Source organism: Ambystoma mexicanum, chromosome 2q (assembly GCF_040938575.1).
Source record: "Ambystoma mexicanum isolate Mex_15411 chromosome 2q, UKY_AmexF1_1, whole genome shotgun sequence".
In the NCBI taxonomy this organism is placed as follows: domain Eukaryota; kingdom Metazoa; phylum Chordata; class Amphibia; order Caudata; family Ambystomatidae; genus Ambystoma; species Ambystoma mexicanum.
This window is the reverse complement of record NC_090924.1, coordinates 1,075,427,016-1,075,571,194: the sequence shown is the minus strand read 5'-3', so window position 1 is coordinate 1,075,571,194 and position 144,179 is coordinate 1,075,427,016.

The following is a 144,179-nucleotide window of genomic DNA, read 5'->3' as shown; positions in this document are numbered from 1 at the left end:
ACAAACTGCGCCAATAATTCAGGAATTTGGGATAATGAATGCACCCAATATGGATGATTAACAAATAATTTCATTTTTCACGGACATCTACAAACTTCTTTGTACATCCAGGGGTTTTCCATCAGACTCCCATAACATGGAATTCTAAATTACGATATCTCCATGTGCAGGTCTTCAAAGACAAAATGGAGGCCATGGAGGTCCCATTCGCATTAGAGGAAATTGAGATGGCCATCAAATCGTTAGTTAAAGGCAAGTCTTAGGCCTCAGGCAAAAATGTATTCCAAGCTCTCCCTCCTTTTGACCTCAGTCCTGCTACAGCTGGTCACCTGTATTTTGAATTGTGTTAGGACAGCTGGAAAAGTATTTGAGCTGTTACTTGCTGTACCTCTCAAGGGAGAAAGGGATGCCAAACTCAAGATTAAGCTTCCTAAAATTTTGAACCTAATGAATAGGACTAAATACATTCCAATTCGTTTTCTGTTTTGCCTCTCTCTCTCTCTCTGAAATTGCCAGTAGGTTGTATGAGTAATCACAATTACAATGACTGATGAATGTGGCGAAAGCTGGATCTACCCCCAAACAAAAATAAATGAATAACTCGGGTTGGTCCAATTCCTAATAATGGGCCTCTTTACGAGGCTTGCGCTCACGGAAAGTAGGGGGCCGGTACGGGACCGGCCCCCTTCATTCCGTCAGGGCTGATTATGAGGGTCCCTTCGCGGGTCCCGGATCAGACGCCTGGTAAAACCAGGCGTCCTTTCCGGGTCCCGCGAGGGGAAGAGGGAGCTAACAACGGGACACTCATAATGTGCCCGTTTTTACCTCCATCCCCATTCCCATTGAGCCCTATGGGGGCTCAAATGGGAATGGGGAATGGTTCTTGCAAGAAGGACTTACCGGGTCCTCCTATGTCGGAATGACCCAGTAAGTCCCCATTGCTACCGCCAAACTCGTAATGAGGTCCAATGTCTTTTTAATATCTATTTAAAATAAGGTTCCAATTTAAAATACGGCAATGTGAGAAAATGAAAATCAGACCCACTCCTGAGTGCCCTCTCCGTGCATCTGTAGTTGTTTGGAAATCCTATGCTTTACCTATGTCATGCATGAACATGGTTGGCTCCATGGCACCTTTATTACTGCAATGGGCTGAGCATCTTCATCATTTCAGAGCAGCACCCTGGACTCTTGGCGACTATCCCCTTTGATTTGATCAGTTTTCAAATACAATTGCACCCCCTCCCTGTAGATGGAATATTACATTGCAGAATCCATCCTGTGAGATTTCAAAAACTCACAAAGCCGTGTTTCCCTTTGACAGTTAAAGCCAACCCAGGAGCGCGCTGGCTGGGCTGTCTTTGGCCCGTACATAATAGGCGACAGTGATTACCCACTATGGATAAGCTGCCCTGGTAGGTCCCAAACCTCCAACTGCTTTCTTTTTAAATAAAATCAATATGTTGATTTTGAAATAATATAACAATATATAAAATATGCAAAATGTTATGCTTAGAGTATTAGTTAAAAGTAGGGGTGTAACCAATAGCTTATTTAGCATTCACCCGAAGTCAAAATAGGTCTTCAAGTATTCAGGCGAAGCGGAGTATAATGAATAGTTCCTATATTTACAAAATCATGTTCCAAACTTGAAAACACAACTTTTAAAGCAATGATAGCACCATTTTAAATGTTTCCCATGTTTCATTTACTTTTCTACATTTTAATCAACCTATAATCGCTATTGAAAACATAAAAGCCAGAAAAGAACAGATTAACCCAAAGCATGGCACAAAGTTACTAAAAGAGGTTGCCTATGCAAACCCACTGCAACTCAAAGTAGGTTGCAATGAGCAAAATGGATATTGCTATTTACAATTGGCTTTGCCAAATCCATACATTACAATCCCTGGCAACCTGGAAGAGACCTTAGTTGGAAAGTGAGTTTTGAACCTACCTTGTAGCTCACATAGAATTGTTTAAATGATTTCTGTCTTGTTGTGAAGTCAACAGCATATGTGCGCTGAGAGGATTCCATCTCCTTACCCATTCCCTACATAGGCCAAGCAAAGGTGATTTTTCTGCTAGAGAGGCCAATAGGGTTGGATCAGAAGTAAATATACATAGTAAAGCCTGACAACATGCCCAAACCCTACAAGCTCAAAATAGGTACTTTGCTGTCGGGCAGTCACTCAATTTGACCAAATCTCAACCCAAGTCCACTTGACCCACTTCCTCCCCACCAGAATAAAGCAAGTAAGGCTCTATGGTTGTATCTGTGTGTCTAACTCTCGAACTGTAGGGTATTTTGTATAGATTTGGGCCTAGCGGTATTTTCGTACCGCCAAAATGAAAATAATTCAGTAGTAATCACTCTGCATTCAGATTAGATTTGGTATATAGTACTACAGTATACATACATTATTTCAGCACACTGATACATTTAGTGGTATACATTATGTTGGTATGCATTATTGCTGGTATTTCTGGTGAGCATAATTCCTTTGTTTTATATATGGCCCCAATATCCAGAACCCCTTATTTTTGGTTAGTTAGTTCGTGTGATCACTAGAGAGGCCTCAGGCTTACATTTCAGGACCACCACATTTTCAATTGGAGTGCCACCATGGGCTGTCCTCGCTGTCTTATCTACGGCAGCGAGCTAACATGCGGTATTTATCACCAATTTATCTACATCGGTGAACTATGTCCAGGGCCTCTCTTTCTGCTGACTCATGTACCTCCAGCAGTAGTCTATTTCATTATATTATTATTATATTCCATTCAGAAACATACACTTATATACTAAATGGAATCATGCACACAGCTACCGCTAAGTCTTATTTTTAGCAAGCTTAAAAATGACTATTGCACTGTCTAAACCTCTCACCATATTATCAGTACTGTAATGGTCGATGCACAAATAAAAGAGAAAAATAAAACACACTACCCGTCTGCTTTCAGATATTTTTTGTGTATTATAAAAATTGCATTTCAACACGATCTTAATCTTTTTACAGAAATAAATGGAAATTGCACAGTAACAACCTTATCTGTAACAAAATGAAAAGAGAGCGGCAAGAACATTTTCAATTCGCAACATTAAACCTGTTGATAAAACACTGGAGTTCCCTCTTCCACGCACACTGAATAGTTTCGCACACATACACACTGCCCCCACACTCTGTAATATAATTACCAGGCCTGTCCAGCATGTGAAGTTCGTCGGCTGGTCGCCTTCAGGAAGTGGTTTTATGAATTCTTCTTAAATCACCCCAGCAAGGACGAGCATCTTCCGTCACTCAAACCGGGGCTTATTGACTGGAATTCCCAGTCTCTGGAGCAGTGCACTGGGATCTGCTTTTTCAATCAGGAAAATACCCAGCCACCAGCCAGGTTTTTCTCCCAGCTGTGTAAAAAGTCTTCTCCCCAACTTTTTCCCGAGATTCATTAGCAAAGCTCTGTTACAGCCTGCCAAACGAGATCAACCAATTAAATTCTATCATGTCCTACCCTCCTTCTCATTAACAATGGCTTGGCTTATACAGTTGCAACTGCAACCAAACTGATTTCCTGCTTATTCGAGTCTTTGTTTCCTGCAAATACTGTGGACAGAGCGCAGATAGAAGCAAAGAAAAAAAAAATCTGGATGCACGTTTAAAATGACTTTCAGAGCCTGTCATTTTCCATTTCATTTTGCACTATTAATGAGTTAGAATCATTAGTATTGTTAATAAGGTTAGTTCATTAATCCTCAAATGTGTCTCCTGCAACAGAGGAATTTCAGGTGGCGAAAAAAAAATATGCTTTTAACTGTGAAAAAAAATTATTTGCATTTTAAATGTGGAAATCGTTTTTGACTGAATAGCCTGTTTTTCATTTACATGTCCATGTCACACTGGCAACACATGCCTTGCTGTACTGCATTATAGCAATGCACCAAACCCATGCAGTGGTGCTGCATAAAAATAATGCTAAATACTCTTACATATTCCCTCCTTTTTTCTGAGAATTTGGCAGTCCAAGCCATTATTAGAGGAAAATCAACTTGCTCCCTTCCTTCTTTTAAAATGTAGCAATCCAACAAAATGAATATTCACATTCAAAAACGAAAAAGTTGAAAAACCACTGTCCAATCAACATAATATCAAAATTCATCTTTGGGTCCATATGTTCCTTCCCAATGGAAGTGTCCATAGTTCAGTGCTTCAATTTTATACTTGAAGTCAATCAAAAACAATAAGATAAAACAAATAACTAAAACAAAGAATTAACATAACTGATTAAAATAATTAATTAAAATAATAAATATGTGGAACTCCATACGCCAGGACACAAGTCTGCCTCTGATATGTCCCGACCAGCGATGTCACATCATTTGGCTCATTCGGGTGTTCTTCCATCTTGGTACTCTTGGATCCTTTTCTATATAAGTCATCTTTTCTTTGGCATTCCGGTTATTTTGTCTTCACCTCCACCCGGAGGCAGGCATCATTCGATCTTCATCCAGGGGACTCCAGGACTCCATCGTCTCCCGTGACCTCCGGTACAAATATGTTAATATTCTAAATCAAATAGAAAAGAAACAGATTAAGTATATAGCACAATACTAACTTCACCCTTTTGCAAAAAATAAAACATGCTTTGTAAAACATTTCGCCCTTTTTCTTTCGCCTTCTGAAATTAAGCACAGGTTATAGAGAACGAGCATACATAAAACAACATTCAATATTTAATGCATTTTCATTCTGCACACCGACTCCATAAACTGCAGCTTCTTTTTTATATAATATATATTTACATATATTACAGTGTTTATGTGCCATTATAATCAACCATCTTTATTTAACTTCTCTGTCACTGCCTCCTGACTGTACTCATTTATTTTACCTTCTTGTGTTCAAGGGTCTTTATCTGTTTCTTCACATCTCATGTCTTGGATGACATGGCTTGATTTGGTTTACATGCACAAACTATTCTATCGCTGTTTCACCTTCAGTCTTTAAAATTTTGTAAACTACAGGAGAGACTTTATCTATAATTCGGAATGGCCCCTGCCAGGCTGCTAGGAATTTGGAATTTTTCTGTTTACTTTTTCCAAAATTGAATTTATACACCTGATCCCCTACACAATATTCCTTTACTGTTGACTTTTTATCATAATATGTTTTAGCACCATCAGCAGCCCTTTCCAGATTTCTCTGTACAAAAGCAAATGCATGTTGTAAATGCCTCCTCAGCTCATCAATTTATTCATGAACTGTAGATGTGCTTACAAGTGTTTGCTCATGTGTTCTGTATAGTAGGTGTGCGGCAACACCATTTTCCTACCTGTCAAGACCTCATGTGGGCTAATACTTGTTGCTTTGGCAGGAGTTGATCTGATTGCCATCAAAACCAATGGTAAACATAAATCCCAGCTGGAACCTGCTTCAGCTACAAATTTCTTTAAAATGTCCACAACAGACCTATTACCCCGTTCAACTCCACCTGAAGAAGCCCTCCGATATGCGATATGTAGTTTCCTTTTCACACCCAGTATTTGCCATCCCTTGCTCATTAGAGCACTTGTGAAATGACTTCCTCTGTCTTACTCAATTCTTTGTGGCAACCCAAACCTTGAGAACACATGATTCACTAGCAATGTGGCTGCTGTTTGCGCACTACAATCTGGTGCAGGAATACATTCAATCCACTTCAACATCAAACATACCACACTCAAAATATAACGGTTTCCTCTGCCCGACCTTTTTAAAGGCCCTACATTGGGCCTCATTATGACCCAGGCGGTAAGTTACCGCCTGGGCCGTGACTTTACCACCATGGCGTAAACTACGTTTACGCCATGGTGGTTGGCGGACTTACCGCCCCATTCCGAGGTTGGCGGGGCGGTAAGTCCCCAATCCCCATTTACCCTTCCCCTTTCCCATTTTTGCCCCATAGGGCATAATGGGAGTGGGGAAGGCGTTAATTACGCCACCGTAAATTACGGTGGCGTAATTAACTCCATGGTCCCTTAGCGCCATGGATTTTAACACCTGCTAAAAGCAGGTGTTAAATCCGCCATGGCGCTAAGGGACCTCGTACTCAGGCGGTAAGGGTCGGCGCTGTTTACGCCATCGTAAAACCCTTACCGCCTGAGTCGTAATGAGGCCCATAGTCTATTTTCAAATCTGACCATGGAAGGGTTAGGCCTCTTTTCATTAGTGGAGCTCTGTGTATTGGTGAAGCAGGTTTAAATTGGGCACATACTAGACCTCCTCTAGTATACAATTCCACATCTTGGGACATATGTGGCCAATAAGCATAATCTTTTAGTATTTCCAATGTTTTTTGTGAACCTCTGTGGGCTGCAGTTATGGCATCATATGCATGGTGTAGCATTAGCCCTCTAAATGAAAGGGGTTACACCCATTGTATCTGTCCTATTATGGACTCTCTAACCATGAGTCCATCCTGTAGTCTAATTCGTTTTTTATTTTTTAATAGCACCCTCAATTCCTCTTTTCCCACACAATCATCTTCTGTTAAAGGGTTTTGTCCAGGATCTATCAAATGGTTATACTAGATTCCCAAAATTCGATCATTCTTTTGTGCCTCAATCAAATCTTGGTCTGGAGTGTTGTAACTCCATTGTACCACTGATTGTTCTGTCTCCTTTGGTGCTTTAGAACGTGTTACTGCACCAATCTGTATTTCACCCAGTAAATGTTCAATAGGTAGCAATTCTCCCATCACAGCCCCAATTTTAGCCAGGTGGTCTGCCTTATCATTCCCCTCTTTATCCTCTCCTGGAGTTTTTAAATGCCCACAAACTTTTCTCCCGTATATTGTCAAATTATTTTCTGACACTAATTTGTCTATGGCTTGTATCATTTTTCCATGTTTAAGTGGCTTTTTGTTGTATGTAATCATGCCTCTCGCTTTCCAGCCATGTAGATATTCCACAAAGCTGTTTCATACATAGACAGAATCAGTCACCAGGACAATTTCACTGAATTTATTATCAATTGCAATAGCAATGGCTTTAAAAATGGCTGCCAATTCCGCTACTTGACTTCTCCTAGCTCCAATTCTCATCCCTATGCTGGGGATACCTTCACATTTCAACCAGACATTTCCTATTCCTGACACTAATTGTTTATTACTGTCATTTTCAATGTGAAAAGCACAACCATCGACATATACAGTTGGCAAGTCCTTGCATGTTTTTTCATCAAAAGCTTTGTGTGGTGATTGTTCAAACTCCTGTAAATTAGGTTCTATTTCCATTTCGTTTGATGCCTATTCAGCTGCACAGACGTGTAAATCTGCTAAACTTTGAGCAATTGGGCTCTTTTTATTTTGGCCATATCTCACTTCTACAGGAAAACCTTGTAATGCTAGCCTCCATGAAGTGATTCTGGACTGCGCTAGGTTACCTGACCTAATTCTTTTACTCTCTAAGAATTGCAAAGGTTGATGATTTGTTTCAATAATCACCTTTTCTCCCTGAACCATAGGGCGGAAATGTTGTAGCGCCCACACAGTGGTTAATAGGGCCTTTTCACATTCATTGAATTTCATTTCAACTTGGGAAAATGCTTTACTTGCATAGGTCATGTTTTTGTGATAACACTGCTGACATACAATGTTCAGAGAAACCTATTTCTATAAAGAAATCCCTATCCTTTATGGGGTATGCTAAACATGGTGCCTTTACAAGACATTCCTTCAATTTGGCTACTGCATCAGACTGCTATTTCTCCCATTTCCAGGGCGTATTTAGTTTTAGCAGTTTAGTCAATGGTTGAGTGATCTCAGCATAATTTTCAATTAACTTTCTGTTATAGCCTGTCATTCCTAATAAACTTTTCACCCCTTTCACATTTTTAGGGTCTTTTAGTTTTTGTATGGCCTCTATTTTCTTCTTTTGTGGATTTAATCCATGTTCAGTTACTTCATGGCCTAGAAAATTCACTTTTTTCTTGCACCATTGTGCTTTTTGTAAAGACACTTTGGCGCCTGCTTTCTGCAATTGGTCAAGCACATGCCTTATTTCATCAAAATGGTTTTTTAAGCTTTCATTTTTTATCAGGACATCATCCACATAAACTATAGTTCCTCTTTCCGCTGCATCAGGCATGGCCTTCCTCAAAAATGTTCCAAATTCACTCCCACTATTAACGTACCCGAACAGAGTTCTAACCCATGCGTATCGAGTCCTGTCAAATGTAAAGGAAAATAAATTCTGTATCTCCTCTGCCAATGGCACACACCAATATCCAGAGGTGAGATCTAATGTGGTAAACACTTTTGAACCATGTACCTGAGCTAGGCCCTGATCAATGAATGGCAGTGGCCATCTGGACACTGGTACTCTTTTATTTTACTCCCTCAAATCTGCACAAAGCCGCCATTGACCATTTGGCTTTAACACACATAAAATGGGCATGTTGGATGTGCTATGGATAGGCCTGATGATTCCTCGCGATTCTAAATTTTTAATAATCTCTGCCAATGATTCTAAACATGCCAGCGGTAGTCTATACTTGCGTACAAATACTGGACTTCTGCTACACCCTTCCGGAAGTGTGGCCACATGTAACTTAGTTAACCCGCAATCACAGGCATCTTTTGCAAATACATCTTTAAATTCCATAAATATCTTCCTCAATTCGTTTCTGTCCTCATCGTTGTCACACGCATCCGCTAAGGAGATCTGCTCTTCTACCATTTTGGAAAATTCCAGAAAATGTTCTGTTAGTGGAATCTCTGTGCTTTCCTCTAGCTGTGTGGCTGTGTCTCTTTGTAAAGCTGCCACTTTTAAATGTTTTGTCATGTCAGCTTCCATTTCAATGGGCTGATTTTCCATTTCATTTTCACTTAAATCAAATGTTATACAACCCTCTTGATAACAGCACACTGTCTCACTTGAATCATAAGGGTAAACAGAATGAATTCTAAATATTCCTTTGGGCTGAGAGTCCAGGTATTCTGGCAACTCACCCTTGGCATCTACATACTTTTCAGGAATATTTCCAATCACCATGTTATTTAGATCTGCAGTATAATGTGATTTTGTATGGCCATTGCTAATGGGGAGTTTTCCTCTAAGTGAATATCTTGACAACCCTTATTATTTACCATAATTCTTACAGGCCCTTCACCAATATCTACCAATGGAATGCATTCATAATCCAGGCCTTGCTGTTTTATGGATTCATTCAGGCACACAAATGCATCAGAGTCTTTCATCTGCTGTCCATTTTTGCATTTCAGTGTTACTGCAAACTGTTTTGTAAATGCAGGAATAATAGTATCTTTCCTCATTTGTAATTCGATTGCATAAGGAACCAGTTGTGTACAATGATAAGCCCTTCTTTTGTCTTCAAATTCAGAAGCCGGCCCACTTAGGCGTGACCATATTTTTTGATTAAGGAAATCTAACACCATACACATTCTGTGCATGATGTCATTGCCCATGTAAAAATCATTTTGTGCTCCACTCACTGTCCATACATTATGATAAATTGTTTTCTGCCCAATGCTAATTTTAAGCATGCATCTGCCTGCAATTCGGTTTTCAAAATCTGGACTGTCCAACCCAGAAACATATTGGTTTTTAATCCTAAATTTCGGGATTTCCTCCCTCTCCATTTTTTTTGCAACAATTTCTCATTAATGAAGCTCTTCTCCTGTTCAAGCGCTAAAGTGGCTTTTATTGTTTTAAAACAGTCATTTATACCAACATGAACCCATGGTTGCTCATCTTCCATGTGTATTTCAGCAAGAGTGGTAATGTGTTTTTCTGAATCTGCTTTAGGAGTAATATTTTGTTTGCATATCTTTTCTTTTAAATAAAAACGTAATGTGTGCTCATCTATGGCGGTCTGCCAATTTTTCCTTGGGTCCAAGTATATTTGTACAGGTAGTTTTTCATTGTCGCTCTGCATTTTGTCTTGACATATTAATATAACAGTGACACTAGGTATGCAACTATTCTGGAGATATATCTTCACAGCATCATTTGTTTTGGCAACGGTGTGACATTCATTTATGTTGCTGTTTTGTGATTTTAGTTTCTTAGGTCTCAATGTTTTTTTGGTTAAGGACCACAGCACTCCATTCACCCCATCTATGAGAGGAGACAATCTTTTCAGGCAATCTGTCCCCATCAGAAATGGAATTTCACAAATAGATGTGATCAATACCTCTTGTTTCATTCTGTGCTTTCCTATTTTTATGTCAACCTCAGTTACACCTATGATGGGCACCTCCTCCCCATTAAAGTGATGCACTGGACTTTGATTTTCCTTCACTTTGATCTGATTCTGTGGGGATCTCCCTTCATTGATACTCTTTACCAGCTCCTTGGACATAATTGTGGCCTGTGCGCCAGTGTCAATCATTGCAAATGTTTGGCATTTTTCTTCTACAGTGATGGGAACATAATACCTGTCCTCAACTTCCTCTAATACACATAAGAAGTGTGAATTCTTACTGATTTCAGGACTCACCTTTCTCAGGCCTTTTTCACTTTTGGCTAAGCACATTGGTAAATGGAAAGACATGTTTCCCTCCTTTTTACCCATTTCTGCGCAAGAGACTTTATTCATTTCTCCATGTTCAGAGGTTTTTTGGAGTGTGGCCACTGTTCGCCTATCCATCCAGGTATCATCAGAGGTCACATTACAACCCTCAAACTGAACATGTGTAACAACATCATTCAGCAATCTGTCATTGTTTAATTCTGTGCATTTGTGATCATTTAGTGTGGTACCAGCCCTTTCAGCCTCTTCAAAAATATGTGGCTCAAAGAATTCTTCAGGTGATTGGCATGTACCCTCCTTTGGAGTATTTCCTTTTTCTCCCTGTGTTTGGTCATTGTTTTGACTGCCCAGGGAAGAAATCATAGCATCCCCACTTACTGCCTGTTTACTGGTATTCCCCATGCATGAGTCATTTTTCTTAAATCTGTCTCTTTGTTCTCTTGGAGTTTCTGGTTTTCTTATTTCATTTGTACAAATCTCCAATGTTTGATTTAGCTCTAGGTTAAACCATACCTCTCTTTTAGAAGTGTTTGCACTTTCTGTTACATGTTCATTTACTGGCATTTTCACTTTTAAATCATTAGACATTTCAGAGTCATTATGCAAAATTACATCAGAGCAATCTGTCTTTTCGGCGCTGTAGGTATCATGAGTACTTAGTCACATTTCAGAAGAAGCCCCCCGGTCATTGCTATGACCATCAGACCCCTCCTTTGATGACTGTTTTTGTGCTGTACAAAGCTTCCCTATTTGGTCAGCTAACATTTTAACTTGGGCCTCAAGGCACTGGAACCTTTCCATCTCTCTAGAATCCTCCTTATGTGGCCTAGATCGATATTGGTTGCTTTCTCCCCGATTGGATCTATTCTGATACCTCTCAGGTGAGTGATTTATATTGGGATAGTTTCTGAACTCTTGATTCATTTGTGGAGGGGAGCGGGGTGCACCCATCCTTTGGTTGTAGTCCCCTGGTGGGGAATCATTGTACTGACGTGGAGTATAATTCATGTTCTGTCTCATGTCCAGTCTTTCATGTTGTGGGAACTGGCCCCTATGTTGATTCCCATTATCAGCAAATCGATCCACATATCGGGGTCTATCTTGATTACCATATATCATGGTGTTGGGATCAAATTTGCTCTGTGTCCCCAATGTCTGGTAGGGACCATCATTTCTTTGATCTTGATTTTGTCTCTGATTATAGTTCATACCTGACATATCAGGCCGATAGCCTGCCCGGGGTCTATCTCCTAAATACCTAGGACTGATGTAGCTCTCCCTATTGCTAGGATCATGTGATTGAAACATTGGTGCAGAGTGTGATGACCTTTGTTGATTAACCCTTTGTTCAGGTGCAAATTATTTTTACCTGGACTTTAAGCAGACTCAAGGGACATTTTGGTTGACCTTTTTCCATCACTGTTGTTGAGGGTTCTTTAGATTTAGGTCTAGTATCTTTCATTTTATCACTTTCTCTACCCTGACAATAGAGTATCTCATATAGATTTGTGCTTTGATGCACAATCCACTCAAGGGACTTGTCACGATCAAATTCACGAACCAATTGGGATATGATGTCTTTCTGTAGCCCATATAAGTAGGCGGTTGTAATTCATTAGAATTGGGGTCAAAAGATACATCAAAGCGAGAAAATGCTCTTTTTAAGTCTTGTAAAAACTGGTGAGGGGATGTATTAGGCGCAGCAGTAAGTGTGTAAGCAACTTTCTTTGCCTCCTGTTATGACTGGAAAGGAGAAAAATGACGCCTAATTTATTTTTCAAACTCCACCCATGTCATATTCTGCTGTTCATTTAATCCCCTTATGACACTGGCCGTCGGAGCATCTAAAGTTAAATGAAAATATTGTCTGTACTGTTCCTTAGGTATCTGGAGTGCTTTAAAAATGTCATGAACCACTTCTAAGTGATCCTCAATGCAGCATTCCCCTCCTTTTTTAAATGGTTTGATCAGAGCTTTAATAGATTTCATTATTTTTATGGGGCTATTTGTTGCAATGCATGGAATTGCACTACTTGGTGACTCAATCCTGGTTCCAGGTGTATGGGATTGATGGCTGCCCCCAATGGGAGTATCAAATCCCCCAAGGGCGCTGCAACCAAGTTCAGCCACCGGCCCAGTCACTGGAGCACTAGCTCTTTGGGCAGAACTAGAATTCACCTCCACTCCATTGAATGTAGTACCCTGCTGCCTCTCCTGGGACCTGGGAATGCACATTTGCTGTTCTAAGTCTTTGCACTTTTTAAGGAGCCTGCGTGCTTCATTTTGCAGATAGTTGTTTTCATCACTCATTTTATTTATTACCTCCTGCATGTCGCACATTTGCATTTGGCATTCATTGAATTCTTTGTTTCTCTTGTCTCTTTCTTGAATCATTTTAACCATTTCTTGCTCTGCACCTTGGAGATCAGTTTCTTTTTCAAATTTTTCTTTTTGTAAAATCTGCATTTCTGAAACAATCTCATCTTTATCCTGTCTAATGTGATCCACTAAAGCTTTTAAGTGTACCAATTCTTGCTCACTGTCTTCAAAATGTTTCTTACTTTTGGACAACTGAATATCAAATTCTCTGCATTTTAATTGCATGTCTTTCTGACATCCTTCTAATTCTGTTAACATCTCCTCTTTTTTACTTGGCCCATCTAAGTCAGTCTTTAACCTGTTAATTAGCTGGGTATCATTTTCTTGCATTCGCAGGGACCTATTCAAAATAAACCATATTTTGGCGCATAGCCGTATTAAACAGTCTTTCTCTGCACTTTTATCGGCTGCATTCAATAACCTTGTAAGGCAGACCTGAATTATGCTGCCTTCTGCAAAAATATTGTCTAGTTTTCTTTCTGCACCTCACCCTGAATGCGGTCATGCCATTCTGAGGTACTGTTCGATGACCACGTCCCATGTGCAAACAACTTTGCCTCTAAATATTGCACTAAGTCTGAGAATGTGGTTTCCCTTTGTGACATTCTGAAATTCGTTTTTGGTGACACACTGTTATTATGAAATGGGTTCCCTTTATTGTACAGATGGCAGTGTGAGACACACTTGCCACGCCCAGTAGGTGCTCTATGATCACTTTCCCGGCCTGCAACAAACCATAAATATGTAGGGTATTTTGTATAGATTTGGGCTTAGCGGTATTTTATTACCACCAAAATGAAAATAATTCAGTAATAATCACTCTTTGCATTTTGATTAGATTTGGTATATAGTACTACAGTATACATACATCATTTCAGCACACTGATACATTTAGTGGTATACATTATGTTGGTATGCGTTATTGCTGGTATTTCTGGTGAACATAATTCCTTTGTTTTATATGTGGCCCCAATATCCAGAACCCCTTATTTTTGCTTAGTTTGTTCATGTGATCACTAGAGAGGCCTCAGGCTTACATTTCAGGAACACCACATTTTCAATTGGAGTGCCAACATGAACTGTCCTCGCTGCCTTATCTACGGCAGCGAGCTAACATGCGGTATTTATCACCAACTTATCTACATCGGTGAACTATGTCCAGGGCCTCTCTTTCTGCTGACTCATGTACCTCCAGCAGTAGTCTATTTCATTATATTATTATTATATTCCATTCAGAAACATACACTTATATGATAAATGGAATCATGCACACAGCTACCGCTAAGTCTTATTTTTAGCAAGCTTCAAAATGACTATTGCACTGTCTAAACCTCTCCCCATATTATCAGTACTGTAATGGTAGATGCACAAATAAAAGAGAAAAATAAAACACACTATCCGTCTGCTTTCAGATATTTTTTGTATATTTTAAAAATTGAATTTCAACGCGATCTTACTCTTTCTACAGAAATAAATGGAAATTGCACAGTAACAACCTTATCTGTAACAAAATGAAAAGAGAGCGGCAAGAACATTTTCAATTCGCAACATTAAACCTGTTGATAAAACACTGGAGTTCCCTCTTCCACGTTGACTGAATAGTTTCGCACACATACACACTGCCCCCACACTCTGTAATATAATTACCAGGCCTGTCCAGCATGTGAAGTTCGTCGGCTGGTCGCCTTCTGGAAGTGGTTCAATGAATTCTTCTTAAATCACCCCAGCAAGGACGAGCATCTGCCGTGACTCAAACCGGGGCTTATTGACTGGAATTCCCAGTCTCTGGAGAAGTGCTCTGGGATCTGCTTTTTCAATCCGGAAAATACCCAGCCACCAGCCAGGTCTTTCTCCCAGCTGTGTAAAAAGTCTTCTCCCCAACTTTTTCCCGAGATTCATTAGCAAAGCTCTGTTACAGCCTGCCAAACGAGTTCAACCAATGAAATTCTATCATGTCCTACACCCCTTCTCATTAACAATGGCTTGGCTTATACAGTTGCAACTGTAACCAAACTGATTTCCTGCTTATTTGAGTCTTTGCTTCCTGCAAATACTGTGGACAGAGCGCAGATAGAAGCAAAGAAAAAAAAATCTGGATGCGCGTTTAAAATGACTTTCAGAGACTGTCATTTTCCATTTCATTTTGCACTGGAGAACACATTATACTATTAATGAGTTAGAATCATTAGTATTGTTAATAAGGTTAGTTCATTTATCCTCAAATGTGTCTCCTGCAACAGAGGAATTTCAGGCGGAGAAAAAAAAATATGCTTTTAACTGTGAAAAAAAGAATATTTGCATTTTAAATGTAGAAATTGTTTTTGACTCAATAGCCTGTTTTTCATTTACATGTCCATGTCACACTGGCAACACATACCTTGCTGTACCGCATTATAACAATGCACCAAACCCATGCAGTGGTGCTGCATAAAAAATAATGCTAAATACTCTTACATATTCCTCCACCTTACAACACCACCAGATACACTACTCTCTATCTATCTCTGTCCACATTGAAAAATGTTCTAATCGCTCACACCTTTCCTGCTGGGTCAGACTGGCCTGCAATGATATTCAAGTTATTTCCCAATCGGTAAATTCTTCCAAGAGGCCAATATGGGTAGGGAAATGTCAGTCACATATTGCATGGCCTTCAGAATTCTACACATCCTCCATCGTACCAATTTCACCAAAATAACATAGCTTTCTACTTATGTCCCATACAAACCGATTCCTCATAACTATCTATCTATATTCCCTTTGGAAAACTGGCCCAGGGAGTGAATTTGATGCATGAAGTTCCAATGAGGGGCCTCTTAGGCAGGGGCACATTGCTCTGCCTAACATATAACAGACTACCTTAGCTCTACTGGTCACCACTACCTGCTCTGGATTCTTAAAGATGCTCTAAAGGAACACAAATTTGCTCCATAGTCTGATATGTAATCACGAAAGCTCTCAGATAATGTTTAATCTCATTCCCTTTTGCAATCTGCACTCCATATTTGACTTTCTGAATTGTTATATTGCATTCAAATCAGAAGACAAATTATCTGACTGGAGCCAAATAACAAGAAACCAGTAATCCTGAGCTGAGTAACTTTTATTTCTGCTGGAATGTGTGTTCATACTTACTTGATGCCCAAGTTCGGTAACCCCTAGTTAAAAGCAGTTACATCTATGTATGTATGTATGGCTCTAACCTATAAGCATTAGCTGTATGTTAGCCCTGGCCAAATCTATCATGTTATGAGTACATTTGCAATAACAACAGCTGTCTCAATGCATTAAGTAATCTGGGAGTCCGAGATAGAGGCTGTTTGCATAGTCTAGTTTGGATAGTATTACAGATGTTATGGCCATGGCCCAATGAATAATTATGTAACGCCCAGTGCCAGCCGAGACCCTTAAGTGTTCCCAGGGAATTCCCAGTCACCTGGCCTCTACCGGTGTTTCCTTCCTCCCTTTTCAGGAAAACAGGCCTGCCTCGGGTTATTGTGTTTCAGGCTGCTTCATGAACAAGGTCTTTTCATCTCCAAATGTTATCCAACATCAGCACTCATGCATTGGGACAGGTGGCATCCTTCTATGAGGCTTTTGAATCCAGAGATTTTCAATGTGCGTCTCCTCCTATTCCCTGTGTGTTTCTCTTTTTATCCTGGGTGCACACTTTGTCATGATGTTATTACACTTTATGATAGGTCAAATTGGTAGATCCACTTGCTCATTAATCAGACTCGGCCAAAGAATACACCCCACAATCTTTATAGGTTGATCATATTTTCCATTATGTGAAAATAGTGGGGGCTGCCTGCTCTTAAATTATTGAATGCAAAAAACATCTTTATACCATATCTACTCGTAGCAATATGGCACATTGGTGAAATATGCATTTCTGGTATCCCCGGCCCAGATGGACATAGGCACATATGACACACGTTTTTACAATCATGTTTTATTAAGTTATTAATATTAATATTTGCCTTAATTATTTAAAAAAAATGAGGTAATTCTATTCAGACCTCAGGTGCAACATGCTCGCCTCGGAAGCAAGACAATGTTACTAGAGGACAAAGACTGCATAGCTGTGTTGTGTGGAGGAGTCATACACGCTTGTAAAAGATAAGGGACAAAGACGATGCGGAGCAAGACTGGTTCGATCCCGGGTCCACACTTAGAAACCTCTTGGTATTAAGCGTGTTATAAATAACCAATTAGATATGGTTGTGGTTTTATGGGTAAATGCATGACTAATGTTCATTCCAATGGCCCATCATATTTCTGGAGCAGGGTTACAACTTTAAGCTTAATTCCAAGTGAGATTTTACTTCTTGTGCAGCCGGTCAGATAGCACAGTGAGCTAAGTGCTTACCCCTGATATCTATGCGCAGCCTGCTGTTGCAGGTTCGAATCCCGGCAGAGTCAACTCAGCCTTTCATCCTTCCGAGGTTGATAAATTGAGTACCGCTCTGTGGGATAATAACATCTGTTATTTCAGCGCTCTGAGACCTATGGGTGTGTAGCGCTACAGAAGCAATGCATTATTATTTATTAGAATAGTGAAACCCTTATGCTAGCATTATGAGTCAAGTTAATAGCTCTCAGTGCCCCATTGTCTATTTCACTTACTTGGCATTGAGTCAGTTGTATTGCCTTAACTGATGTCAGGGGGTGCCACTCTATCAGCTGTTTGATTCCAGGTCTGGCTTTCACAGGCCAGATTGCCCTGCAAGCAGTTAAGATTGTTACCAGCTCGTGACACTGTGGATTCAATGTAAGTGGAATTCTAAAGATGTATTTATTATTATTTTATTTTGTTTTTTATGTTTACTGGCTAAAAACAATATTTAACCATAACAAATTCAAATATGCAAATTAAACAATTCAAAAAAATGTTATTTTTAAAATATCCTAAACATCACTGAGAAAGCTTCACATTAAAATAAAATCTTAAACAATTCATCATAAAGATTTAAAGAATTAATGAAACCCAAGATAGCAATAGCGAGCGATATTGTACAGCCACTCAAACAGGACTTCCAAAAAACGGCCTTATATATAAAAAAACAGACTTTTTTCCTAAATTTGATAAAATAGAATTCTCTCCTCCAATAGGTAGTCACTTTATGTCTTTGGAGGCTTTCTCCCATTTTCAACAAGTTCCAACAGAAGATGGTAAATCATCATAAAGCTTTTTGACAGGGAAAAGGACTCCAATGCTGGCCCATTGTTCCCATGCGCTTATGTTTATTTATTAAATGTCTCATTCTCTTCTGTTGATGCCATTTTTCAGTCAAGAGACACCAGTCAATTAAGTTCATGACTTTCTTCATCCTTGATGGATTGCTCGAAAGAGCCTCGCTTGTCAAGCCCATACCATTAAGAACAACATCACAGAACTTAGAAAAGTTATTTGAAAAATTGTTCTCCATATTTTGCATCACCTGCACCAAAAATATTGATAAAAGGGCAATATTTTCCATCTAACAGCAGAATATATCCCACTCATGCCCAATTCGAACAAAATAGCAGTAGTTGGTAGCGAATTAGGGATACCCACCACCCTTATCCAAATCTTACTTTCCAGTCTAGTTAAAAGGTCCATCACCCACTCAAGGTAAACATCAATACCCTATGTCAATTGCAGCAGGACGATGCCAACATAGAATTTAACAAGCAGAATGACTGAATATCTGCAAAATTAATTTTTGGCAAACATCATCTGAGGAATAATAAACTCAATCTTCTGTCTAAAATATCTTCTAATTTCACCCTTGTTAAGAGAACCTTGAAAATGAAACTCCAAAAACGTACATTTTCAAGCCCCCACCCCATGACCCATTTCCCTTTGTCTGCAGTGTTGTGTTTCTATAGGAAATGTTTAACACCTTTGGTTTATTTAGGATAATTGTTTGTGAATTTTCCCCTACAAACTTTTAAAGGTGTTCAAATGTCTCTGTAGTCCAAGAACTGACGAGTCAAGCAGAAGGAAATAGTCTGCATACACTCTATGTTGGCCAATTTTGGGTGGAATAAGAGGCTTTGGCTCGAAAAATTCCCACACTTCAGAGACGTAAAGGTTAAAAAGACAGGGGCCAAAATGCAGCCCTCTCTTAAACCATTCCTTACCGAGATTTCTGTAGTCAAGGTTCCTGGCTTGTTCTGTTTGAGCTGAAGCATAGTATTTTATGTACTCTAATAATTAATTTTAGTAGGCCTTGCCGAATGCCCCATTTATTCAATTTGGCCCAAAGCAAATTCCTTCCAACTAGGTTGAAAGCCACGCTGAGATCAATAGTAGCTATACTTATGGTCTTATATCAGCTTTCCTTGACCAAATCTTGGCAAATTTGGAGAATAAGCCCATTGAGTGAACTCCCATGGAACTTCCTGAAGTAAGTCTGCCATTGGCTAAGATGCCCAGTACTATTCACCTAGTCCTCCAGATGTTTAAGGAGGACAGCTGCAAAAATCTTGCTATCAACATCAATTATTGAAATTGAGCGGTAGTTCCAGGGGTCTGAGAGTGGACCATGTTTATAGACCGGAATAATATAGGATATCCTCTAGGAAGCCGGATGTACTTCTTTGACACATATGTCAAGAAATAAGGAGGACAAAATACTAGCCCGACACTGTGGGCTTTCTTTAAATAACTTGTTTAGCAATGTGTTAGGGCCAGGAGCTCTAGAATCACGTTACCCTTTAATGATATCTGTTAGGTAAGATTTTCACAGAGCTGGTAAACCTTCCTTTCCTGGTTCAACTCCAGAACTTTTTGCTTTTCTAGTGTGATATTTTTCATTAATACCTCAGTGAGTGGGAACCTTTTTCCACACTCACCTAATCTTTAACTCTTTTTATGGGTGTTATTTTTAAGACTCTCCAAAGTGTCTTTTTAAAGTTATCATGTTTAACAACTTATTGGCAATACATGCTGTTGTTGCTAGGTTGCCCTAGGGGCTCCCCATTTAACTTTCTTGTGCTAACCTTGGGTGAACTACAGTTCCCAAGGGTAGAAAGGGTCTTTGGATCCCTTTTATATTTTGTTAGGTGAAACCAGCACACCCCACCCTATGTGGAGTGCTGGGGAGATACAATGTATCCCCTTTCACATTAAAACTGTAACAATTCTGTCACAGAGACAAGCTTACATTTAATGGCTGGTGGCAGTGATACTTTTACTAATTTGGTGCACCATTACCGTGGGCTGTAATCACAGCTGCAGTAAAGGCACCTAAGTGTGCTCATTTTACCAAAATGCTCCTATCTTCTTTTTCTGCCATTTTAGTGTTTCTTGTCATTTTGTGTTCCTTCCTCTGACATCCAGGGTGTGAAATTCCTTTGTGTGAGTTTTGTTTCAGGCTCCAGTCAGTCTGTAAGCACAGGAAGTGGGGGAGGAGTCCAAAACTTCCCCCTCCTTTGTCTTACTTCTTGCTTCAACTGGGACAAATCCCAGTGGGGGGCTGGCTGTCCTGATTGGACAACCAGACACCCCTTTCTTGTAAGATGCAGGGAGAGAATGCAGAGGTTGTGCTGTAGTTCCTGATAAATACTGGAAACCTGGAAGCTGAAGTCATGTCGACCACTGGAACTTAAACCAAAGAGGATGATGAATGAAAAGCGGCGGAGACGATTTCCAGTGACCTGAGAGCCTGCTGTATAACCCAAGCCTGCTGCAGCCCTTCCTTCCAATCGACCTTTGGACTCCGAAAATGATTACCCGAATCCAGAGCCTGATGAGACCCACTAGACTCGAGAAGACCTTTATTTTGAGCCATCCCACGGGTTTCTGCAACCTTGTGTTCTTGTAATACCCTAATACCCTGGGACCTCCAGCTACTGTGAGGTGCATGGTCTTCCGAATTCTGAATCTCGCTGAAACTTTGTGGGCATCTTGGTGTATCTCCAGAGACACGAATCAAGTCTGAAATGTCCCCTCACAAGAGTGTTGGACCTTTAAAATGATGAGAATTCAACTGCAATATTCTGTCTTCTTCTGTGCTCCTTGAAAAGGCGCCAAATTCGCAGAACCACATTGAGCTGTGAGAGAAATCTTGCCTAGAGCCTTCTTCATCGATCCCTGCTGCAAAGTCTCTTCTGAGGTCTTGTGTTCAGTCTCCAGAACAAGGAATCCACTGACCGGGTATTTGGCTGCAGTCCCTAAAGTTCTCCTGCTGCAATCTCTCTTTATTGCTGAGGTACTATGTTGGCTTGGGTATATACTTACCTCAAGCTTGGTGGGATTTCTGTGTAGTCCTGGGGTGCTTTCTGTGATTGGGAGGTCCCTTGTCTAGTGCACCCTGTCCCACTGCTAGAATCCTACTGGGGTGTCTTCTGTGAAGCCCCTGGACCCTCTTCTAAATCTAAAGTAAAGTACTCACCTGTTTGCCAGTTTTGCTAAGGAAACTCTGACTAAACTCTGACTTTTGCTACTAAATAACTTATTCTAACATTGCCTCTCGGTCACTAGTCCTAGTGACCCCCCTTCTGCCACTGAGAACACTCATGCTCCAAGAAGAAGGGAAAGACTTTGAAGGGATTGGGACTTCTGCCTAGAAAATAAATCAAGTGTTTTACTTGTAAAGAGTTGGTTGGTAACTGTAATTCTAAGAGTAAAGAATTACAAAAGTTCTTACTGATCTTGAATGTGTGATGCACTATTCTTAAACGTATGGTTAACATCTTTTCCTCCTTAGCCACTGTTTTGCCAGTCTAACAGAAAGTAGATGTGAAGGTATTTTCCTCTCCTGTGATTAGGTTGTGCCTCTTTACAAAAGATTATTCCTGTAGGGTAATTGTATGAGTGTCCTCCAACTGTTGTTATCACCAGGTTAGTCCTGTTAGGATAACTGTATGAGTCTCCCCCAACTGGGTCTTGCTTCTCCTCACTTGCTGCTAGCCTGTCCTTAATAAGTCTACATTAGGTTGTTGTCTACCAAGAATAACTATTCAGTAAAGTGTGACATTGGGTTTTACTTTCCCCTTCATTGTGAAGTTAAAGTATGTGGGGTTTACTTACCTTGTGTTAGCTGTGTTCCATCCAAAATAAGTTACCAGAGTTAGTGCTTACCTCAATCTGGGGTTCCCTGATTTCCAATGCATCTGTAATTGTATATTACACCCTTAGGTTTTGCTCACCTGGTATAACTGTGTGTTATGACAAAGGTAGTTATAGGTTTTTACTGCACCTAGGATAAGAGTTTCACTATTCACCAAAACTATATAGTCCAGTTGACTGTTTATGTGATTTGTTCAAAGAGTCACTGTACAACTGGAAGGGCCTACTGCCCTTGTATTACTGAATGTAATCTGCAAGTAACCATTGGTCTTTTACTCCCAAAGAATAGGCTCTACCTATACTAAATGTGTATAACAAGGTTTTTACTTCCCTAGAACTACTTTTAAGTGTTCCAAATAAGGTCTACACTTGGGTCTGTGGATTTCAAGTATAGTGTTGTGTTTTTATATTGTGATTTGATATAATGTGTTAGTACTTACTTAACCCCTCGATTTATCTGGGCCTACCTGTATTTAAATAAATCCTTTATTCTTACAATACATAGTGTTTCAGTGTTTCTTTGGATCCTTTGTATTACAATTTCACTTGTACTGTATCTACTCCCCTCTCCCCCTCCTAAAATAAGCCTGGCTGCTCTGTCTACACTACCATATACTCAGGTGGTACAGCCTTATATTAAGAGTGGAGTCTTGTACTGCCTCAGTTGAATGGTTTTACTAAGCCCTTAGTTGGACTTCGGAAAAACTGTCCTAACACTATCCAGGATACAAGCTGGAGAAAAGTATAATCCATCATATGAGGCGTCTGTGAAACATTTCTAGGTCCAGCATGTATCCCACCTTGTCTCTAGCACTGAGTGTTTTAAAGTGGGAAATCCAGTCATTTTCAGACACTGCATTTAATTGAACCCTCTTAAGAGAATTTCTTAAGGAATTTACCTAGAACCAAAAATGTCTCCTCTGATTATTTCTCAAACAATCCAACATCCGAGAAGAGTCCTGTTGTTGCGGTCTCACTGTACGATGTTAAGACCACTTACAATACTTTAGAGGGATTTTTTTGATGTCATTATATTTTTCCAACTGGGAAAGATGGGATTGCTTTACTATTTTAATTGTCGCCCTTGTGTTCAATTTTGTTTTAGCTACTATCTCATCATATTTATTATTGTTGGCAATACTACTCTAAAAAATTTACGTTTTTTCCTCCCGAAAAACCACTCAAATTAGCCAAAATCCTTTCATCTATGCAATCCAAAGTGAACAGTCCCAATTTATACTGGTGATCCGTAGTTTCCATCAATCACTGAATCTTTTCATTACATTTTCTAATCAAATTCTGTGTCCAAACTATTCTGTTATCACTCATATTCATAGCTATCTCGGGAGAATAATGGTCCATGAAAATGGTGGTCTGCACATTAAGGAAACAACTTAAAATGCAGTGATCACTCCACATCAAGTACCAAAGATATTTAACTCCAGACAGTTGTGAAATAAATAACTATCCATAAGAATATAATCCAGGGTGGATCTAGAGCTGTCCCTAAACCAGGTATATTTTCCCAGCTCATCCCCCTTAGTTGCTCCATTTAGCTTCATAAGGTCTAGCGAGTACATAAAGTTAGACCACTTATTTCAATTCCCTGTAGTCTTTGTGGAGTGGTCAAATGGTCCTTGTATGCCATCTTCATCTACAATTAACCTGCAGGAGCTATTCAAATCTCCAAGGATGATACCATATCCCTTCAGCATACGCACTTTCCATTTTGAGACTTCCAAACCCAACTTGGCCCGAAGGTTATTCACTGCCCTAATGTTTGTGTGCTACTAAATATGCACCAACAGTCGAGGCCACTTGTTTGGTGTTAATCAGCCCATGGCCCATTTTTATAAGGGAAATCAACCCCCCTTCATATGACCCTGAGACCCTTTTGTAGATGCCTGAAAGAAAACTTGGTAACCTTCAACACTTGGGGGCTTAAGGAGACAGTTTTCGTGAAGACAGGCAATGTGAAGATTTTGCATTACAGATATCAGTTCTATGTTATTAAAGAGCTTACCCTTCCCCCGAGAATTCCATGAAAGGAGGCCAATAGTCGAAGTAGTCACTAAAGTCCAGGATTTCTGCTGGAGCCATTCTTATCAACATTTATGGGCGTAGAAATCCACGATCAATCTTTATCATCCCTCTCCTTATTTAAAGTGAATTTAGGGAGGTTAACTCGTCTTTGAGCCCTCCCCACTCACTATTTCCAAGCGATATCAGCAAATCTTTACAATTACTTGCCTTGGTTTGTAGTAAGGAACATCCTATTAGGAAAAGATTCTCGGCCTAACTCCCTTATATTAAAGCCCAGCATTTTAAATTGGGCAGATTTGTGGAGATTAGCCTCTGTCACTAAATCAGACGAAACATGAATAGAGTCAATGCTCGTAGAACGTGGATGAGAATATTCTACGCTGCCTATGTCTCTAGGACTCAGACCATAAAGGTTAGCAATCTCCAAAAATATCATCACAATGGTTGATCTGTTAAGTGCAAACCGGGAGTCATTTTTAAAAATACAATCTAGTTCCAATATGCGATTATGCAATTAAGATTATTTTTTTGCTGTCCTCCAGTTTAGCAACCAATTCCGCCAAATTGTGCTGCTCCCCAATGGAATCCGCAGCCTCACCAAACTTGAAACCCCTGCATGCACCGTTCAGAATACTAAATACTCCTCAGACATACAACACCCCTGCACCAATGTCTTAGCCAAAGCGCACAGTTTCGAGAACAGAGTATCTGCAGCCCCTACTGGGCCCATTTCAGAAGTAGTATGCATTTACATGGCATAAGACAAATCTGGCATATTGTGATAGAGTCCCACAGATTGCAGTCCTTGGTGTCCCTCAAAAGCAGGTTGATTATTCATCAACTGGTGATGCTGTTTTTCATTTTTAAAATGGTGGGGACCCATTATTTTAGAGGCAAATATACATTCATCTTCTATTCATTGCCTAAAATGTCTACCTCAGATGAAACCCCATAATGATGCCACGTATCCAAAAACTGTTGACTCACTTGGGCTCCTATTGTGGTTCCCGACCTCGATGGCCTTTGTGCCCTGTCCATCCAGGAGTCCTGCTGGACTAACTGCAGCCCCATATTGTGCGGGTCTGAACGTTGCCCGGCAATCAAATCACTCGTGTCCGGTTCAACCGACACCCGGGTGATTTCTTCCACAGGTGCTACAGGCAACAGGTGGGAGACCGAGAACTGCACGTAATTGCTGTCCTATCATTAACACTGACTCTTTTCCTGTGTTATGATTGAAGGCCCCTCTACTGAGGCCCGAGAGTCACCCTCACCAGTTAACCCAGGCGTTATTACCTTTGCTTCCCGCAGTTCGGGATCAATTAAGTTTGGGGTGTCAATTTGGACTGAGACCACTTTTTTCTCTTTGACTTGGACTTCAGAAAGAGAGGGTTGATTTAAAACAGGCCTCGTAATCTCCAGAACCAACCTTTGTCCCATTATTGGAGCCTTGTTCAAACTCGGCTCTTGATAGGACAAATTCATTTAAGTCTAATCTATTAAGTCCTCGTGTTCTGAAAAGCTGTCAACAATAGTTCTTGAGACTGACTTTTCTGTCTCTAATGCCACTTTTTGCTCTGGTGATAAAGCTTTAGCAATTGCTTCTCTTACGGTGAGATTCCTAAGGAATTTTCTTGAGGACTTTTTATTGGGCTTCGATTTAGGGACATTTCGGGGCTTTTTCTTCCTCTGTGGCTCAACATTGTTAGGTGTACATGCAGCTTTCTTGAAGGGCCACTTCCCTGATTTTCCAACATCTGCCTGTGCCTCTATAACTCGTAAGCCAGCGGTTTCAGCATTCAGATCTTTGCCGGCCTGTTCCTTCATGCCTCTGTCGTCTTCCTGAATTCACATCACCCATGTCTGAAGCATTTCTATGCCACAGAAAGGTTTGACTGCCCGCTTGGTTGAAGAGGTCACCTGCTATTTTGGGCACAGCGTCTAGCCAGAAAATGTGCTTTAAGGTCTGCCTGATTCATTTCTGTATCCAGTCTTTTTTGTATAGAATCCAGAGGAATAGTATGGATTTGCAGTTCTTTCCTATGCTTTCCTATGGCTCCAATAAGTTATGAACCGCTTCATCAGATAGTGGGATTCCAGTAAGTAGTTCTTCGCAACTATGCAGCAACTTCGGAAAAATAATCCTAGACCTTTCCTCCTGATTTGCCGCATTCCTGAGCCCCTGCAGGTTTAGGAGGCGAGATAGGCCAGGGTAGATTCCTTGCCATCTTGAACATTTGTACCACAATAGTGGCATCGGAACGTTTGCCAAGACTTCTCAAAGAGTACATGTTATGGGGAAATCTATTGTTACTGTCACTCACTGCTTCACTGATTTTCCAAGAGTTTTCAAGCCGAAGCGAGCGCTGCCACTTTTCTCCTTTTAGGGTTCATGGCTGGTCTATGCGTCCAAAAAAACACCAAACACTCAAAACACACTGGGCACACACTGCACACACACCGTGCGTGCTCAGCGCCTGTGTTGTGTGTTCGTAGGTTCTGCACCTCCTTGTGCAATAAAAAGGGAAAAAGGACTGCCAAAGTTTTTCCAATGCTAAGCTGCTGCTGCACAGTATGCTGCCACAACTGCCACAAAAGACCCTGTGCACCACTGCAATGTATTTATTAAGAATATCCTGTTGAAATGAGCTTAGATTGGTGGTGGCCCTTTCTTTTGTGAACCTAATAAGTTTATGGGAGGAAAGATTAACCAAGCCTGTTTATTCCAAATGGCCAAGGCAAATCTCCTGGGACCATCAACCCCTCTATCCCTACACTTTGTTCGACTTATCCAGAGCTAAAGACGAAGGAATTGTCGCGATTTCACTGGAGAGCCAACTAGCCTTGCTATTATAACAGCATTGTCTTCTTATACATTTAAACAGTAATGCATTCTCTTATGCATTCTCTATTTTAAAATGCTGTGTGCACAAATAAATGTGTAATCACAAATTATTTCTAAATGCATTTATAAAGGTATTATTACTTTATGGAATATGAGGACTTTGCACTGTGATGCGTCATTTGAAAACTCATAATAACATTCTGGTGAATAAATTTACAAGAGGGTTTGCTTTTACATGTGCAGTTATCTTTGCCGTTCCATTTGTAATCTATTTCAATAATGCAAACTAAGTTCTCTTCTATGCTTATCAACATTTGTCACATATTTATTTTTGCGATGACATATTCATTTTCTGATCTGCTTTTTCTTTTCTTGATGTATAGCAGGAACCATAAACTCAAAGTTAATCAAAACCCAGTCGATGGGTCTTGGAGAAATGTTCATCTTACAATTCCAGAATGTTATAGATGTGTGGCAAAATCCATGTCAATTGAAGGGTGGGGAATACCTGCCTCCCATAGATGCACCCTTTTCATGGTAGTTGATGAAAAGCATTAATGAATGAAGTGATGCATTATTCCGGTGCCTTTTCAATTTAAATAGAGGCAATATACGTTTCATTTTTACCTCAGCATGCACATCTTTATATTTATTTATTTATTTATTTGTAACATGCCTCACACCCACAGGTCTCAGGGCACACTAGAAAGCACAGACATACAGCACAAGTCAGGAATAGAACAGGGGGCGAAGTTCAGTTATGCAAGGTTAAAGAGGTGAGTCTTGATCTTTTTCTTGAAATCCGACAAGTGTATTGTCTTTCCCAGATTGGTAGGATGGGCATTAAAAGCCAGGGGGGCCTAAACATTAAAAGTGGTGCCACTGAAACCTTTCAGTTTGAATTTTGGGTGTTGGAGGCTCACCTGATCGGAAGATCGGAGTGAGCGGCAGGGTTGGTAGACCTTAGTGCGCTCATTGATATAGGAGGGGGCCTGGAGATTCAAACATTTGTGACTCTGCGTTAGGGCCTTGTGAGTAACACAATGTTTGGCAGGCAGCCAGTGAAGATCCCTGCTCGCATTGGTTATGTGAGCTTGTCTGGCAAGATACTTAGTTGCCCGGACTGCCCCATTTTGAATCACCTGGAGTGCTGCAAAGTTTGCCCGTGAAGTGCCATTAAACAAGCTATTACAGTAATCCAGGCATGAGTTAACCAAGGCTGAAGCAAGGAAGGACATGTTCCCAAATGACAAGAATGGACAAATGTGGCCAAGAGGTTTATTGATGTAGCCACAGGACACCCAGAGGAGGGCAACCTGCGGTTTCATGGTAAGCTTGGCATCGAACACGACCCCAAGGGTTTTTGTCACTGGAATGGAGGAACCCGTGATACTGAAGCTTTGAAAATCTACAGATAGCTTTTTCAGCCAAGGCCCAGAGGCAACAGTCGGAATCTCGGTTTTATGTTTGTCCAGTAGCAGTGCATTGGCTGCCATCCAAATCTGGAAGGCGCCATAGACCACGTTAATGGTTGCTGTGTCTTGCGTGTAGATGTCCGAGAGCTTCAAGACAACCTGGGTGTCATCAGTGTAATTAGCATATTGGACACCAAGGTCATCGAGAAGCATCAGATATAAATGTTAAAAAGAGTTGGTGAAATACAGGAACCATCAGGAGTTGTCAAACCGGATATTAAATTACGCTTCTTATTACAAACGATTCATATGTACATTGGCCTACGCCAAGTTGCTTAAAATTGTACGCGAATAACTCTCTGCGGCAAGGTCTTGACCTTAGAAATTGATGTAAGCCGCCATCTTGAATCAAACCTCCATTTTAGGTTAGAAACCGCCATTTTGGGGTTTTATACAAAGTCACCCTGTAATCTAAAATGGCCGTCTCGTGTGTCCTTGTTCTTGTCTTAACCTCTCCAACCTCTGTAGGGGAGTTAATGTCCAACCTGCCCTCAGGCTACATGTTAGGGTCATGTAGACCTTGTCCTTTGTTGACCTCGGGAGCAGGGGATTACTTGAATTAGCAATGTTAAACTACAAATATACAAGAACAGTAATGCTATCCAAATATAACACAACATTGTGTGGTCTGTATTAAAACAATATGTAATGAGTGTAAATGTTAAATTAAAGAATAATGGAGTGTGTTAGTAAATGTATTGAAAAAGTAAAACACAAGCACGGGATATGTAAATTAGGAAAGTGAACCTGGCGCGACCCTTGCCCAGTGCATGATTAACCTGTAAAGGGGCTGGACATCATTTTACAAATTGTATAAATGCGTCGATGTCCAGCTAGGAAATTCTCTCACAGCTCACATTTAACCTTGCTGGTGGTCTCTGTGATCTATTGGCAGCCAAATAGCTATTTGTGTACTTTGTTGAATACTGTTCAGTTTTGTAATAAAGATTCTGGGAATCTTTATAAGCCCGTGTCGGTGTATTTTCCTTTGCTCGGTGTAACAGCCATAATATTGTATTTTTCTGATTCCACAGATGGCGCCCGAATAAGGACCCTCAAGATTGACTTCGTCTGGTTGAAGGTTGGTTCCGCTATCAGAACGGGATCGGACGGTGCCAACAGAAACAGCCACTCCAAGACGAGAAGTGAATTCCTCGACGAAAACTGCACGATCTGATCCCTGGACGGTGAGCTGTAGCCCGAGACGACATCTTGATGAGGGTCCATATATTTGAGGTGGGTAGATTTGCCGAAAATCTCCAGACATGTGGGTCCTTTGCATTGTCCTTAGTAACCCGATCGGGCCTCCCAGTCCTTTGGTCAGGTGAATCGTGTCCCGATTCTTAATTTAACCCTGACAAATTTGAATTTGGAGTATTGTACTCGCAAGCACAATTATTTAACCAGGTAGCACCAAAACTTTGATATGCCTGGGAAATTGTCTGCCTGCTTTAGGGCATTTTTCCGCAGTGACAGACAATCTTTGGAAGATAGCCGTCCCGCACCACAGGAGGGGTCGCCGGCATGTACTATGTACTGTAAGAAAGTCTTTGGTAGTATAGCATTTAATGACATTTGGCACAGACAAACCAGACATAATTCTAATCTTCGGTGGCCAACCAATGGTAGTTTTGAAATCCTTCGTATAGAATATTTAGAGTCTGTATTAGTAAAGAAAAAGGCTAGGCCTGCAGCATTTGACGCGTTGCACAGTTGGAAAACAGAAGCTTTGCAGCAACAAAAGAGTAGAGAGAAACACATGCGTCGACATATGACGAGTGTCGAAAAGGCACGGTTATATGATCAAAATAAACAATTGGAGTCAGTTAGGAACACGGACAGGGAATTTCAATTAGGCATTCAGAAAATCTACCCTTCAAAAGATTTTCATACGTCAGACGAATTGATTAATAAACTCTTGCATGAACGAAGGCCTGATGCCTCCGCGCCACCTCCACATGTCCCTCCTCCTGGCGCTTTGCCCCTTCCTGTTGTAGTTCCCGCTCCTATGGTTCCTCCGGTCCTCACTGTTGTTCTTCCTGTTGTTCTTCCAGCCGTCGCCCCTTTGCCTGCCCCCTTACCTTCACCTGTTGTTATTCAGAATGTGCCTACTCTTCCTCTTCCAAGTGATCTTGCATCGCTTGTAGTAGACCAGGGAGCAAGAACAAGGGTTGTGACTCGTAATACTGTGTCGCCAGGCAAAAGAAGTGAATTGACTGCTTGGGCTAAACATTGTATGGAGAAGGGTGAGCAAGCTGATGTTTTTTTCACACTCGAAAATTTAAAAGATATTCCTGAGAAAAATGTTTTTATCGAAGGATTAGGGACTCATTTAAGTATAATGTGGAATAGACTAAATGATGTAGATTTCCCACAAGGGTTACAGGATTTGAACGCCTTAGCGTTGTCCAGAGATACTGCGGAGAAGGTATATGAGCATGCTGAGAGGATTTTTGAGTATAGGAAGGAGTTGGAAGAGTTACAGAACGAGGAAGTAGATGGTGATAGTTTAGGTATTATGTACTTACAGAAACGGTTTTCTCCTCGTCGAGAATTAAAAGGTGAGGAAGCACAAATTTGTACAAAAGACGCGATAAGATGGATTTCAGATATGTCGATAACTCCAGATGAAGTATATGACACATACAGTCAATATACGTTAGAAATGCAAAAAAAAGTGATACAGGTGATGGTAGAGCACCTGCAGAATGAGTGTGTAAGAAGAAAGATTTGTTGTCCCGCAGAATTGTTGAGTGTTTATAAGAGAGCTTTTTCGATTGATACTTCTTCGACTGCCTTAGTGCTTGATTTGGCTTTGTTGCTTAATAAGCGTTCAGAGCTGCCTACGTCTCAGTTGCCTATGAGAGAGGTCCCTCCGACATTTGTCCCAAAAGTTGAGATTGCGGCTGATGCTGCATGAGGTATAGTAGCCGGAGAAATTCCTAGACATTACGTTTCACAGTTTGTTCACGTCCCGTTTTCAAGACAGGAAGTGAACACCATAAAGCAATCTATTCCTTATATACGAAAAAATCCGACCGGATTCTATAAAGAAATAGAGTCGATCTTACAGTCGTCGGTATTCACTCTAAGTGATATTGACCTATTATTTCCCGTACTCCTGCCAGTTGATTTGTGGAAGCAGATTAGGACTATAGATGACATACCTGGGTTGGGAGATACATGGGATAACATGAGTAGGCTAGACAGAGAAAGACCAGCTGGCGAACGACCACCTCAAGTGATATTAACCTTGCCTGATAGAATTATTGTAAAATTGAAAACTATGGTTCCAGAAAAAAGAATCATATGGGACAAGCTTACGGCCTGTGTCCAAGGAAAGTCTGAGGGTGCTACCGATTTTTTCAATCAGTTCGAGCAGGTATTCTCGGATTTCAGTAGACAAGACTTGGGCACAGAGTCAGGGAAAAGGTTGTTTGTCGACAAATTTGTACGTGGATTGCTGCCTGACATCCCGTTACAGATTACGTCCTCTGAAAGCGCTTGATAGGCGAAGTCCCAATCAGAAGTATTGCATATGGCTCAGTATTATGAAAAACGTGTAAATACTGAAAAAGAGAAACTTGAGAAAAAAAAGGGTGACTTGAAAAGTAAAGTTTTATTGCAGCAGATTGTTAGACACCCTAGAGGGGGTAATCAATTTAGAGGTCAGTACATTCCACAGGGAAGTGCGCCCTTGGCTCTGGTAACCATTAACCAGTGTGCCTATTGCCGGCAGGAAGTGAATTCCTCGACAAAAACTGCACGATCTGATCCCTGGACGGTGAGCTGTAGCCCGAGACGACATCTTGATGAGGGTCCATATATTTGAGGTGGGTAGATTTGCCCAAAATCACCAGACATGTGGGTCCTTTGCATTGTCCTTAGTAACCCGATCGGGCCTCCCAGTCCTTTGGTCAGGTGAATCGTGTCCCGATTCTTAATTTAACCCTGACAAATTTGAATTTGGAGTATTGTACTCGCAAGCACAATTATTTAACCAGGTAGCACCAAAACTTTGATATGCCTGGGAAATTGTCTGCCTGCTTTAGGGCATTTTTCCGCAGTGACAGACAATCTTTGGAAGATAGCCGTCCCGCACCACAGGAGGGGTCGCCGGCATGTACTATGTACTGTAAGAAAGTCTTTGGTAGTATAGCATTTAATGACATTTGGCACAGACAAACCAGACATAATTCTAATCTTCGGTGCCCAACCAATGGTAGTTTTGAAATCCTTCGTATAGAATATTTAGAGTCTGTATTAGTAAAGAAAAAGGCTAGGCCTGCAGCATTTGACGCGTTGCACAGTTGGAAAACAGAAGCTTTGCAGCAACAAAAGAGTAGAGAGAAACACATGCGTCGACATATGACGAGTGTCGAAAAGGCACGGTTATATGATCAAAATAAACAATTGGAGTCAGTTAGGAACACGGACAGGGAATTTCAATTAGGCATTCAGAAAATCTACCCTTCAAAAGATTTTCATACGTCAGACGAATTGATTAATAAACTCTTGCATGAACGAAGGCCTGATGCCTCCGCGCCACCTCCACATGTCCCTCCTCCTGGCGCTTTGCCCCTTCCTGTTGTAGTTCCCGCTCCTATGGTTCCTCCGGTCCTCACTGTTGTTCTTCCTGTTGTTCTTCCAGCCGTCGCCCCTTTGCCTGCCCCCTTACCTTCACCTGTTGTTATTCAGAATGTGCCTACTCTTCCTCTTCCAAGTGATCTTGCATCGCTTGTAGTAGACTAGGGAGCAAGAACAAGGGTTGTGACTCGTAATACTGTGTCGCCAGGCAAAAGGAGTGAATTGACTGCTTGGGCTAAACATTGTATGGAGAAGGGTGAGCAAGCTGATGTTTTTTTCACACTCGAAAATTTAAAAGATATTCCTGAGAAAAATGTTTTTATCGAAGGATTAGGGACTCATTTAAGTATAATGTGGAATAGACTAAATGATGTAGATTTCCCACAAGGGTTACAGGATTTGAACGCCTTAGCGTTGTCCAGAGATACTGCGGAGAAGGTATATGAGCATGCTGAGAGGATTTTTGAGTATAGGAAGGAGTTGGAAGAGTTACAGAACGAGGAAGTAGATGGTGATAGTTTAGGTATTATGTACTTACAGAAACGGTTTTCTCCTCGTCGAGAATTAAAAGGTGAGGAAGCACAAATTTGTACAAAAGACGCGATAAGATGGATTTCAGATATGTCGATAACTCCAGATGAAGTATATGACACATACAGTCAATATACGTTAGAAATGCAAAAAAAAGTGATACAGGTGATGGTAGAGCACCTGCAGAATGAGTGTGTAAGAAGAAAGATTTGTTGTCCCGCAGAATTGTTGAGTGTTTATAAGAGAACTTTTTCGATTGATACTTCTTCGACTGCCTTAGTGCTTGATTTGGCTTTGTTGCTTAATAAGCGTTCAGAGCTGCCTACGTCTCAGTTGCCTATGAGAGAGGTCCCTCCGACATTTGTCCCAAAAGTTGAGATTGCGGCTGATGCTGCATGAGGTATAGTAGCCGGAGAAATTCCTGCACATTACGTTTCACAGTTTGTTCACGTCCCGTTTTCAAGACAGGAAGTGAACACCATAAAGCAATCTATTCCTGATATACGAAAAAATCCGACCGGATTCTATAAAGAAATAGAGTCGATCTTACAGTCGTCGGTATTCACTCTAAGTGATATTGACCTATTATTTCCCGTACTCCTGCCAGTTGATTTGTGGAAGCAGATTAGGACTATAGATGACATACCTGGGTTGGGAGATACATGGGATAACATGAGTAGGCTAGACAGAGAAAGACCAGCTGGCGAACGACCACCTCAAGTGATATTAACCTTGCCTGATAGAATTATTGTAAAATTGAAAACTATGGTTCCAGAAAAAAGAATCATATGGGACAAGCTTACGGCCTGTGTCCAAGGAAAGTCTGAGGGTGCTACCGATTTTTTCAATCAGTTCGAGCAGGTATTCTCGGATTTCAGTAGACAAGACTTGGGCACAGAGTCAGGGAAAAGGTTGTTTGTCGACAAATTTGTACGTGGATTGCTGCCTGACATCCCGTTACAGATTACGTCCTCTGAAAGTGCTTGGCAGGCGAAGTCCCAATCAGAAGTATTGCATATGGCTCAGTATTATGAAAAACGTGTAAATACTGAAAAAGAGAAACTTGAGAAAAAAAAGGGTGACTTGAAAAGTAAAGTTTTATTGCAGCAGATTGTTAGACACCCTAGAGGGGGTAATCAATTTAGAGGTCAGTACATTCCACAGGGAAGTGCGCCCTTGGCTCTGGTAACCATTAACCAGTGTGCCTATTGCCGGCAGGAAGGCCATTGGCGCGCACAAAGTCCGACCTTGCAGCAAAGGTCATTTGGGAACATGGGTAGACGATCCAGAGGTCGCCCAGGTGCAGGGGGCCCTGGCAGAGGTCAGTTTGCATCAGACTCACAGCAACCTTCTTCACAAGATAAGCAAGTTTTGAATGTGGATAATAGGAACATTTTTGATCACCATTCTGCCGCATACCTCTCCGAAGAGCTTCCTTTTGATAATATTTTGTTCCGCTAGGATTGCCCGAAACAGGATTTGGAACCTACGCCTATTCCCGTTCATCAGAAAGGCCCCTACGTTGAGATGGCGGTGGGAAATAGGAAGCATCTATTTTTAGTAGATACGGGAGCACAGAAATGTTCCATTGACCATTCATGGGTTCCAAATATGCCCCTGTCAGGGCAATCCAACGTTTCCGTAGGGTTTTCAGGCACACCTGTAGTTTGTCCGGTTTCTTTGCCGGTACCGATAACACTGGGTCCCTTCAGGGAAAAGTGTCCATTCCTACTTACCACAAACTGTGGGGAGAACTTGCTGGGGCTAAATTTACATGTGCACCACAAGGGTACACTGAGAGTCCAAGTATTTATAGTAGGACATTGAAAGAGCAGCTTGATACCCTCGAGTTGCCTACTACTTGCAGGTTACTACAATACGTAGATGACCTCCTCTTGGCTGCTGATTCTGAGAGTGCCTGTAAAGAAGGCACTGTGTTGTTGCTTTGTCATCTAGCAAAACATGGCCACAAAGCTTCACTTAAGAAATTTCAACATTGTTGCCAGGAGGTTGCCTATTTAGGCTATCTCCTGTCAAAGGAGGGAAGACGGTTGACACCTGAACGAATAAAGGCCATTTCTGGTATGCCTGTCCCAAATACGCAAAAGGAAGTTAGAGCCTTGATAGGTATAGCTTCTTATTGTAGATTGTGGATCCCGATTTTTTCGTTAACGATTAAACCAATGTTGGCTTTGACAAAGAAGGGTATTTCTTTGCCATTGCCATGGACCTTGGAAAAACCAGAGAGCATTCGATTTGCTCAAATCCGCGCTGTGTTTGGCGCCGGTTTTAGGAACTCCGAATTATGATAAGGCCTTTGTATTGTTTGTGCATGAACGTGAGGGATGTGCTTTGGCTGGGTTAACGCAGGAACATGGAGGGAAGAATAGGCCGTGCGGCTACTATTGTAACGCTCACCTGATTCCCGTAGAGGCGCCGGTCTTGACTGGGCGTATACCGTATCTTCAAAGGTGATGTGTAACACACGGCTGGCTCTTTGGGCTGGACCTCTGTGCACTGTATGTCTGACTCGAAGGGTAAGATGTCTCCAGATAGAAAATATGGGATTAAGGAACTGGGTTATTGAATGTCTCTCTCTTCTTCCCTTTCTCTTCTCCTGTAGAACCCCAAAGGTTAACGCTCTCACCTTAGGTAAGTGAACGCCGTGCTCTCCATCTGCCTCGGGGCAGGGTGCTGTAACCAGTTTCTTCACTGGATAAGGGGAGCAGGCCTCTTGACTTCAGAGGACTGCTGTCCGTCGTTTACTGCACGAACGGTAAGTTTCGAGTAATTCTAATGTCTTTAAAGTCTTTAGTAATGATGTTTCTTGTTTTGCAGGGTTCCGGCGATGGCGGATGACGGGCTGAAGTGAGTTGAAGATGGAGCCCGTGTGATGAATAGAAGCGCCTGGAAGCACGTAAGTAAGCGCTTGTTGCCTGCTTCACGATGCGCTCTAACTGTCTTTTTATTTTGCAGGTACAAGTTCGGAGCGGCTGCAGGGTGCCGGAATACCCACTGGGTTAGATGTGGAAAGGAGTAATGGCACGTGAGTATTAAAGTTCCCCAATGTCTTTAAACGCACCTTGTTTTGTCTTTCAGATGCGGGATGCAGCGCCGAAGGCCTCCGGAGCGTGCGAAGAGTTGGTAAGCTTTTGTCTTTCAGATGCCGGAATGCAGTGTGAAGACCCCCAGAGCGCACGAAGAGTAGGTAAGCCTTTGTCTTTCAGATGCCGGAATGCAGCGCGAGGCGTTGGTGACAGCCGATGGACCAGGTAAATGAAGAGCTGTCACTGAAGACCGTAATGCTAACCTGTTCTTTCTTGTCTTTATAGGTGTTGCTGAAGACTGGATTCAGGATGGTAAGCCTTTTTCCTTAGGCCCAGGATCAGATGCAGAAGACACGATGAGCGTTCTGCTGCAGAGGATGCAGAATAATGCAAAGCAAGATTCATCCATCGGGTGTGGTTTAAATAGCCTCCTGTAGTGCTTAGGTGTCTCCTTCCACAGCCACGCCTAGGTAAGAAAAGAGTTCCTGCTTTCCAGAAGAGTTCCAGTGTTCTGAATCTAGGGAGTGGCTCCTGCCCCACCCAACAGGAAAAGTAGTTCCAAACAGAAGAGGATCAGAGGCTCAACTGGCAGGCAAGTAAGCAGCATGGTCTGCTGCAGGTAAGTCCACCCAAGCATTATGAGCCCGGCGCTTCCAGCGCTGGGACTGGGCATATTTATGAGCCTGGTGCCACTGGCGCCAGGACTGGGTCCAAAAGGTCCCAATTGGGACTGGTTGGCACTCGGAACCTGGGTTATGGATCTGCTTCCAAGGGAGTTGGGAAAACCTTGACCTTTTGGAAGCAGAGATCATGACAGTACCCCCCCTCAAGGCCCCTCCCAAACCGGGCTTCTCCGGGGGTTTTGGCTTGTCAGGAAATGTTCGGTGAAATCTTTTGATTAGGCGAGGAGCGTGGACATATTCAGCAGGTTCCCAGGATCTCTCTTGGGGGCCGTAGCCTTTCCAGTCAATTAGGTAAAATAGTTTAGATTTGGAGATCTTGGAGTCCAGAATGCTTTTGACTTCAAACTCGAGTTCTCCATCAACTAGGATAGGTTTTGGAGATTTAGTTAGTCGGGTTTGAGGTTGCACGGGTTTTAATAGAGAGACGTGGAAGACCGGATGTATCTTCATGTGCGGGGGCAAGTCCAACTTGACCGCTACTGGGTTTACTATGGTAGTGATGGAATAGGGACCAAGGTATCTTGGGTTGAATGTGCGTGGCCCTTTTAGAGGTAGATATTTGGTGGATAACCAGACTTGATCCCCTACGTGATATTGAGGGGCTTCCTTCCGATGTTGATCTAATCCTTTCTTGTATTGTTATTTAGCCCTTTGAAGGTGAGAAACAGCTTCCTTAAAGGCTTGGGCGACTGTAGAATGCAGGTAGTCTACTGCTGGTGTTTCAAGATCTTGGAGGGGATCCAACTCCGAGGTTCGAGGGTGACTGCCGTACAAAAGAAAAAACGGGGTTTTCCCAGTTCCCGAATGGACAGAGTTATTGTAGGCATATTCGGCTATCCAAAGGATGTCTTTCCAAGTTTTTTCAGTTTGTTGCAGCATGCAGCGTAAATACTGTTCCAGAGTTTGATTGGTCCTCTCGGTTTGTCCATCGGTCTGAGGGTGGTGACTGGTCGATAGTCTCACATCAATTTGAGCCGACCGACAGCAACTTCGCCAAAAATGAGAAATAAATTGACTACCTCGATCCGAAATTAGAACCGAAGGAAAACCGTGCAGTCGGACGATGTTTTCGAGAAATTCTCGGGCCAGAGTTGCTGCTGTTGGCAAGCCTTTGAGCGGAATGAAATGCGCCATCTTGGAGAATAAGTCCACGATTACTAGAATCATATTGTATCCGGAGCATGGAGGTAGATCGGTGATGAAGTCCATAGAAAGCGTATGCCAAGGGCGAGGTGGGATGTCAATAGGGCGTAAGAGGCCTGCTGGTCTTTCCTTTTGACTCTTGTTTTGGGCGCATACTCCACAGGACATTATAAAGTCTCTGATATCTTTTTTCCAAGACGGCCACCAGAAGTAGCGCTTGATCTTTTCTGAGGTCTTGGCCATACCGGGATGTCCTTCCATTAAAGAATCGTGATAACAAGAGATGACTTTTTTCTGTAAATCTGTGCTGGGTAGGTATAATCGTTCTTGGAAATACAATAAGTTGTCCGTTACTGCAAAGTCCTTTCCCTGCAGATGCCAATTCTGTATGTCTGCTGGAGTTACAAGTTGCCTGGCTTTATCCTTAACTTCCTCGATGGATTCTGTGGCGATTACACCCAGAATTCTTTGTTCCGGGAATGATTGGTACAGGTTTAGGGTTGATCAAGTGTTCTTCCACTCCTATCCGAGAAAGGGCATCAGCTTTACCGTTCTTTGTACCAGGTCGATAGGTAATTATGAAGTCAAACTCGGCAAAGAATAATGCCCAACAGAGTTGTCTAGAGGATTGGGCTTTTGCGGTTTTCAAATATTGCAGGTTTCGGTGGTCCGTAATCACAGTAACGGTGTGTCGGGCCCCCAGCAGATAATGCCGCCAAGCCTTAAAGGCAGACTTGATAGCCAGAAGTTCCTTGTCAGTAATCGTGTAATTGATTTCAGGAGGCGAGAATTTGCGGGACCAAAATGCCACGGGATGCAACTGATTAGTTACCGGGTCCTTTTGTGATAGAACTGCCCCCATGGCAAGGCTTGAAGCATCAGTTTCCACGATGTAGGGGAGTTCGGGGCGAGGGTGTTTTAAGATTGGTGCAGAGATAAATTTAGTCTTCAAATCCTGGAAAGCTTGTTCCGCCTCGGTAGACCATTCAAAACGTTTGTTTTTCTTTAACAAGGCAGTGATGGGCTGGACTATTTGAGAGAATTCGGGGATAAACCTGCGGTAAAAGTTAGCGAAGCCTGACATGCTTTGCACACCTTTTACGGAGGATGGTGATGGCCATTTGAGAACTGCATCGACCTTCTTTGAATCCATACGCACTCCGCCAGGTGATAATATGAATCCCAAGAATTCAACTTCAGTCACGTTGAAAACACATTTTTCCAACTTAGCGAAAAGTTTGTGTTGACGCAATCTTTCGAGGACCATTTTCATGTGTTTCCGATGTTCAGATTCCGATGAAGAATAAACGAGGATGTCGTCAATGTAAACAACAACACACACATCTATGAGCTCTCTGAGGACATCATTCATAAAATATTGAAAGGCGGCCGGGGCATTGCAAATTCCGAAGGGCATGACCTGATATTCAAATAGCCCATACTTGGTGCGGAAGACCGTCTTCCATTCATCGCCCTCTTTTACTCGTACCAAGTGGTAAGCTCCTCTAAGATCCAGCTTCGTATATATGCATGCTTTTCTGACTTGGTCCAGGAGTTCAGGGATCAAAGGTAACGGATATCTATTCTTAACGGTGATCTGGTTCAGGGAGCGATAATCTATACAAGTTCTAAGGTCTCGTTCCTTTTTTGGAACGAAGAACAAAGCTGAAGAAGCAGGGGACTTGGAAGGACGAATAAACCCATTTGCCAGGTATTGATCCAGGTATTGTCGAAGGTGAAGGTTCTCAGGCTCGGTGAGGGCATAAATTCTACTACAAGGAGGAGTAGATCCAGGTATCAGGTCTATCTGGCAGTCATAAGACCTATGAGGAGGTAGAGAGTTAGCCTGATCCTTCCGGAAAACATCTTGGTATTCTAGGTATTCGGGAGGTAACTGGGGAGTCTCTGAAGAAATTGCTGCCAGTGCAACACCAGGTGGAGGGTGACAAGTAGAGACACATTCTGGAAACTGGACCGTTCTTGCTCGCCAATCGATCAGAGGATTGTGTTTCTCTAACCAAGGTATTCCTAGAATAATCTGAAACTGAGGGGCCTTGATCACATCGAACACGATCTTCTCATGGTGTCCATCTTGACTTACTAGCGTCACCTCTTGAGTGGTATGCGTTACTGGCCCGGAGGCTATCTCCGTACCATCCACCGTAGTAATGACGTCCTTTACAGCCTTGGGACAAAGAGTTAGATTCATCCTCAAAACCATTTCATGATCCACATAATTGCCGATGGCACCGCTGTCGACGTAAGCTTCAATTGCATGTAATCGATCCGGATTATCAGGGCTAATGAGGACCATAGGTATCACGAAATGCGAGGTCGTGGAACTGGTTTTCACGCTCGGCAAGAGGACCTCTATTCTTGTCGGGCGAGGTCGTTTCCCTGCTCAGAGTTTGTAACTTTGGTAACTGCAGCTCCTACTGCCTTCTTGGCAGGTTTCACCGGACAGTCTCGAAGAAAGTGCCCTGAGTTTCCGCAATAGAGGCATAATTGCAACTGTTTTCTCCTTTCCCGCTCCTTTTGTGTTAGAGGACCTTTCAGACCCCCTATTTGCATGGGTTCCCCGGAGTCTACTCCTTTGGAAGGAGTTGGCGGTTTGGAAAATACTCGAGCATCAAACGTGGAACGATCGGCCTTCCTGTTCTGCAGTCTGTGATCTATTTGAACGACTAAGTCTATATAGTCCGAACAATCTTGTGGGGGATTCACTACTTGGGCTAACACATCTTTGAGCTCTCCACGTAGACCTCTATAAAACAGCGTAATCCTTTTGTCCTCAGGCCATTGAGTTTCCACTATCAGTCTGTTGAAAGTCGCAATTTAAGCCAAAAGGTCTTGATTACCTTGTCGCAACGAAAGAAGCTCATTGTCCAAGGCCTGCCCCTGTGAATGTCTTGCGAACAGTTTTTCCATACTGAGCTGAAAAGCTTGAAAATCATGGAGGACCGGATCATCTTGATTTACTAGAGGGATCGACCAGTCTGCCGCATTGCCACTAAGGTACGAAAGCACGAACGCTACTTTAGCTTGATCAGTTGGAAAGGCTGCTGGCCGGCATAAGAAATGCAACCGGCACTGATTGATAAATACTGCAAACCTCTTTGGGTCACCAGAAAATTGTTCGGGCGGAGCTAGAGGTACATTCCCAGGTAGGTTGATCTGCACTGGATTCATAGAGGATGTAGAAGAAAGATTTCCCCCAGATGCGGGTAACGGGGTCTGTCCGGCTTGTGACTGTAGCAATTGTCTAGCGAGATCATCTGTTCGCTCCTTGGAAATAATCAGTTCCCTTCTTAGAGCGTTCGTTTCCTGACGGGCTGCATGCACTTCTGCCCTTAGTTCCCCAAGTAACTGGGCTAGCTGGTCGGTACCCGAGGTTTCCATAGCGCCTGGACGGGAGTTTTGTGGTAGGCTTTGCGTTCTGTAACGCTCACCTGATTCCCGTAGAGGCGCCGGTCTTGACTGGGCGTATACCGTATCTTCAAAGGTGATGTGTAACACACGGCTGGCTCTTTGGGCTGGACCTCTGTGCACTGTATGTCTGACTCGAAGGGTAAGATGTCTCCAGATAGAAAATATGGGATTAAGGAACTAGGTTATTGAATGTCTCTCTCTTCTTCCCTTTCTCTTCTCCTGTAGAACCCCAAAGGTTAATGCTCTCACCTTAGGTAAGTGAACGCCGTGCTCTCCATCTGCCTCGGGGCAGGGTGCTGTAACCAGTTTCTTCACTGGATAAGGGGAGCAGGCCTCTTGACTTCAGAGGACTGCTGTCCGTCGTTTACTGCACAAACGGTAAGTTTCGAGTAATTCTAATGTCTTTAAAGTCTTTAGTAATGATGTTTCTTGTTTTGCAGGGTTCCGGTGATGGCGGATGACGGGCTGAAGTGAGTTGAAGATGGAGCCCGTGTGATGAATAGCAGCGCCTGGAAGCACGTAAGTAAGCGCTTGTTGCCTGCTTCACGATGCGCTCTAACTGTCTTTTTATTTTGCAGGTACAAGTTCGGAGCGGCTGCAGGGTGCCGGAATACCCACTGGGTTAGATGTGGAAAGGAGTAATGGCACGTGAGTATTAAAGTTCCCCAATGTCTTTAAACGCACCTTGTTTTGTCTTTCAGATGCGGGATGCAGCGCCGAAGGCCTCCGGAGCGTGCAAAGAGTTGGTAAGCTTTTGTCTTTCAGATGCCGGAATGCAGTGTGAAGACCTCCGGAGCGCACGAAGAGTAGGTAAGCCTTTGTCTTTCAGATGCCGGAATGCAGCGCGAGGCGTTGGTGACAGCCGATGGACCAGGTAAGTGAAGAGCTGTCACTGAAGACCGTAATGCTAACCTGTTCTTTCTTGTCTTTATAGGTGTTGCTGAAGACTGGATTCAGGATGGTAAGCCTTTTTCCTTAGGCCCAGGATCAGATGCAGAAGACATGATGAGCGTTCTGCTGCAGAGGATGCAGAATAACGAAAAGCAAGATTCATCCATCGGGTGTGGTTTAAATAGCCTCCTGTAGTGCTTAGGTGTCTCCTTCCACAGCCACGCCTAGGTAAGAAAAGAGTTCCTGCTTTCCAGAAGAGTTCCAGTGTTCTGAATCTAGGGAGTGGCTCCTGCCCCACCCAACAGGAAAAGTAGTTCCAAACAGAAGATGATCAGAGGCTCAACTGGCAGGCAAGTAAGCAGCATGGTCTGCTGCAGGTAAGTCCACCCAAGCATTATGAGCCCGGCGCTTCCAGCGCTGGGACTGGGCATATTTATGAGCCTGGTGCCACTGGCGCCAGGACTGGGTCCAAAAGGTCCCAATTGGGACTGGTTGGCACTCGGAACCCGGGTTATGGATCTGCTTCCAAGGGAGTTGGGAAAACCCTGACCTTTTGGAAGCAGAGATCATGACAACTATTCCTCCGCCCTTGATCCTGTAGCATGCGCTTTGCCAAGATGTTTACGCGCTGTTGCTGCTGCTCCTGCGTCTGTAAAACAGAGTGAGGGAATGGTCCTGGGTCATCCGTTAACCCTAATGGTACCTCACTCTGTAGATATTCTATTGAATAGAACTCAAACGCAACACCTCACTTCTGCACGATTGACAAGATATGAACTGATCTTGTTTGCCCCCCACATTCAAATTCAGAGGTGTTGCGTATTAAATCCGGCTGAACTTTTACATGTCTCACAAAATACTGTTGATGATGACGATACGTCACACGATTGCCTTTATATGACAAAAAAAGAGACTAAAGGCAGAATCGATTTGAAAGACACGCCTTTGAATAGCCCTCAAGGAGAGCTATTTTGTGATGGCTCTTGTTTTAAACTTCCAGACGGAACATCCACGGCTGCTTATGCTGTCACTACTTTAAGCACAGTTGTGGAAACTAAAAGAATTATGCATAACTCTGCGCAGGCCGCAGAAATTATAGCGTTAACTCGAGCTTGTGAGCTTTCTGAAAGGCGTACAGTGAATATATATACTGACTGTCAGTATGCCTTTGGGGTGGCCCACAATTTCGGTAGACTTTGGAAAAAACGAGGTTTCTTGACCTCGCATGGAACGAAAATCCAGCACGGCACTTTAATAGTGCGATTACTTTCAGCACTTGCACTCCCCATTCAATTAGCTGTCATAAAATGTTCAGCACATCAAAAAGTTACAGATGATGTAGGAAAAGGGAATGCCTTCGCCGATCAGATAGCTAAACAGACTGCCACTGATGGCAGTTCAGAAATGTATGCTGTAAAAGAAGTTGTAAATGTTTGCACTTTGGGAGAAAGTATCGATGTTGTAAAAGATATTCAAGCAGATGCTACCATAGAGGAAACGAAGAGATGGATCAAGGGTGCAGGAAGATTGAATGATGATGGGTGTTGGGTAGACAATGTTGAAGGGAAATGGTTACTCCCTGATGCCTACATTACAATGATGGTTATTATGGCTCATGGTCCGACACATGTGTGTGCGCGGACGTTAACAAAGATGCTACACAGTGTATGGGCCAATGATAAGATTTTCAAAATTGCAGAGCGTTTTGTCCAGAACTGCATGGTTTGCTTTCAGCACAATGTAGGAAAAGGTACCTCGACTCCTAGAGGAAGTTTCGCTCCACCTTCTGTCCCGTTTGAGGTTATTCACTTTGATTTTATTGAAATGGAACGGTGTAACAATCTTAAATATGTATTGGTTGTTATTTGCGCCTTTAGTAAGTGGGTTGAGGCCTTCCCGGTTAAAGATGCAACGGCCATAACCACGGCAAAAACTCTGTTGAAAGAGATTTTTCCTAGGTTTGGGCTGCCGAGAGTCATCTGGTCTGATAACGGGCCACACTTTATTGCCACTGTAATCCTTCAAATTTGCAAAGGATTACAGATTGACAAGCGGTTCCATTCAGCTAGACATGCCCAGAGTGCCGGATTAGTGGAAAGGCACAATGGCATTATAAAGAACAAACTCGCTAAGACGTGTGCTGGCACCAAGCTAAAATGGCCAGACGCCTTACCGATCGTGTTACTATCAATGAGAACGACCCCTCAAACTAAGACTGGGCTCTCTCCCTTTGAGGTGGTAATGGGGAGACATGCGATTATTTGGGGTATGCCAAAAAGTCGCTCATTACGGGATATAGAAAATGTGCTTCTTTCAGACTACTGTAACCAGTTGACTAAAAATCTGTTTTCAATTTATCACCAGGTACGAGAGGCATAACCTGTGCACTACGAGGGCCCCGGTCACAGTCTACGACCGGGGGACTGGATCCTCACGAAGGTTTTTAAGAGGTCATCTTGCCTTGCACCTCGGTGGAGGGGTCCCTACCAAGTCCTGCTAGTCACCCAGATTGCCATGCGGGTAGCGGGTCGTAAACACTGGATCCATGCAACGCACACCAAACGGATCCCACAGCCCGTTCCATACGATACAGAAGAAACAGAATCTCTTCCCACTGCTGTAACTCGTGTGCCTGAAACAGCAACAACCGACAAGGGAGAATCGGAGACCGCTTCAGAATCCGCAAGGCCGGACAAAGCGGCCATCTTGTCTCCGCACTCCCCAACAGTGGAACTTCCAGATCAATCCTTTCTTGATCCCATTTCCGTCCGTTTGCCACTTCCAGGAGGAAGTGACGACACTTTGTTCCCACCAGAAACTGCAAAATATAATTTGCGCCCAAGGGAATAAATGTACAGCATGCTCTGACTGTGCGACTGAAAAAAATCATTTGAGGGCTTGTCTTTTTGGCCCGATTGTACGAAAGATTCTGTTGGCAGAGGGTTGTGGGAAAGACATTAAGAAGACGCGTGACTGGAGTCACCATCAAACGAACAATTGGTGTTTTTTCGATTGAAGACTACGATGCCTGCACCCGCCGCCGCACGTACTGAACTTTTAGATAAAAATGTGACTAGCAGAGACAATGATCAAGTATGTAAGGGGACCCCCAAAGTGTATTATTGCCTTCTCGTGCTAATTTCTGGATTTGTAATGACTTTTGGGTTTGGGTTATGGTATCTGGAAGAAGCATATCCGTTAGAGGACTTTTTACCTATTGAAAATGTATCTGTGATTCCCACTCCCTCTGTGCAATTGCATACTTTGTCGCCTAGAGATTCTTTACATAGACGGAATTATCAGAATAATACCCTTTTGTTAATCATGAATGCCACTCATGCAATTTTTAATAAGACCAATTGCTGGATCTGTACACATCTACCGCAACATGGGCATAAGGGGCTAGGTTGGTATATTTCCCCTCTGCCTCTGACAACTGCCTGTTACGCTTCTCTTAGAGCACTATTCTTCGGTTGATGGAATGACAGCATCTCAGGGAACTTTGATGGTACAAATTTAAATAGTTTTGAAAAGAATGTTTTGATGCCCCTGGGATGCTCACTTTTTGCAAATAGAAGTAAGCCAAATGTTGCTTCTGTTAGGCCCTCTGATAGATTGTATCGCCCTTTTCAGTCTTTAATCTCTTTCAGAATGGCTCCTATAGGCAATAAGGATGCCACCCCTCCATCTTATTCTGTTAATCACAGCCCCGATTCAGTATCCTTCTGCATACAGAGGAATGGAACACGGTCAATGGGTAATTTTAGAAAGTGCGCCAACGTTGCTAATTTGACTAGTGAAAACAGACCACTGTACGTAGGCGAACCTGTCTATTTTGTTTGCGGTAATGTGGCATTTCCGTGGTTGCCCAGGGATTGGCAAGGAACCTGTTATTTAGGGATTCTATTACCTGAGGTATTTATTGCCAGAAATTTCAAAGACAAGGTGTAAAAGGGGATACTCCAGCACAAACTTTAGGAGATATTATGAAATCCTTTGTGCCATTTGTTGGGCAAATTACGAATTCAGAGGATATTAGGGGACTAGCGAGAGTATTGGAGAGAACCATCAATCGGACAATTGACATACTCTATAATATGACGTTAGAGCAGAGAGCGATAAGGTTAGTAGCTCTTCAGAACCAGATGGCATTAGATGTCATCCTGGCAGAGCGAGGAGGAGTATGTAAATTAGTGGGGTCCGCTTGCTGCGTTTACGTTCCAGACTCCTCTCCAACGATCTTTAGGGCGATCCAAAATCTACACGTACTTAGTTCAGAAGTACATGTTCCTGAGGGAAATTGGGAACTTGGTACATGGTTTTGGGACCTCCTACGGTCATGGGGATGGAAGTTGTTCTCGGCCCTACTGATTATCTTTGGAAGTTTTCTGTTTCTTTGTTGTTGTATACAGTGTCTCCCTGGTATATGCTCAGTATTAGGGGGATGTTGCGCGCAAGCAACAAATGTATTAGGGAATAAAAAATATGCCCCAAAGGAGCTCTCCAAAGAGTATGTGTTGAAAGAAACTCTGGTATCAGACCTAATGGCAATAGATATGTCCGACAATGATTCGGGGTGTATGGACGATGACGCATTGAGTTACTAGCAAGCAAATCAGAGGTAGTATTAGCACTTGGCATAGGCCAAAAGGAGCGTTTGTCAAACCGGATATTAAATTATGCCTCTTATTACAAACGATTCATATTTATATTGGCCTACGCCAAGTTGCTTAAAATTATACGCAAATAACTCTCTGCGGCAAGGTCTTGACCTTAGAAATTGATGTAAGCCGCCATCTTGAATCAAGTCTCCATTTTAGGTTAGAAACCGCCATTTTGGGGTTTTATACAAAGTCACCCTGTAATCTAAAATGGCTGTCTCGTGTGTCCTTGTTCTTGTCTTAACCTCTCCAACCTCTGTAGGCGAGTTAATGTCTAACCTGCCCTCAGGTTACATGTTAGGGTCATGTAGACCTTGTCCTTTGTTGACCTCGGGAGCAGGGGATTACTTGAATTAGCAATGTTAAACTACAAGTATACAAGAACAGTAATGCTATCCGAATATAATATGCAAAACATTGTGTGGTCTGTATTAAAACAATATGCAAAGAGTGTAAATGTTAAATTAAAGAATATTGGAGTGTGTTTGTAAATGTATTGAAAAAGTAAAACACAAGCACGGGATATGTAAATTAGGAAAGTGAACCTGGCGCGACCCTAGCCCAGTGCATGATTAACCTGTAAAGGGGCTGGACATCATTTTACAAATTGTATAAATGCGTCGATGTCCAGCTAGGAAATTCTCTCACAGCTCACATTGAACCCTGCTGGTGGTCTCTGTGATCTATTGACAGCCAAATAGCTATTTGTGTACTTTGTTGAATACTGTTCAGTTTTGTAATAAAGATTCTGGGAATCTTTATAAGCCCATGTCGGTGTATTTTCCTTTGCTCGGTGTAACAGCCATAATATTGTATTTTTTCTGATTCCACAGAGTGGATCCAGAGCCAGCATTGCAGGGTCCCAGGAAAGATGCAACACAACGAACAGCAGCCTCTGAGCAGCCTGGTACCTCTCGCAGCCTAGTGACCAAAAGGGAGTGATCCACAAGGTCAAAAGCCATGGAGAGGTCCAGCAGCATTAAGACGGTGGGGTGACTGTTATCCACGATAAGGAAAAGGTTGGATTTTAAATGAAGAAGGGCAGCCTCAGTGCCATGTCTGAAGCCTGACTGGCATCGGCCAAGAATATAATTTCTCTCAATTAAGCTCTGAAATTGTAAGAAAGCCATCCGATACAGTACTTTGAGCAGAAAAGGGACATTCGTGATAGCGCGATAGTTCCCAGCTTCGAAAGGGTCGAGCTTACCCTTTTTGAGAAGAGGCATAATCCATGTTTTTTTCAATAACCAGTGCACCAGGCCTTCAGCAAAAGATAGATTCAGCAATTTAGTGACCCATGGACCCAAAATGTCTAACCAGTTTTTAAAGACCCTTGGACAGATGTTACAGTTACAAACGGTAGCTTGCATGGAGCTTATGATTTTGGATAAGTCATCCTCAGAGCAGGAGGAGAAAATGAACTTGTTAACTTTAAGGGCTGGAGCAGGCCTGGGATTACACCGAGGGATGGAATTGTCTGCCCCAGAGAATGGATGAGCCTTCCTATGGGCACAAATGGCCTCCTGATGTTTAATGATTTTATGTTTGAATCTATTCTGGATTGCCTGACATCACTTTGAATCCTTACAGAGGGTTTGTCCCACGACTAACTTACCTTCAAATTACTTTAGGATCGTAAAGAGCTCTTTGGAGCTAGACTTAGCCTGGGAGATCCTATTTCTGAAGGTGGCAGGCTTAGCAGGGATGATATCTGACTTTAAGTGCTGCACCACTTGTTCGTAAAGGGCAAGTGTCAGTGGCGAGGGGGATTAACGCCAGTTTCATTCTGCTACCCTTTTAGAATGCTTCCGATAAAGAATATCCTGATTGAACCAGGAATTCTTGATAGAAGCTGGCTTGATCACTCGGGATTGGAGGGGGCTGAGAGAGTCGACTGCTTCATTCAGGGTTCCCATGAGAAAGATGGCCAAATCGTTAGCATTATCACATTTTTCCAGCCCGATGAGCTTGGTTTTAATTATGGGTGATAGGTTCTCAGGAAAAACTTTTTAAAAGTTTCTAGATATTGTGGTATGACTGGGCATAACATTAGGCCCCCGGGGGGGGCAGGAGGGTGAATAAGGGAAGTCACAAGAAAGTGATCGGACCAAGAGCATGCTGAGACTGATGTGTCAGATACCGACAAGCAATGGGAGAGGATTCAGTCAAGAGTGTGGCTTGCGGTGTGCATAGGTTCCGTCACAGATTGGGAGTACCCTATAATACCTAAGGCTGACATAAGCGAGATGGAAGGTTTGTCAGAAGGGTTATCTGCCCAGAGATTGAAGTCATCAAGCACAATGACGGGAAGGCTGGCTTTAGTTAGCTTGTTTAAGAGGCCGATGAATTGTTCCTCGAAGGAGGGCATAACTGTAGGTGGTCGATAAAGGGCAAGAATGGTTAAGGAGACCTTGCGGTTTATTTTGAGTTTTATTACTAGGCACTCATAGATATCAGGAGCCTCACAAGAGATCAAATGGCAGTCCAGAAGTTTATTGCAAAAGATGGCGACCACCCCCCACACTTTTTATCCTGCTGATCACTGTGGAATAGGTTATAATGAGATGAGGTGGCAAAAGTGTGTTGGGTGTCCTGACCCACGTTTAAGCTATCATGCCACAACATTTGGTGCTGTGGGCTTAGAAAATTCAAGATGGCGGAAAACCCACATGTGCGCCGAAATCCAGGAAAGCTGCGCAGTTTGTGCGCACACCAAAATGGTTGCCTCACTTGCCACCCACCAGTGCGAGAATGAAAGGCCGGGTTGCCATGAGGGAAATGGGTTGCCAAAGGAAAAACAGTAGCGCCGGTTAGCTTCAAAGCGCTTTAAAATCACCTTTGGACTACCCGCACAGTAGTCTGAAACCATTGGGAATGGAAATGCTGATTGCCAAATGCAACCTAGAATTGTGGGAATTCATTTTCTTAAATCCCAAAAAGGGGTGCAGTACCAGTACTCACCACTATCCAAAAGCCGGCATTTTAAAACAACACCAGATTTTACTTTTTGCAAAACTGAATAAATGAACCCAAAGCAGGCTAAAGAAAGACTTACTGAGAGGTGGATACAATGTAAAGTGATATTCTGAAGTGACTTGAAGGTTTATAACAAGACTGGCTGAGCTGTGGATTGCAGCAGTTTAAGTTGCACTGGATTTAAAGACACTAAAATCGAAAATGTTTAGATTAAATGAGTGACCTATGTTTGGTGTCACATGCCTTTGTAACTGTTGAAATGTCATAGTTTTGCACTTAGAATCAGCATTCTAGCTGCATGTGTAAAATTGCAAGTTAATTTAAAAAGCAACAAAAAACATGACAGTTAGCTGAAAGTCTGGTTTAAGGAACTGAATTCTGCCTGGCAACTACCCCCATCAGGAGTGAAACTTGAGTCACAGCTGTGTTCCCAGGCCTAGCTGCCCTTTTGCTGCTCACACTAAGGATATGCCATCTATCTGATAATTGAATTACCTGTGCTCTACAGGAGCTCTGAACAAAGCCTGTCTTGACTCATGCAAAGGTTTTATTACAGCGGTCGTAAAATGTAGCTTCCTCTTGGCAGAAGCTGGGAGGAGCACTGCCTGTGAGAGCAAGCTGGCTTGGCAGAACTGGATAAACCAGTATTTCTACCTTGTGCTGAGAGGAAACCACACCCCTTTGGAGCCAGAACATAACTTTAAAAAGATGGATCACTCATAGTACGGACATGTGAAAATTTTATAAATGACACCATAATTCTTGTGATTTTTCTGCCCACATTTTAAGAGGTTTTTCGACCCGGTGGCATGTTCAGGGGGGGTTTAGCGGAAAAGTGGATATTACTCTAAATGTATGCATGTTAAAAATCTGAAACTTCATCAGTTAATGTCCATACTCCCTGCGCACATGTATGTAAAGTTGGGTCAATGTCAGAAATTGAAAAATCAGTTAAAAAGTCAATTATGTGCCATTTCTGAATGTAAGCTCTTAGAAACAGCAGATTTGGACAGAGACATGGCTAAATTCAGCCACACCATGTATATGTAATTTCAAGCAACTGTGTAACTGTGAAATATGTCTTTTATTATCAAATATAGAATGTGTGCAATCTGACAGAGGAGTGTCCTATCTGCAAGCCATAAAATGACATCCCTCTGACTCACAGTTCATTCCCCAATCAAATGAGAAATGGAAGTTTGACCAATTAGAAGCTGAGAGAGAGGTAGGGTCAGTGCTGCTAGAACACACCCACATTCTAAACACATAAAAGCAGACAGACAGGACAGATAGAGACTTTCAAATCCATCTGCCGCTGGAAGCTCTGCCGGAAAAATCCCTACTTTACCTCCATCAAACCTCCAGAGAGACAAACTAGAGACTTCAAATCCATCAATCTTCAGAATCCAGAGAGAGAGCTGACCCAGGCCAATGTTAGCAGAACCAGAGAGAGCTGACCCAGATCACTGTGAAGTGCAGAGACCAGAGGCCCGTCTAAAACCTGACCAGATCCATGGCGAGGCCCATTTCACTCAAGAATATAGTGTGAGTACCTAGAAAACTGTGCAGATCCAATCTCCTAGTTAAAATAATATAATTCAACCTATTTTAATCTAAGTAGAACTGTCTCCTAACTGTCACCTGTCATTTGTAAAGCTGTCACTTGTCATTTTCTAGTTGCAAGCTGCACTTGTCTTTTTGAACTTTAAAATTTCAAATCTGAAAAACGACCTTTATTTAATCGCTCATATCTCCGTGACCGTTTGTGCTAGAGACTTGCAGTAACTTTCATTTGAAAGCTCAGAATCTGAGCTTTGAATCGCACCAAGAACCACATTCCTACCCCTTATAGTTTTACCGCAATCGCGGAAAACGCACGCACGAATTTTACCGCGATTTGCAAATTTCTCCACATGTAAAATCAGCTGCTGCTTGCCTTCCATTTGCCAGAAAATCGTTTGCCTCATAAAAACTATCCCTGCATCATTGCTAGTGTGAGCCGGGACTAATATTAACTAGATACCACTCACCCTGAACCTCTGAAAGGGAATTAAAAGCATTTTAGCATATTTTTTTAATTCATTGCCAGCACATATCAAAGCAATTTGGGCCTGTGTTTTCAAACTTATGTAGTCTAAGCTTGCTGGATTGAACTGAATTACAGTTGATTGCATTTCTGAGAACTGTGTGCTTCCTTCCATTTCCTTGCCTTGCATCAAGGGGGGAAGGGGCTTGCCAGAGAAAAGTGATTACATTGTTTTGCTGAAATCATATCAAGTTGTTTTCTATACTGCATTTCATTCATTCAACCTTGCATTTCCTTGAACCTTATAAAGCATTCTCTACCACATTATACTTCTGTACCTATTTACCAGTGTGCTACCTTATCCATTTCATGTCAACTCCTTATTGATTATAGAGAAGCGTGTTAGTGCCAGATTCTCCGTTGTTAATCTTTATCATATCAGATTAAGTGTGCTAGTCAATTATTAATTTATTATAAAGTGTGATATATATATATTTTAAATTATCAAATAAACCTTTTAAACTTGCAAAACAGAACTACTTCTTGGCTCAGTGGGGTCAGGGGGATTCCAAGAGAGGGGTGTTATATAGGGGTAGTCATCCAGAACGCATGAACTGGACCTAAAGATATATCAATAAGGGTTTTCATTCAGTATTATAGACTAGGCGGTGACTTAGCTGTAGTGTTGAATTGAATCCTCTTACAAACTGGGGGCTCGAGCCGAGACGTTGGGTTAGATTTACCACTTGTGCAGCTTAATACAATGTGCTAACTGACGGGATACATACATCCAGTCGGATCACCACGCTGCTTTACGCTGTGAAGCATTCCTCAAAAGGGACACTCCAAGAAAAGTTCTGTTCTGCAAAAATAAAATACTAACTTCTGTAAGTCAGGACAGAGACCAATCTCTAGAATGACGACCTTGGTAGATATGAAAATAGCCAGAGAGCACTTCTTACATAAACTATTTGTGAGAGGTGAATGGGCTGAGCAGGGCCAGGATGCCTGGTTGCAGGCCATCACGCGACAGGTCACTGAAACAGGGTCAGACTCATGGAGAGATCAGGGTCCATTACATGTGGCCCTGAGTGAACTATATATGGCTCCTAAAGCCAAAGAGGAACACAATAAGATTGCCAGGATAGCAGCATACCTGTACCTATATATGGGAGACATGCAGGATAGATGTGCTGAAAGCCAAAATCTGGCAAATAGGCAACAGATGGTGTTAGAGAAGGTCCAATCTGACCTGGTCTCTTCTGAGCAGAGGCTGCAGAGGAGCCAGGAGTCAGAAAATGACAGCAGACTGTACATCACTAAAATGAAGGAGGATATGGATGTGCTGCAAAAGGAAAAGTCAGAACAGGATACCAGATTTCAGGCCTTGCAGAAGGAACACCAAGAAGGTTTGGACTCCCTACTGCAAAGCCAGAAAAAGCTGGAGCAACAGCTAGACTTCAATAGGGCATGTGCTGAGCAGGTAGTCACCCTGCAAAGCCACCTAGATAGAGAGAAGGCAGAGAGCAATAAACTGATTTTGAAAGACCTGGATACCCAGACAGAGTTTGACCAGGAGCGCCAGAAAGCTGGTACCTTCCAAAGGCAGAGGGACGACCTGGCGGCACAAATGCAGGCTCTTAGTCAGGAAAGAGACACCATAGGCCAGGAAGTCTGCCATTTAAAAAGGAAAATGGAAGAAAATCACCTGGCCCTCCAGGGGCTGGGTGACCTCCAAAAAGAAAACCAGAACTTGTTAGAGCACACCAGGAGGGTGGAAGAGGCTCTGGCAAGAAAGGAGCAGGCCAATAGGGACATTGCCCAGGAGGTAACCCTCCTGCAGCAAAGACTGGCCCAGTACTCCAGGACCAATCAGGAAGCACAGAGAGAGAATGAGGCTCTCTGCCAACACAATGATAGGCTCCAACAACAGGTAGCGATGCAGGAGAGACTGATAGAGTCGAGTAAGGCCTTAACAGAGGAACTGAAAGCACAAATGCAGGCTCTTGCATTGCAACAGGGAGCAGGGGCGGATAGAGATGAGGTTCGCTGGGAAATGGAAACTCCGGAGCATAACCTCAGGAGCCCTAGTACCAGAGGCCCTCATACCTCTCAGTCCCTGGACTCTGCCACCCCCATGTCCCCTGGCGCACGTGAGCACAGGACCACAGGGATGGCAGATTACTATCCAGCCAGAAGCATGGGGCTCATAGGCCAGTACACCCAGGAATGGAGGGGTGGGCATCCGGGTATGGGCACCCAAGTACAGTACAGTTCAGTGGGGAACCCCAGGAGAGTAGGCCCATTAAGGGCATCCTGAAAACCTCTGCCCAATTAGGTCAGTGGAGGGGGTACCCATCAAATCCTGGCAGCAAGGAGGAATCTGAAGACTCCTCTGAACTGCGCAGGACACAGGAGACCAGGTCCCCACATTCTGCGAGCCATTCCCAGGCTCGCAGAATCCGGGAAAACCTGGAAGAACAGACGGGAACCTCTGGGAGCAGTGCCTCTGAGTCCGAGGATGAATGGACAAGGGTTACCCGAACCAAAAAGGCCAATGAGGCAAAAAGGGCCTTGCTTAAGGACCCCTTAAAGCAGATTAAGGCGATCAGGAGCGTCATCACGCCTTACCATAAGAACGCTAAGTATTCTGTTTGGGAGCACTTAGAGTTGTTTGAACAAATGATGGAGACTTTCCATTTGAAGGACAGCCAAAGCTGTATTCAATATGTAAAGTGGACCTTCTCCCCGGAATACTCCAGTTTCTTTGCGGGGCTGGAGGACCAAAATCATTCAAGATGGTCCACCTATAAGGCGGCGATCTTGAAACATTTTTCTGTTCACAGAAATCCTCAAGAGGCTCGCAAGGCAGCCTACAATTTGCAATGTGGGGAGGATCAGGCCCCACAAGAATTTGTGCAAGAACTGAAACGTGCTTTTGCGCAAACCACCAGAAGGGTGCGCACAGATAGTAGAGAGTTTATTAATACGTTTTTCCATGCCTTGCCCAAATATATCATGACCCAGCTCGTGAGGGATTTTCACGAGAAAAGATCTTTAGACTGGGTCATTGAACAGGCTACCCGGATCTATGAGGTAAGAAACCGGTAGATAGCAAAAGTAATGCCCAGAAAAACCCCAAAGCCAACAGCACCCCTGCTGCTGCCAAGGTGGCAGAGGTAAAGGTCACCCCTGTTTTGGATTTGGAGATAGGGGGGCCTAAAAACCTACCTGCACCTAATAATGCTAGGCCCAGAAGGTCCTCGGGCCAGTCACAGACAGGGAGCCAGGGAGGCAGCCCCACAAATGGGGTCCCTCGCTCTCCTGATTATGTAAGTCCCCGTTACAAGGGAAACAGACCCATCCTGGGTTATGTGTGGACTCCTCCAGCCCAAGGGGGGGGATCCAGCCAAGCACCTAACCCAGGGAACTTCCCTCCAAACTTCCCACAGGAGGGCAGAAATTTACCAAACCCTGGGCAGAACTTTTTCCCCAGATATCCACCCGACTTCCAACCCCAAAATCATCCATCCTTCTTTCCCCAATTCCCTGAGCCCAGACCACTGAATCCGGGAGAGGGGAGGCCAAGGGTGGAGGGGTACCCAAATCTTCCCAACCCGGGGTATTACCAGAGGAGGGACAGCTACCCTTCCCGGGATCAGCCCAGGGGGGAAAACAGGGCCCCGTATCAGCCTGAGCGGGTTTCCCAGTTAGAGCGCCAGGTTCAAAACATGGCGTGGGATCTGGGTCACATACTGAGGGCTCAGCAGAACCCTCAGATGGGCGTGCCGGCGCAGAACGCACCCAACTCTGGACCTGGTGCTCCAGAACAATGACGGGGGCAGCACCCCGATAACTCACCGGTTCCCAGGGAGGAGGCACAAGGGGAAGGGCGGTGTAAAGCCTTGGAGGAAGCTTCCTTCCTCACTTGTAAACAGCCCATGGAAACCCAGGACCCGGAAACAAAATCTCTTGACCCTGAAAGTCTGCCTCCTAAGGAGCAGAGGGGGGGTAGGAGAAACAAAAGACCCAAACAGACTCAGTTTGAGGAGGAGGTACAGATCTTCCAATTTGAGGGAGAGGGATCCTCAGAGGATCCTGGGAAAAGGATCTTCTCCTTCAGAGAGGGGGGAACTCCTCCCAAAGAAAAATGGGTCCCTAGGGATGCAAATCCAGACTGGGGAGATGTGGAGACTGAGCTACCGCCGCCCACCATCTCATCCCAGAACCAACAGCAAGAAAATCCCCTGGTTCAAACCCATCCTGGGGACTGCCTCCAAAAAGGGGGGGCGGCCCAGAACCGGAACCAGGGGAACCCACAATGGCTCTGATCTCCAGTTGCCAAATTTTTCTTTCAGATTCCCAAGGCTCTCCACAAGATTCTGCCCAAATCTCTTCGCTAGCGATGTCCAAAACCAGAAAATTAGCCCACCAGTTGTCCAAAAATGTACATTATCTGTGCCCCCTTGAGGAGAAGGAGGGAAGATATTATGCCCCGGTACAAGTACAGGGGCAGGGTACAATCTCGGCACTGGTGGACACTGGATCTCAAGCTACCCTTCTGTCCAGAAGGGCCTTTGACGAACTGAATGCAGGAAGGGGAGAGAATTACCAAATTCCTCTCACCTCTCTTCCTGGACAACTGCAGAACTTTGACGGGAAGGAAATTCCCGTTGAGGGGACTGCAGACTTGGACATTAAGATCGGGCGACACAAGTTGAAACACCCGGTCATAGTTGTGACCCCAGAGGGCACCCCTTGTTTACTAGGGAATGACCTCCTGAGAAGGTTGTCACCCCTAATAGATTGCGTAAACAAGGTCCTCTGGACCCAGACTAGCCGACCAATAAAATTAAAACAGAGTGTCAACCATATTAGTTTAAACGGCACATGCCACATGGTTGAACAAAAATCGGACCAAGTAGAATTTCACTTCCAGAACAACCAGATTCCCGACGTGACAGTAATAGCAGTAGGACAACAGACTGGTGATGGGGGGTCCTCTCTATTTCTGAAAATCAACCTTCCTTCCAGTTTAAGGTGGTATTCCACACTGGAAGGAAACACTCTGAAATTCTTTACTAATCCACAATCAGAAACTCCCACTCCTATAGTCCAGAAAGATGTGAAATCAGCTCAGAGCCTGGCTGATATTCAGCAAATTGGAGAGCAGTTGTTCATCCCTGTCCAGTTAAATGATGGGAAGGACTCGGTTCTCGCTCGAGTGTGTGTGAACAACGGTAAGAGCTTCATCAGCGAAGCCATGTTCCGCCAACTCCCAAAAGATCCAGCCATTCCCACATTCAAACTGATAGACAAATGGGAAATGGACCTGGAAGCACCTAATTCCAAACATCTCCTGCCAAGCAGGTGTATGCTCAAAATCTCCATTGGCAACAAGAGCATAGTCCACAATTGTTGGGTCGTGCGAGACGTCCCTGCCGCCTTTTACTTAGGCAGTGACATTCTCAATCGCTTTGCCATTAGTTTGGACCTAATAAACTTCAAAGCTTGGTCCCGATTAGCGGATAATCCCATGGGCTTTGATGATCCAGAAAAAGCATTTAGGTCAGCTCAATTGCTACCTTATGCAGTTGAAATTCAGGTTAAAGAGGAAGTCACCATCCCAGAAAGGACCCGACAATTCTCCCTGGAAGTGAAAGTTAAAAGGGGAGAAGAGTTGAAAAACCCTGATGCTTACATACATCTAAATGCTTCTCTCCAACAGCAAGGGTTGGGGGTAAACCCACCACCATTAGTCAACATAGAACATGACACCATTCCAATAGAGGTGGATAACAGCGACTTAAAGAGTATTACTCTAGCCGCAGGCACCATTATTGGAATGGCGGTTGATGACCGACATTTCTCCATTGATCTTAGAAATGAACTGTTAGGACCAATCCCCAAGGACTGTTTTGACAGTGACAGTGAGGACAATACAACACCAGACAGGATTTTTACCCGGCATGGGGGGAACTTCCTGGTGTACACTTCCTGCCCTTATGGTAAGGAAGATGTGACTTGTGAATTCAGGAGGGATGAGGTGATTTTCCAGGTTCATGAAGGCTGCCTTGCCCACCTGAAGCCTCCGGTCCAAATCAGTACTCTGACCAGGGACTTCTCCACCCAGCTGGAGGAGGCCGCGGAGATAGCCAAACCAGATGTCTTTCCAGGCTTCAGGCAGATGGTGGAAGAGAGAGTCAACCTAGCTGATGCCTGTGTGACTCTGGAACAAAAGCAAAAGTTGAAACAAGTTTTCTTGGATTTCCAAGATCTCTTTGCGGTAGACTCATATGACTGTGGTCGCACTGACATCCACACAACAACAATCCCCACGGACCCTGGCATGACTCCTGTGTTTGTGAAGCAATATCGCTTGCCTCTCGCATCAATGGAGTCCCTTACCGAAATAATTAAGAACCTTGAGTCCCGGGGAATAATCCGTCCCGTCCACAGCACCTTCAATAATCCGGTGCTGGGAATATTGAAGCCAAACGGCCAGTGGAGACTCTGCGCCGACCTCAGGGAGCTCAACAAACGGGTCCATACTTCCCGATGGCCTCTGCCCTACATTGACCAAGGGCTGGCCCAGATCCAGGGGTCACAGGTATTCACAGCAATAGACCTGACCAATGGATACTGGACCGTGCCTGTCAGTAGGGAGGACCAATACAAACTGGCTTTTACCTTTGGGGGCCAGCAGTATACATGGACCCGGACTCCCTTCGGATACCTCAACTCCGGCAATGAATTTAACATTTTCCTACATAAGGCCATGCCCGACCTGGGTGTGAGGGGTAACCTGGCTTATGTAGATGATGTCCTCATCAAAAGTTCATCTGTGGAGGAACACATAGCGGAGATCCGTTATGTTCTGACCCAGTTGAGGGCCGCCGGAGCAAAACTTTCCTTTCAGAAAGCACAGTGGTGTAGAACCCGTGTTAATTTCTTGGGGCATGAGATTACTCCTCAGGGTCTCTGTCCCCAGGAAAAGAAAGTGGAAGCACTTCAGAAACTGAAAGACCCCACAACTCTGCGGGAACTAAGGAGCCTCCTTGGACTGACTAATTACAGCAGAAAGTTCATTGAGGGCTACGCAGAGATCACCAGACCCCTGATTCATCTCCTGAAAGGGGGGGTCAAGTGGGAATGGGGTCCAGAACAATCCGAGGCAGTAAAACAACTCAAAAGAAGCCTCTCACGAGTGCCTTGCCTAGCTTACCCTGTCAGAAACAAGGAGTTCTTCCTGGAGACGGGGTTCTCTAATACGTGCTTGACGGCAGTATTTACCAAAAGCATGACAAGGTCAATAAAGTAATCTCCTATGCGAGCAAAACTTTATCCTCTGTGGAGGAAAAATTCAACGATTGTGAGAAGGCACTCCTGGCAACGGTGTGGGCATTGAAGAATTACCGCCCGTTTATCCAGGGGGAACACATCATAGTGGAGACTCCACACCAGCCTCTGCAATATCTCCAAAGTGACAGAATCCGGGCCGGAAATGTGAGTAATTCCCGAATTACTTCCTGGATTCTGTCAATGCAAGGCTTTCCTGTGGAGGTCCGATATGGCCAAAACAAGAAGAGTCCCCTCGCGCAAGGTCTGGCTGACTTGCATGATTGTGCCAGAGAAAACTGTCTCGAGGACGAAAGTCTAAAAATAAAGGACAACATGGAGGCATACCTTAATTCCCCCCACAAAGTCTTTGAAGAGGACAAGTGTGAGGGAATGCCCACTGTCTATGTGGATGGATGCTCTTACCATGTTGACAACGACGGGGAGAAAGAACTGGTGGCCGGCGTAGGGAATGCATGGGTGAATGAGTCCCCAGAACCCTCCGCTGGATACAAAATTGGTCCCCGAAGTAGTCAGGTGGCAGAATTGATGGCTGTGCATCAGGCCATCCTCACTGCTGTCCAGCATCAACTCCACGAACTGGTCATAATCACAGATTCGGATTATGTACGGAACGGGTTCGTGGAGCACCTGGTTAATTGGAAAACCAGAGGCATGTTATGTGCTAACAACAAACCCTTGAAACATGGGAAGTTGATCCAAAACATTGATGATCTGGTCACATCGAATGAGATGACCATCTATTGGAAAAAGATCAAGGGTCATTCCAAAGTAGAGGGACCAGACAAAACTGGAAATGACTTAGCTGATCAGCTGGCCAAAACCGGGGCCATCCAAGGGGATCTAATTGAGATTGAGTCCCTGTTGGGGGAAATCCAGGTCACTGCCATCACTAGGTCCCAGACAAATGCTCACAACGACCTTTCAATTGCACAATGGAGTAAGGAGACCCCTGATGCTGATTTGATTACCGCTCAGAAGGGGGATCCAATTATTGGTAAATTTTACCAGCACATTGAGGACCCTGAGAACTTTCCCCTGACGGATACCGATTACATTGGGAAAGAGGACCTAAGAGTGTTGATGAAATGTCCAAAAATGTTCCGAATCCAAGACGGTTTGCTGGTAAGGAAATCCAAAGCTGGCCACGATCAGTGGGTGGTTCCTACCTCCTTCCGAAGCCTGATGTTAAGTCACGCCCATGATGCGGCCACTGCCGGTCATAGGGGGTTTCACACAACATTGGAAATCTTAAGAGAGGTTGCATACTGGCCACACATGGGGCAGGACCTCGACCAATACTTGAAGGGGTGTCTTGTGTGTGCACAATTTCAGCCATCATCCCTCACGCACCGTGCGCCTCTCCAAAAGAGGGGAATGACACTGCCATGGTCAGATTTACAAATCGACTTTGTAGGCCCTGTGATTCGCTCGGCTAGGGGGAATAAGTACATGTTGACTGTGACATGCTTGTTTACCAAGTGGGTGGAATGTCTCCCAGCCCCAAACTGCAAGGCAGAAACGGCAGCTGCCTTGATGATTAACCACATCTTTTCCCGTTTTGGTCTACCTCAAAGGATTGAGTCAGACAGAGGTAGCCACTTCACCAGTGAAGTAATGACAAAGATGTGGGAGATACTGGGGGTCAAGAGAAAGCTGCATATTGCTTATAGACCAGCTTCTTCTGGGGCAGTAGAGAGATATAACCAAACCATTGTGAGCATATTAAAGAAGTTTGTGGCAGATTCTGGGCCAAGTTGGGATATCCGATTACCTCTGGTCCTAATGGCTATCAGATCTACCCCTTCATCTGCAACCAAAATGTCACCATTTGAGTTGATGACTGGGCGCAAGATGGTGCTTCCTCAGCATTTGCTCTATAGGACCCAAGAGCAGACACTGATAAATGCCTCCACTACTCATGAGTATGTAGAGAATTTAAGGAAACACCTCCAACATGCTTTTGCTTATGCTCAGCGGAATCTAGAAAGATCATCTGATAGCATGAAGACCCACTATGACCTGAAAACTTCCAGGAAGGAATATCAGGTGGGGGACCGGGTCTATCTATACAACTTCCAAAGGAACCAGGCCAAGCAGCACAAATTTTTGCCTACATGGAAAGGACCCTTTGAGATCATCGACAAGATCTCACCTGTGGCCTACAAAATCCACATCCCCAAAGGCGGTTCGGCAGAGGGGGAAGACAAGTGGGTCCACATAAACCAGTTGAAATGTTGCCATCCCAGGCACACTCTGCAACAACTGGAGGAATCCTCTGGAATCCTAGCGGGTACTGTCTCAGACTAATTCTGTTCCAATCATAAAACATACCACATCTAGTCTCTAAAATATTGTGATTTGCATGAAACTGTCTCTTAGTTATACTGTTTTTTTTTTTTTTTTCAAAAAAGAATGTAATGTTTCGTTATGATGAAATGCATATGCTGCCCCACTATTTCAACAGTGGTGGAAAAACGTCTATGAGTAGGTATTGCCGCTCTTCCTTTGTCGTCCTAGGAGAAAGAAAACCTGAAGACGGGCCAAGGAGGGCGATCCGGAGACCGGGAACGAAGATCCAATGGGCCCAGTGGACCGCCCAATATTCCCATCAGGACCGGCGAGGAGAACTGATCGATCAGTACCGGATGGAGAAGAAGATGCTGAACTATGCCATCTACAGAAGAGGAAGAAGATTATGCGGACAGACCGGTGCGTGGGTCAAAACCCTTGGGCACGCGACTCCCCATCGACTCAAATTCAAAGTGCAGTCGCGTGGGGGGGCTTGTTGGGTGTCCTGACCCACGTTTAAGCTATCATGCCACAACATTTGGTGCTGTGGGCTTAGAAAATTCAAGATGGCGGAAAACCCACATGTGCGCCGAAATCCAGGAAAGCTGCGCAGTTTGTGCGCACACCAAAATGGTTGCCTCACTTGCCACCCACCAGTGCGAGAATGAAAGGCCGGGTTGCCATGAGGGAAATGGGTTGCCAAAGGAAAAACAGTAGCGCCGGTTAGCTTCAAAGCGCTTTAAAATCACCTTTGGACTACCCGCACAGTAGTCTGAAACCATTGGGAATGGAAATGCTGATTGCCAAATGCAACCTAGAATTGTGGGAATTCATTTTCTTAAATCCCAAAAAGGGGTGCAGTACCAGTACTCACCACTATCCAAAAGCCGGCATTTTAAAACAACACCAGATTTTACTTTTTGCAAAACTGAATAAATGAACCCAAAGCAGGCTAAAGAAAGACTTACTGAGAGGTGGATACAATGTAAAGTGATATTCTGAAGTGACTTGAAGGTTTATAACAAGACTGGCTGAGCTGTGGATTGCAGCAGTTTAAGTTGCACTGGATTTAAAGACACTAAAATCGAAAATGTTTAGATTAAATGAGTGACCTATGTTTGGTGTCACATGCCTTTGTAACTGTTGAAATGTCATAGTTTTGCACTTAGAATCAGCATTCTAGCTGCATGTGTAAAATTGCAAGTTAATTTAAAAAGCAACAAAAAACATGACAGTTAGCTGAAAGTCTGGTTTAAGGAACTGAATTCTGCCTGGCAACTACCCCCATCAGGAGTGAAACTTGAGTCACAGCTGTGTTCCCAGGCCTAGCTGCCCTTTTGCTGCTCACACTAAGGATATGCCATCTATTTGATAATTGAATTACCTGTGCTCTACAGGAGCTCTGAACAAAGCCTGTCTTGACTCATGCAAAGGTTTTATTACAGCGGTCGTAAAATGTAGCTTCCTCTTGGCAGAAGCTGGGAGGAGCACTGCCTGTGAGAGCAAGCTGGCTTGGCAGAACTGGATAAACCAGTATTTCTACCTTGTGCTGAGAGGAAACCACACCCCTTTGGAGCCAGAACATAACTTTAAAAAGATGGATCACTCATAGTACGGACATGTATTATTTTATAAATGACACCATAATTCTTGTGATTTTTCTGCCCACATTTTAAGAGGTTTTTCGACCCGGTGGCATGTTCAGGGGGGTTTTAGCGGAAAAGTGGATATTACTCTAAATGTATGCATGTTAAAAATCTGAAACTTCATCAGTTAATGTCCATACTCCCTGCGCACATGTATGTAAAGTTGGGTCAATGTCAGAAATTGAAAAATCAGTTAAAAAGTCAATTATGTGCCATTTCTGAATGCAAGCTCTTAGAAACAGCAGATTTGGACAGAGACATGGCTAAATTCAGCCACACCATGTATATGTAATTTCAAGCAACTGTGTAACTGTGAAATATGTCTTTTATTATCAGATATAGAATGTGTGCAATCTGACAGAGGAGTGTCCTATCTGCAAGCCATAAAATGACATCCCTCTGACTCACAGTTCATTCCCAATCAAATGAGAAATGGAAGTTTGACCAATTAGAAGCTGAGAGAGAGGTAGGGTCAGTGATGCTAGAACACACCCACATTCTAAACACATAAAAGCAGACAGACAGGACAGATAGAGACTTTCAAATCCATCTGCCGCTGGAAGCTCTGCCGGAAAAATCCCTACTTTACCTCCATCAAACCTCCAGAGAGACAAACTAGAGACTTCAAATCCATCAATCTTCAGAATCCAGAGAGAGAGCTGACCCAGGCCAATGTTAGCAGAACCAGAGAGAGCTGACCCAGATCACTGTGAAGTGCAGAGACCAGAGGCCCGTCTAAAACCTGACCAGATCCATGGCGAGGCCCATTTCACTCAAGAATATAGTGTGAGTACCTAGAAAACTGTGCAGATCCAATCTCCTAGTTAAAATAATATAATTCAACCTATTTTAATCTAAGTAGAACTGTCTCCTAACTGTCACCTGTCATTTGTAAAGCTGTCACTTGTCATTTTCTAGTTGCAAGCTGCACTTGTCTTTTTGAACTTTAAAATTTCAAATCTGAAAAACGACCTTTATTTAATCGCTCATATCTCCGTGACCGTTTGTGCTAGAGACTTGCAGTAACTTTCATTTGAAAGCTTAGAATCTGAGCTTTGAATCGCACCAAGAACCATTCCTACCCCTTATAGTTTTACCGCAATCGCGGAAAACGCACGCACGAATTTTACCGCGATTTGCAAATTTCTCCACATGTAAAATCAGCTGCTGCTTGCCTTCCATTTGCCAGAAAATCGTTTGCCTCATAAAAACTATCCCTGCATCATTGCTAGTGTGAGCCGGGACTAATATTAACTAGATACCACTCACCCTGAACCTCTGAAAGGGAATTAAAAGCATTTTAGCATATTTTTTTAATTCATTGCCAGCACATATCAAAGCAATTTGGGCCTGTGTTTTCAAACTTATGTAGTCTAAGCTTGCTGGATTGAACTGAATTACAGTTGATTGCATTTCTGAGAACTGTGTGCTTCCTTCCATTTCCTTGCCTTGCATCAAGGGGGGAAGGGGATTGCCAGAGAAAAGTGATTACATTGTTTTGCTGAAATCATATCAAGTTGTTTTCTATACTGCATTTCATTCATTCAACCTTGCATTTCCTTGAACCTTATAAAGCATTCTCTACCACATTATACTTCTGTACCTATTTACCAGTGTGCTACCTTATCCATTTCATGTCAACTCCTTATTGATTATAGAGAAGCGTGTTAGTGCCAGATTCTCCGTTGTTAATCTTTATCATATCAGATTAAGTGTGCTAGTCAATTATAAATTTATTATAAAGTGTGATATATATATATTTTAAATTATCAAATAAACCTTTTAAACTTGCAAAACAGAACTACTTCTTGGCTCAGTGGGGTCAGGGGGATTCCAAGAGAGGGGTGTTATATAGGGGTAGTCATCCAGAACGCATGAACTGGACCTAAAGATATATCAATAAGGGTTTTCATTCAGTATTATAGACTAGGCGGTGACTTAGCTGTAGTGTTGAATTGAATCCTCTTACAAGTGGCCTCCGAGGGGATGGACTCATTAAGCCAGGATTCTGATATCATCAAGAAATCAGGTACCTCCTGAGTCAACAGGTCCTCAATTTCAGCCCTGTGCAGCAGGAGAGATCTGGTAATGAGGAGTGAAAAGCGGAGTGGCACATCCTGCAAGAGCTGACCTGGCTTGTCAGCTACAGATGATAGGTTGAAGACTAAATGAGCACCAGAAAGCTGTTCTACTAGTGTACTACACAAATTTAGTGAGCTGGAGGCGGGAGGAAAAATCCTCTTGCCCTGTAAACCGTGTATTAGCATGGAATCATTGGAGCGGATCATCATAACGACAATAGCAAAGATACAAAGGCAGTACCTCTGAGTATGACCGGAGAGTCCTCAGCGCTCACCAGACGCTAACCGACACCAACCGGCCTCTTCAAACATGCCGCTGATGTGTTGAAGAAGGCTGGGGGAGCCAGGAAATGTAGTTTCAAGGAAATACAGAAGACGTCTGCAGCTCAAGGCTGGTAGCCGAGCTGCAGCAAAGTTTTTAAATGTAAGTCTGAAAGAGACGCAGGGAATACCCAGAGTATACAGTAAAAGTCACAACTTCAAAGAAAGTCGAATCTGGACAAGATTCTGTGAGGATGTTACAACTAGAGTAGTCCTTACTGCTTGGCAAACTTATATAAATCAGGCAAATGAAGTTTAAATTAAATCAGGCAAGGTAACACACACACCACTTTCATACTATTTACCAGAATACTTATGAGGAATGGCTTTATGCAACAGCGCCAACCGGCCTCTTGAAACGCGCCAGCGATAACGTGCCGCTGACGTGTTTAAGAAGGCTGGCATGGACGTCATTTGGGGTTGGCAGTTGCGACCCCTGAGGTCTCCCTTGCTACCCCTGTGGTCTCCATTGCTACCCCTAAAAAAAGTGTAATTTCTTTTTTTATTTATTTTTTTACAAATTGAACCTGCTATGCTGTGTCAATTCCATGTGCCTCTTTGTTTCTAGAGTGGCAGGCTTTCTGTTCAGATTTGTTAAAAAAACAGGGTGTTCCACATGAGTAACACTTTGAGTAGTGACCCTAAATAAGAAATAATAGGAATAACAAATAATTTGTCTTTCTGGAATTCTAAACAATAATTGCTAGACTCACTAAATGTTTATTTTAGGCACACTTCAGGGGGTGAGTCTGTGGTTTAGTCTGTTAAACCTCAAATTCACAATGCAGACAAGATCCTCCAAAAAGCATTTACAGTAGAATAAGCATCCATTTCGGACTATGTATTTTGCTTTTCGCGAGTTGCAGTTAGAGCATGTTTTTTTCTGCTGATACATATGGTGATCCATTCTTGTATGAAATGTGTATCACGTTACATTGATATTGTAACCATATTTTTTATAGTGTACTTAGAAACAATGCTATGTGTGACCACTTCCTATTTTGTCAAAGGGTAAACGGTTGTGTTCCATCGCGTGCCGGGATGTCACATCGGTGTGGGGTCAAATTACATCACTTCCTGTGATGTCATCATAGGTCAAGGGTCGTGTGATGTCACTTCCGCTACCCTTTGCATTTTGGTGAAATGACGTCCCTGAAGGCTTGGGGAGCCGAGAAATAAATGTAGTTTCTAGGAACTACGGAAGACGTCTGCAGCTCGAGGCTGGTACCCGAGCTGCAGGCAAGTTCGTAAATGTAAGTCTGCAAGAGATACAGGGAATAACCAGAGTATACAGTAAAAGTCACGGCTTCAAAGAAAGTCGAGTCTAGACAAGAGTCTGTGTGGATGTTACAACTAGAGCAGTCCTTACTGCTTGGCAAACTTATATAAATCAGGCAAATAGACTTTCACACAATATCTCGATGTCTGCAAATGGAAGAATGAAACCAAGGGATAGCCATTCCATGTGGGAGCATATTATTTTGGGGGAATTGATAGCTTCTCGTGTGCACATTCCCCTAGGCCATCCTTTCCATGTGCCAAAGAAGACATGGTGCAGTGGAAGATGCAAAGTTACCAGTGATTATTTCTCACTTATGTCTACTTTGTTACATCCCCTTATATCAGCTCTCGAACACTGCATGAGAATAGCTGTATCACATCCATATCTGCTGCGTTATTAGGGGTGCAAATACATTGAGCAGTAATGCAAAATTGCATTCATGGCAATTCCCTGCAGTGCTTTACAAATATGGGATGGACATTGCCCCGCCCTCTGGCTGTTCGACTGCCAGCAGCCAATGTATATGTAAATATTGGAGACTAGACAATACTTATATGTCAACGGGGGGACGTTGGCAGTAGGTGTGCAGCCTGCTTGGCCCAAACTGAATCTGTTATTCTCATTAGGGAACATAGGACTTCCACATTACGAAGTTGTGTGCACATCTTCAGTGCACACTCTGCCTTCTGTGAATCCAAAGCATTCTGTTTGTGCAGTGCAAGTCGAGATAGCACTAATGAACATCTGCACCACTTCACTTTTTTAAAAAAAGCACAATCCGGACATAGAAGTCTTTTTTCTGTGTCATTTTAAACCTGTGTTATTTTGTGGGTGGAACATATACTTTTTAGTTATCGTGTTTTATGAGCTTAGCCAAGAAAACCAAACTTTCAGAAAATGAATCGGAGCCAGCTGCTTTTTTAAATTGCAGGAAAAAGCTTATATTTCCACTAAAAGAAGCCATCTTCGTCAATGTCCTTATATGCACATGAACCTTGGTGTGATGAATCCTCAAACGTTCACATATTGTTTGAGCACGAATATTAAGGCTGAAAGTTATAGTGGTATGATTCTCAGGCTTGTTATTTTTAATTATGTATCCCTCTATCATGTATCTCTTGTAGTTTATGTTTATCAGAACATTCGTAATTGCAGAAAATTTATTACAGAAGGCAATAATATAGTGATAAACTCAGCTTTGGTGGACGGGCAGGGCCATGGCTGCATCAGAAGTGCTAAAAGTTTTAAAACATTTCCTTTTTCCATGGGGGAGAGGCTCTGCAGATATAGTGCCTGCCAATCTCCTGCGGGAAAATAAACGAAGATGACAGTCACCATGGAAGATAGTAAATAGACTTGTTGGGACAAACTCCCAGGTATGCCGGAGGGCCACTAGGAGTTTGCGGACCCTTGGAGGGCCCAATACCTTCCACAGGATAAACAGAGCACTCAGTCAATGGCACGTTCAAACTGCAGTTTATTACATGTAAAACCAACAGGGAAAATCACACGGACAGAAGAAATCCTTGGACGTCTCAACTTCTCCTGGCTCGCAGGCAAATTTGATAGAAAAGTACGTCATTGCTCCGTCACTACTTAGGCCTCTCTCCAAAAAACTATCGACATGTGGGATTGGCCGTCAGGAGCCTAATAACCTATATGATCACCTATATGTAATATTCTACTGGCTCTCCCATGTCAGGTGGCTGGCCTGGTCCATCCCCAAGTTACTATCTATAACACTGTTGCCGTTTGAGGGTCTTGCCATTGGTTCTTGCCTGTCGCTACCCATCCCTAGGATATTGAACTGTGGTTGGCTAGAGCTGACGCCCCAAGGCCTGAGATCTGCAAAGATGTTCAGCTCTTGGTGTACCTTTTCACGGTAATAAGAAGGACTATGTGTCTGCATTGTAATGTTTGTGTACCATCTTAGTCCATGAGAGTGCTCTTTTGCTCGGTGCTACACTTGTCTCACATTGTAGCATCTGTGTTGCAGTCTTCTGTCTGGTATCCTGAGATTGGCTCCCTTTCCCAGCGCTGGTCTCTGTCCATTGTCTGCGTCGGCCGGGAAATGTGTTCAGAGACCATGATTTTGAGCTGTGCAGCTCTGAATTATGAGGAATTATTCATATTTACTGCAGCTGGTGCTTTTGTCGTTCAGGGAATGGAATGTCACCTGTATCTTGTGGCCTTGGCAGCGGGTCCTGTCTCACACGTTTTGCTTCTTGTCCTGCCTGAATTTAGCTCTGCTCGGCTCTTGTTGAGAGGCCTGTATCCGGCTGTAATTTTCCTAAACTATTATAATGCGGTTTCTACAGTATTCATGCTGTACTATATTCTCCATAGGTTAGTCGCACTGGGTTCTATAATGTGCCATAGGGGTTCCTGCAGTTCCATAGAATTATTTGGATGTAAGCATCTGCAAGCTTTGCTCAGGGTCTCTTGCTTCTTGCGGTTTCATACTTTCATAAATACTGTAAACTGTGCTTTCTCTCTTTATGTTGCTTAGATCCATCTGGATCACTCTGTTAAAGATATATGGTGATTCGCAGTACCCCTGTGGTAAACAAGTGTGCTTCCACTTCTGAGTTGTATACATAAAGTTGGTCAAGTCTTGTGAATCAGGGTGTAATTGCACTGAGAAGAATGCATTCTTCAAATAAACGACCGTGAAACCAGCAGCTTCCTTCGGAATGCTGCACAAAATTGTCGCTGGGCTTGCAACTAGTGGATACTCTGCTTCTACAATATGGTTAAGCGGTCTTAAATCCTGAATGAAATGCCATGCCCCCCCATTTGCCGTGCGCACGAGGTACACTGCTGTGTTAAATGGGGATTCTGATGGTACCAGAATGCCTCTCTCCATCAGAGCTGTTATTGTCTCATAAATGCCTTAATCTGCTTCCTTTTTTTTAGGGGGTACTGTTTTACTCTTGGAAAAATCACTCCTAGCTTCAATTTAATCTTCACTCCCCCTATGCTCTTTATGCACCCACATCATAAGGACTTGTGGTCCATAAACTACTGGGTACTTTGTCCATTTCCTCCTCCCAGAATGTGGGCTGAACTTCTAGTGCCATCGCCATTCTCTGAAGCACCTTCTTGTAGTGCATTTGTAACCAATAGGTTACACTCATTTCGAAGACCATCTCCAATTCTTGTCTCTATTCCTTGAATAGTTCATCATCTGTCACTGTAGTTAGCATGCATCCCTGTGGAACTGCAATTATTGCTCTCCATGCGCTCCCTGTGTCATCCATCCCTGTGCACTGCAATCCAATCCTCTCTTTCCACCACATCCTCTATTTCCTTGGGCACTATTATTCCTTCTGGCTCGTCCAATGGTGTTTCTGGCTTGAACAGGTATTCGTTTGGAATTCGCCACACTTTCCCTTCAATGCCTGGAAGCCATGCGATAACAATGTCCGTGCCATACCGAAACATCTCTGGGTCCACTGGCACCCCCTCTGCACTGTGCGTCCACAATATGGTTGAATAATCTGCTTTACATTTAACATGTGTATGCCTGGTGTTGAGCACACTATGGTCTTGTCTGTGAATGAGATGGTCATGTTTAGTCTGCTCATGATGTCTCATCCCAGTATGTTCACAGGTGTCCATGGAGGTCTGTGGAGAGTAAAGGTAGTGATAGATCGTGATCTCCTATAGATAGTGAGATATTATCAGTAAAAAGAACCACTTCCCGAGACCCTTGACTTTTCATGTCTTCGCCCGACAATGTAAATGTTCCTTCCCTAATGCATGACCCAGTCACCCCTGTGTCAACAAGAAAGGAAAACATCTTGTCACCTATCCCCACCCCTATGTGAGGTTCCTCCGCAGGGTTGGGTGTGATCGGCAGGATGGGACACATCAAGTTCGTCTGTGGGCTGTCCAATTGAGGGTACAGGGACAACCCATTTTCTGTAAAGGGGTCGTTCCCTACCATGGTAACTCCCGCCATTCGTCAGACAGGTACTGTCACCACTGTGTCCACGTGTGGTGGTGCGTCATTATTCTGTAGCTGTGCTAGTTGTTGTGTGCTCCCTCTAAACTGTGGTGCTTGTAGATACTGTGGTATTGGTGCTGGCATCCGTGGTACCTGCACCTGTGCTGGTGGTCCTTGTGTTTGCGCTTGTGGCATCTGTTGATATGTACCCTGTGTCTGCCCTTGTGGTTGCTGGCCCTGTGCATAATAATCGTCCTGGTCCCCTTGATATTGTTGCTGACCTTGCCCTCCCCAACTCAGTTGTGTCCCTCTGAATGGAAATACCCTTGAGATGTGCCCTAGCTGCCCACAGGTCCAACACTGTGGTGGCTCTCTTCCTTGCCCTGCAAAACCCCATGGGAACTCCCCAGGGTTCTGCTGCATCTGTTGCCCATATCCTGGAAACCATCCTGGAAACCCCCCTTGATTGTGATGCATCTGTGGTCTCAGGCAACGCCCCCTTTATAGGACCCCCTTGTTCGGAGCCCTTGCTGCGGTCTGCCCCACCCCATGTACCCTCCTCCCATAGGTGGAGCAAACTGCTGCTGTTGCGATTGTTGCTGCTGCTGTACCTATGAGGTGGGGCTGGTTATAACCGCCCCTTGCATCGCATACTTCGATAGCTTCCTCTGTACTAGTTTTGCTTCATCCACCTTCCTGTCCTCTGCTTTTTACTTAACCTTCTCCTGCTATAGTCTACAATGATTCACTATCATGAGCTGTAACTTGGGCCCCCCTTTTGGCTCCATCCCTACCAATTTCCTCAAACTCTTCTGAACTTGCTCTGGTAGTCCCTGCACTAATATGTGATAAAATTGCTACTGTTTTGCCACAAGGCTCTTGAGTTTTGAGGCACCAAAGTTCTTGAATCTCCTGAATGTACTGCACGGGATCTTCATCCTCCCTCATTTTGCGTGACGTAATCACCCCTAAGTCTGACATGTCTGGGTATTGTGTCCTCAATGCTTGCCATACTGCTGCCCTGCAGTTTTCAAATGGCAACCCATGGTGTGCTGTGTTCTATGTCATCACCCCTGGGAACCTAGCCCTCTTCCACACATCATTGGCTGTGTCTCCTAGTATCAATACTAATAGGCCCTTTACGTCGCCCACTGCTAGCCTATGGCCAGCTGTCATTTTCTCCATCTCATAAATACACTTCCCCACTTCAGGACTCCATGATGGTAGCCTGCATTTCACATTCTCCTTTTCTGTCTGCTTCCATGGCACGTATTGAGGTCTCACCCCTCCTCTCTCCAACAAGGGCATCTGTGTGTATGCTGTCTCCTGCTCAGGTGACATTCTGGTCAGTCTAATTTGTCAATGCCCCCTCTCGCTCTCAATGCCTGCACATACATCTACTGGTTCCAAAATGGGCACCCTTCTGCTGTCATCATAAGCCCTAGTCAATCATCCCTTTGAACAAGCAATGGCTGTCTCCCCTCTCCTTCGTCCTGGGAGATCCCTTAGTCTGTTAATATAGGTGCTGTGTGAGGTGCAAAAGTCCTCTGCCTGCGGTGCCTGCTCGTCTGAGTCACTTCCCCCTTCTCCCTGTGTATGTGCCCTAAACTCCCATGATACCCGTTTGTCTGTCCCCATCCCTGTGGACTGGGATCGATCTGGCTCCCTCCTCTCATCCCCACAGTATTTGTCCCTGTGTCCATGTTGCTACAAAAATCGTCTGTAAAACTCAGTGTCCTCGATGTCAAGTTTGTGTTGGGCTTCATGCTGAGATTGATGTCTCTCAAGTCAAACTTGCTACCTCCTTCCCAGGCCCCTAGACCTGCTCCTCCTCCCTCAGTTGCGCACCTGCCCCGAGAATTTCGGCTATCTGGTTCGGCCCATCTGTCTTCCTCAAATCTGTTCCTTCCCCTACCCAGTACAACCTGTGTCCTCACCGCCCTTATAGCTCGCTCGCCCTCCTCCCTGCATGTTCATTCCCTTGCCAGTCTGTCCAACTGTAACTTCCTCTGTTCCCTTTCTGCTAACCTGCGTTTTTCTTGCTCTGCTTTCCCTCTGTAACTTCCTCAGCTCCCTTTCCCTTTCCTCCTGCATCTCTCTCTGCCCTCTTCACCTCCTTGAGGTCTCTCTTGATCCTTTCTTCCTGTTCCCTTTGCAGGTGTTCATTCTCCTCCTCACTTGCCGCTCTATATCCTCTCTTTCCAACTTCTCTTCTCTCCTTCTCTCCCAGTGTTCACGCTCTAATCTCACTTCCCTGTCCGTCTCCCTCCTGTCTCCTCGTCCATTTTCTCTGCCCAATCTATTGTGTTGATGTTCCGCTTCTGGCTTTCTATCACCTTTGTCGTCCCTTTTTACTCTCCATTTGTCTTCCCTTGAAGTTTCAACAGTACCTATGCTGCTATTCATTTGTTCGTAGTTTTGCCATTGAGCCCCTCCTTCACGCCCTGCCGCACCTCGCTACTCGCCTTTGTGTCACTAACTGGCTGCCCTGCGCCTTTCGGCTTCTCATCCTTTGTGTATGGTGGTGGTTTATTTGTCGGGTTTCAATACCCATCTGCTGCCCTTAGTTCCCTCATTGGATACATTCCCTGTTCATCAACTGTATCATCAGATTCTATGCTCGGTAGGACAGGGGGAGGTGCGAAGGGATGAGTCCCTTCACCTCCTGCTGGCTTAGCATCCACTGACGCCTCACTGGGTCCCCCTCGCCCTGTTGGAACATGAGCCATGACTCAAATATGGCCATGCGTTTTGTCAATTTCTTCACCTTGCAGATACCCTGTGCCAATAATGATAGCTGCACCTCTTTGGAGAAACTTTCACAAGGTGGCCATAGTTTAGTTAATTTACCCTCAGTACTTTTGGACCATTCTATGCTATATTTACATATTCTTTCTCTATAAGGTGGAAGTGTCTTACCCAGGTTCTGAAGGGGCGTATCCCCCTCCACATTTGCCTTGATACATCTCAATACCTTTACCTGACTTCAAAGGTTTCGATAGTCCACTGTTTTGGGAGAAAAGCACAATGCAATAATAATACTTTTTCAATGTCTACGAGGCTCTGAAGCTCCAAAATGTAACAGGTGTGCTACACACACCACCCACCTTTGCACTCACTGACTCCTCAGGCACACCCACAATCTTGCACATGTGCCTGCTGCGCACCAACACTGGTTCACCTCGTCTGCAAATCCAAATTTTCCAATACTAGCTCCTCACCATCTCAAGCTCTCCATTTCCTATGTAGAAACCTAGGATGATGTCACCAAGCTACCAGAACAACATAGACAAATAATATATTGCGCACACACTGCAATAGCCCATTACTCCCAAACCACACAAAAACCCCACAGCTGTTTTCCTGCACTCCAGGCAGAGTATACCAATATCCTCTTGTGATTGAACTGCACCCGGTGCGTTGCCTAGCGTGCAAAATGCTTCACTCCAGGAGAATTAACCAGTCCACTCACCTTCTGCAATCTAGGCCAGCTCCCTTGCTAACCCTCACAGGGATACCATCATCTATGACCCGAGCTAAAATGCCCAACCCACAGGAATACCGCTATTTATATATATTTTGTCATCCAAAACCTCAAGTCAATAGACTTGGTTATATTTTACCTCTGAGACCGAATGTGCCCTAAACATAGAAAAAGGACTTCTACCTCCACCCCTGTCCCTACCCACCATGACAATACTAGACAATACTTTAACAATACTCGACAATACTAAACAATACTCCACAATACTCAATACCCTCCCTCACACCCACAGTTGCCATTAGACTGTGTAAATACTTACACTCCATGGTTTGCTAATGCTGCTCTGCTGCCGGCTCCCCATCAAGGCGCTCGCCTCCCCGTCTTGGTCTGCCTGGACAACTCGCTGACTTTGGGCAGGATTATTCACAAAGGGCTCCTGACGACCTGTACACGGGCAAGCATTTTCCCATATTCTCGAAATATGCAAGGAGACGATGTGGTGTCGGGCTGGCGCAGCCAACCATACCTCTGCTACGAACGTGTAGGGACAAACTCCCAGGCATGCCAGAGAACCATTAAGAGTTTGCAGACTCTCGGAACGCCCAACACCTTACACAGGATAAAGGGAGGACTCAGTCAATGGTAAGTTCAAACTGCAATTTATTACAGACAACACCAACAGGGATCAGCACAGGGACAGATGAAATCCATGGATGTCTCAACTTCTCCTGGCTCACAGGCCAGTTTTGATACAAAATGACATCACTGCTCCGTCACTACTTAGGCTTCTCTCCAAAAACCTATCGACATGTAGGATTGAAACACTTGTGTATAGGCGCGTTATAAATGCCATATAAAAATGCCAAATGCCATATAATATCATATCATATCATTGGCCATCAAGAGCTTTATAACCTATATGGTCACCAATGTGTGTTATTCTACTGGCTCTTCCATGTCAGGTGGCTGGCCTGGTCAATCCCCAATTTACTATCTATAACAATTTTGCAGTGTTTGGGTCTTGCCATTGGTTATTGCCCTTTACTAACCACCCCTATGATACTGGACTGTGGTTGGCTAGAGCTGCAGTCCCCAGACCTGTGTTCCACAAAGGTTCTCAGCTCTTGGTGTACCTTTTCAAGGTAATGAGAAGGAATACGTGTCTGCATTGTAACTTGTGTGTACCACTTTAGTCTATGAGAGTGCTCTTTTGTTTGGTGCAACACTTGTCTCACATAGTAGCGTCTTTGTCACAGTCTTCTGCCTGGAATCCTGAGATTGGCTACCTTTCCCAGCGCTGGTCACTGTCCATTGTCTGTGTCGGCCAGGTCAAGTGTTTGGGGCCATGATTTTGAGCTGTGCAGCTCTGAATTATGAGGAATTAGTCGTATTTAATGCAGCTAGTGCTTTTGTCATTCAGGGAATGGAATGTCATCCGTATCTTGTGGCCTTGGTAGCGGGTTCTGTCTCACACGTTTTGCTCCTTGTCCAGTCTTAATTCAGCTCAGCTTGGCACTTGTTGAGTGACCTGTATCCTGCTGTAATTTCCCTAAACCATTATAATGTGGTTTTTTACAGTATTTGTGCTGCACTATATTCTCTATAGGCTAGTCACACTTGGTTCTGTCAGGCCCCATAGCTGCTCCTGCAGTTCCATAGGGTTATTTGCGTGTAAGCATCTGCAAGCTTTGCTCAGGATCTCTTACTTCTTGCGGTTTCTGCGTTGCTGTGTCTGGCTAATGGCAAAAATAATAAAAGCAATGACAGTATGTATATGTGTCTGTCCTCTAACTATAGAACTGTACGCTTGTGTTCTTTATGTATTTGACTGTGTGTTCATGTCCTGGAGCTCAGATGGCATGTGTGCTTCATGTCTAAAGCTGCTAAGTCGTGGTGTCTCTAACGACATCAGTAACATGGCTTCTTGGTGCTTTAAACAAGACTGACAATTGAGGTATCTTTAGTTGCAGCCTGGGGCTCCTCGTCCACTCTGGTGTAAATTTGTACCACGCCTGGTCCGTAGGGCTGGCTGAGAGGGTACCTCTCGACATTCTTGTCAACCATCAGTCCATTGGGAATTTGTCCATAATAGAATGGATGATTACAGTGTTTTCTGGCCTTCTTCCAGGTCATGAATTTCGTAGGAGGCGGACGTGGAGGCAGATTTTACCATCCCTCTTCAAAATTAGTCCCTTTTCCATTTTCATAGTGGGCGACAGGAGGACGAAACAATTTGTGCCAGCGGAAGATCAGGTAAGCAGAGTTGGGTGATGAGGGGACTTGACCCTTCAAACCCATTCACTAGGTTCTTACCATCCAATACAACCCATGAACACTGGTATATATTGGTATTAGTACCCCAAAGTGAGCTCCTGGCATTTTAATAGTTGTGAAAAGGTATAGTGGCCCTTCTACAATTTATTTTTTAAATAACTAAAAAGAACCACAAAACAAATGGCCACAAGGGTAAAAAGAGAAGATAACTGCATGTAGTCCGTTCTTCATTTTCCTAGCAGCTATGTTCTGAATGAAGGAATAAGGAGGGAAGATAGCAGATGGAGGAGAGGCAGGTAAGTGAGGATGAGGGGTGCATTGAAGGGATATGATCAATGGGGGAGGTGGCAGGGGAGGTTGGAAGAGCAAGAGGACTGGGGCAGCAAGACAGGAAAAATGGCTAGCAGGTGCAGCCGGCACAGAATTGCTCAGGATATGGGCTTGGATCATGTCAGTCATTGAGCAAACGGATTAGCTGCTGCACTCACCCAGGTTTCTAACATATGTAATTTCCAAGAAGTCAGTCTGTTTTGTGAATGGAGAGTGATATGGACATGCATTCTTTTATTTCTGCTCTTCCAGTGGTGTAGTGTTCTTATATTCAAGGTGATCATTAATTGGAAACCAGTGACAATCTATGTTAACAAGTCTGCATGCACGTCGTATAATTCAATTTCATCCAACAGGTCAGATTTAACCCTTTCTGTTTGATTTCATATAGTGTCATCAAACAACGTAAACTGAGATACTGAGATGGAAGACAAAAGTGTATGGCAGTATAACGTACTGTGAATCCTTCCACTGACACTGCACAGTAGACCCTTAAACATGTGGTGCAGACAGGAGACCGTACCCATAGAGAGATACTCTGTGAAGGACAAGAGCCACTCACCGGGGGATTGAGTCATGGGCTTGTTGTAAAGGTCCAAATTCAACGCTGCCAGGGGGCGAGCAACATACCAGTTTGTTTAGGATTTCAATCAGGCCACGCACACCTTAGTCTCGCCCCATTATGCAGCGCTGAATTGAAATGCTTACGTTTCATGCTAGATTCAATATTGAGATGGTACACCACTCATATCACACCCCCTTTTCAAATACCCCAGGTCACAATGGACCATGAACCAGGCTGGTTGATAAAATGTAATATTTATTTATTTATTTTGAAATTCAAAAGAAATCATACAATGTTTAATATGGGGCAGCAATCACCAATGGGGTGATAAGAACAATAGGGATGTAATCAATGCACATAGTTTAACCTTCCACAAACACAACTACAAAACACTAGGGAATAGCAGCACTTCCTGATTTTAGGTAAGATGGCACTTGAGTTAGAACTTCCCCCTGCAATGTTCCCTCAACCCATAAATATTCAATTCTAAGTGGATATATAGAAGCAGCAGGTAATCAGGAATGACAAATGGAAAACAGATTTGAAATAAATCTGACCCTCCCTCCCCACACATGAGAGAAAAACAGATTTTAAACCTTGGCAATGCTAAAAATGACACTCGGAAATGGATGAATAAAACAATGAATGTGTATAAAACCCTTAAAACAAAAACAATTCTTTACTGGAGCAAAATTGGAAAGATACTAGCAATCACAAGCAATGGATTGAGCAAAAGCATATAATTCGAAATTGAATGGAAGATTTAAAACAGTTTATAATCAAAATGATACGTTGGAAATTAAGTAAACTTTTGCTATTCCCACCTGAATTTACCAAAACGGTTCTTAATAGAAACGGGTGAAAATTTGTGTTGGGGTGTAGCTATGGATCCTAGGTACAATATGGAAGTGAAATGAGGTCTCTAGCTAAATTGAGCGAGTTATGCAAGATCTAGGGAGGTGTGTTTTGAGAAAAAAGGAGCAAAAAAGGAAAATAAATCAATTTTGACAAGGACGGTTGTACTGTACACTAGAGCATTCAGGCTAGGCTAGCAGATTGAGACACAGTAAGCTCCTGGGTTGACTCGCAGGTTCAACCCTTGCGCCTCCGCACCCGCCCTGGCGGAACTAGTCTGATCACTCGAGAGAGAACTAAGGGCTTAGGATTTCACAAGACAAAATTATTAAAGAAGTTGGCACTAGTACAATAAATCAAAGACAGGGTTTCAAGAATGATTTTGATAATATTGCAAGTTATCAGGATAAGGATAGAATGACTTAGAGAGTGGAACTAAGGAGAAGGCAAGGTATACCATGGTTTTCTATGGTTCCTATTGATACTCACAGTCCACTTTTAAGTTTGGATTTTTGACTGTCAGTGGTTCTGGTCACCACACGGATCTGGTCTAACAAAGGACAGCCGGACAAAATCGGCGGGACAGGATCAGCTGGGCAGGGACTGGATACCAAAGGATAGTTCTTCTGGACTTGCAATTCTGGTTACTGGATACTGAAGGTCATCAGGTAGCAGGATAGCAGCAGCATGCAGTGAGTGGAGGCAAGCCAAGCTGTATTAGGATGCCAAAAGTACCACAGTTTCTCCTGGTTACTGGGAGATTAATGGGTTTGAATATTGTAGGGTAGGCCTTGCTGGAGCAGGATCAGCAATGCTTGGGCTTGTAGTTTGAGTCTGGAGTCTGAAAGATGAAACATAAACAGGAACGCAGTGCAGGAAATCAGGAAACTGTGAGTGTCCACGGTCTTGTCAGGGACCCTTATTTATCATCCAAAATGTCATTGTCAAGGTAGAGGCTGGGCAGGGTTAACTAAGCCTGTCCCTTTACTACTTGGATTGGGCAGCAGAGCTAGTCTCCGCGTCGCTCTCAGTTGGTTGGACTTCTAAGAGAATAATGTCAGATTTATGAGGTGAGGTTTACAATGTCCAAACACTCCCACATTTACTTTACTTAAAATCCGAGTTTGCCAAAAACATACATTTGTTTACTTGTAATATCTTGGCAAATTATACACACAGGTTACATATTATGTGCATCACATTTCAGTCCAATCCTCTGGTCTGTGCGACCTTGTTTCGCTTTTTTGATACATTTTGGTAATTTTACACATTAAAGATTTGGTCTAAAATTCTACAATTTTATACACAAATGCGAATTGTCCCCATGGGTGTATGTACCAAATTTTATGTTTGCCACATTAATACTTTCCTTGGAATCTGTCATATTTCGTAACTTCTGTTCCCCATGCAGCAATGAGTTCTACCAAGTTTTAAAAGACAGCCCCAAAAATTAGATTTAAAACTGCAAATTTCTAAATTTCTGCTAATTCTTGCAACAGAAATAAAAGTCTTCAAAGTTTCTTTATAACATAGTCTCTGGCACCAAAAGGCAGTCCCTTTGTTACTAGATCCTGTTTTTTGTTCTTCCTCCAACTGCAAGCAGCTGTCATTTCCTTCCTGGTAAGATAGGTTTCCAGTCTCAATTGAAGGTTGTATTACCCCTTCACACTTGACAGGTGAGTGTCCCAGGACTGCTATTGTCCCAGCCTGGAGCACAGACAAATGTCTGACGAGCTTGTGAACTTTCATTGTCCTGTCCCATATAAAGTTTTTCAAGCTGGCACTTCGCACCTATGTGTCCTGGATTCATGGTGTATCTCCCTTCCGTGGAGGTGTTTCATGGCTGGCAACTGGATTAACAGGTTTTTCTGAGAGCTTGCAACTCCAGCCTACGTGTTTTAAACTGTTTACTTTCTTACTTTGGGTCTTGAATTAAACAAACCTATGACAGAAGACAGCCCATGTGTGTATTATCACCACTACATGATCCCTTTATATTGCTAAGTAAACAGGCTTTCATTAACAATTGAGTTTTAATTGCCCACATGTGTTAAAAACCGCTAGCATTTCTTTCTTTAATTCGGTTTGCAGCTCCTCAGATTGCCACTGCCTTTGCAACTGTAGTAATTTCCTTGCATGCAGGTGTTTGATCTAAAGCATAGATACATTTATCCTGGCCCTGGCTCAGAGAGTAACAAGTCTCTTTGAACTGCTGCGTCTGAATACATTTTGGCAAGAAATAAATGCGTGTTCCTGTGCGAGTGAAAAGAAAGTTGCTTGTTCATTTCTTTCAAATCTACTTTGACAGGATCTGTCATTCAGGAATTATGCCCGGTTTTTCTGAGGAACAATGAATTATCCTGGACCTGACATGGCTGTTTCCATCACAGTGGTTTCAGAATGGAAAATAGCATAACACAGCATTTGGAAAGGGTGAAAAAGGTTTCATTTTGAAGGGGAATTTTTCACTTTTACAGCAAGGCAGTGCTGCCTTTCCACTTCATTCCATATATATGTCCCAGAACACACTGGCATACTTTTTCCGTGTGTCCCCTTGTTCCATCTTGCCTGAAGTGTACTAGGCAGGATGGTGCAGCCATCTTGTGTTGCTGCCAAAATGCTGTTTTGAAGTCCTGGTGTGCACAGGAACCATCACAGCCAGGTTGCTGTTTCTTGCGCAACTGCAGCTTAGTGATGTGAGGCAATGCTGTTGAGTGGGTAAATATATCCCACAAGCTACACAAGTAAAGTGGTGATATCGGGGTGGAGACGTCATGGAACACAGCACTGCTTGCATAAGGTGACACAGAAGCAGGCGCAGCACCAGAAGTCCCATGGTAAAACACGAGGGGTGGGTGCTGTGGTGGCAGCACGGGGTAGTTGTATAGAGCAGGCACAGGGTGGAGGTGCAAAATATAATAGGGGGCTTATCGTAAGAGGGCCTTTAGGCCCATGTTAAGAAAGCATTTCTCACAGATGGTTCATAAGCAGTATGTATTTCTTGAGCATTCAGCAGAAACACTGTGCTGAAATGTTGCACGACTGAGGTTTCCCAGGACAACTCAGCCACAGCGAAGTCACTCTAAAAGATACTTTCGAGGCCAATGAACTAGGCACCTGGGTGCACAAGGAGAATTGCCAGAGTAATAAAAAGAAATTCTGTTAATTAAACTCCAGCCAGTGTGTGGTCAAACTACACATGGCAGAATGGCTATCGCAAACAAATAGTGTTTACTGATCAGCACAATCACGTAATTGAGGGGCAGTGTGGGAAGGTTTGTGACATCACAAGGTGTGTTCATGTAATTGTGGCCAAAATGTGTATGACCCAATTAGGAACATTCAACATATATTTGGATATAGGGGACTGACGTTGTCCCACCCATCAGCTACTCTGACCTGACTGAAAAATGTAACTAAAAAGTTGTATGGTAATTTGGAAAATCATGTATAAAATGTGAAGCCGCAATGGGTGGCGTTGACAGCTTATTTCATTCAGTTTAGTTCCATGGGGTTGGCTGAAGCGTGCTTCCCAGCTGTTTGTGTCCACTAAATGTGTGCTACTTCTTGCTTGGAGTACACTCCATTTTTTGATTATTTTTCTTCCCCTGCGTTACTTTTACAGGAGGTCCTCTGGTCCAGGCAGATCACTGGACTTGGTTTAGGGGACAGAGCGAACAAACTGCAAGAAGGCGGCCACTCGCCTCGTGTACCAAAGAATCAATCTGAACACATAACACATCAATGATTATATTTCAATTGTATTGCATGGTGAATGGAGCCTTGCTGATCAACTATTCAGTATAACAGTGAACTGTGTGTTTTTAATAAACCTGTAACCTTTCTCTTCACAAAAAGACAGAGTTTCAGCTCACTACAGATTCATTTTTAATACTTTGGTTCCTATGAAAATGTCAGTATTTCTCTAGAAAGAAAGGAGAGAGAGAAAGAAAGAAGCTTTTAGAAACAGAGGATCTGTTCATTCAGTTTTGCATTGTGTAGCCCGGAAGGAGTTTCCCCCTCTGTGATGGTTGATAGGAAATCACAAATCTTCCTTTCCGCACGCCCCGGACAGTTACCGATCACATTTTTGTAGTATAGTATATTTAAGGACTAGCTAATATTTCACCCTTCGTCCATACAATCTGATATTGCATCTCAGTGAATCATTGCTCAACCATGTTCCTGCTACACAGTGCCTTAAGTGGCACTACAAAATGAGCAGGGGCTCATCAAGGGTGCGTGGCCTAACGGCGGGGGTTGCCTGCTGGCCCGTTAGGCCACGCCCCCTTGACGAGCCCCGGCTCAATGGGCTACTGGCACCCATGCCAGGCAGCCTTTTGTAGAGATCGGCACCTTCTCCCCATTGGGGAGAGGGTGCAAACCTCTGTCTTTATTTTCTAAAGGCCTGCCTGGCACGAGACAGCACCTCGACTATTCAGCCTTAATGGTGCCGCTGGCCCTCGTCAGCTTGGGAGGGGCAGCGTCACCATTAAGGCTGAAATGGTGAGGCCGCTGGAAGCTGAGGCCGTTTCCTGAAGACTGAAACTCCTGCAAATGCGCAGGATTTACAAAACAAGGCCTCTGCTTCCAGCGGCCTCAAGTTTTCTCCATAATGGTGGTGCTGGCCCACGGTCATCTCTTGCTTGAAGGGATGCCTCGCAGGTGCGGCGTCACCTTTATGGAATTTTTTTCTGAAGCATGAATCTTTCGCCCACAAGCGAGAGATTCATGCTTTGGAAAAAAAGCATTTTCGTGTAGCTGCCAGGGCAGATTAGTGGGCCCGGTAGGGCCCCGCCCCAAAATGAGATTTCAGAGCGCCAGCAGGCCCCGGCCCACTTAAAGCACTGCTGCTACAATTCAGTGCATTTGGAAATCCCAATTCAAACATGAGCCAAGTTTGGTAGCAGTGTAGGAATAAAGTTGATCTGTTACAGTCTGAGGAATAACACATCCCATTTATTTTATCTTTCTTATAAAAAACAGATAATGCCGAATTCGGAAAACAAGCTACGTACTATATTGCAGTGGAGATCTCCTGGCATATGGGGCAGCCAAATCCCAGGGTGCATCGCTTTGTGAAACAGAGGTGCACTGCGGTATGTGGCAGCCACGCTGCACCGGAATCGGTGCGTATTTGCGTCACAATGCCGTGCAACATCTCTATATGATATTTTGACGTTATCCTAGTGAAAGTTGTCACACACCTGCCATGAAAACGATTTGATTCCTGCTTCATTAGTGTAACTGTACTTGTGTGACACAGACAGCTCAGGATACAGTGATGATTGATACGAAGGCTTAAAAATAGATGCTTCAGCTACGGGCACCCACACCAGCGCTCATTCGCATTGATTTGCACAGAGACATCCCTTTCATCATCAACAGAGGAAGCAGCTGTCGATTGGCAGATGGGGACCCATTGAGTGAGATGCACAGAGTTCCTCATTAAGAGGTGCAGTGACATGCTTGCCGAGCAGCGTGTTATCAGAGTCCATATCTTTTGGAGCCTCACCTCAAGTAATATAATTAGCACTCAGTGACACAATGAACTCCATATGGGCACCTTGAATATTTCCATTAATACTGTACTGCTTTCTGAATAGCCCTCAATACACCTTATACTGACTCCAATTTAAAGGGGATTCTGTGTTTTAGGATATGGGTAGGGACAGGGCAGACCTTAATCCAGGGCCGCCCGGACGACCACCAGTGGCGCCATTAACCCTCCCCCCATCAGGTCAGGGGAGTCTTTCAAGTGTTCCCCCGAGTTGGCGTGGTGGGAGATGGTGCGGCATGCGCCCTATTTCAATTAAATGCACCCTGCTCGCGTGCTGGCACCGGATTTAACAGCGCCGGTGCGTGGCGCATTTAATAACAATATGGTGCTGATGCTTGTTCATCAATGCACTAGTGATGTGATTACCTCCAAGCTCCGGGAGCAGGCTGTTTTCATTGGAATAGGGTGCTGATGCATTAGCATCAGCAGCCTATTCCAGTGATTAACTCCCTGCTCCGGCGCGGGAAGTTAAGAAAGAAATTGGCGGCCCGCCTATTTTGCCCCCCGGCATTAGCCTGGGGCATTCGTGGCAGGGTAGGAGGGGCACATTTTTCTTTAACTGGCTGGGGCGCTGCTGCACTAGGTAGAGATAAATAAATTAAACTGTTTAGTAATTTCTAATATTCATCCAAGTTATGTAAATAACTAGTTACAGCCGGCAAGATAGTTCCGTCAGTGAGTGAAGCGCTTACTTCAGAGATCTGTGTGCAAACTGTGGTCTTATATTTAAATACTGACATTGCTACCTCAGAGCTGCACCCGTCTGAGTTCCACAGATGGAGTAAAAATTAAGTTAGGTAGTATCATCTGCCATTATAGAGCTTAGAGACAGGTAGAATCTGACATGAACCATTGTATAACAAATGAAGGGATATATTGTAAAGCATGAGAAAGTTATGTTATGTTAAAGGTTCTTATACCGCACACTGTTGCCACCTGCGTGGTTTCTTGGTGCTCTGGCGGATCTTTAAAGCACGGGCGGGGAGGGTAAGTTAGTTGGACTAAGCGGCAGAAAAGAGCATGAGAGCTGTGATGTGCTGTTGGCAGCTTCACTTCGGTTGACACGTTCACTGAGTGTAGGTGTGTTTTTCAGTTGATAGCCGCAATGCACTGTTGAGCGAGGCTATGTGTGGTTTGTTTCGCTGTTGTGCTAGAACATGCAATATACACATTGCCAGGGACAGGTACTCAAGAGACATGATGTCAAAGAGCAATATGTCACAAACCACATGACATATGTTTTTTCAATGCCATGTTTTGTTTTTTTGTGTGCCTGAAACACAGTGTGATTTGATGGATGCCTTACAAATATCACGGCAACCGACTCAAAAGCCAGCACCTTGACTGGAAGACCAGGATGTCTCCCTACATCTCCTCTAAGGTTTATGACTATCCCTTGCTTTTACCATTTTCCCACCAACTCTGCTAGGGCCCGATTTGAGAGAAGAGGCTGTTTGTGATATCGCTACGTCAGCCCATGGTTGCTTTAAATTGAAGATACTTTAAAGAGACCTGTTACGATTTCCCTAAAATAGCTTTAAGTTTGTACAGAATATTGAAAGCACAACGTCTCCTTCATGCAGGAAACTTCAGCAACTCAAACTATTTATAAACATTGGATTAAGAAGTTTAACACTTTTTCTGATGAAATGTACACATGGCATCGCAAGTGACTTCTGTAATAGTTGAAGCCATTGCAGTGCTAATTCTCCAGCAAAGGGTGAGCCATGCAGCACAGCACGTGATGCTTTAGTCAATCAATTTCTTCTGAACAACCGTTTGATCAAAAGCACCAGACGATATTTGCACTTCTGGATGTACTATTGCTATTCAATGTACACAGGAGTCCCCAAAAGAACTTACATCCATTTCCGAGAGTCCATAATCAAGCAACAGGCTGTGCTTGCCTTGAGAATGATGGGCCATACTTTGGCTGCCAATGGCAGTCGAATATCACTCCTATGCTCTGTGCACAAGACGTGAGAAGTTCTTATTACATAAGGAAGTTGATGCCTTGCTGTTTTTCAACTAGGAGCCTTGTCTCGGCAGGATAGCTCAGGGGCAAGTGCTCGCTTTGGAAGCAAGATGACACGGAGCAACACAGGTTCGATCCCCGGGTTTGCGCTTAGAAACCTCTGGGTATTAAGCGTGTTATAAATAACCAATCATATCATATCATAACCTTAGATAAAATAACACCAGACCAATCTGCTGATCGAAAATGAATCAGAATAAAATGAAATGTATAAAAGAAAAACAATCATGGCCAGGGACGCCACCGCTTGAATCTCCCGATAACACCAGACCTACTCCAGCCCTCCCAGCAGGGGCCAGGGCTTTTCTCACGCTATGGTGGGTGCAGACAATCCCGCCAGCCAAGATCTTGAATGAGGCGCATTTGGACAATCATCACCAGAACAAGCAGCAGATTAACCAGCTCGGGCAAATGCTGCCACAACACTCCTGGCACACCAAGGCATAAGTGCTGTTCTGCAAACAATCATGTCTGATCTAGTTTCCGACCGAGTCCAGATTCCTCTTCCTCCAGAGATACTCCAGATGCTGTGATGGATGGCAGTCTTTCACTCACATACTGCGTTTACTGAAGAGACTAAACAAAATGGTTATGTCCTCCAGTCCCTGTCCCTGGTATATACCCTTGCCCCTTCTCAGCCTGGTACATGCCACACAAACAACTGCCTTCTGTAAAGGCAACTTAACCTAGCACTGTATTACTGTCTGCTTTGTAAATCACAATTGTTCCCAATGACACTGAGTTCTTGAAAACATTAAGATCTACTGAACTGCTATGAAGGACATCCATGTTAATTCCAGGACAAACTCGCCTCAAGCAGATTGGGGATGAGCACTTCGGGAATCATCACCTCCAACAGACAAATGACCATATATGCGTCCTCGTAGCACGATTGGTTCACTGAGTTGATGGAGAAAAACAAAACAGGAAACACGCACAAACTGGCCTAGATTGTACACCGGCACTAGGAGAATGTTCATTCTGCAGTAATGAAATAAACATTTAAAGCTCCAAATGTCCCAGCTCCTATGGCACAGTCACAAAATATAAGCAGCCCCGAAGCCAGGGCTGATCCCTTCGAAACTTTTTCCAACCACGTTCTACTCATAGCTGCCAGCAGCAGGGTGTTACGTGCTGCGTGCGACTATTAGCAGTAGGCAACCTTGTTTCCTGCGCTTACATGGACTAGAGTACGCCTGCCAGCGGGATAGAAACTAAGACAAAAGTATGACCCAATCCCGCTACAGAGGTGACAAGGCTCACCCAAGTGCGTAGAGGAAGCCGTTCACCGACCCCTCCGCGTACAGGGAGACGATGTCACCGATGTACGGGAAGGCCAAGTTCGACACATTTTACTAGGCATGGTGGCTCATATTGCATGCACCATATCCGCACAGGCGTGTCAGGCTCCTCTCAGATGTTGGAAGGAGGTTGCGGTCGCAGCTTTAAGTTGGGCTGAACGATCCTGCAAAGTGTTTTACAAAGGTAGCGGGCGCCCCTCTCTCGCAAGAACAGACATGATAACCTGTTCAGTGGTTATTAACCACTTGAGAGTTCGCAGCCACTGCTTTTACTCACTGTGCCTTTCACAGATGGGAAATATCCATTTGCATATCAGTCTTTGTCCTGACCAGGGGCAGTCCAGCACCGAAATACAATGGCAATTCCAATCTGAACGAGAGTACCACCAGCAACCCCATACACGTGTTTCACCCTTGTTGGGGATCATCAGTGAGGTGAAGCTGATGCCTCTCTAAGCACAGCGAGAGGGAGACCACGTCTGGTTGCCCCCAGGAGACCTAGGGTTACCAATCCCAGGTTCCTTAAAAAATAGTTTTACAAAGGTAGCGGGCGCCCCTCTCTCGCAAGAACAGACATGATAACCTGTTCAGTGGTTATTAACCACTTGAGAGTTCGCAGGTTATGGGGTTGCTGGTGGTACTCTCGTTCAGATTGGAATTGCCATTGTATTTCGGTGCTGGACTGCCCCTGGGCAGGACAAAGACTGATATGCAAATGGATATTTCCCATCTGTGAAAGGCACAGTGAGTAAAAGCAGTGGCTGCGAACTCTCAAGTGGTTAATAACCACTGAACAGGTTATCATGTCTGTTCTTGCGAGAGAGGGGCGCCCGCTACCTTTGTAAAACTATTTGTTAAGGAACCTGGGATTGGTAACCCTAGGTCTCCTGGGGGCAACCAGACGTGGTCTCCCTCTCACTGTGCTTAGAGAGGCATCAGCTTCACCTCACTGATGATCCCCAACAAGGGTGAAACACGTGTATGGGGTTGCTGGTGGTACTCTCGTTCAGATTGGAATTGCCATTGTATTTCGGTGCTGGACTGCCCCTGGGCAGGACAAAGACTGATATGCAAATGGATATTTCCCATCTGTGAAAGGCACAGTGAGTAAAAGCAGTAGCTGCGAACTCTCAAGTGGTTAATAACCACTGAACAGGTTATCATGTCTGTTCTTGCGAGAGAGGGGCGCCCGCTACCTTTGTAAAACTATTTGTTAAGGAACCTGGGATTGGTAACCCTAGGTCTCCTGGGGGCAACCAGACGCGGTCTCCCTCTCACTGTGCTTAGAGAGGCATCAGCTTCACCTCACTGATGATCCCCAACAAGGGTGAAACACGTGTATGGGGTTGCTGGTGGTACTCTCGTTCAGATTGGAATTGCCATTGTATTTCGGTGCTGGACTGCCCCTGGGCAGGACAAAGACTGATATGCAAATGGATATTTCCCATCTGTGAAAGGCACAGTGAGTAAAAGCAGTGGCTGCGAACTCTCAAGTGGTTAATAACCACTGAACAGGTTATCATGTCTGTTCTTGCGAGAGAGGGGCACCCGCTAACTTTGTAAAACTATTTGTTAAGGAACCTGGGATTGGTAACCCTAGGTCTCCTGGGGGCAACCAGACGTGGTCTCCCTCTCACTGTGCTTAGAGAGGCATCAGCTTCACCTCACTGATGATCCCCAACAAGGGTGAAACACGTGTATGGGGTTGCTGGTGGTACTCTCGTTCAGATTGGAATTGCCATTGTATTTCGGGGCTGGACTGCCCCTGGGCAGGACAAAGACTGATATGCAAATGGATATTTCCCATCTGTGAAAGGCACAGTGAGTAAAAGCAGTGGCTGCGAACTCTCAAGTGGTTAATAACCACTGAACAGGTTATCATGTCTGTTCTTGCGAGAGAGGGGCGCCCGCTACCTTTGTAAAACTATTTGTTAAGGAACCTGGGATTGGTAACCCTAGGTCTCCTGGGGGCAACCAGACGTGGTCTCCCTCTCACTGTGCTTAGAGAGGCATCAGCTTCACCTCACTGATGATCCCCAACAAGGGTGAAACACGTGTATGGGGTTGCTGGTGGTACTCTCGTTCAGATTGGAATTGCCATTGTATTTCGGTGCTGGACTGCCCCTGGGCAGGACAAAGACTGATATGCAAATGGATATTTCCCATCTGTGAAAGGCACAGTGAGTAAAAGCAGTGGCTGCGAACTCTCAAGTGGTTAATAACCACTGAACAGGTTATCATGTCTGTTCTTGCGAGAGAGGGGCGCCCGCTAACTTTGTAAAACTATTTGTTAAGGAACCTGGGATTGGTAACCCTAGGTCTCCTGGGGGCAACCAGACGTGGTCTCCCTCTCACTGTGCTTAGAGAGGCATCAGCTTCACCTCACTGATGATCCCCAACAAGGGTGAAACACGTGTATGGGGTTGCTGGTGGTACTCTCGTTCAGATTGGAATTGCCATTGTATTTCGGTGCTGGACTGCCCCTGGGCAGGACAAAGACTGATATGCAAATGGATATTTCCCATCTGTGAAAGGCACAGTGAGTAAAAGCAGTGGCTGCGAACTCTCAAGTGGTTAATAACCACTGAACAGGTTATCATGTCTGTTCTTGCGAGAGAGGGGCGCCCGCTACCTTTGTAAAACGATCCTGCAAAGTGCCCTGGGAACGATCTTATTCGCAGCAGCCCAGCAGGCCTGCTCTCCTCCCGCTCTCCCCTTCCTGGCACTGCCATGCGCCACCCCCTCCGGGGCAGAGGAAGAGAGCGGTTGAGCTTACCACAACAACTTTCAACCTGCTGCAGATGTTCCTACAGCCCCGCGCCCCGGCTCTTATGCTACTTGATTTTCAGTGTCTCCGCTCCACTTCTCTTGGTATGTTGTTCTTTCATAACACCAGCCAATAACTTGCTTGATGCACTAGACCACATATATGTGTTCTTTCTCCGCTCGATTGAAGAATTTCCGAAGAAGGATCAGCTTGAAAATCATCACCTTATTTTTTGGGTGAGCCGCAACAGCCCTTTACTCAGAAGCATGCATCAGGCCCTCTAAATGTTTTAGGTTGCTTGTTTGATCACAGTTTCCGACAGCTCCCTAGAGTATTTTCAAGGCTTTGGCAAACACAAGTAGATCTCCCAAGAAGACGCTTCATTTGCTAAGAATGCCTTTTATTCCACAGTGTATATTGTAATAAGGAGTGTGGACAGGATTTCTGCAAGCTTGTCCAAGGGAGACATGTGTTTCGCATTTACCTCCCAGAGAGCTAGCTTTCCACTCTAGAGCTGGACACATTTCACACATCAGCTTCCTTTCTTATAAGCGTTGAATAGGTTTTTGTCAAGTTAACAAAAGAAAATAAACGTTCAAAAAGTAATAGCTTTAGCTTGATCTATGTGGTGAATGAATCAAGTACTACAGGTTTAATTGATATTGTATTATTTGTTCTTAGTTGTTGTATCTAATAGGCCAGTGTGGGTGTCACAGACCTCAGGGAAGAGCAGTGGCAGAGCTAGGGGGGCGATAAGGGGATGGATGCACCCCTCTGGTCCTCCCCTTGTGCCCGCTGATGCCCTAGTATCTGCCCTCCTGGCACCAAAAGCTGCCTCTGCTACTGGGGCAGAGTGTAGGCATTTTAGTTGGGCTGCACTGCTTGATCCATATTTGGGGTTGGTCGATTTACTCTAAATGTTCTGTGATGACTTAGATGGGTAACTAGCTGTCTCAGGGCCAAAAAGCTAATTCGAACGAGGAGAGATGACACAAAGTCAAACACAGGAGAACATCCTTGGCACCCCTTAGTGGCGTCATCAAATATACTTTGTACCTGTGGGATGGTGGGTGTGTTTGCGAATAGTCCCAGGATTGGTCTTTCCCTTGGGTGGTTCGTCTCAAACCCTCTATGGGGCTCCTTCTCCATCTTGTCCCTTAATGTCTCTGTATATAATTGTTATCCTCTTCATATCCGTACAAGATACATTGATCTTGTTACTCTTAATTCCAGGAAGCACAGCATTAAATACGCCCCATGACATCACCACCATCTTGAAATTCCCTGTGTGCATTTTTGCGGTCCGCAGTGATCTGTAGTTGCTCGTTTTTGCTGGCCGAGCTGGTGCAGTGTACCCACCTGAACGCAGAGTCCATCAACCGGCCGTGCAGCCCACGGGTGTTCTGGAATCAGCCGTCTCCTCTGATGTGCTGGCAAGCTGGTATTGTTGACTGCTCATGGCTAGAGATTAACTCTAAGTTCTGCTGTCATGGTCATTGACAGGCACTCCTGAGGTTTCCAGTCCCTTTGCAATTAATGAACTTCTGGCACCCTCAAAAGGGAAAATATGATACTGCATTTAGGAGTAGTATATCTGTGTCATCCCTCTCCATCCATTCCCTTTAGGCACCCGTGGTAACAGCATACCAGTGTCTTTGTGACTTAACTCCCTCATAGCAGAGGACGGGGAGTGCCTCTAACTCACAAATATCAAAATAGCAAGAAATACCATGAGCAGGATAAACTAGGGTCAGCAGTCCGATCAGAAACGTGGGCCATGTTCTTAAAGCAAACGTTGATCCCTGTGGTCTTTTAAAGTCAACAGTGATTAAACTAGGGTTCTAAAAGATGACTACGTATGCATGGAAGTCTATAGATGACAAGGAATTTTGGCTCAGCTGGTGCAGATTGTTAGGGAGAATTCTCCAGAATGGCTAATTTCCCTTACCTACTGAGTCCCTCGGCAGCTTTGCTGGATTTCTAGGATTTATTTTTTTCACCTGGTAAGAGTGTGAGCCTTTTTTCCCACTCTTACATGTGTTTTGCTGTGTGTTTTACATTTTTGTGTTCATAGGCTGTGGAGCCTCACCTACTCCATAGGCATCATCTTTTTACTGTGTGTCACACAGCACCTTTAGTGCAGTGACACACGGTTGTCTTTTTCAGACTTCACACATTAACCTCCATTTTCTGGGACTAGCTACTGTCTCCATGAACATATAAAGTTGCCATTGACTTTATTAGTCTTTTTAAATTCACAGACCCAGTACAAACTATCTTCCATAGAGTACTGGAAAGGGTTAGTAGTTATCCCTTTTTGTCTATCTCTCATGGAACATTATTTCGTTCCCCTTTCTTTAAGCTTTGGCTTGTGGCAGTGGTATCGACCATATTTTTCCTACCGCGGTCTATGTAAATAGCCTTGGTACTGTTTTTCAATATGTTAGTGGCCTCGAACTAAAACATGCTGGACCCCATTTACTTTTATTTGGTTCCGGCTGGGTTTATGCGCCATTTCTTTTTGTAAAGATCTTTCTTGTGTTTTACTCTGCACGCCAAACCAGGTTTGGTTCCTTTGTTCACCGGCCTTTGGCGGGCTTTTGCACAGAAGCCCTCCATGGGCGCCTGAATGTCTGGCTGGGCAGGATGTAAGGGAGGGGTTTTTAGAGGGTCACACTCCTCTTTGATTGGCTAGGTGACTATCCTGCCAGGACAGCCACCCTGCTGTGTGATTGACAACCAAGCTGTGTGAATGGGGGAAAACTGCATAAAAAACAGGTCTCTCGGACTTGGAAGGCAGAGTCGCCACTGGATCGAGAGAACCGAAGAGAAGCTGAAAGAAGAGGACCACTACCACGACTGAACCTCCCGGTGAAACCCTGCTGTGGGTCCAAATCTCCAAACTTAAACGACAGAGAAGATCTACAAGGAATCTTCTTCCCTTGAGCTGGTGGGACCAACCAGTTTGCCAAACACCAAGCAAGGCCTCGCTCCCCTGGTCAAATTTGCTGTGCACAGCGGCAGTGAACTGGATAGCCAAGAGGACCGGACCCTGTTTGGGTTTTAAGGAGCGCACCTTTTATTCGTTGCTTTGCTCTGCTGCTGGTTTCTTCCCTGGGCAGTGCAGGACCCTCCAGTCTTGCTCCTTCATGTCAGTCCGACAGTCACTTCAGGAACTGTGAGTCTGCAGGATCTGCCTCAGCTACAGCATTCTTCTTCTTCTAAGGTACAGCTCAAACCCAGTTGTTCGTCCGTCCGATCGCAGTGAAAGTGTTTTAAATCTTGTCGCCACATCTTCTCTACTCTTTTAAATAACTTTTCCTTCAACCAACTTCATTTCAAACTCTTCGCAAAGACTTAACCGTGAACTACTCTGAACTGTGTGATCCTAAGCAAGGCCCAGGCCTATTGATTTGAATCCTCATTGTAGTAAGCATTTTCTAGATTACCCTGCCTGTTTACTTGTTGGTGCTACTTAATGTCATATCACCTTGTCTTTCCCTCCCTTTTAAATTGCTGGAGTGTCATTTTGCTCACACTTCATTTTGAGCTTAACTTGTCCAGAATTCATTGGGTGTGGGGTGGTGTATTAAGATTGTGATTTTCTTCTGCTTGATTATAGTGCATTGTTTTTACAACTGATGTGTAAATAAATGTATATTCTTTTACTCAGAAACCTTGAGTCAGTGTTTGTTTGAACCATAGTAATTGATGTCCTTTGTGTAACTTCTGATACTGCTCACTTTACTCTTGAGATAAGTCTGGATGCTCAGCCATCGCTACCACTTTACTGTGTAGTACAGGCTTGTACCAAAGGTGAATTTGTACTTGCACTTGTAGTCTTAATTGTGTGTGGTGTTCCCAAAGGGTACTGCATATGATTCTGCCTAACACTGGTGTACAGTGGTGATGATCAAGTATAGTAATTACACTTAGAATGCTGCTATTACATTGGATCACCTAACCACAAGGCTAAACATCACTAAAACGCACATTTTAATCATGTCTGATATGGAAAGCTACAGTCAGGAGAGCCTCCTTAGTTACATTGTTGATTATCTGAAAAATCTGTGTAGAGAAAGGAATCTCTGTTAAAGGCAAAAAGTCAGAATTAATTGAAAGGATGTTAGAGAAACAAAGTCTGGGGAGTGGGCCTGAAACACCTGTCCCTCCAGCAAACTTGGCTGATTCTAAGGGGATAGATGCAAAGAAGTTAGCTAAGTCTGCTGACTTGTGGGTTGCCAACAGGGCTACTCACAAGGATTCTGGGGAAACTCAGAAGAAGGATCAGGGAAAGCAGCCAAAGAAAGATAACAAGGAGAATTCGTATACCTCCAATCCAAAAGAGGGCCACAAACAAAACAATAAGGGTAAGCCACAAGGGAAACCCAATCAGGCTAGTGCACCATCTGGACCCACACCAGATGGAGGTCAGAACAAACCCCCATTCATCAAAACATTTGGGAAATGTTATGTTTGTGGGTCAACTGACCATGTGAAAGGGGAATCCCAGATGTAAGGGTAAACCTTCAGGGGTCCACACTGTCTCCTTAGCCTTCTCCCCCAGAGGAATAAATACCTATGGCAAGTGGAAACTTTCACCTACTGGCTGATGAACCCATGAGAGTCTCAGCTAGTGTTTCTTTAGTGTCCCTGGGTTTGTGGGAACAACAGAATTTAGATGTCTATAATTCCATCCCAGATAATACTAAAGAATATTATAAAGATAGTGTTCTTGTGAATGGCCAGGAGACTCCTGCCACCAGAGACACTGGAGCCAGCATAACTATGGTTGATGAATCATTTTTCAAGGTAGAGGATGTTGCTAAGGCACCCAAATGCCTAACCAAGTTAGCTGGAGGCCCTGTGCAAATGCTTCCCCAGTTACCAACTCTCATCCAGTGCAATGACATGACTGTGAAAATACCTGTTAGTGTGCAGAGTGAAGTGCCTGGGAGAGTCCTGTTGGGTAATGACCTGAAAGCTCTTGGAGTTGTGTCTAGTACCCCCAGGCCTCCCAGTAAAAGGAGACAGGATGTAACGCTCACCTGTCAATCTGCGGGAACGCCAGAAGAACTCCCCGGAACTTCTGTGAATCACTAACCCTGTAGAGAGGATGACAAGAAAACAACCCTCCTTAATAATATTCCTTCCCTATTCTGAAATAACTCTCCAGTAATGAAAAAAGAATAATAACCAACAACAGGAAAAACTCACCTAATGTTCTTTTTCACTGAGCCCTCCATCCTGCATTCATACAGGGGCGCATGTCCTGAAGAAACGGTGTAGTCTGGATGCAATAAGAATTCTTAATAATGGAAAAAAGGCGACTAAGTGGTAATGAGAAAATAATTCCTATTAAGTCCTGACCAATATGAGTGTTAGCTGTGAAAGGAAGTACCTAAACTATGATGGTTCCTAAAATTTGAAAAAACCTTGTAAGCCTAATACATTCAAAAACTGGAGAGCAATAACGGAATTTCAGATGACACTCTGTTCCGTATAAATGGTGTAGCGATGTTAAAAAAAAAAGGAGCTAACTAAACAACCACCAGCTGAGTGTAATGCGGAATGAGATGAAAACCCTTTCCTGCACTATAGCGAGTCACAAGAAGTAAATGAATGTTGAAGCTAGCTACGCAGCCTGGCAATATTTACGGGCAGTGTGACGACAACCTGGCACAGCTAATGAGTTTCAAACATTGGAGCGCAGAACAATTGCGTATAAGCATAAAACAATATGCGAAAATGCACAGTAATAAATCCGTTGCTAAACACTTGTAACGATAAAACAACAAACACTGGTAACCCACGGGAAACCTTGAAAACAGGTACTTGCGTGTGTGTATGGTGTACTCCTCATGAAACTCTGACAGGAAAACTCTGGGCTAGAGCTAAGGACACGGCAACTAGGGGACAATAAATAATAATGGAAACTACTGGCTGTGAGCAGAGGAGGAGACTATAGGACAGAATGAATACATTCTGAGTGAAAATTGGGAGGGCAGGGAAACTCTGACTGGAACTCTACGGAGACCGTGGTGAGCGTCCGTACTGCAAGGCAGTCAGCAATGCGAAGCGCGAGTCTCCTCAGGAATTGGGTACTTGTAACAGAGGTCGCAAAAGACTAGACCTACAGATTAGTTCCTGGTTGACACCACTAGGCGGCCATTTTGGAATACCAATTTCCCCATGCCTTACTATATGGATCTGAATGGAACAATACCTTCTCTCAAATGACAGAGCAAATATAAACTACGGAAACATGGGCTTAATCAAGGAACTCATTGGGAAATCATGACACAGGAGCTCACTAGGCCTGCAAGGGAGAGGACCTTGAGAGGCTCTCCAGGGGAATTGACAGAGGAAACTATCACCCCCACTCCACAGGAGATGCTCACTGCTATTTTCGGAAAGAAAGAGGCAAAGGGGAAACCCAAGACCTCCAAGAAGAAAGAAGATAGCACCCCTGTGCTACCAACAAGGACATCCCCAAGATTTTCCAAAGTCACACGACTCCTCCACCTGTTGAGGCTGAGTGTGAGGTACAACCCTGTGTGGTTGATCCAGCCTCTGAAGAGTCAGATCTGGAAGAAGACATAACTCTAGTTGGAGATCTGGATCCTGTTGACCATCCTGAGCTGCATTGTTTACTGGCAGAAGGTGGCCCAACAGGGTAGACTTCAGCAGAGGACAAAGAGAGTGTCCTACTCTTGAAGGTCTTCAACAACAGGCAGCTTCTCAACTTGATAGGCATGAAGTTGGAAAGCATAGGTTGCACTGGGAAGATGGCCTCTTCTACAGTGAACCGACTGAGTCTATCCCTGGGGACTGCAAAAGACTTGTAGTGCCCCTAGAAAACAGACTCCAGTTCCTACAGTTGGCCCATGAGATACCTTTGGCTGGTCATTTGAGTTTCAAAAAGACCAAGGAAAGGCTCTCCTTAAACTTCTACTGGCCTAAGATGGGTACAAAAGTTGACAAATTCTGTAGGAGCTGTCACACTTGCCAAACATCTGGAAAAAGCGGAGCCAAGAATGTGGCACCCTTGGTGCCTCTCCCAGTGGTGGGAGTTCCTTTTGAGAGGGTGGGCATCGACATTGTTGGTCCCCTTGACCCTCCCACATCTTCAGGAAACAGGTTTGTCCTCGTTGTAGTAGACAATGCTACTAGGTATCCTGAAGCAATACCTATGAGGACTGTTACGACCCAGGCTGTAGCTAAGGCTCTACTTGGCATTTTTACCAGAGTAGGGTTTCCTAAGCAAGTGATATCCAACAGGGGATCCAATTTTTTGTCCCACTACATGCAACCATGTGGAAAAACTGTGGTGTCACTTACAAGTTCTCTACAGCCTACCATCCACAGACAAATGGACTGGTAGAGAGGTTTAATCGTACTATGAAGAGCATGATAGGTGCTTTACATGAACCCCTTAAAAGAAAGTGGGACCATCTACTGCCATGCCTTCTCTTTCCATGAAAACGATTGCTCTTGACATTTTGGCTGAAATTACTGTGGCTATTAATAACTCCTGCCAATCCAGACTGGTCCCCCCGGATTTGAAATCTGCAAGGGTTATCCCTCTCCTCAAGAAGCCCTCTCTTGATCCCACTGTCCCTGCCAATTTCCGCCCTATCTCTTTACTTCCATTCTTGGCTAAACTTCTGGAATCTCTGGACACGCCTCGTCTGTCCTCCTTCTTGGAATCTACTAATATTTTCAACCATGCACCAGGGAGAGGGACGGAAAGTGTGCTTGTCTCAGTGCAAGACGATATGTCCAGACTAGTCGATGCGGGCAGAGTAGGGGCCTTGATCCTACTAGATTTGTCTGCCGCATTTGACACAGTGGACCATCCTATCCTTCTATCACGTCTTGCACAGATTGGGATCTCCGGTCCTGTTCTTGCCTGGTTTACTTCTTTCCTTTCAGACCGTACTTTGACTCTCGCTATGCCTCCCTTTCTCTCTGCCCCTTGTGCCCTTATCTGTGGTGTCCCTCAGGGATCCTCTATCTCCCCGATTTTGTTCAACATTTATATTTGGGCACTGGTTTGCCTTATTCGCTCTTATGGACTTAACTGTTATTCCTACGCATGACACCCAAATCCTGATCCGGCTTGATCAGGATCAATCTGTGGTCTCAGCTTGTCTTCATGACTGCCTTAAAGCAGTCGGTGCCTGGATGGACCAAAACTGGCTTAAGCTCAACGGCAACAAAACGGAGCTGATGCTGGTGGGCTGCCCCCTAACCCTTCACTATGGACCCACGCCTTTTGGCCTACATCGCTCGGTCCATTACCTTGTCCTGTCAACACGGTAAAGAACTTGGGGGTTATTCTATCTGCCTCCCTCTCTATGTCAAATCAGGTCTTGGCGGTCTGCCAGTCCACCCATCATCAAATCAGGGTTTTAAAGAGGGTCCTGCCTATGATTCCGGAAGCCATGCGCCCCCCCGTGGTGGCTGCACTGGTCCTCTCACGGCTGGACTATTGTAATTCCCTGTACTTATCCCAACCAACTCGCCTGCACCAACGGCTCCAACGTATGCAAAATCTGGCAGCCAGATTAGTCACTGGCTCCCCCTATGGTGCCCATATTTCACTGGTGCTTCGCCGACTCCATTGGCTCCCTGTGGCACAGCGAGTCAAGTTTAAGTCATTATGTGTTGTCCACCGGGCAATTCATGGCTTAGGAGCAGAGTTCCTTCAATCCAAATGTTCCCGATATATTTCGGAACGTAACCTCCCCTCTTCTACAACCAACCTACTCACGGTCCCCAGGTTTAACCGGGAAAGACTTGGTGGCAGAGCCTTTTCTATTGCCACGGCCAAGCTTTGGAACACTCTTCCATTATCACTCAAATCTTCTGCTAATCATCTGGCTTTCAGGAAAGCTCTGAAAACCACTCTGTTCTAGCTTTCTGCCTATATTGTTTTTCCTTAGCTTGCAGCTCCCACACCAGCGCCATGATGCCTTTGGGCGACCGTGCGCTTTACAAGTGTATGTAACATAACATAACATAACATAACATTTGCTTATAGAGAAGTCCCCCAGGAGGGCGTTGGATACAGTCCCTTTGAACTTCTATGGCCATCCAGTCAGAGGGCCTTTGCCCCTGTATAAGGAGGGGTTGGAGAGTGCTCCTTACCACAAGCCAGTCAGAGTGACTGACTTTGTGATAGATCTCCAGAGGAGAATGTCACACATGATGGCAGAAGCTAGTGATAACTTAAAAGCAGGTCAGGCTCTGGTCAAACATTGGGATGACCAGAAGGCCAACATGGTTGAGTTTACTCAATACCAGCTTGTACTAGTTATGGTGCCAACAAGGCAGAGGGCCTTGCAGGACAAAGGGATAGGACCCTTCAATGTCGTGGGCAAACTTGGAGAGGTGAACTATCTGGTGAACTTAGGCAGACCTAAGGAGGCTCCAAGAGTATTTCACACCAACCATTTGAAAGCATATGTCTCGAGAACAGAAGTGGGAGCTTTGCTTCTAGCTTTAGCTCAAGAGGAGGAGGGGAGTGAACCTCTACCTGGCCTACTCAGAGGCCAACCTCTGGATGAGAATGTAGAAGGAGTTAATCTCTCTTCTAATCTGACATCTGAACAGCAGGAAAAGTGCAAGTCTCTGTTAAATCAGTTTGCCTCCCTGTTTTCACTTTCACCAGGCTTGACCCCTTGGGGCCAGCATGATATTCTCACTGGTGACTGTTTACCTGTGAAAAGCAGAGGTTACAGAATGTCAGAACATGTAAGATCCCACATCAATGGAGAGGTTAAACAGATGCTTGATCTTGGGGTTATAGAGCCATCTACAAGTCCATGGTCTAGTCCAGTTGTTCTAGTACCCAAGGCAGGATCCAAGGAGTTGAGGTTCTGTGTGGACTATAGAGCTCTAAATGCAGTCACTAAGACTGATGTCCATCCTTTACCAAGGACAGATGAACTGGTGGATAAACCTGGTGCAGCCAAGTACCTCAGTACAGTTGATCTTACGTCAGGCTATTGGCAAATAGCCCTGACAGACCATGACAAGGAGAAAACTGCATTTTCAACCCCAGCAGGTCCAGTTTAAGGTTATGCCTTTTGGATTAAAGAATGCACCTGCTATATTCCAAAGGATGGTCAATCAAGTTCTGAATGGGAAGGAGGACTTCTGCATAGCATACTTGGATGACATGCAGTGTTCAGCCCTACTTGGAAAGAACATGTTGATCACTTAGAATATGTTTTGCAGGCTCTTGAGCAGGCCCATCTGACCATAAAGGCAAGCAAATGTCAAAATGGTCAGAGCAAAGTGGTCTACCTTGGTCATGAGGTAGGAGGAGGTGAAATACGTCTGTTGTCTAGCAAAGTACAAGCTGTACAAAACTGGGCCACCCCTACCACTCAAACCCAAGTGAGACCCTTCTTAGGTCTCACTGGGTACTACAGGAATTTCATTGAGAACTATGGGTCCATAGCTAATCCTTTGAATGTAGTCTCCTCTTCAAAATTCCCTAAAAAGGGTAGATGGAATGAGGAGTGCACTCAAGCCTTTGAAAACCTGAAGAACACCCTTTGTCAAACTCCTGATTATCACCAACCCTTCATTGTGCAGACAGATGCATCCAATACAGGTATAGGTGGAGTTCGAAGTCAACTGGATGAGCAAGGTAGGGAGCACCCCATTTGCTTCATCAGTAGTAAACTGAAGGAAGCAGAAACAAGGTGGGCAACCATAGAGTGTGAGTGTTTTGCCATTGTGTGGTCTCTGAAGAGGTTTAGACCATACTTGTATGGATCTGTTTTTTGTGATTCAGACAGACCACCAACCCTTGAGATGGTTAATGCAAATGAAAGGGGAGAACCCAAAACTACTAAGCTAGTCAATCTGCCTGCAAGGGTTTGATTTCACCATTGGGCACAGAGCAGGATGCCACCACCAAAATGATGATGGTCTCTCTAGGATGTTTATAACCAACTAGAGTGAAGAGATTCATCTAGGAGTGGATTAAATCCTCCTCTCCCTTAGTCTGGGGCGGGGGGAAAGTGTTAGGGAGAATTCTCCGGAATGGCTAATTTCCCTTACCTACTGAGTCCCTCAGCAGCTTTGCTGGATTTCTAGGATCCTTTTCACCTGGTAAGAGTGTGAACCATTTTTTCCCACTCTTACATGTGTTTTGCTGTGTGTTTTACATTTTTGTGTTCATAGACTGTGGAGCCTCACCTACTCCATAGGCATCATCTTTTTACTGTGTGTCACACAGCACCTTTAGTGCAGTGACACAGGGTTGTCTTTTTCAGACTTCCCACATTAAACTCCATTTTCTGGGGCTGACTACTGTCTCCCTGAACATATAAAGTTGCCATTGACTTTATTAGTCTTTTTAAACTATCTTCCATAGAGTACTGGAAAGGTTAATAGTTATCCCTTTTTGTCTGTCTCTCATGGAACATTATTTTGTTCCCCTTTCTTTAAGATATGGCTGGTGGCAGAGGTATCTACCATATTTTTCCTACCGCTGTCTATGTAAATAGACTTGGTACTGTTTTAGGCTATGTTAGTAGCCTCGAACTTAAACCCGCTGGACCCTGTTTACTTTTATTTGGTTCCGGCTGGGTTTATTCACCATTTCTTTTTGTAAAGGTCTTTCTCGTGTTTTACTCTGCGCGCCAAACCCAGTTTGGTTCCTTTGTTCTAGTGGTCTGGCGCATGCAAAGCCTGAAGAATGATGCAATGTTTTCAGAATGAACTGGCAGTCAATTGTGCTCTTGGTAGGTTCTCACAGAGATGTTATTTGCCTTTAAAATTCTCCTGAATCATCTTTGGCAATGTTATAGGATGAGACTGCGTCCTTTACACACCCACGTTACAAGATTCCTTGATATCTTATCACCATGCAGCATGATGCTTAAATTTAGACTTGCTTTCCTGAACTCATGAAATAAAAATGTCCTAGCACCAATGTAAGCTGACACCAGCTAAAACCAATCAATACATATTGGTCCATTCTTTAGCTAGTGCAAATGCATGGTCTGAAGAAGCCTAACAAAAAGTTTTAAATGACAGTCTATGGGGTCACTACGAATGGTGAAAATTTCTAGCCCCTACCGGCAAATAATTGCCACAATCACTGGTGCTAGTTATTGCGGCAAACCCATTCCATAGAGTCCTACGGGTGACTCCATGGAATGGGAACTTACCACTGTTTTCGGGCACCAGTAATATTCTGGTAACACTGGGATATCTGGCACTGGCAACGGTAAGGCAGGGGTAAGGCAGGTTTGCCGGTAACCCACCATAACTACCGGCGGGTTACCGGCAAACCCATAATGAGCCCCAATGTCTCAGACGGCTGAAATATTCACAACCTCTTTATTGAGCATCTGGGTGCATATGATGATGCCAGGCGGCACTACTTCATATGCCGTGTCTCATGGTGACCTCAAGGAACAGACTACACCTAGAACAAAACAAGGCATCCATTCAATATATTTCTGGATTATCCTAACTCTTTAAAAACGAATGCAAATATGGAAAAAATCCATCACAATTGTACCATAATCTGTGTTCAATGGTCACTATGGTGGCTAAATGTCAACATAATTCAAGAATCTACTGGAAATGGATCATCTTAACTGGTGACGGAGCGGGGAGGAAATTATTTTCCAAAAATGGTCTCGTACTATCTTGGTCGTTTGACCATCTCAGTTTCCACATGCACCAAAAAGTGGTCCAGCAAAAGAGCTTGGAAAATATGATGCTTACAGATTCAGTTCCGCGACCCAATATTAGTCTAAGCTCATGTGTCCACTCACATTGTGGCTTTTACATTCAAGAGAGTTCAAAGAAGTATGCTATAATTAATTGACTAGATTCAGTTTTGATAAGCCTCAATTTGCGATTGATGTGCCTGCCTTTTGCTGTAGAAAGGACAGCTACTCCCAGTCAAGAGATCTTTTTTCATCTACCATGCTGGATAAATGTTCAGACCGTTCATTTCTAATCAAAGTCCATATTTGAAATACCAGTCCGAGCCAATTTTATAACAAAAAGATGATTGTTACCGTAACATGTCATAACAGTTAACATGTGGTGTGACAGATGTCACCAGCAAATGTCAACCTTTAAATTTGTTCAGTTTTCATTTGGCACTATCAAATCATTGATAAAACATAGAGATATAACTCACCCAAGACCTAATATTAGTGCAGATGAAGGTATTAATTAAGTGAAACATCTGAGTGTACAGAAGAAATGAACCCACCTTCATGAGTGCAGCAATGCAGTGAGTGGAGTTGACTTGCACATACATGCATGCATTACAGTGAGCCATAACACAATGACAAACATTAGTCAGCATAACTGTCTCCTAAACTACATGTACTGCACCTTATGTGGTCAGGCTCTAGACATCAGTGCTATCCCTCTAAACCACACACAGTGCACCGCACAGGTTCAGGCTTCAACTACCATTCTGTATATGGTCAGAAATATCCCCTTAAATTGCATATACTGCACCATACATAAGGCCTCCTTACGCGTCAGCCTGTGCAGGTTAAATGCAGCAATATTACCCTGTACCGCTGCATTACCCTACCTCCTAACTATGAGTTGGGAAACTGTGAGCTGAAGGTAAATTCGCCCGTTTTCCACCCAATTTCAGCAGAATTACTGCCATGGTAATTCTGCCAAAATACCCCATGGAATCCAGAGGTAATATTACTGGACCAAGGGGCAGTAACAGTAATTCCGTTTGGCCTCTCTGTGGATTTGCCACCAAAGTTATAATGAGACCGTATCCCCTTAAATCATATCCTGCACTGTACATGCTCAGGCTTTAGACAGTAGAGCTATCCCCCTTAATTACATGTCCTGCAGCAAACATGCTCTGGCTTTAGACAGCAGAGCTGTACTTCTAAATCACATGTCCTGCACCGTATATCGCCAGGCTTGAGAAAACGGAGCTAGCCCCTTAAATCGCAGTTTCCCCTGATGGAAACTAGGTGCAAGGGAAAAATCAAAGTTGCTAGTTGTCTTGTTAGAACCCTCAAATCTCTGATAGAATGTCTGTGCCCCAAATTGTCACTCTCATGCGTTCCATGTACTAGCTATGTATTTTTCATGTCCGCCTCTCAGTCAGCAGTCTGGTCAGTCAGAGGCAGACACAGATTTCCATTGATAGGCTCTTTAATGCCCATCACAATGGACTTATTGTCTCGCAGTGGGTAGGAGAATGACTCCTGGCCCTATGGTGTTAGGGCTGCACTTAACAATTAGATGTGTACAGAGTCACTGGCTGCAGGACCCTTGCTCCCAACAGCCCGTTCCTCCTATTCTACCAAATTTCATTTACATTACATTACATCATTTGTAATGTGCACTATGGACCGTGAGGCCTAAAGGCGCAGACAATTGGACAAAACACCCAGAGAAAACACAAACTAATAGACATAAATGCCTAAAATAAGTCTGTACCGGGATAAGAGGGAAAGGCACTGAATCAGAGTTTAGGAGAATAGCATCGTTTTTAGATCTCTCCTAAAAGCTTGCAGGGAACGCTGGCTTCTCATTGTCGCCGGAATCTGATTCCAAAGTTTAGGTGCTACCAGAAAGAAAGCACCCTTCTCTGCTTTCGAGATTCTACCCCGAGGAAGAAGCAATTAGTTCTGATTGCAGGACCTCAGAGCCCTGCCGTTAACTTTGTCGATGATATGCGTCTGCAGGTAAGGTGGCATCTGGCCGAGCCTACACTTACAGGTCATGACCAATATTTTGAACTCAACCTAAGCCTCTATGGGTAACCAGTGGAGAGAGCGCCTAGCCTCTCCACTGAATCAGGGATTGTCTTGCAAGGAAATCTGGGCGCTGTGTGTTTTGTGAATTGCCCCATAGTGTTTGTCCAAGATCACCTGGTTGTACTTATTGTATCCCCTTATCTCCTACTGTGTATTTTTTTTCATCATATGTCCATGAGGTAAGGCAGCTTTCGAGTCATTGAATGCAGGGGCTACATTTAACAGCAAAGGGCAAAACATGCGTCGAGTTGTCTGCATCTTGAGAGCTGTCTGTCTTGGGTTGAAAAGCTATATAAAAAATAGTACAGTCCTGTAAGAGAAAGGCAATTTCTGGTGCTAAAAGCAGGCAATTGAGCTAACTTGCATACCCACAGTCAGTGCCTTAAGTGGCACTACAAAATGAGCCGGGGCTCATCACGGGGGCGTGGCCTAATGGTGGAGGTCATGCTGGCCAATTAGGCTATGCCCCCCATGACGAACCCCGGCTCAATGGGCTACTGGCACCCCTGCCAGGCAGCCTATTGTAGAGATCAGCACCCTCTGCCTAATGGAGATTTGCATTTATTTTCTATAGGCTTGCCTGGTAAGGGATAGCGCCTCGCCTGTTCAGCCTTTATGGTGGCACTGACCCTTGCCAGCTGGCGAGGGGCAGTGTCACCATTAAAGCTGAAAGGGTGAGGCCACTGGAAGCTGAGGCCTTTTTCTTATATACTGAAACTCCCGTGAATCCACGGGAGCTTCAGTATTTAGAAAGCAAGGCCTCTGCTTCCAGCGGTCTCACGTTTTCTCCATAATGGTGCGCTGGCCCATGGGCCTCTCTTGCTTAAAGGGATGTCTCGCAGGTGCGGCGCCACCATTATGGTTGAAAGGCATTTTTTTCGGAAGCTCTCGCACACAAGCAAGAGCTTCAGGCTTTAGAAAAAAATCCTTGTAGTGGCCGGGGCTTTCAGGGGCGATTAGCGGGCCCCGGCAGGGCCCCACCTCAAAATGAGATTTCGGAGCCTGCCAGGGCCCAGCCCCTGCATGCCCGGCCCACTTAAAGCCCTGCCCACAGTGCATTGCTCCGTGGCTCTCACCTGGATCTGGACTTCCAGTGGTGGCTACAGGGTGGCCCTGTGGCTCGTGTGACTTAGATGAAATGGCTTCTTCACTCTACGACAAAGAAAAGGGACTGTAGTCAAAACCTCTGAAGGGACATAAAGCATTGTAATTCCAGCTTATTCCAGGCTGCTGCGTTCCCACATGAAAATACGCGGGGACTCAAGCCCCATTGAGCAATAGGAAATGGCGGCCGTGAACATGCAATAGGAGTCTCACCGGAGCTACGGCTAAAGCCTCATGGAAGGGGCAGGGTCATCAGCACAGAGAACGTGCTGCTGAAATACTGCATATACGACTTCAAGCAGCTAACCTGCAGAGCAGCCACACTGAAACCAAGCACCAGCACAGTGACCTCGTATCAAATGTGGAAGCCATTAATTTAATACTATGACAGCTGGACAAAGGAAGATGGCAGCTCCGCGGGAGAGAATAAGCAATGCTAACCCAGGGCATTGTGGGAGAACAAAGGGAATTAGGCCAATAGCTCAATGTTGCCGCCATTCTGCTCCCTGGCCACTTTCTCTTCTAGCCGATTTACATCCCAAGCTGCTCTGTTCCAAAGCCTCCCTTTCATATCTATTTCCGTTTGATAAGAATGAAAGGGAACGTCCTGTGTGAGGAGGGAAAGAGTTATAACTTTCACAGAGACAACTGTCTCTGTCCCCTTGAAATGGTCACTCCGCATTTTTTTTTCAAAGAATACAGAAAAGATGAATCTGTTTATTCCAGATAACAGAGCAATCCAAAAGCTGCAGCGGGCAGAGTGCACCAATTGCTTCCTTTCTTTAAAAAAAAATAATATGTGACAAGCATACTCGTCCTGATTGGAACTGGGACTCATAGCAGTAAACATCTTTTCCAGAACCAGCTCAGGGTCTTTTAGCAATTTGGTCACATAATTGTCATTTCTAATCTGTGTTGACAACACAAAACTATGTTTATTAACAGACCACACGTAGGGCCATACATTTATCCATAAGTACCTTTGTGAGATATAATTCAACATATCTCGGTTAAGCAATAGTAGAAAACGGTTACTTTAATGTACCCTCAGGTTTAAGTATGCAATACTTAAAAACACCACTTTACATCAAAAACACCCCTTACATGCTCGGATGCCTGAAATTGAAATTCATTTATTTAAACGCTAAATCCTTCCCTGAATCTTAGGGACAACCCTCGCCCTCCTCTACACCCACCCCTATTTGCCTAATGTCCTTCACTTCCGGATTTAGAATTCATCCGTTTCAATCCAACAGGCAGTCAGAGGCTTCCCAATAACAGTCCGTCTCCTGGATGTTGTCTTTCTGAGCCGTCATCTGGCTTACGAGACAACTATGGCAAAATGAAAAGATAATGGCCTTCATTACGCCTTTGCCGGTACACCACTGGTAATTCTGGCGGGGTACCGGTAAATTGGCACTACAGTCTCAGCTGCCCAATATCCCGGTATTCCCGGGTATTTTACGGGTGGCAGAGACAACGGTGAGTTCCTATTCCATGGAGTCCAGAAGGACCATGACAATTGGATGCACCTGGAGCCTAGAGAGCAGTATAAATGGCCTGCTCAGGTGAGGCTAATGAGATCGCCTGTGGAACACTTGCAGGAGAAGGCGGAAGTGAAGGTAGAGACGTGTGTCTGAAGTGCCAAGGAGCTGCAGAGTCATGGCAGCAGAAGTCGATTATGGCAAGAGCATTCGGAAGATCTCCGGTGGCAGGGCTGGCCTGCCTACCTCCTGGAGTGATGGCGGTAGGCAGGCCACCTGAGGTGGCAGAGACCATGGAACAGAGGCGTGTCGAGCCGGGACCAGCAGCAGTCACAGAGAGCCTGTGGACGTGGAGAACAGTTCACGGAAGAAGCGTACTCGGTGAGTCAAAGCAGGCTGAATGACTCTGGGATGCTGCGGTGCAAACCGCAAAGTGTATGCGGGTCAGATCGCTTCAAGCAGTCGGAATGCCACTCCATCTTAAAATACAGATGATTGAAAACTACAAGAACCTGAAAGATGAAAAAAAGAGTGAAAGGATTTTGTGAATAACAAACTGAGAATAAAATGAAACTGATAAGGACAAGGATGGGCAAAAGAAACAGTGAACTTTGAAATTGTGAAAAAGCCTGTGAACTGGGTGCATATTCCCAGCAGGAGAGTAAACTGTGATCCTCATATTGCTTTATTGAAAGGGTGTTGTGAATATTGAACTGTGAATGCAATGAAATTGACAAGGCCAAGGAATGGCCAGAAAAGCAGTGAACTGTGTAAGTGTGAATAAACTTGTGTGGTGGGTGCAAATTCCCAGCAGGAAAGTAAACCTGGGAATCTGAGGTTACTTTATTCAATGTGACTGATTGGAGTGAAAAATAACTCATTTTGAATGCCGAACCAAAAGAAAACAAGTGTGATTGAATATAAATTGGATTGAAAGCAATTGGAGAAGTTCTCTGATAAAAGGGAACATTGAACTGTTTAAGCTGCAAAGAACAAGCATTAGCAAGTGTCATAAGAATAAAAGGAACTATGTAATTCGAAGAATAAGCAGTGGCAAAAGCTTTGAGAAGATGTGATAATCTAACAAGTGAATGGTGGCAAAACAAGTATTGAGAAAGCTGCACGAGGATATGCGCAATTCCACTGTGAAGCTGAAACAGTGGCAGTGTAATCGTGAAGAAGAAGCAAGTAACGTGTATTGGTTGCGTGACCTGTAATGGGTGGCACGTGTGGTCCGACAACTGCACCTGGACCGAGTACACCCCTCTAAAGGGAAAGCCACTTAACTCATCTATAAATTTGTGATTCAATGTCGAGGAAAATGTGTGTATTTTGAACTTAAAGAACTGAACTTTGTGATATTCGGGAAAAGTACCAAAGCCTGAAAAGCTGGGAGGTATCCCAAATAATTGTGTTGGTTTTGAAGATTGAGGACTTGAAAGCTTGGGGACGGGAACCCCTCTTTTTTGGTAAAGTGAACCTTTCTGAATACTGGGGCAGGGAGAACCCCTTTCCAAACAAAAGCTGGAAGAAGCTCTGTACTTGCATTTGAACACTTTGCATTTTGGTGCCGACATCCCTATGCTTTATGTACATGTAGATGTGAGGGCAAGTATAGGCTTTGGCCACTGACAGACTTTTACTTTGAACTGCCTGACACAGACTATCATTAGTTTCAGTTAGGTAAGGAAATCCCACCTTAGCATAGGAATAGGACAAGTTAGGCCTTTTACCAACCCTCTTTTGATTTGAATAAAGGTTTGTAGCCCAAGCTGTACTCAGTTGTCTGTTCCTGATTTCTGATGCCTTCCCAGTGGGCACATTTATAAAATGCGGGCCTTCATGTTCTCAGCTACCTATTTTAGCAGCTTTATTTTAATCCCTTCAGTTTGTCATTGTACATTTTCTGTGCAATATTCCACCCATGAACCTTGATAGGAGTTTCTGAACTTGTCCTCAGAATTTTACCACCCTCCACTGCCATGCTGACATTATTGTATGGGCAGTGGCACACTCATTCCCAGAGACTCAGCCTAACTGGAATCACATTTGTGTATTCACAGGGAGATTTTTAATATTTTATTTTATTTTCAAATAAGAGTAGGTGGTATTATTATAATAATAATAATAATAATAATAATAATAATTATTATTATTATTATTATTATTACCTAATAAAATAGTACTCAATGTATCAACCTCTGAAAGGAAGGAGGGCAGAGTCGATACAGCCAGGATTTGAACATGCTAACTGCAGGCATGCCCCATATCTGAGGCCTATGTTAAACTTGAGAGCTATCCACCTGGATGGAAGCCACTCCCCAAAGTTCCTTTATTGGCACCTTTCCCATGCTTTTAATGACCATGCCCCTATTATCAACTTCCTAGAACACTCTGTGATCATGTGCCTGCCATGCCATTTGCAACATTCCATGCCTGCAATGCCATGTGAACCCTTGACACTATTCCTTACTACTCATCCAGTACACATTCACAGTACCCTAAAACTGTGGAGGAGATCCAACCATATCTTCGGTTGATTTCCAATAATGGGGGAAGTATGAAAATGGAAGCCCGCTCACTGTCTGTAAGTCATTGCTTGGATGGTGTGGAGAATTCGGTGATGCTTCAACTTCAAAGCTAATTTCGGTTGGTCACACGTACCAATGAAAGATCGTCCACCCTGCAAATGGACACGTCTTCATCTTATCAATGTCAAACCAAGTCTGCAAAATACGTCTTTGTTCTTTGTATCTAAATAGTAACAAACATATGTCAGCGTATAATAAAATAAAATGATGATGTCCAGTGTTCAAATGTTAAAAACAGAATAACCATATGGACCAGCTTCCGTATCATCATAAAAGACATTTCCTATCACATTAGCACTATGTCCCTCCTACTTGTCTACTACCCACTGAGCCTCAATAAGTTTGGCATCTGCTTACATGTACACTGGGTATGGCTCCAGAGTACCCTGATTGCATTGCATCTGCACAAGCCGTCATTTCCCTTGTGCGCATGCTGAGAGCCTACACCCTCCCAGGTAGCTTTTATTACTGTTTCAGTCACCATCACATCCATTAGAAATTACTTTGCAATGATTGCATCCTCTGTGAGGCATCATCATGCACTTGACTCCTCTGTTCTTGAAGCTGCAGCCATGATATGTCCAGTGTTAAGTCAGGAATGCTCACACACAAGCCTCTGTAGCTATCTGGCTTCTTCAACTGCCTGCCACCTCAGCCTACCAGACCTCAGCTCCTGCCACCTCAGTCTACCAGACCTCAGCTCCTGCCACCTCAGTCTACCAGACCTCAGTTCCTGCCACCTCAGTCTACCAGACCTCAGCTCCTGCCACCTCAGTCTACCAGACCTCAGCTCCTGCCACCTCAGTCTACCAAACCTCTGTTGCACTTTACACCCTGAACAATATGGAGCAAACAGAAGCTGTTTTCTAATCCTTCCAAGTGAGTGTATCTATGTCTGTTTACTTTTGTAGCCCTCCATCAAATAAAGGTAGCCGAGATTCATTGGTCTTCTTTTGGCTGCATCACAACCCTAAACACCACTCCTAATCCCACTGCCAAGCCTACATTACATTGGCTTCCCACAGAGCGAATTACTCACCTAACAATGACTATTTCCTGACAAGGTCCATCCCCAGGTCCAGTGTTTATTACCAGTTGTATCCTGTATGGACGCCCCCAGAATCTGCTGTCACAATATATATCCCTCTCACAAATGGTGCTGGTGTGCTTCTCCTTCATCAGGGTGACCATTGACTCTCATCACTATGTCCTCATCCGTTCTCTCTGCTGATCATTACCATCCAAATCATCTCTGTTCACTGTGGCAGAAGAAGCGCCATCTTCTGTCAGTGTGCTCTTTTTTTTAAAATGAAATTTAGCAGAAATTAATCTACTTTTTTCAATTTGTAAAAAAGTAATTTTCATATATTCATAGAAATTACAGACAAGAAACATTCTAAATGATTATATACATATCATAACATTGGCTATTTACATTCATGCTAAGTTACAGAAAGGAAAACATACTAAATTATGTACAGATCTAAGCCTTGACTATTTACATAACTATTGTATAGAGAACAGAACATGAATGACATGAAATCTAATAAAGGATCTTGCCATTCGCATATTAAACAATTACATCATCATGAAGAAGCGTAGTAAGGACATTCACCAAGGCTATGTTCAAGCTCGTGTTGGCAGAGTTAAGAAGGAAAGCCCATCTAAATTCAGGCTGCACATTTGCAACTGAGGCCATATGTTTCACAAACCATTTGTTTCTCAAGGAAATCAGCGCTGTACATTCTACAATTAAGTTCTCTAAGGTTTCTTTTTGTGCTAAATCATTGCAGAATCTACAAAAATTCTATGACACATGGATTTGTTTTCGTTGGGCCAAGACATCTCGGGTGAGCCATAGATTAAATCGCGTTCTCACCATAGCCATGCGTATTTGTGGTGAGGGGCTCTAGTCAAATATGGTTCAACAACTCCCATTCTCTTGTCAGCATAGGTTTTAAAGTGCTTATACTGCAAAAATTATGAACGTGTTAGAATCCAATCTTGGAGGAAGATTTTCTTTTTAGCTCTCACTGGGTTCGTTATGAGCGTTTCCATGTTAACATTTGCCATTGCTAGGACTTGATAAACATATCTAGTCCATTTCTGGATGAAAACATGGTCTGATGTAAACAGGTAGGACGCTAGAACTGCAAGAATTGATAATTCATTGGTATTTACAAGACATTTACGCAGAAGGGCACATAGTTGGCAATGATATTTCGCACTTAAGGACATGAGACCTAACTCATATCTCAAACATGACCCAAGAGTAGATTGTGGTACTTTCAGAATCTGTCTCCAGAACTTGGCTTCTAATTTATTCAAGAATTGGGTATAAATTATTGCTCTTGATTCTAACCCATACAACAAAACACGAGAAACTTTTTGTTGCCAAAAGAAGAGCGCTGGATTGATGGTGAATTTGCCATATTTATAGAGTATTATTTTGGTTTTGGATATGGCTGATGTTAACTTATCTTGTAACATATGTGTGTGCACTGAGGCAGAATTATTACCTTCAAATGGTAGGCCCAGATATCTATAGTGAGAAACAACATCCAAAGTGATGTCTTTAACTCTCCATACAAATTGATTTCTGCGTGTTGATTTAGGGGTATATGCTACAATTTGTGACTTTTTCACATTCATTGACAATTCATTTTCATCAAAGTAAGTAGTGAGAACTGATAGTAGCTTTTGCAGTCCTGTAGGGGTCTTAGAGATAAGAATGAGATAATCTGCGTACCACAATGCTTGTATTGCAATCGTGTTTATATTTGGCGAGTCTGATGCAATATGGATGAAAATATCTCTAGCATCATGGATGAAAAAATTGAACAGGGCTGAAGCCAGAATACAGCCCTGCTTCAATCCTCTTGTAGTTCCTATTAAAGCAGACAGCAATCCCATGAAGGTCAGACGAACCTGAATAGAGGTTGAGGAGTGCAACAGGTAGATGATATCAATCAGATCCTGGGGACATTGGGCTTTAACCAATTTCTCAATTAGCTTCACTCTTGAGACAGAGTCAAATACCGCGTTTAAGTCAATAAACGCAAAGCACAGTGATGTATTTGTATTTTTTGCTTGTTCTTTTAAAGCATTAATTATCATTATGTTAACTGAGGTCCCAAGGCCTGGAACAAAACCTGTTTGATTTCGATCACGGGAATTGGATGACTGTGACCCTTTATGGAAGTCTCTTATGACTAGCCCGGGGAATGCGAAAGAGCTATCAGTCAATAGTTTGACGGAATTCCACAATCACCATTTTGTCAGTGTGCTCTTTAAATCCTGTTAGTCTGGAGCTGCTTCAGCCTCGACTTCCCGCATGGAACACATTTCAGCCTTAGTGGGCAACAACTGCACCCCTGGCACCTCCCATGCACCGCTTGGCACTGCCTCTGCGACCACTGGTTAGTGGTTGCAGAGGCAGAGAAACCAAATGTGAAGAGGACTGAGGCGAGAGCCCTCTTTGTGTTCAGCTACACCCGCCAGCACGTATCCTTTGGAGGTAAATGAGAGCTTGCATTTCAAAATCAAAATTAAATAATTTCCTTTTGAAGTCACTCTAACTGACTTTAAAAAGAAATGATTTATTTTTGAAATCCAAGACCTGCCACGTCCCCAGGACATGGAGGCGCCCCACTCTTCTGCTCTACACATGCATGCACGGAATATGGAAGTCAGAAGCCTGCCTTATGAGGAATTCCTCTGAGGAAAAGGTAAGGACATGTATATTTTTAAGTGAGTGTGTGGGTGTGTGTGTATATATGTGTATAATATGCGTGAATGAGTGAGTGCTTGTGTTCCATTTCTGGATGACTTACCCATAATCTGCATTACCCCTAGTCCTACTCTTCCTCGTCCCAGTATTTTCCTATGAAGCACCTTGCCTCATAAGTACTGGGATGAGGAGGATGGACATGGAGGGAATGCTAGGCCGAGGAGCTGAATTTGGGGGTTGGAGGAGGAGATTGGGAGGGAGAGGGGACATGTGAGAAGGGTGGGGAAAGGGGGTGTGCAGTCTCAGTGGGTCTCAGAATCCAGAGGGGGGAGGAGGACTCTAGTTAGAAGACGTGGCCTAGGTAGGAGTGTCTGGATCCCAACGAACTGTACTTCGGCCACAAACCCTAACTAGGTCTCCCCTCACCTGAGGTGTTGGGGCCTGGTAAATGCTTAGCTCCCCAAGGGAGCCAAGCAGGAGAGCTGGGGCGCACTGGTATTATACCTTTCGTGCACTCAGCCCCTCCTTTTGCTTCCAGATCACGGGCTCCGGGTCCCGCTGACATGCTACCTGTGGGTGGTCAGAGCCTGTGATTAAGAAACAAAAGGAGGGGCTGGGAGCACCTAAGTTATAATAACAGTGAGCCCCAGTTCTCCATTAATATCTTAAAGAGAGGAGCTAACACCCAGCAGTCATTCCTCTCATTCAAGGAGCCACATGGTTAAATGACTGCCTGAGGGGGTAGCTGATTCGCGCAGGCAGCCCTTTAACTATTCAGCTCCTTGAGTAAAGGGGCTGCCTGCAGGGGGGTTTACCTCCTCTCACTAAGAAACAGAAGGAGAGCTGGGGCATCCAGCCTCTGCTTTTGTTCCTTAATGAGAGGAGCCTACCCCCAGCAGGAAGCCAATCTAGCCAAAGAACTGTGCCTGATCAAAGGGCTGCCTGCAGGTGTCCACACTTCTAATTAGGAAAAATGAGTGACATCTCTTCTTTTTCCTAATCAGAAGCAAACACCAGCAGGCAGCCCTTTAACCATGTGCAGCAATTTGGCTAAATGGGCTGTCTGCTGGCATATCTGAGCTAATGGGGTGGGCTGCACGGCCCCTGCTCGGAAGTCCTTTTTGTAGACTTCCGGGGCTCTGTCCCGTCTAGCCCCAGCCCACTTAAAGCCCTAGGGTTGCTAAAACATAATGGGCATCCATGATAAAGCGGGCATGATGTGTGTTATTAGTCTCTAAACTGGCATATTGGTACAGCCAGTTTAGTAATTTCTTACTATGACATGACATTTTTACTGGGCATCAATAATAATTTTTAGCATAAGTGTTATTACCTGTTTAGACTGATATTTGGGTGCAGCCAGTCTAGCCTTTTCTTACTGTGTCATGACATATTTTTCTGGGCATGTATGATAAAGTAAGCATGGTAAGTGTTATTACGTAGTTAGATTGGCATTTTGGTGAAACCCCTTACCCCTCAGAAAGGATGTAGGGTACAGGAGTAGCTCGCAAGCAACATGAGTCCCCAATATAATCTCCCTATGAGGGCTCCCCCAAGGGCACTAAACTTGCCCACGGAGGGGCTATTAGGGGGTGTGGAGGCTAGGAAGTTGTTCTGTGCCCCTTCCTCAATATGAACACCCAATGCAACGTCACTATGATGGGCTACCATGGATTGCATTATTCCTCTGTCTGTGGTGAGATGGGCCCCTCATTGCCACACTTAGAACTGTGAATGTTAGGAAGTGCCACACTTAGAACTGTGGATGTTGGCAAGCGCCTCACTTGTATGGAGTTGTGAACATTGGCCTGCGTCACGTCTGGATAGGATTGGGGATGTTGGCAAGTCCCACACCTGGATAGCTTTATGAGTGTTAGCGAGTGCCACACTTAGATAGCAATGTGATTGTTAGCAAATGCCACACTTAGATAGCATTGTGAATGTTAGCAAATGCCACACTTAGATAGAAGTGTGAATATTAGCAAGTGCCACACATAGATAGCATTATGAATGGTAGCAATTAACTCACTTAGAACTGTAAATGTTAGCAAGTGCCACACTCAAATAGAAGTGTGAATGTTAGAGAATTGTGAACATTAGCATGCGTCCCATCTAGACAGGATTGTGAATGTCGGCCAGTGCCGCATTTAGATAGAAAAGCGAATATTAGCCATTGCCACATCTACAGTGGGTTGGGAATATTATCAATACCACATTTAGATAGAATTGTAAATGCTAGATAGCTTTGCATCTAGACAGGACTTCAAAGATAGGCCAGTGCCACGTCTGGATATAATTGTGAATATAGGCGTGTGTCATACATAGACAGGATTGTCAAAGTTACCCAATGCCAATTCTAGATAGTAATGCAGAGATATCCATGTGTCACATCTAGAAAGAACGTGGAAATTTAGCACATATCACTTCTAGATAGCGAGGCCAATAACCAACCCACTCACAATTTCACCCATCTACACACACGTCTCAAACGCTAACCAAACACAACCACAATCCTAAAGCACAACAAACCGCACAACCTTTACTACACCACAACAACCAAACAAACCACACATAGCCTTGCACAATATCACACGACTGCTATCGACCAGAAAGCACTCCCAAGCTGTAAGTGATTTCAATCCGGCACACACCCACGTCTCTCCTGGCATGTAGTGCGCATATGAAACCCTTATTTATTTTTATCTATAAGTTCAATATTCTGAATGATATACCACTCATATCAAACCCTTCTCCTAAGACCCCACCCCGGTCACATTGAACCAGGAATCCGGCTAGTTTGCAAAGGTAAATATTTATTTAATTATTTAGAATTTAAATCACCATATATTTTAATAGGTAACAACAATCACCAATAGGGTGACAGAACACTGAATAATATCTTAAATGCATTGGGAATCAAGTAATGAACACAAAAAGAATGCAGCACAGAAAATAATACTTTTGGGTTGGTTTGGAACTGATAGCACTATGGTTAGGGGTTTCCCCTGCAACACCCCTCAACCCACCAATAGGCAATTTAAATAGATGTGAGAAGATAGCAGGTACTCAGGAATAACACAGATCAAACAGAATATCACTCCCGCCTTCCCCCTTTGAACACAAGAGAAAAACAGAATTGACTTTTCAACTGTCAGCATGGCTTTGAAATTGGCTGAGCAAAAACAATAAATGTGGTCAAAAATGCTTACTTTATTATAAATTAAGTGATTAAAGCAAAACAAAACATTAGAAATCTCAAAGGTCAAGTGGGAAATTATTTAAAGGCAATTCACACGTGTAAGCTTTTACAACAGGAAAATTTGCGGCAAACTTTTACTTATGCGGTTTTTGATATAACGGGACAATCGCACTGTTTAGGTTTTAGAGATAGTTTGGGTTGTAGAGATAGCTAACAATGGTATGTACAAGTGGGAATTGAAGTTTTGCTTCTATCTTAAAAACTGAGGGAGCTATAGAGGTTTTAGTGAGAGGTGTTTTTCGAAAATAAAGACACACATTTGAAAAAGGACTTCAGTTTAGAATCAGAAAATATGTCTTATGCTTTTAGTCAAGGCTAGAGTGTTTAGGCTAGGCAACCAAGTCGGGACAAAGTAAGCTCTGAGACTGATTCATGACTTCAGTAACAGATCACCTTCCCCGGCGGCACCAGTCCAAACACTCAAAGTGGGATTTATGGATCAGAGTTACACAAACAAGATGACTATGAAAATGGTGCTTTAGCAACTAGACAGAATCAGATAGCACTAAAGATTTTGACACTGTTACAGGTTATGAAAGTAGGGATAGTTCAGAGATTAGAGTGGAACAAGATAATACAAGGTATACAATAGTTCTCTAGCATCCTATTAATACTCACAATCCACTGGGATTTAAGATTTTTGGACAGTCACTGTTCTGGTCAATGGATTGGGTCTATCAAAGAAGGACAGCACATCAGGCGTAGGACTGTATCAGCTAGGCCGGCCACGGGAGCTGCACAGGATCTGCCCTTCTTGTTTCTGGGTATTCAAATGAGCAGGATAGCGAGTTAATCAGGCAAATCTTATGGTAGCAAGCCAGATAGTTCAGGATGATCTCTCACACCACAGCGCTACACTGGGTTGTGAAAATAAGTTTGAGGATTGAGGCCTTGCTGAAAATGGTTCAGCTACTGCTTGGCAAGATTCTTGGGATCTGGATCTGGAAGGATGTTAAAGGCTGGATATTGAATGCTGGAACAAAGTGCTTCGATGGAATCAGAAGAGTGAGTGAGTCTCTATGCGTTGTCAGCTGTCTCTATTTATCCTTTCAAATGACATCACAAAAATGGGTGTATGGGCCGGCTTAACTAAGCTGCCCCTGTGAACTGGGATTGGATCAGGGCCTCATCTCCGCCTTGCATCTGAGTGATTGGATCAAGGACGGATGATGTCACATTTATGGTCTGGCTTTTACAGTCCTTAGAAACCTCCCTTAACCACTAGTATCAAAATCGAATTTTGTCCTAACTACATATTTATACATTGGTAACCTCTACAAAACTCACACACAGGATTCCATATTTTATGGAGTATCTGTTCCTCAAAATCCCATAGCTGTGAGACCTTGTTTCACCTTTCTGCAGAATTTTGTCCATTTCAACATGAACACATTTTCCAAACTTTCTGCAAATTTCCACACATATGCGTGTTTACCATAGGGTTGTGTGTGTAAAGTTTCACAATTCTAGCATTAATACAGTTCATATAAAACCACATATACTGCCATTCCTGTCCAGAATATGTTACACAGTACCACTGCCTCTTGAAACATAAAGCCAAACATTAGACTAACAAATCTGTTCTTTTTATATATTTCACCACTTTGGATAACAAGTTATGAGTCTCTAAAAATTGTTCATTATTTAACCTTAGCAGCAAATGGTCCCCCTTTTGTCTCTCCCTAGAGCTCAAGGAGTACCCCCGTCCTTTGGGGAATTCCTGCAAGGAGCAGTTCACAACCTTTTCACATATCCATGTCCTGGCCTGGATGATCTGCCATTGTTCCTTCTCTGGCTACAGACAAGAGTCTGGCATAACCCACAATTATCATATGTCAGTGAATTTCTGCTGAGAGGATATCCCTCCCCTTGGGGGAAACTTGTTTTTTCACTTTTTGCAGGCCCAGCCAGGCTAATTTATTCTTAATTTCTTGATTTAAAATCCAGCAGAAACCAAACTTGTTGCACCAAATGACATAGATAAATTACATTCTTAGCTTTAAACCTGTGGAATCAAAAACAACTGGGATCTGTATTCCTTTTAACACCAATCCTTTTATGTTTGCTAATCCGACAGACTTTTAGTTTAGATAACTTTGAAGTTTCATCAGGAGAGCCCATCTGACAGGGCTGTCATTCACAGGTAGCCCAGTGTGCTGCACACAGATTTTGACAGGGGCTGCCATTCACGGGCAATCCAGTTTTTCTGAGAACATGTTTTGCTCTTCACATTTTAGGACTTTGTACATTCACAGTGCTTCATTATATTAAATGAATTTTAGCGCCAAGCAAGATTTTGAGAGTTGAAACAGTATTATGTACAGGCCTTTTGGAGTTTTCGCAGCAAAATAAATGTCATTTACAGGCACATTTTTGAGTTTCATTTGCAAAGCGCTGCTTCTCCCTCTGTACTCTATGTTTGCTTGTCATGGAGCCCACTGGCACTTTTTCTGCCGTGTGTGCTCTATTCCACCACACATGCACCATGGGTGGCAGGTTTTGCAGCCATCTTTTTGTGTGTTGGAAAACGCAGTTGTAGAGGTTTTGGCACGCACAAGAGTTTTGCCGCCATAAATAGCAGCGTGATGCCGCATAGTATAGCAAAGTGGGTCAATACATCCCACAAATCTCAACGAATGGTGTTAACCGAACTGTGGCTGCCAAAAGAACATCACTGCTCTCTTGCACTTATCCCACTCGTTCCCACTAACTCACCCTCACACCCCCTTTCTTTTTTAGACCCGCCAGAGCACCAGGGGACCAATCCAGTGTACAAATATCCTTTAAAATTAACATTAACATTAACAACCAGACTACATATGTGTTATATGTCTTAATGTGGCATAGCATTTTCTACTGTGCATCATCAAGGCTACAGCAAACATAAGTGTGTTACATTTCTGCCCCACATTGTGCTGTCAGTTTTGACATATTTTCATATTGTGTCATCGCATTTGTAATAGCAAAGAAGTAAGGTAGCTCAGCGGGTTCAGCGTTCGCTGATGCAATGTGTGTGATTTTCAGGTAGCAGGTTTGAATCCCAGCATGGTCAACTCAGCCTTTCATTCTTCTTTGGTCCATAAATGAGTAACAACTTCGGTTGGGATGATAATTGTATGTATGTGTTGTATATATATAGCGCTTTGGCAAAAACGCTACATAAATAACAAATCATTGTCATGAATCAAAGCATTAATGCTCCAATGAACTGTTGGTGACTTGCATCGATTGGATTTTTGGATACTGTATTGTTCTTTTATTGTATTGTATTTATTTATGGTCATGGCATTTTTGTATTATAAAATTGTACGTGTATGTACTTTTTTGGTTTTTACGTCACCACTGTTAAAGTGGAACTGATGGCATCCGGGTCAAAGGTTGTGCGTTATCACTTCCTGTGATGATATCAGGTGTGTGATGTCACTTCCCCTACCCCAGGCCTTTTGGTGCACAATCAGTGCTAAGCACACCGTTCTCATGCTACCATTTAGTAACACAGTGGACTCTATGGTGACTGCTTAATATGCAAGCAGTGTAGCTTTGTAGAAACTAGCACCATCATTTAAGTTTCATTTGTATGAACAATTAGCAAATATTAAGAGTCCTCTCTAAAATGTCTCATCTGCATATTTTCACGATATTGGGAACATTCGCCGCCTTTACCCAACCTATAACGGTAAGTATAGATCGGACTTTTCAGCGGGGAAATCATTTATTTTTGCAGCAGCAGCACCGTGGCATGAGTAACACGTGTATTCCATGTCTCAGACTTCATGTCATGAGTTTGGAGTCGGCGAGGCTTCCTCTCCACATGTCAGACCGCTGTCAGAACCAGCACGAAAGGTGAAAGGTTAGAGCAGCCGCGCTGTTAAATGCTGGGGTTCCATCAACACCTTCGAGCTCCTGCCGAGTGGGAGCTGCGAGAGCTCAGATTAGAGCAGTCTGCAGCGTGCATGTAAGGTCACCCGGTGTCTGTCAGAGAGATATCCCGCTGGCGGGGTGCACAATGCATCTCCCTGTGCTCCTGCTCGCGGATCATGGGCACTGTAGGCCCATTCAGCGGAGAGTTGTTTATGCTGCCGTGCACATTATAAACCGAGTGTTTCACACCAGCAGATGGTATGCATGCAAAGATGTGCCTGGCATGCATGTAATGTTACTGATGTACTACTATCTGAGACTGTGCGGATTACACGGGCACTAATGGCAACTACTAAATCTGGAGCTCATCGGTGGAATGCCAGGACCCGGCGGAATGCCAGGACCCGGGGAATCCTTCGCTAGCTGCTGCTGACCTCCTACACATACTTGAGGAGGCGCCTTTCACCTGCCAGGGAAAGGGTTAAATCCAGCCTGTCACTCTGAGCGGCACACATTAGGATGCTAAATTGTTTCACAGTCCCCTGTCAGCAGGGGTCAATGTTTGACACATAGCTCAGTGCTAATGGGAGCCTGCTGTTCGGATCAGGGTGTGGGGCGGGGGGTGAGGGGGGGAGCGAAGGGAGTAAAGGAGTCGGGGTGTTCAGCGAGGACGAATACCTGGATCGCACCCTTAGGAGGGGAAAGTAGCCAGGCAAAGTAATAACAGTTTTGCCATGTTACATTACTTTAGGGGTTGTTGCCCCACCCGGTATGATTAATGGCATTCTTTCCTATGACCAATAATGTGTATGCTAGCCTCTCTGGCGACCCAGAGCTCGAAGAATATTCAAGGATCTTTCTCCCGGATGCTTATGGCAGAGCGCTCTAATGCATTTTATAGAGGCCTAACAAACATATCTGGCATAAAAAGTGTGGGCTGCCTTGAAACATATACTGAAGTGGATGTTTGTAATCTGCACTCACAATTCAACACATGCACTCATCTTGCTAAGGCACATGTGGTGGTGGTTGGTGAAAACTTAAATACATTTGAAGCCTTACAACAATACTTTTTGCATAAAAGTATATCCCGGCTGTTGATTTGACCCCACCCATGAGAAGTGCTGGATGCTGAATGTTTCAGTGACTGTTAGGGTGATGCAGACAGAGGAGGAGTCATTCTCGAAAGCTCTTGTGCCACTACTGTGTATACATTCTTCTTAAGTCACTTCCTGCATACAGTGGGACTCATTACGAGGTTTGAAATAACGCGCCGGTGCTACCGGCGGGTTGCCGCCAACCCCGTAACACCAATTCAGCCGCCTGATATCCTGGTGCCAACGGGATATCACAAGTGGTGGCAGAGTGGTAAATCCCTATTCCTGTGGAGACCCGTGGAATTGCTAACGGTGCTGGTGCTTCAGTGAGAGACACGCCGGTAGGGGCCTGATTTCCCGGCAGGTCAGGAGGCCAAATTACGAGAGTGCCGGATCCATGCCCCTACCGGCACTCTCGTAGTATGGCGGTCTGGAAAGGGTGCAGGTATGTTGCTACCAGCACCCTTATTTCCATACTGCCATGCTTGTAATGAGACCCACTGTGTCTCTATTGGGGTATTAATGATGGAAACTGCATATGAGGTCAGCTCTAACTTTCCAGTGTGTATGTATCCGTGCCTGGTGCTGTGCATAGCTACATGAATTTTCTGGGTCATGGGTTTGGAAAGCATGGCACCATTCATATGCATGAGTGTCTTGTATGCTCACTGAGCACCAATGTTCAAATGGCCTATGAAGTAACATGTGCATGTGTTATGTTATGTTATATTATTTTGCATTTGTATAGCGCCTTATGTACCATTGGTATGATCTCAAGACGCTGGTAGGTGGAACGCCCCCGGGAACCGCAGTTCAAGTCAGTTGAGAGAAAGAGACTCGTAAAGTGCGTGGGCGCACCAGGTATGTGTGCAGCTGGTGTGGTTGTCGCATGATAGCTGCTTCTTAGCGATAGGTGTGGTGCTGAGGAGATCAGTTGAATGTGTTCAGTCTGGAGGGTTGACAACCAGACTGAGTTATGGCTGCGTTAGGCCTGAGGAGACGCCTAAGCTAGCCGGTGTGTGCTAGCTAGCTGTGTTTTATTAGGATGATGGGTGGTTTGATGGGTCATGTTAGTATGAGAACAGCTTTACCGAATGTGTCATACTACTGCTGTGTTCTAGTTGAATGGTGGTGTATAGGAGAGAGTAAGCGTAGTAGTGTGATATTGTGGTAATCAGTGAGGTGTATGCAATTAGGCACAATCTACATACTGAATGTAACTTTTAACACAGTGATGCTATTAGGGTACATTGAATGTTGCTGGTGATACTATCTTAATTCAACTCTAATACAGGGGATGCTTCTAGTTTGAACTTTAACACAGTGATGCTAATGGTGCACACTCAATGTCTAGGTTCAACATTAACACAGGTGGTATGGGGATTTACCGGTCCATTCCGTCCTTTGCGGGACCGGTAAGTCCCCATTTGAAAAGCCATTCCCCATTCCCATTCGATCCTCCATAGGGCTCAATGGGAAGGCGGCAATAACGGTACTGTAAATTACCGTACCGCTATTGACCCCGGTTTCCCTTTGTGGGTCCTGTCCTTAATGCCTGCTAACACCAGGCATTAAGGAAGGACCTGCAAAGGGACCTCAGAATAGGGCGCAAAGGGATTACCGGCACCGGTGTCATTACCGGTGCCCGGTATCCCTTTGCACCCAGCTTGTAATGAGCGCCAGACATGCTACAAGGGTGCGCTTTCTAAGTTCAGGTTTAACACAGTGACACTAATAGGGCACACTTTCTAAGTTCAACTTTAACACAGTGACACTATTAGGGCACACTTCTAAATTCAACTTTAACACAGTGACACTATTAGGGCACACTTCTAAGTTCAACTTTAACACAGTGACGTTATTAGGTACACTTTCTAGATTCATCTTTAAGATAATGACGCTATTAGGGCACAGACATTGATGTTGGGAATATCTTCTAGATTTAACATTGAGACAGTGACGCTAATTAGGGTACGCTTTCTAAGTTCAACTTTAACACAGCGACTCTACTAGAGCACACTTTCTAAGTTCAACTTTAACACAGCAACGCTATTCCCTATGCTTTCTAAAATCAACTTTAACACAGTGACGCTATTAGGACACACTTTCTAAGTTCAACTTTAACACAGTGACGCAATTAGGGCACAATTTGTAAGACTAACTTTAACACAGTGACGCTATTAGGGCACACTCTCCAGATTCAAAATAAACACAGTGACGATTTTTAAGGCACACTTATTAGATTCAACTTTAACATGGTGACGCTACTGGGGCACACTTTCTAAGTTGGGCTTTAACACATTGACGCCACTAGGGCACACTTTCTAAGTTTAATTCTAACACAGTGACGCTATTGGGGTACAGTCTCTAGATTCAACCTTAAACACAAGGGTGCTATTAGGGCACACCTTCCAAGTTCAGCTCTAACACAGTGACGCTATTAAGGCGGGCACACTCTCTAGGTTCAACATTAACACAGCGACACAATTAGGGTACACTTTTAGATTCAGCTTTCACATGGTGACATTTTCTTGATTCAACTTTAACACATTGATGTCATTGGGCACACTCAATGATGTTGGGAATACCGTCTAGCTTCCATATTACCACAGTGACGCTATTAGGGCACACTTTCTAGATTCAGTTTTGACACTTTGACACTATTAGGGCACATGATATTTATCACAATTGTGTCTAAGTGAGGCACATGCTATCATTCACAATTAAACTAAGAGTGGGACATGCCATCAATCACAATCCAACTAAGAGTGGGATATGCCATCATTTACCGTTCAGCCAAGAGTGGGATGTGCTAACATTCACAATTCCAACCAGGCGTGGGATATGCTAACAATCACAATTCAACTAAGAGTGTGATATGCTATCATTCACAATAAATCACAATCTTCTGCGAGTTTAATAATGCTATAAGGGCGCGCTTTCTAAGTTCAGCTTTAACACAGTGACGCTATTAGGGCACACTTTCTAGATTCAAACTCAACACAGTGGTGCTGTTAGGGCGCACTTTTTAGATTTAGCTCTAACACACTGAGGGCCTCATTACGACCCTGGCGGAAGACCATGGTGCTATTAGCACCATGGTCCTTGCCGGTAAGTTACCGACTCCGCCATGGAGAAAGGGGGAATTACCACCCCATTGCAAGGTTCGCGGGGCGGTAATTCCCCCTTCTTCCATGGCCCTTCCCCATTCCCATTTTTGCCCCATAGGGCTCAATGGGAATGGGGAAGGCGCTAAGTACGGTGACGCAAATTGCGGCACCGTAAATTAGCACCATGGTCCCTTTGCGGGTCCCTACTTTAACGGCTGGTTTACACCGGCCGTTAAGGTCGGGTCCCGCAAAGTAACCTTGTAATTAGGCGCTAATAGGTTAATGGCGCCGCAGCCTTTTACGGCGCCGTTAACCAATTAGCGCCTGGGTCGTAGTGAGGCCCTGACACTATTAGGCATACTCAATGATGTGGGGAATACCATTGTGATTCAGCTCTAATACAGTGAAGCTATTGGGGCACACTCAATGATGTTGGGAATACCGTCTAGCTTCAACATTAACACAGAGATGCTATAAGGGCGCACTTTCTAAGTTCAGCTTTAACACAGTGACGCTAATAGGGCACACTTTCTAGGTTCAACTTTAAGATAATGATGCTATTAGGGCACACACATTGATGTTGGGAATATCTTCTAGATTTAACATTGACACAGTGACGCTAATTAGGGTTTGCTTTCTAAGTTCAACTTAAACACAGTGACGCTATCAGAGCACACTTTCTGAGTTCAACTTTAACACAGAGACGCTATAGAGCACATCTTCCAAGTTCAGCTCTAACACAGTGACGCTATTAGAGTGGGCACACTCTCTAGATATCATTCACAAGTCTATCTAAGTGCGGGATATGCTATCATTCACAATTCCTTTCAGGTGTGGCACATGCCATTGTTCACAATTCTATCTATCATTTAAAGTACCAACTAAGTGAGCTATATGCTACCAGCCATAATTTTGTCTAGATGAGGTACATGCTATCATTTACAATTCCATTGAAGTGTGGAACATGATATCATACATGATTCCATCTAAGTGTGGCTCTTGGTAACATTGTTGCACCTGTCTTAGTGTGCAATGTTTTTTCTCACCTCATTTTCTTTGTGCAGGGGTCTGTGACCTTTGGCTTTCCAGAGGTTATGGACTACAACTAACATCATCCCTAACCAGCATAGTCAATGGCCAGATATCATGGGAATTGTAGTCTGAATGATCTAGAGAGCCAAGCGTTGCAGACCCTTGCCTTAGGCTTGGTCTATTAAAAGGTTATGTTTGTGCGCACGCGTTGGAACCATACCCACTTTTTGAGCTGCCCACTGCAAGTGGAAGGGTCGTGTGGGCTCGGCACACTAAAAGGAATCCCTTGGACAGCCCAAGAAAGGAGACAAAGTTCATTGGCGTCAGCACCTCTTGCGCCAGCAAAGGCAATGAAAGAACATTGAGTTTGCCCGTGGGCACTCCGGGATTGACGGCATGTGATTCATTGTATGCTGTGGGCAGCGATGTAAGCCCCACAGCAGGCAAATGATGGAATTGGCAGAAGGATGGAGGCAGGATTATCAGGTTTCAAAATGAAACAATCGGGATAGGCCACAAACATAAAAGTAAGACTAACCTTTGGCAGTGGCTGACAGGACTGTACTTCAGAAGTTCGGAAAAGGTGGGGGAAAGATGGAGTGGAGGGTTTGGCGTTAAATTGCAAGTTTTTACCCTGCACATACGCTGTGGATTTACCTCTGACTCCAAGCACACAAAACACAAAGGAGATTGTGCTCTGATTGGTGTTCCAGGTCTGTCTGTGAAAGTGTTTCCCAAAAAGTCTCTGTGGCATAATCCCTCAGTGCTGACGGCTGTCAACTGCAATGTTGCTGGTTGCAGCCCATCAATGAAGGACTGCCTAAGCGGTACAATAAAATGACCTATCGACTACAGCACTATTATGCTAAATTTGAAAATTCTGCTTTGCAACCCATATCTTCTCTGCCTCTGAAGCCCCCCTCCCCAAAACCGGGGCAGGGTTTTTAAATGAAAAAAAAAAGTCTGGAGGGAGCACCGAATTCGTCGACAGTCCCGGCAGAACTTGAATGTCTGTGCACCTCTGATGAGGGCGATTACACCTCTAAATACAATGCCTGCTGGCAGTAGCACACTGTTGCTCAGGCAAGCCACTCAACGTAATACTGGCAGTAGCACACTGCTGCTCAGGCACGCCACTCAACGTAATACTGGCAGTAGCACACTGCTGCTCAGGCACGCCACTCAACGTAATACTGGCAGTAGCACACTGCTGCTCAGGCACGCCACTCAACGTAATACTGGCAGTAGCACACTGCTGCTCAGGCACGCCACTCAACGTAATACTGGCAGTAGCACACTGCTGCTCAGGCAAGCCACTCAACGTAATACTGGGAGTAGCACACTGCTGCTCAGGCACGCCACACAACGTAATACTGGCAGTAGCACACTGCTGCTCAGGCAAGCCACTCAACGTAATACTGGCAGTAGCACACTGCTGCTCAACGTAATACTGGCAGTAGCACACTGCTGCTCAGGCAAGCCACTTTTTTTCTAAAAAGTAGATACAGTTACAAGGTAAAAGTATTATTTTTTTAAAATGGGAACCATCAGTAGATGTCCATAGCTTAATGTATGTTTAATTTTTGTTGACATGCAACTTGTATTCACATCTGACACAGCAATAAGATGCACAGCTGTATCATGCAATCACTAACAAATGTGGCTTCATTACACATGTAATATGGCTCAGCTGGTCCTGGATTTTAGGCTTTCATCACAATTAATTCTAGTGCTTGTGCTCCTGCATTTATAGTGAAAATGTGAAACTACAAATACTGTACATGGATGGTGCCTTCAAACACTTATTGCTGTATATGCGCCATAGAAATGTTCAATAAATACATGAATGATGACGTGAGCTAAAACATCTCAACTCTTGCCCAGGACAATATGAGACCTTTGTTCCAGTGTATCGTAGATATAAACAGTGTAAATGTACAGCACTTGATGCGAGTTAGTCCTTAATTTCCATTCTTAAGGAGAATTGGGCTATTTGGGACTGATGGTATGGAGTGTGTTTTTATGGCCAGACGAACAAAGGGTCCTATGATTCCCCACCCCTCACCTCTTTACTGATAACCTTGTTTGACTCAGGTCCCTCTTCTGTTATCTAAGAAAGACAAGATACTAGTGACTGGCTTGGGTTGGATGCTACAAGATGCGTTTCCAAGCAGGTAGATGAAGCAGGATCCGCAGGCTTGCCCCCCCCATCTAATCATAACACTAACTCCAGCTGGGAGTATGGCTTTAACACCCCTTCAGGCCATGAAGACACAGCTTGGGGCATAATTCAGAAGACTGCAATGAAGTGTCCTGCAACCATTTGAGGAGCTGAAAACATGTCCTGGACCTACCTGTACCTACCTGTAGAGGAGACACAAAAAGCCGAGCAGCCACAAGCCATGCTGCCAAGCCGCAATGCCAGAGCAGTATACACCACAAGCCATGGAGGGCACAGGAGGCCACAGAACAGAGAATTGCTACTGGCGTGAAGAGTCTGAGATTGCGCTACAGCCATAAAGCCACAGAACTGCCACATGGGAGCAGGCTGTCAGTTATCCAATGCAGATGCGTTGCTGGTAATGTGTTTAAGAGGCATGTAAGGAGACCAAGGAGAAAAGCAGAATCTCAATACAACATTTCATCCCCTATTGGGCACAGGCAATCATAACTGCAAGAATAAGTACACATAGAAGTATTGTAAGGTTGTATTTCTTGACGCTTCCTGTTGAGACAGGAAGATTACCACTTGGTACAGTGGGGCAACTTTTCTGAATTCCCTACTTGCTAATCGGACCCCGATGCACGGGCATACCGCCTGCCCGAGGTGTTGAACCTAAAGACTTAGAAACCATTGCTCCATGAAAGTCCTGAACAAGTAAATACTGGAAATCCAGAGGCCTATTAGAGACCTAAAGCAAAATGCTGGGAACACAGAGGTCTGTAAGAGATCTGAAACGGAATGCTGATGAAGCCTATGTCTATGATAGAGCGGAGCAAAAGGATACTGAGAAAACAGAGGTCTATGAACGGTCTGACACTGAAGAGGTCTAGAAAAGACATAAATTCACTAATGCTCAGAAAGAGAGGTCTAGGAGATTCCTTTTCTAGGAATCACAAGAAGAGATCTGGTGCTATCCTGGAGGGCTGGATGTTAGGAAGTGACTTGGTGCTGCAGAAAGAAAGATTGGAAGAACACCTAGTACACGCTCAGTGATGAAAAGCTGAAGCCTGAAAACTCAGAGGCCTTGGAGTGGTGTCAAGGGTCAAAGACTGCGAGGAACACCTGGAAGATCCTTCAGAGTGGAATTTGGTTAATGATGTGTTTAGGTTAGGGCTGGACTTTTAATAATTGGATTTGTGAAATCTCTGGTTGGCCAAGCCTTTTAACATGTAATGTTTTATTTTACGGTTAGACAGGAGAATAAGGACTTGTTGAGGAAATGTTATTTTTTTCAATATTTCTGGGGGCCACTCCTTTGGAACTTATTTATAGAATAAGGCATCCTTGGAGGAACAAGGTCTTTTAAGATTAGGTTCCGAACTGTATGATTGTGGAAAAACACCACTGGAGGTGTTAGATACAGCAAGAGGATGCCACATTGTGTTGCTCCATCCCAGACACTGTTTTATCAGAACCTTCCTTATCAATTGTAAGTCTTTCCCTAGTTCCTGTAGGTGTCCGTTCCAATCCATTCCCTGACTTAACACAGAATAAACGTGCTTGTTTAAACAAGTTTTCATTGTGTCACTTGTAGTATTGCTCAACCTTGTTACACTTTGCATGGAAAACCTGCCCCGCCTTACAATTCAACTCCTTGCACTCAAATCCCTGCCCCCTGGCCCGACTACCACAACTTCCCGTTACTCGGCCCCACTCAGACTCCGCCCTAGTTCTGCAGGATATTCTCTGTCCTCAGACCACCCTGTGCTACCTCTCACGCTCCGCCTCCATTCTTACCATGGGAACTCTCTTCGATCAAATGCCAAAAACATAACTAATATACACTCCTTGAAACGTGCACAAAGGCTCTATCTTCAAAAACAAGAAATAGCACCCTATATGTACTCCGAGATTACTCCTCCTCCTTGACCAACCCATTCCTAACTCTGCTGCACTCTCTAAACTGTGTATTGCCCCTACACTCTGCAATGTCTGTCTTGTCCCCAGTTACTGTGACATGGATTCCTCATCAACCAGCTGTTCACTACCTCCCTCATCCTCTAATACATGGCCCCTGATTCAGGATTGCTCTGAGGATTGTTAATTGCTAAAAAAACATCCTTTGAGATATTGAATATTCATGTCAAATACCTGCAAGAGATATAATTCATACCCTGGATGGATCTCACAAACAGTTTGCACAAAAACCGATTTCATTGCTACCAAGGCTCAACTTTGCAGTAACATTTCTAACTTATTATAAAAGTTGACAAGATTCAAGATGAGATAATCCCAAAATTAAGTAAAGGCCTAGCACTCATATGCCATAACTGCTTCATCAGAAGACACCAATGCAATAACCCCCCCTTCCCCATATGCTACCTTCTTATATACAAAGTAATGCTCCCTTTGATAAGAAATCATAAAACCTCAGGTTTTCCTTGTAACATTTGCCCACTTGAGATTTTCAAACAAGTAGCCTCATTGACATTTGTAGCAAAATAATGTCCCGTCTAAATATTTCTCAGCCGACTGGAGTTGTGCCCGACACATTCAAGATTGCGCATGGTACACCACTTATTAACAAAGCACATGCAGACCACCTCAATATGGTGAACTATCTCCAGTCTACATTTCCCTTTTGGTTTCTTGTACATGATTATGCAGCATAATTTCCAGATGTGAACTGAGTCCAAAAACCTTCTGGACCAGGTCCAAGCAAATCTCATGGAACTGCCCCAGCACTGAGTCAGTGGCACATACATACTGGATGACAAAGGTGGGAGATGAATGGAGGAACAGAGAAGCCTTTGAAGCTGTCTGCCATGGAAATTCTTTTCGGATGTCTGAAGGAATTACACAACCGTGGCAAGCTTTTAGCATAGCCAAGTAATTCTTAGAAGGATTTGTGACATCGTCTTCATGCCTCCACATGTGCCAGTCCAAACCGTGGCCATAAAAGGTAGGGTTCCGTAAGATTCTTCCTCCAAACCCCTAATATAGTTAGTTTATACCTGCTACTGTTACTCAGGATGATATGCAAACTGTAGCTCTCGTATTCAATTAATTAGATGACACCTCGTTACCTCTCAATGATACCAAAAGTTGATGGCTGGAAGGTTTTGAACAAATCAGAACCACGGGCACAGCTCTGGGAAACACTCCAGGCCACTGTTTCTCAGCCTGCTAAGCCATTGCAGAAGAGGAAAGACCATCGTAACTTAGTCTCTAGGCCCAGCAGGCACGTGAAACATGTCTGGGCATACCCACCGCACTGCGGTGACTATAGCAAAACACAAGAGGTGATGGCTGAAAGGTTTAGAAATAATTGTAACCTCTGGCATTGCTCTGGGGATTCCTGTGGTCGAATGCAGAAGGGATGTGATCTAGCAGTTCGGGCTGGGCTGCCCCTTTTGGGATGGGACCAAGCCTGATCTGCATATTGACGTTTCCCTTTTGTAATGGCTCGGCAAGTGAAAAACAATGGTGTGGAGGGTTACCCAGAGCAATTTCAGAGGTTAAGATTAATTCTAAACCTTCCAGCAATCACCTCTTGTGTTTTACCTCTCAATGATGCCACACATTCTGCAGACATTGTCATACTTTTCCTGGCTGCCTCTGCAGGATTGATGGAAGGATATGTCATAAAGGCCTGGAAATGTACCCAGCGATGGCAGGGATCCAAATATTTTTAAAATGGTAAGGCCCAGAGCAGCTGAGTGGTAGCCCGAGGCATCTCCCCTAAAGTTTCAATAATAATTAAGAAATGAGGAGCCCTATTTCATACAGAACATAATAACCTGCGACAGAGGTTATATCATTGGTGAACAAACAACCTCTCCACTGTTGAACAGTGCATCCACCAAACTCAGTTTTGTCAAGGCATCTCCATTAAACAAACTTCCCCACTATGGATACACACTTACAATGCACCGGCAGCTGGTACAGTGGCCGTATCCCATCTGGAATATGAAAGCAATATTTCTCGGGTAATCCCAGAATGTCAACTGTATTTATTGCAAAACATGCAACATGTGTCAGTATGAAGGCAGCTCCACCTGAAAACGACTGATCATTTTCCGTGACATTGGCCTCTATCCATTGACTTCCAGAGTCTAAGCAAGTGGAATTCAATGCCCAGCGTGTAACAAACTGTGATTTTCAATCACAATCCCTATCATTCTTGATCAGCAAAGTTAAATAAATGTACCTACCTAATTATGAATGAAATTAATAACTCCACTTCACTACCCTTTGATTGGATTACAACATGGGCCCACCTTCTGTCCTATGTATCCTATCCCACCTGGTCTAACCACCAGCTCCATCAGATAAAGAATTGTGCAGTGTCCATCATCATGAGGCTAAAACCTTCCAACCAAGAAAGCGGCATGAACATTGGTTGCCAACCAAGCAAATGAAACCTTCAAAAGCAATCACTTCATCCGTAAAGCATTTCTTGGCTGAAAACCCATCGACCTGCCAAACTGAGGGGGATTTCATACCCAGATGCCTAAGGACGAATACCCGAAACCTCTCTCCAGGAGGATACAAGAGTTTTGTCAAAAAGAACCTTTATATGCAAGGTTCAAGCCTACGGAATTCTCATTCTCTGGCCCTGCCGCCGAAAGCTAATTTTACCCCATTTCCATAAAGCTCCGAGCAACCTTTCTCACCCAAACGTGTTTAATCTACACTTTCCATCATATTCACTCTACCATGCTCGTCCCATGGGTAGACTTCCATCTCTCCAGCACCCTTCCGCCTTAAGGCCCTACAGCAGGCCCCTATGCTCGCAATCAAAACAAATAAATAATGAAGTCATCAGACTACCCAGCAAGTACACCACTTGCGCAGGAAACATGCATCTGCTCCAACATACACAGCCACACAACTCCGAGGCAATGTCTGCAGGCCAAAGAGTCACCCATCCTGCAGGTTCCCCACACAGAGCCTACTGCAACATACATGCAGCACCAACTCTTACCCTCAGGTGTGACTTCCTCTAATGCCACCTAAGAAAAAGGTCTCTCACCCGTCTTGCACCAAGATCCGGGAGGATAGCCCAGGTGCAATGCACTCACTTTGGAAGCAAGATGACACGGAGCAACACAGGTTTGATCCTCGGGTCTGCGCTTAGAAACCTAAGGGTATTAAGCGCATTATAAATAACCTATATATCATATCCGTTTGATTCAGCAGGATCCGTTTGGCTTGACGGGACACAGTGCTTTTCTATCATTTGCCTTACATCTCTGAGGCTAACACATGCCACCCAACACAACCCACATGTAAGCCAACATTCTAACCATGCACCGTTGCTTCGTGCAACCAGGATCTGACCTGTGACTTTTTGGACAGTGCAACAGTGCTACAAATCCACTCCAGTGGCAGATGTGGGTTGTAGAAATGCCATTTACCATAACATTGCAGCCTCAGGTGATCAACTGATTGCCTCAAGTATAAAAACAGAGTTAAAGGCCCTGCCTTCTTGGTACTGGCTTTTCATTTCCGAAAAAGTCACGCAAAGCGGCAACACAAGATTGTCAGCCACGCTCAAGTTTTTCCTCTTCCAGAAATATATGTCAAACCTGCACAGTTATGCTGTCGCTCCTCAGTGCCAGGACACTGCTTTTCTGTGATGAACCAGCGTGCAACCAAATAAAAACTTAACCTTACATAACATATACGGGGACAGTTTGCTCGCGGGCATTATCAACAATAATGAAAATGCCGGAGTGTTCGTAGAATGCTGCACTGCTCGGTGCCTTTGGGCGAGACAGTGCCCAGGGGCCAGTAGCAAACACATTGAAATCCGAGAAGAGAATCTCCGGAGAACTGGTAGGTCAAAAGCGCTGCCAATCTCGAACATTCCCTGAGCGCAAAGAAATACAGAAGCGGGTGATGTAGTGCACACATCCTGCCGCCCATTCACGTCTCAGACAGGGATAGAAACACAATCCGGTTGTATTGCATTTTTCAATATTGAAATAAACACAGGAAAGTTAAATCAAGTTTATGACAGCAGCACGTCTTCCACGTGGGTCAGTCTATCTGACGAGGAACGGCATGATTTAATATCCAAAGGGTTTTGTCTGGCTTATACAAAAACACTGTCTAGACTGAGCAATATTTGAATGCTATTTTAAGGCATTCAGAAAGAAAATGCCCTGGCATACTCCCTGTCATTCACAGCGAGCATTCGCCAGCCACTGACATAATGGTACTAGAAGACCATAAGGGGCGAACTGCAGGAACATGGACATACGGTGCTAGTGCCTGACAAACGCCTACCTTATGCCCATACATTTTTTATTATATCAGGAGCTGTTTACAGTGACAATTTAGCCATTAACTCTCAGAGATTGCTAAGAAGAAAAAAAACTGCTAGGCCCTATACAGCACAATGTTTGAGTTTACTGTGTGATAGAGCAAGCTCTAAGCGTTCTCAGAGGATGTGTCTTAGGCAGGAAGTGTCAGGTAGTCTTTGAGAATGGTCATAGGGTTTAGCATGGCCATATATATATATATTTTTGTTTATTGTTTAGGTTATTACAAACTTTTTACAATCAGGAATTCATCAAATCCCAATATCCCCCATGAACAAATTTAAAATCCATACATCTTCCTGGGTACCCCTCCCCAAATATCTCACAATCGCGGCATGCATTATGTGTCCCTTTACACTACAAGTCTAGAATTTCCATCAAAAATTCTGCTGCCGCTAAAATCACTGCATTATTTTCACCAAGAATCAACATTTCCCACCATTCCCCAATAGTTAAGGTTTTATGTCTTGAGAGAACCTCCCTCAAGTATTTCATTCTCACATTCGTCAGTTCCTCACATTCTATCAGGGGTGCTTTGTCGTTTCCACACTATCACCTCTCTCGCAGAATCTACAAAAGTTAAAATCTGCTGTCTGCTTTCTCATTCCTAGAACTTCTCTCGTAGGGAGTATGTTCAACCATATCCTCATAAAGATATTCCTAAATTTATAGCTGGAGAATTTCACTAGGTATCTCGGTACCTGATTTATCAATCTTCTTTCGAGGGGTAGGGCAAGTGTTAGTTTATACAAGCTCCTTTTTATCAATAGTATTGATCCAGTGCATTAATCTTACCATTGAGCATAAGCTACTTCAAACCTCACTAGAGCAATTGGGATAGATTTTGGAAGACCCAAAACCCGCTTCCAAAAGAGGCCCTCCAAAAGTTACCACCATTCAGGCAGTTCAGAGCCGTTTCCACTCCATGAAGAGGTATTGAGGTTACATTTTGCTTATAGAAGGTGATTATTGGGACCAAGCTGAATTTGTCAAATCTACTCTGCAAAGCCAAGCTCTGTGCAATGTCTCCAACATTTTAATCTTAACCCATCCATCCACAATTTCTCTTTAATATTGCAGTTTATTGAGACTCCCAAGTATATTATTGAGTCAATAATCTCTATTTTGTCAGAACCAATAGCCCAGTTGAATTTGGGATTCTTTTTCCCAGGGGCATTGGAGAGCACCAGAATTTTGGTTTTCTTTAGATTTATTTTAAGTTCATTAAGTTGGAAGTAATTTTGAAGCTGAGTGAATCTCCTCTGGAGGCCTATATGGGTGAGATCTAAAACCACCAAATCATCGGTGTACATCATCCAGGGTATCTCATGATCGTTCAGCTTTGGGGAAAATGCACGTACCCCTTCTTGGCTCAACCCCATGTCGGTTAAATAGAGATTAAAGATTACAGGTGCCAGAGGGCAGCCTTGTTTTAACCCTCTCAAAGTTGGGATTGGGCGAGTAAGTAAGCCCTTGGCTGTCATTCTTACTTGAATTGAGGTGGCAGAGTACAAAGCCCTTATTGCTTCTAATAGATCTGGAGGGCACGACCAATCCGACAATGTGTTTCAGGGTTTATTTCTACTGATGCTATCGAAGGCTAGCTCCAGATCTATAAAGGAAAGGTATAACCTCTGGTTGGTTTTAACTGCCCTCATCTTGAGTATGTTTAGCAGAAGTACATTTGAGCTAGTCCGTACCACTGGTACAAAGCCTGCCTGCCTTGCATTGACATGCCCAGACTCTCGTACCCATTTATTTGCAGTTTAAGAGGAATTAAGGTGAAAATCTTTCCCAGGGTATACAGCAGGGCTATAGGTCTATAGCTCTTTAGCTCGTCCCTACCTCTTTTTTTTATAGATAGGGACGATCAGTGCCTTTTTCCATGAGGCAGGAATTGTTCTGGTAATTAGAACTTTATTAAAGAGGATCCAACAGAATTGCCCCCGTCCTCACGATTTTCCTTTAGGATATTGTTACTCAATCCATCAGGTCCTCAAGCTCTGGATACATTTAGCTTTTTTATCTGAATCTGTATACCCTATTTATCAAAACCTATAGACCACGGGCGAGAGACTCTCCACTTTCTAGCTCCGAGAACATCCCCGAGCCACCAAAGAGATCTGCGAAGTAATTGATCCACACCTTTTCTCTGAACGTGGGAATGATAATGGCTAATTGGAATGTGGCTTTATTGTTGAGGAGCTTCCAAAGATCTTTTGTATTTTTATTGGACAGGATCTTCATTATCATTTCACCATCCCCAATCACCAATAGCCAATTTCTTTATTGCTGCCTTCACTTTTTTTCTTTGCATTTCCGTCCCCTACTACACTTTCATGGTCTATACGTCATAGATCTGCTCGTAGATTTATCTTCATCAGTCTCACTTCCTGGCTCGGGTAGTGCAGTATCTTAAACTCAGGTCCTGCTCCAGGTGGCATTACTCTGAGGTTCATTAGACTTCTGTATAGTCTATTCCTCCCTCAAGTTCTTATGATATTTAGTTATCAAAGTTTGAATGTCCTTAGGCATTATTTTAAGATGAGTCCCCCCCTGATTGACATTAAGTGCATCTGTCATTAGTTGCGGGGCTACAATATCCTCTCCCATTAAACTCAAAATAAGAAGGTGATGTTCACTTTCAGTCATCGGGATGATTTATCGGCTTATTACCCAGTCAGCTAGGCTTCGAGATGTAAACAAATTATCTAGATGTGCTGCACAATTGCCTTGAAACCAAGTCGTTTTCCCAGGAGCATCTCTTTTCGTCTGGCCATTGGCCATGCCCACCTCTCTTTCCTTGAGTTCCGAGACCCACAGGGCCACCTTCCCAGATAATAATCTCTTGGAAAGTTTTACACCTGCTTCATCCGCACATCTTATATTAAGATCAACACATAATAGTATATGAGGGTTATTTTCTGTTATTCTTGCCTCATCTATTGTGATGGTAACTTCCCCCACATATTATTCATCCTCCTTTCCAACAGGGTTCCAATATACATTTTTATGACTAGTATTAGTGGATTTTGATCCTCCCCCATTTCCCAGGACAAGATCACTACCTGGGTAAAGGGACTAGGATTTTTGGTTTGAAAAATAGTAAATAGGCCACCCCTCTTTTCCATTGTCATTAGGCCTTCTGAAGGCCTTCCCACCTTTCTCTGAATGGCAGGATTAAAATGTATATCAAAACCCTCACGCACAGCTTTATTCAAGAGCCAGGTCTCCTGCCAACAGCATACATCATAGGCGTTCATATCCAAACCCTCCTCCTTAAACAGATGCGTACACCCATGTGTGTTCTATGAGGCTATACGAAAGACTGAATCTTGGGTGATCGGGAGTTATAAACTCGAAGCCTATGTGCACTAGGACATCAACCGGCCCATAAAGCTGGGTAGCAGTAGCAGCACCCGTGGGATAGATGGGGATGCAGATTAATATCCTAGCATCAAATCAATAATGACACCTGAATGGTTTGGCAAAGGGAGTCCGTTTAATGACAAGTACAAAAAACAGGCTGTTCATGAATATCAGCAATCGCTCGATCTTCCTTTTCGCTTCAACAACTCCAACAAACTTCATGAAAAGCACATGTTTTATACTAAACACTCATCATCACTGACATGTAACGCTTAAAGTGTTGCATGCAATTCTACTGGTTCTAGGAAGGTACTTTAATATAGGTACTATATCTGTATATGGTAATGGAGTGAGAGGATTGGACAAGCATTGTCAGGTGGGTCATCTAAGCCCTACCTTCAAACTGGCTACTGTAGACGTAACTAAAAGTACAACGTCTCATTGGTTCTACTAACTATATGACCCTAGATTACTTGGTCCACTATGATTGGGTTGGCAACAACCCCACTCATACTTTTCCACTAGGTTAGCAGCGTGCAGAATAGCCAGCCAGGTGCAGGGAGCAAGTCTGCACCCCCAGCCTTCCTCCAATTATTGCTACAATCATTCATCACTTAAGTGGTCATGTATCAATTATTTCTTTGTGGTTGGCCTCGAGACTGCTTCTCGGTCTGGAAAAGTTAAGATATCTGTGCATGGCACTAGGCCACGCGTAGGTGTGAAGGTTTCATCCCTTCTTGCTTGGCTGGTCATGTGATTCAGACACTGTGAAATCGTCTTATTCTTCATCCAATTCGTGTATTTGATTTAGTTTTGCCAACCATATGCCTTCTGTGGCTTATCATGACCTTTCACAATAGGATACCCTGTTCTTTGCTTCATTAATTGTATCCACTGTTGGTCTATTTCAGCCGATATGACCTTGGCTTCTTGGCATGATTTGCATGCTTCTGGGTTTCTTTCTGTCTTTAGTTTTTGATTTGCCTGCTGAAGGGCTCTTCTCCGGAGACCTTTAGTAACCTTTGGTTGATTCTGCTCTTGTGCATAGTGGAAGTATATTTATATAAAGTGCTCCTTTTGAGGTAGATATGTATAGGTGGTGCTTGCCGCAATCTATCTTACTACTAAGCACAAGGAAGCCTCACAATTCTTTGCTTCTTGCGGTTCCAAGCATATGCACACCTGTAAACTAACTAAATATCTTCATCGTGCTCATGGCATAAGCTACCAATATTTTGACATCACTATTCCAATTTTCAGGTTCATGGTGTCCCTTATCCATGGTGTTTCGTCTCTTTTGATCATTCACAGGTCGTCATAGCTTCTATGTGTGAGTCAGTCTGGGCTCTTGTGACATCACCATTCGTCTTCCTTCAGTATCTTTTCAGCTTCTTCAGGGACTGTGCTCTGACACTCTTCATTTTGTTTCATTTGTCGATATGGCTTCCTCAATGGGTACCTTACTGTCCAGGTTTTCTTAGGTGTCGGTTCTTCAACAGGTGCCGTTCTTTTGATAGGTACTGGACAGAGCCCCACTGAGGCTCTCTGCTGGTTTACTTGCTCATCATATGTCACATATATTGGCGTCAATGTTCCTGGTACTTCAAAATGGATGGTTGGAGTGCGAATCGTGCTTGGGACCTCCTCTACACCTATAAAAGTGTCGCTGCCAACCAACTACAGTCAGTTGAATCACTTTGGAGATTCTTTTGTTGAGTATGCAGTCTTATATTTCTTTCTTGTCCATGAGCACCTTTCACAGTCACTTTAAGTTCCAGAGATTTCCCAACCTCTGATGGGAATGTCCTTGAGGGGACAACTCCTAGCCAGTCATTTATTTGATGACCATTAGCTTGAGGATTTCTATCATCCTTTGAATCCCTCTCTCTCTATTGGATGCTGTTTCGATGGTGTGGTCTGTCTTTTTCAGTTTTCATTAATGTGGGGAGGTTTCCCTCTAATATTTCATAACACAATGGGAGGACATCTGCACCCACCTCCACCACTGATTTTTGCACAAGCATTGAGTGAAGATGAACAATCACCCAATCATGATGAGTTTCCTTCATGAATTCCACGATTTTGATATCATCCGCACCAATGAATCTATGTTTTGGTGAGCAATGGAACAACTTTGGGACAGTTTTCCGATTTATGATCAAGACATCTCTTTCAGGAATCAAATGTTAATTTGTACCAGGTTCTTCTCTAAACCTTGGAGGGTATTGTTCGAGCTCTTCCCTCTCCCGATTTTAGCTTCCCTCTGGTCTAGGTTCTTCCCAGGGCGGGTCTCTCCATGGACCTTGTTTTTTATGAAACAGGAAAGAGAGTGATCATGGCCCTGTTTTTGTGATCGCAAGGTCCAAGGTCCTGCAATATACCGGTCTGGTTCCAAATCTTCTCCTTCTGGTCAGGAAGGATGGAAAGTGTGAGGGCTCTCGGCTGGAGGTCCTTTTCCCCACAAGCTCCTAAAGGTTGCCTCCTTTCATTTGGTCTAGAATTGAGGCCATCAAAGTTGTTATCTCAGTTGCTTCGCCCCTTGCTAAATCATATAGTCTAGCTTGCCACTGGGCAGCCAACTCAGATTCTTTGTCAAGCCTAGACTGCACTGTTCCGGTAAATGATTCCAGAGAAGTCAGTTTCATGTGCGACATTGCCAGTAAAGTCGCTTGATCTTTTGTTTTACAACTTTATTTAACTTTGCACACAGATTAAGCAGTTACATTTGCGACATTCAGTTTCAGTGAACATAATACATGTATTGGCCAATTTTACATTACATTTACATCAACAGGGGCAGGTAAATCTGCCAGATATTGCTTGTACCGTGCCCATATATTCCTGGGTTTAGAGGGGGTCATTACTGAGTCTATATACAATTCTTTGGTGTCGTTAGCCCACAACATGTCACTGTTCCAGTCCTCTACTGTTGGCGGCAGAGCGTTTTTCCACCTCATCAATATGACCCTTTTTGCCAACAGCAGACTTAAATTGAGCAGTTTTCGCCAAGTTGGGTTCATTTTCCCAATCACACCTAATATACACAACTGCGGTGTCCATTTGACTGGTTGGTCCGCCATCTTATCTAGAGCTCCACAGACCCCAGCCCAGTATTGACTGGTATATGTTAGCATTTTCAGAGTTACATCTTGGGCAATTGCCAGATAGAGCAGGGTATAGATGCTTGAGTTTCACTGGCGTGTAGTGGGTTCTATGGATAATTTTATAGTGGATCAATTTGAATTTAGAGTTGCATAATATCAGCTTAGTCAGTGCACAGATCTGGGACCAATCCTGTTCTTCTATCGACTGGTCCAGATCCCGCTCCCAACCGGCCTCTGCAGCGTGGGGTGGTTTCGGGCGTGTTTGCATTATAGTTTTATAGAGAGTGGAGGCGTGTGACCTTCTGAGTCCCCCCCGTGAATATGTAACCAAGACCCATGTTTATTTCGGGTTCATTCGGGATTGATGGGTAAATCCGTTGTGAGGTTGCTGCAACCTTGTCGAACTGCTGTCTGTGTGTGTTTGTGTTTCCTACCGTGTCTTTAATCTCATCCCACTTCAAAAACTGTTTATCCCGAAACATCTGTCCCCATTGTGTGATGCCTCTGGCTATCCAGTGCATTGCCACCGCACTGTCCATGGGGAAGGGTGTGTGGGGGTCGCCCCATATTGGCATGCTCGGGTGGTATAGGTTGCTGGCTCCAAACATATCATTTATTTTGGCCCATGCAGTGATTGTGACATTGGATGGATGTATAGTGTTATATTATTTAGGTGTGGGCCTAGTGATTTTCTGTAGGGCCATTATCGCCTCCTGTTCCCTTGCAGGAGTGGGTGGGGGGCCAGGGTTGAGGATGCATGTAGCCCAGTCAGCAGCATATTGTGCCTTCGCTGCCAGGTAATACAATTCCACGTCGGGGGCTGTTAGGCCGCCTCTGGGATACGTATCTGTCAGCACCCTCCAGCTCAGCCTCGAATGGCCTCCCCATACAAACGCTATGCATGCAATATTAATTCTGGAGAATAGTGCGCGACCCGGCCACACCGGTACTGTACTGAACAGGTAGAAAAGCTTAGGCAAAATGATAATTTTAATTTATGCTATCCTCCCCATCATTGATATAGGAAGGGCATTCCAGCGCTTTATTTTTGTGCAAAGTGCATCTGCCAGTGAGCTGTAGTTCAGTGTTCGGGACAGTTGAGCGGATCTGGCGACGGTAGGTAAACAATGTGTAATGGGCTCCATATGAGGCCGTGGAGGTTTTGGGGCTGCATGGTGGCATCTGTGAGCGGGAATATCTCCGACTTATTGGGATTTAGGCGAAGACCTGAATATTCGCCAAACTCTTTCACTGCAGCCAGCACCTTGCCCATTGTGGGGTCCGGGTTCTTCAGGTATAATGAAATATCATCCACATAAAGCGTTATAATATGTGGTTTACTTTCAAGCCATATCCCGAATGTGCTATAACGGAATCTAAGTATGTCCGCAAGGGGTTCAATAACCAGGGCGAAGAGTAGCGGGGAGAGTGGGCAACCCTGCCTGGTGCCCCCCAGTAGTTCAAGTATGTCCGTGAAAGACCCATTAATTCTGATCTTAGCGCGTGTAAAGAATTTGGATCCACTTTATGAAGTTTGGGCCAAATCCATAGTTTCGTAACACCCCGATCAGGAATGGCCATGAGACAATGTCGAATGCTTTCCGCATGTATAAGGAGACCACTATTCCTTGGGTTTCTGGGGGTATCATGGCAATGATTTGGTAGCATCTCCTTATATTCATTGCCGTAGATCTGCCCAATATAAACCCAGCCTGATCTTCATGTATCATATATGGCATCAGTGGTGTAAGCCTTGTTGCTATTATTTTGGCCAGGATCTTGGCATCAGTGTTTATTAGGGATAGAGGTTGGTATGTTCCACAGTCCCTAGGGGGCTTCCCTGATTTCAGCAGGAGTGTAATTATAGCTTCGCTGGTGGTTTCGGGGAGTTCTCCTGTGTCCAGTGCCTCCATCCATACAGCGTGGAGCCTGGGAACCAGTTCACTACTAAACTCTTTATAGAACTCAGAATTTAGCCCGTCTGAACCCGGCGCTTTCCCGTTGGGGAGAGCTTTTATTGCATCAAGTATTTCAGGTTCGGTGATGGGTGCCTCCAGTGATTCCCTAGTGGTATCCGCTAAAAGAGTTGTGGGTATCTGGGCTAGGTAGCTCTCAATCTCGGCATCTGTTACAGTGCTTTGCGGGGAGTACAGGTCTTTATAATAAGCATAGAAGGTCTCCTTCAGTTTGTCTTGGTCGGTGGATACCGTGCCATCAGGCATCCGTATGCAGGGTATGGTTGTGGGGCCATTCTCTACACGTACTGTTCTTGCTAATAATTTCCCAGGGCGTTCCCTTTCCCCATATCTACGGGCTGCAGCTGGTCGATCAAAGTATCTGACCTCTTGTTCTGCGGTCTCGGTGTATTTGTCTAATTTGGTCTTTAATTCAGAGCTGAGCTGGGGTGACGGGGAGGATGCATACTGTTATTGCAGGGACGATATTTGAGATTCTAGTCTAATTAACCTATTGCTAATGTCTTTGAGGGTTCCGCCCTCCACGGATATTGAGTAACCTCTGTTGCAGACCTTGAACGCCTGCCATAGTATAGACTGGGTCGAGACAGAGTGTTCATTGTTATCGAAGTAGTCCTGTATATATTGTTTCATCGAGTTGTTATAAACCAGGTCTTTCAAGGCCGCAGGCTTGAATCTCCAAGGCCGCAGGCTTGAATCTCCAAGGTGGTCTGGGGATGACCCTACCAGGGATTCTTAGTGTCAGCTGTATCGGTGAGTGGCCTGAGTAC